The sequence below is a fragment of the Gopherus evgoodei genome, chromosome 7 (assembly GCF_007399415.2).
Source record: "Gopherus evgoodei ecotype Sinaloan lineage chromosome 7, rGopEvg1_v1.p, whole genome shotgun sequence".
In the NCBI taxonomy this organism is placed as follows: domain Eukaryota; kingdom Metazoa; phylum Chordata; order Testudines; family Testudinidae; genus Gopherus; species Gopherus evgoodei.
Genome location: NC_044328.1, coordinates 115,377,970 through 115,513,787, shown reverse-complemented (window position 1 = coordinate 115,513,787; position 135,818 = coordinate 115,377,970). Strand labels below are relative to the sequence as shown.

Here is a 135,818-nt window from a genome sequence, read left to right as displayed (position 1 = left end):
AACCCACAGGAAGCAAGGGGTGGGTACTTACTATTTGCACTAGCCTGATGGCATAGGGTCTGTATTGTCTCCTGTCTCCCTCAACCCTTATGGAAGGGATTGGCAGTGGTCTAGCAAGAGCAGAGGGTTAGGTCAGGTCCAACTGCATGGAGCCCAAAGATCCACAGGAAAGGTAGCCCCAAACCTATGCATCAGAGTACTGCTGCGTGGAGACCCTGCCCAGCCTTGTGGCGGCACAGATGGCTCACTGCAGTGCTGTTATTGGCTTCCCAATCAGGTCAGTGCTTTGCTTCCTTCTCTGAGGGTGGGAAAAGCCACCGAGAGAGAGAGTTAATGCTACAGTGAGCAGTGTTAACCTAAGCAGAAATTTGCCTCAGGGTTATGATAGCTGCTGTGCCAAGTGACTGCTCCCTACCACCACCCTGCTCTGCATGGCTGCCTCCCCTCCCAATGCACACATTCGAACGTGGGTGTGGCTGGCACGGAGGGACAGATGGCAGCTGTGCTGCAGGACCCTGTCTTTCTCCTTCCGTGCACTATGCTCTGCCCTGCCGTATGTGAGGCAAGCGAGAGTCTAGGGCCCGCTTCTTTTCTCAAACTGGTGTAAATCACAAAAAGAACCTCCAGGGAAGTCAGCGAAGCTACCCTGAGGCACACAGGGTGAGGACTGCCCACCAGTGTAAGTGAGAGGAGAATCAAACCTCTGTTTCTGTTCCTGGCCCAGAGAGTGCTGTGTACTCAGCACACCCAGTCCCTGAGGAGGAGGAGGAGGAGGAGAGAGTGCCTAATCTTGCTCAACAATGAGGCCTCAAAGGGAGGTCTGCCTATTCCTCCTTGGCTGGGAGGATGTGGTCTACAACATGGGCCTCCCTGAGTAGGCAGAGTTAATCACAGGGTGAGGAAGGGCTGACTGCCTTGGGAAAGGGGGAAGGGGAAACAAAACCTCAGGCCTGGAATTGCAAAAGGAATCTTAGTGGTCAGCAGGGCATTTGTTCAGACTGAACCCAAAGACTACTTTGCATGTGACAGTTACAAGCCAGCGTTGTTATTTGCTGGTGAGGCATTAACCACAGAGGGGTTTTCCATCTAGAGCAACATTCTAGAGAACAGTATACAAAGAAGCTGAACTTAGGCCTGCCTAAGTCAAAGGTATTTTAAAAGACATGAAGGTGTGTCGGCTCTTTTTTGCAGATTCAGAAGTAGGTTAGAAGGAAGATGACTATAAATTCCTAAAATTACTACAGCCAATAGCCATCAGGCAACACCAACCAGCCCATAATCAACAAAATCATTTGGATGCCTGACACCACTTGCAGTCTAATGCCTCACCTGGGGAAATTTCTAACTGAAAAATATTTTACTGAAATAGTTATATGGAGATAGAGATTTTTTTTTCTTCCATGCAAACCAACCTGAAAGATTTCCATCTTGGAAACCTTTTGCATAGGATTATGCCACTGAAAGTCAACTTAAACCCAGGCCTAATCCTGCTATGATCCTTCTATTTCTGATCTAACAGGGCATTTTCATTGTGTCTGCTGAAGTCCCACCTGTGACATTGCACCACCTCTAATGCTTAAACGATGCTGAGGGAGCATTTATGTGTCATGTCCTTCTAAACCAGTCTCCCCTAGCAGTCAGAATTGAGTGAAAATTGTGTACAAAGCCAGCAAAGGTCAGTAAGACACAGGGACTCACAGGAGGCAGGGCCGGCGCTTCCACTAGGCGACCCTAGGCGGTCGTCTAGGGCGGCAGGATTTGGGGGGGCGGAAATTCGGTGGTGGGTCCTTCCGCTCCAGGTCTTTGGCAGAAATTTGGTGGCGGATCCTTCACTCGCTCCGGGACCTGCCACCGAAATGCCCCAAAGACGTGGAGCGGAAGGACTCTCGCCGCTGAATGCTCAGAGGAGGAGCTGCCACCTAGGGTGGCAAAAACCCTGGTGCTGCTCCTGATAGGAGGCCGTTTGGAGCTGCATAGGAGTAGTGTACACATTACACCACCCTTGGAAGGGTGTAGCCTGTGTTCTACTCTGCCATTAGCCTGCTCCAGACCACCTGTGCCCTCTTCCTCTTTTCCACCGGCACACTGTGCAAGACACGGCAGGATTTCCCCCTGTGTGGTTCCCCATTAGGCACAGGAAGAATGACTGTAGAGTTGGGATCAGACCAAAGGATTTTTTTCACTCGCACTCCTCTGCTCTGACCACTAAACCACATCCTTGTCTCCTAACAGTCTGAGACCAGAGCAATGAAACCAAAACTAGGTCACGGCTTCTCAGCCTTTATCCATGCACCCCTGAATTCTTTGCGCTGAGTGGTGGCAATGCGTAGGAGGTGCAGGGGGTTCCTCAGTACTTCAAAGGAGTATCTACAGGAACAGGCACAGTGGTTTATGGGATACTTTTGGCATCTAAGTAAGGTCAGTTGTAAGTGGCTGAGCAAAAGCACCTCAGCAGAAGATTGGAAAGAGAAAAGGAAGGCATGATCGTGGCATCTTCCCCAACCTTAACCAATTAACTGCTTTTGGGGGCTGCCAAATACCAGTCAGGAGCTACTGAATTAGGTGGTCTTATTCAGATGTTATTGAGTGTAGTTGGAAGAACAGAGGTGTTCAACCTTCTTACCCCCAGACCTTCTTACCACAGACCTCCCAAGGCTTCCGTCAAAGGATGACTGGCCATTGGTGAATAAGTGGCAACGCCACTGGAAATTCTGGTAACTAAATTACATGTGCCAAGCACAACATCAGTGCTTAGCAAATACAAGTAATAATAAATAGTGACTTCATGGCAACTCATGCTGCCAATGTGGAGTAAGAAACAAAGTGGGAAGTGCGGTTGCTTTAGTCCTCACTCTACCAAAATAAGTCACCAAGTGACCGTGTGAGCTGAAAATCAGAAAGGAAATACTCAGCAATCACTTAGATGGCTTGGAGTGTGACCCCAGACCACTCTCAGCATCCGGAGACAGCACACAGCAGTTGTGCTCGCCCTACAGGAAGCCTCTCACGTGTAAAGAACAGGACAGCAGCCTTAGTGTTTATTTTGCAAATCACAGCCAGCAGGGAGTTTCTGGAGGTCTGCCATCCCCACACAAAGCTGGTTAGTCATGCCGTGTGTGTGTGTGTGTGTGTGTGCATGTGAGACAGAAGGGAGGGAGTCTTTAGGGCTTTGCAAAGATTAAAGACTTATGCCAACCCCTGAATCTGATCCAAGGCTACCAGTCTGCCCCTGCACCTATCTTACACTCAGGGTGGATCCATTTCACTTTCCTTTATAGCACTCCTGACTCATTCTCCACCCCAATTCCAGAGAAGCCCAGTGGGAATGGGGAGGACTAACAAGTTTCTTGTTTGGGTGTGCAGTTGCGCTCTGGACCTGCATTGGGTGCAGCCCATAAGGGAAGCCAGCATGGATAAGATATGGGTGAGCTGAATGCTTGGAAACCACTCCCAGCACAAGTTGAAGCAGTTTTAAATCAAGGTGGAGTGACATACACAGGGCTGAGTGCTTGGCAGCTACACCCAGAATGAAGGAAGGGATTTAAATTCAAGGTGGTGCTATAGGCAGAGCATCACGCATAATACTTCGGAAGCATATAGGTCTGTGGTTTGCCAATTCTTTTATCCTGTGGATCACTTCTTAAGCGAGAACCAAGTAGGGATTATTCAATCTCCAGACCCCGCCCTCATTGTCTGCACAACATTTTCTCTCTGTCCTAGGCTCACGAGATAGAACATGGGTGGCCCTGGGACCATCTGTTGAGAAGCACTGACAGGGGTCATGCCCACATAGCTAGTTCTGCTCTGCCTTCTAGTTCTGAAGACATCCTATCCTCCACTCCACTCACACACCATCTGTGACCACTCTGAAATTTTCTTGATAGCAGGCGGGTTTAAAAAAAAAAAGATGAAAAATAAAGAGCGTAGGAAAACCCTCAAGTGACAGCTCTGGAGCCAGAATTCACCTTCTCCAACCCCAGAATTAATTCCCCTCTATACAGCAGGAACAGAGGCAAGTGCTTCCTCAACCATTCTTTAACAACGTGTCTCAAACTTGTTTTGGAGAGACCTCTGAGAATGAGAGAATAGTTCAAGGCCTCATGCCAGTTCAGTCATTGACCTGGTTAGAATGGATAGCATTGATGCCAACTGCACAAGCAGCTTTGGTGCTACAGGACACCTGTTCAGCAGGAACTGAACTGAGGCCACCTGCTGAGTGCATACAGGCTATCAAACAGGCAAACACAGAATCATAGAATTGGAAGGGATCTTGAGAGGTCATCTAGTTCAGTCCCCTTCACTCAAGGCAGGGACTAAGTATTATCTAGGACCATCCCTGACAGGTGTTTTGTCCAATCTGCTCTTAAAAATCCCCCAGTGATGGAGATTCTACCACCTCCCTAGGCAATTTATTCCAGTGCTTAATCACTCTGACAGTTAGGAAGTTTTTCTAATGTCCAACCTAAACTACCCTTGCTGCAATTAAGCCCATTGCTTCTTGTCCCGTCCCAGAGATTAAGAACCATTTTTCTCCCTCCTTCTTGTAACTGCCTTTGATGTACTTGAAACTGTTATATGTCCCATCTCAGTTCTTTCTTCTCCCAGACTAAACAAACCCAATTTTTCATCTTCCCTCATAGGTCATGTTTTCTAGACCTTTAATCATTTTTGTTCCTCTTCTCTGGACTTCCCCAATTTTGTCACATCTTTCCTGAACTGTGGCACTCAGAACTGGACATAATACTCCAGCTGAGCCTAATCAGCGCAGAGTAGCGTGGACGCATTACTTTCATGTCTTGCTTACAATACTCCGGCTAATATATGCTGGAATGATGTTGCTTTTTTTTGCAACAGTGTTACACTGTTGACTCATATTTAGCTTGTGATCCACTATGACCCCCGATCCTTTTCTGCAGTACTCCTTCCTAGGTAGTCATTTCCCATTTTGTACACGTGCAACTGATTGTGCCTTCCTAAGTGGAGCACTTTGAATTTGTCCTTATTGAATTCATCCGATTTACTTCAGACCATTTCTCCAGTTTGTCTAGATCATTTCAAATTTTAATCCTATCCTCCAAAGCACTTGCAACCCCTCCCAGCTGGTATTGTCTACAAAACTTTACTCAGTGTACTCTCTATGCCATTATTGAAATCACTGATGAAGATATTGAACAGAACCAGACCCAGAACCGATCCCTGCGGGACCCCACTTGTTATGTCCTTCCAATATATTCAGTCACTATGGACCTGAGCCACTTCTGAACTAATGATCAAGGACTGAAAGGCTCAGTGGATTCTATTTCAAATCCCCTGGCAAGTCTAGTTCCCCTGATAACACACTGATGTGCAGAGTTGTTGTAGTTCTGTTGGTCCCAGGGTATTAGAGATACATGGGCGGGGGAATCTTTTATTGGACCAGCTACTGTTGTTGAGAGAAAAAAGCTTACCGAGAGCTCTTCTTCATCTTCCCTCCAGACCTGAAGAAGAGCTCTGTGTAAGAAGCTTACCCACCTTGTCTCTCTAACGTACTGAGGTGTAAATATAGCAGTTGTAGAGCTTTGTGCTTTTCTGCAGTGCCTCACTGCATATAAAAACAGGGCTAAAAAGGGTGACATTTTGTTAGAAACATCCCTCTGCAACAGTTAAAGAGACATCTTGTCTTATTTTCAGTCTAAAATTGCAGTTCCTGTTAGTAAGGCCAGCCGGGTTACAGGAAAAGTGTGGGTCATTTATTGCTGTTTTTGTCTTCATGTGTCCCTCCTTCCTTCCTCCCTTCAGAGAAATAGGATGTAGAACATGGTTACTCCAGTCGGCAATATTTGCGAACAGTAGAGCTGGGCTTGTTTTGATCCCATCAACAGCGCATATGCCTTGGGTAACAAAAGACACCAGTCTCCTTGCTTACGCCAATTACTCTTGATTTCTAGTTGCTACATGCTCTGAAAGGAAGGTGCTTATCTCATGCAATTAAATGCTGTCTTAACACTGCCTCTTGCCTCTTACTCCTTCTCTTTCATCAGACTTCTGGACTGCCCTGCTATACTGGGGTGAAGGGTGGGTCAGGCTAGAGACTTCAGCTTAAGAAACTATGAGAATGATTTAGATTTGCCTAATCGCCCCTTTCTCTAGTAGCTAATCAATGTCGCAGGGATAGAGTGGACTGAGCAGACATGTATTTGATTGGAACAGATCAGCCAAATGAATCTTCCTAACTAGTAAAGCTAAGTACTAATTAGTCTGCTCTTTAATTTGTTGACACAGGTTCCAGGCCGTATATAATCCTCCTGTAAGATGGGGTCACTACATGTTGTGGAAGGAGAGTTATAAAGACAAATTTTGGTAGATGCCTAGAAACTCACCCCTTACCATTCTCATAAGGAAGACATAATTACAAGCTGGCAAGGGGGAAATCAGGAACTGCTGATGGGAGTTACTAGCCGAGGCACTGGTATAGGGATTAGGCTGCTGTTGTTTATATGAAGTATACTCGAAGGGAAACATTCAGTGTTACTAGTACCTTTATGTTAAAGACTAATAAGGTAGGGTGTGTCTGGTGGGAAAGTGTGGTGCTGGGGTTTTAAGCTGTATGGGTCACATGCCTGGTGGTCAGCTGATGTGTGGCTGAGTGGGAGAAGGAATGCTGCTTCTAAGGATGATTTTTACTTTGTATCTTCTATGTGCTTGTGGTTTAAAATGTATGCTGAAGGCATTCAGAATTCGGGATGGGCCCCCTTAGGGATGGAATTTGTTTAAGACCACATTCTAAATAAATAAATATCTACATAAAATAATGTGGCCCAGGTGTTTTCAAAACTATCATTCTACTTTGCAGGCCACATCTTAGTTGTTGCACATGCAGGCAACCAGGTCAGTGAACAACTAGCCAATGGAGTGTGTCAATACTATGATGGCATGTGCCACCACAGTAATTTAGATAGAAACTGTGCACCCATGTGAGGTATACATGGGTGCACATGCAGTTCTGAATAGGTGGGTCTACCTTGCAGCCTGTGATAACAAAGAATAATGGATCAAACTGTGCTCTTGTTTACAACCCAATTGATTCCAATGCACAGGTTCAATTCCCATTTCTGTTACAGGCGTCCTGTGTGACCTTGGATGAGTAGTTTATCTACCCTATTCCTTATCTGTAAAATGAAGATAGCATTTTGCTATCTCATGGGAGCCTGTGGAAGAATGAAAACTAGTAATGAGTGAGAGGGGCTCAGAAACTGTGGCGATTAGGGCCATATAAGTACCTTGGTGAATAAAATTTGTGACGAGAATTGATGCAGCATGATATAAAGCAGGTCCACGCTATGCTGTCTCAGAGACTTTACTTTTGTTCTTTCTTCTTTTATTGTTTTTATGAATCTAGAATAGAAATTAATCAGACTGAAAGTATATGGCTGCTCTTTATGTATGTAAGTACACAGCAAGATCCATGTCACTGTACTGACACAGCCTATGCAGCAAGAAGAACCCAGAATGTCAGTGAGATGGCCTCTATTCTCAGTTGATTTAGCCAAGGAGAAGAGAGTGGTATAAATGGAGGAATAATCTTTTGCCATGAAAATAGATTTTAGCATTAAGGTGCAATTCTCCACCAAAAAATGGATTGTTCAAAATGGTGTGGTGGGGCTCCTTGCTTCCTGGGAAGACTGCCCGCTGTAAAAGAAGAACTAGGCGCACAAAGTTACTGAGAACCTGCTGGTAGGCTATATGCCACAAAGAAGTAGAGATTAAAAACTTCCTCCTAAAGATGGTTCCCCAGAGGGAATGGTTTCATGAGCAGCCTCAGATATTAGGCATGTTCCTGCAAGAACGCTGTTCACACAGTGTGGGGTTCAGGTTGGGTTTGAGACAGTGGTTCAGATCTTTAATTGGTGCAAATTAGTGTAGCTCCATTTGCCTTCACTACCATGACTGCAGTAGAGCTAGGCAGATTTACACAGCTGAGGCTTTTGGCCCAGAATGTTCATATCTGTAATGTAGGCTGTGGTACAAGGTGGACGGGTGCAGCATCAGGAAGCTGGTCACTGGCGCTACCCTCAGCTGGAGCAGCCCAAGGGACTTTTAGCTCAGGGAAGGATTGATGGAGTACCGGTCAACTCTACCGCCCCCTCTTATGTATGCAATGGTGGCTAGTGCAGTAACTGCCTCTGCTTGCTTTATGCCAATGGAGAGTTCCTCTTCACAAGGCAAATTATCTGCTGGACAGTTAGGGCTAGCATCCAAATCCTTTGTGCATCATCACAGTAGAGAATCTGGTCCCGGGATGGATCCATTAGTCCATTGTCTACTTTTAATAGCCTCATGTGCTTTTCCCTTGAGAAGCTAGTCCAGAAAGTAATACATCTGATAGTCAGGAACTTTCCCCTGATGATCAGCCTACATTTCCCCCTTATTAGTTTCATTCCCAAACTATGTACAGGTGGGATCACCTGAGCCTTGGGCCTCACACCTGAAGCAAGGCTCATACCAGTAATAAACAGTATATTTATATTGAGGTTATAGGCCAACAATCCACCTTTGGCTTTGCAATGAGATGATATTATAAATACCTTGGTACACAGTGTGACAGACCCAGGCCAGTGGGGTACAGGAGTCTGGAAGAGGGCAAATATACTGGTCCTATTGGCATCCAGCGGGGGTGGGCGGGCGAAGCCCGCCCACTTCTAAAGGGCCTCCCCCCAGCCTAAGGGGAGGACCCACAGGTCTGGGACAGCAAGTATACTGGTCACTGGATGAGTAGTTTTCTGTTCCCTGAGTGACCAGAGCAGGGGCTGCACTAGAGTAATCAGGAACCTGCTAGAACCAATTAAGGCAGACAGGCTGATTAGATCACCTGCAGCCAATCAAGGCAGGCTAATCAGGGCACCTGGGTTTAAAAAGGAGCTCACTCCAGTCAGGTGAGGAGGAGCCAGAGGAGAGGAAGTGAGTGTGAGGATCTGGGAGCAAGAGGTACAAGGAGAGATGATGAGCTGCTGGAGGAGTAAGGAGTACAAGCGTTATCAGACACTGGAGGAAGTCCTGGTGAGGATAAGAAGGTGTTTGGAGGACCATGGGGAAGTAGCTCAAGGAGTTGTGGTTGTCATGCAGCTGTTACGAGAGGCACTATAGACAGCTGCAATCCACAGGGCCCTGGGCTGGAACCTGGAGTAGAGGGCGGGCCTGGGTTCCCCCCCCACAAACCTCCCAACTCCTGATCAGACAGAGGAGGAGGAGGAGTTGATCCACATTGTGGGGAAGATCACTGAGGTGAGCAAATCTGCCAATAAGTGCAGGACCCGCCAAGGTAGAGGAGGAACTTTGTCACAACAGACAGACCTTTCCTCTGTGACAGCTGAGCAATGAGTGACATTTTCTTGCATTCAGAGTTGTAACACCTTATCTTCTGGCCTAGCAGCTAGAGCAATGGGCTATGAACCAGAAGAGCTGCTCTGCTACTAGCCTGCTGAGTGACCTCAGGCAAGTCTCAGCCTTATTTTCCTCCTCTGTAAAATAAAGATAATGAAACTTCCTTTGTAAACCATTGTGAGACCTATGGATGAAAAGCGCTTTATAAAAGCTTAATATAAATCTAGTGGTGTGTGGAATAAATGTCCCTCTGTTTCTTTCCCTTGTGTCAAAGCAACAATCATTTTCTCGAGTTACCTCCCCACCTGCTTGTATGCTGCCTTTAAAAAAAAAAAAAAAGTCATGCTGAGGAGGTTGGAATTGACACGTAGACAAAATGTCATTGTTGTATTCATTTCTTGTTTGTTACCAACTCATTGTAGATCAAATAATTTGCTTTGCATTTATTATATGCATGAAAAGATAAGATTTGCTCAAGCACATGCTGGCACAGCATCATGCAGCAGGACATTGCACTGGTAGCCCAGGAGACCCAAAGTCACGAGTGAACCACGTTTCTGAATGAGATGAGGCGGTTTGTTTATAAGCTGGGGGGGGGGAGGAGGGGAGGTGGACACGTGTGATGGAACTGCAGCCCCCTCTGCTGTACAACCCATGCAGAAACAGAAAACCACTTGAATAACAGAAGTAATTAGTCAAACAAAAAAAAGTGGGGAAGGAGTAAAGATGTAAAGAAAACAAATCAAAACCATTTCTCTATTATCTATAGGAAAAATATTAATACTGGAGATATCCCTGAAAACCTCAGCCTCATGAAAATAATCTTTATTCAATGTTTATATATTATATCATCTCATTCCCCAGTAGTGGTTAATTAGTGAACTCAATCTTTAACACTGTCAAGGGGTGAGCTGGCCCTTTAAGGGAGCTGGGACTCAGTCTCATCTGTGCCAGGCTTAGCTCTTCTGCCCAGGTAGAGAGGGAATGAATACAATGGTGATGTGACACAAGCCAGCTGACTAAGAACCAGGCCTGCTGAGAGGTAAAAGAGCAGCCTGTAGTCTGGATGTAGTGGAGGCTTTAGGGTGAGGAGCTGGGGGTTCCTAGGCATGATATATAAGAAGATGTCCTGGGATGATTTATATTGGAAGCCATGTAGAACAAGGTTTGTTTTTTGTTGGCTCTGTTTGTAGATGCCCAGCACAATGGGGTCCTGGTCTGTGACTGGGGCTCCTGGATGATATGGTAAGATAAATAACTAATAATAAGTTAGGGCAGTTTGGTATGAGACAGATAGCCTGGCTGTTTATGGTTCTAGGGTAGGGAACTTCCAGTAAAAAGTAAGGGTGAGGTTTTTCCTCTCTGCTGTTGCCTGGGAGGTTGTCCAAACATCCCTATCTATGTAAGCGAAGAAGGAACTGATCCAGTGGTTCTCAATCCATGGGCTGCTTTAGGCCCAATCAGCACTCAGCTGCAGCCCATGTGACATCCTCAAGGCCATACAGGTAGCATATATATTGTGTGGCTGTGGCCAATATAATACATAGAGAGAGTCATACATAGCCCCTAATGGTAAATAGGTTGAGAACCACTGAACTGGTCAGAGCACAAGCAAGTTAGAAGCTGAACCAAAGCAAAGGGTTAAACTCTGTTGCGGAAGAGAACAAATCCTGAGAGAAGGGTTTGTGCCTGGTGAAAGTCCGGGGTAAAAGAATAGGTTTGTTTCCTTTTGGACTCTAATTAAACTCTGGAAGGGATGGGATTTTGAGACTCAGCTGTATGACTCAGGTACCCATCTTTAACTATTTTGGGGGCTGGAGGATGAGCCGGGGAAGAGGGTGGTTTCCATCTGACAGGAAAGTGAGGCATTAAATGGGCTAGAAGCTGGACTGGGTGTGTCCCTGCTACAAGTACCAGTGAAGGAAATGAACTGGCAAAGGCCCTGATCCTGTAATAAATCTGCAAGCCAGGGCTTTTCCCTCTGTTGAGCCCTACCCACGTACAGAGGTCTGTGCTAGTGAATACAGCTCAGGTTTAGGATGAAGTTCTTGTAAAGAAAAGGTGCTCTTATTAGCATAAATAACATCAATTTTTTTTGTCTGCTCTGCTGATTCATGTTCCTACTACCTTGCCTTAGGAAGAAAGCAGCAGTGTTGCTGGTGGCCTGTGGGACACTCATCTGCATCGAGTCACATTGAAAAGTGCCTGCTGAAGGTCTCCTGAACCAAATGCTCAAGGGTTTTTACTGATTTGTATTCTCACTGTCAAGTGGTAGCTAACCTTAAAGCTTGCCACTTATAAAAACCTCTTAGCTGACTAGGAGGTGAAGGCCATGCCCTATATTCTAGGAGAAGTAATTTCACCTAGAGAAGATTTTGTGTGGCACCTACTTCAGTGTCATAATTTGGTGATTCCCAAGTGGGTTTCTCTGTGAAAGAGCTGTAATCTCTTTCCAGGATTGGAAAACCCACAGTGCAATATGCACGTGCCTGTTTCACCAGCCCCTCATCTTGATATGTATACAAACAGTGGCATAATCTCCCAAATTCCAGGAGTCCCATCTCCATTTTAGAAGAGTACCTAGCTGTGTGCAATCATCTCTGAGAGGAGAACTACAGAGTTCTAGTTTTCAAAGCCTGTGTTTCAAGGTCAAAGGAATACATCTTGGCAGTAGAGAAACCTCTGCCAAACACAGGAATTTAAGGAAGAACACTAGTAGTGTGTGTTTATATTGTGGTAGTGACTAGATATCATTACTGTACTGATGATAGTAGCCCTGTTGTGCTAGGCTCTGTACAAACTCACAGGAAGACATGGTCCCTGCCCTGAGCTGTGCCTAGGAAAATCAGGGTGTTACTGATGTTTCAAGTGCCATCCTACCACTGCTTCCTCCCTATCCACCACTCCAAGTATTGAAACGCTTAGGTATCTTTGGTGATGGGAGGCGGTGTGGGAAGAAAAACAAACTCTTGGCTCTTCCTAGCTAAAGGCAGGAGAACAATACCTACCTTTAGTAAATGCATGCAAAGTGAGGAAGGGAAAATATACGGTTGGCTTTCTTTTGCCTTGTGCCATCAATGGCAATCTGAGTATTGTGAAATCGCAGGAGGAAAAAGATTTGGAAACCTAAATTTGGGGCCAGATAGTAGCTTAAGTCAGCGTGGCTTGCTGGGAGTTGTAAGTGGAGGAGTGATTTGCCTGATTAGGAATCACCCATCTGTTGGGCTCAGATGGGTGCTGCACCCTGTTTTGAGCTGTGACCTCGGGGGTATGTGATCATGAACATCAGACCTTCCCGTCACCATTTCAGTGTCCTGTGGAAGTTATAACACTTTATCAGAAAATGTACTAAAGGCATTATCTACTATAAGCCACTTTATCAAAAGGAAAAAGACAGCCCTTTGAACTCTGGATTGAAATAGCAATTTTGGATATGGACGCCACCTGCTGGCCATGAGAAGTAACCTCCCTCATCAAGGAACAAATCACACATTTAAATACAATACTGCAACCATCTGTTTACCTGGTGTCCTAAATGCCACCCACTCCCACACTTTGTATGGACTGGTCATTTGCTGATGATTATAATAATCTAGGGCCCTATAATACTTCTTTGTTACCTGACCTACTGATGTCAATGGGTATTCCCTGGAGTAAGCACAGCATAAAGACCTCAGGCACTGGCCCTTAATAAGGACTCTCTACTGTCTCCAAATGCTGTAGGGACTTGTATGTTCAAGCTGAGAATATTACAGTAATACCCTGTGCCATATTATTAGTGGGATTTAGCAATACAATGGGCGTAATAGACTTAAACCAAATCTAAGTGTTCTAGACCAGTGTTCTCAACCAGGGACCCAAGGCCCCCTGGGGAGCCATAAGCAGGTTTCAGGGAGTCCTCCAAGCATGGCCAGTGTTAGATTCACTAGGGTGAAGGACAGAAAGCCAGAGCCCCACAGCACAGGACTGCAGCCCAGGGCCCCGAGCCCCACCACCCAGGGCAGAAGCTGAAACCTGAGGAACTTCACTTCACAGTGGCCCCTGTGGTGTGAGGCCCCAGGCAATTGCCTTACTTGCTACCCCTTAATGCTAGCCCTGGGTTTTATATGAAGAAAAGCAGTTGTTGTGGCTCAGTTGGGCTGTGGAGTTTTTATAGCATGTTGCGGGCATAGAAAGAAATAGTTGAGAACTGCTGTTCTGGATCTAGTTAGTATTATTGTGTTAGTCTATTGCAGTGTTTCCCAAACCTGAGACCCCGCTTCTGTAGGGAAAGCACCTGGCGGGCTGGGCTGGTTTGTTTACCTGCCTGTCTGCAGGTCCAGCCGATCGCGGCTCCCATTGGCTGCAGTTCGCTCCTCCAGGCCAATGGGAACTGCTGGATGCGGCGGCCAGTATGTCCCTCAGCCCGCGCCACTTCCAGGAACCCCCATTGGCCCGGAGCAGTGATCTGCAGCCAGTGGGAGCCACGATCAGCTGGACCTGCGGACGCGGCAGGTAAACAAACCGGCCCAGCTCGCCAGAGGCTTTCCCTACAAAAAGTGTTGTTCCAAGTTTGGGAAACACTGGTCTAATGGTTCTCATCTTGTATTTTGTGATCTCCCAAGGAATTTGCAGTAAATGTCAGGGGATGAAGGGCAGTGATTCTATTCCTGTTCTTTATTTCCTGTCTCCTTTTAAAGCAGCTGTAGTTAGCCACCTGGAAACAGGTCCTTCTCAGATGCCTGAAACATCCTGCAAACCATTGCCACCTCTGCCATGCCACGGTAATCAATGCGTGGGATTTCAGGGTGTTTCTGTAGAGGGCTGAGATTGCAAAGGTCTGAACTTGGGCTCAAGGTCAGTTAAATTGTTTATCTAGGTTATTGTCCAAGTCTGCCTTTCCTACCAGTCACAGGACTTTCGGATACACTGTAAGCTGAGAGCAATACCTAGCATGTACTAGTAAAGTGATATGATGAGCTTTAATAGTCGAGTTAAATCACTGTGATCAATCCTGCTATGTTGGCCATCAGATAAAGCTTTACAGCAGTTTTGTTAAGAGAAATATTCATAATATTTCAAATATATCAAATATTGACAATGTTCAAACGTGGACATTGGAGAAGCTGTTGAAGTCTGTGGTCCTCTTTTGTGGTACTAAGCTTAAGAGAGAAGTTGTATTATCCCCACCCCATGTACTGGAAGCATCTTGTAGTCAGTCCCCAAGCTTAGTGCCTGGAAATCATGGAACAGAGCATTTCTTATCCACATGGAAATCCTTTGTGAAGCTTTTACAATTCCAAGACAGATGAGGGGAATTTTGTGTTCTTCCAAATATTAATGTGGTTGTTTTCCAGTACAAAATGCCCTGTACCTTTGACTCTTTTTTTGCTTGAGTGGTTAAGTTAGCAAACTTTATTTGCTCCCAGAAACAAAATGTCTATTAGTGATTTTGGAGGGAAATATGTGCAATGGTGTGTATACTTTTCTGTTTTCAGCTTGTACAAAGACATAAATCTTAGGAAATGTTTATTAATCCAGTAATGATCTATAGCAACAGAGGGAAATGACTGAGATCAGCTCCCCCATGTCATAAAATGTGAGTTTCTGCGTGCACAGGCTGTACTGTTGCTTTTGGCTCTTGTGAAATCTTGTTCAGTGTTCATACACAAATCACAAAGCAGAAGACAATTGCTGTATATATTCTTCTGAGATCCAGGATAGAATGCTAACCAATAAATAATTAAGTTGCTATGTTATTTGCTTCAAGAGCCTTGGATGAAGAGTACAATATTAGAACATGAAGCATCATTTGTATGATCCTGAGAGGTGCTGAGCATTCCCAATTCTCATGGAATGCAGTGGGAGCTGCAGGTGGTTAGTGCTTCTTAAGATCAGACCTATTAATTATTATGATAATTATTATCTTATTATGAATATGCTAAACATTATAGAAATAAATAAAATCATGTATCTCTATTAGATCTGTAAAGTGTCTTGTGATTCACAGGTATGAAAATGCTCTATCAAGTACTCCTATGGTATTTAGTTAGCAATGCAGAAGTGACAGAAGCCCAAACAAAAGGTTGAGAGCCTGCAAACCTTGGAGGAAGATTTACAAAAATTGGAGCCCAGAGAATGAATACATCTATAAAGGAAGCGTGTGGGGCTGAAATATGTGATACAGTATTCTCATTGTATGTTCATGGTCACCATGTGTCATTTAGTCACTGGTAAGCGCAGTGGGGAGTGTGGGGAGCTGGCCTGCCACATGGGAAACTCAGGATGTGGGTTCTGTACAATGGCTTGCATCTACAGCAATCACAGACCCTCTCTTTGCCTTTGTGACTTCATCTGTGCAATGGGTATACAGCCTAGATGACAGCAGTTAATGAATTAAGGGCCTGCATGTGGCTGGCTTAGGATACAACAGAAAAAAGGATAAATAAACCTTCCTGTCTCTACTGTGGAAGCCCCTGCATAGGGATCTGCCCAATCTAGTCAGGTGTACAGCCAAGACCACTGAGTGTTGATCCTGCTTCTACTGAAGTCCCCATTGATTTTGATGGGAGCGGGGCCAGGCACTAGGCTAACAAAGCTAGTAGCCTCCCAATAGGGTGGGAAGGCATGGAGTGAGCACAGGGCTATTAGCCTGTTCTGTTCCACACAGAGCTGACCCAGTGTAATGGGGAATGCATGCTTCACTCTTTCAAAAGATGCCAGAGCTCCTCTTTGTATGGGCTGCCCTGAGGAATTCTGGCTGAGTCAGGGGGCTTCCGATGCTGTGAGGCTTATTCATAGCCTTTCATCCCCATTGGCACTGGTTCCCTCTGGAAATCTGACCTTTTTTTTTTTCCCCCTTCAGTTTCACTCCTCATACTACAGTGACTCAGGCTCCAAATATTTATAAAATATAAAGTGTTGTGAGACCCTTGCAAACAAGGATAGGTACAAAATATTTTCAAACCACCACATTGCATATAACTAACAGTTAATCTGTTAGTCTACATACTTTTTTTGTTTTTACATCCTCAGTTGTTCAGCTAATGGCCCTCATCTCTAGGTCTGGCACAGCAAATGTCACAGTTTAAGCACAAGGAGGGCTAGTTCTAGATGCTTTTAGGAATGAAAAATACATTGGGCTCCTCAAAGATGTCTCCCCAGGGAAAAGATGAATTGTTTAAAGAAAGTGCGTAACTTACTGTGTAATTGGCACTGTGACTGGAGTTTGGAAATCTCTGGCAATCACTCATGTCATTTCTGGCTTTTAATAAAATATTATGGGCTGCTTCTTTTGCTGCTATTCTTTTAAGGTAGGGGCCTACTTTGAGCCTATCTGCTTTGTCAATGTCTTTGCTTGTGGGAACTTTAAAACTCTATGGGCCACACACATGCCTGGTGTAACTCCACTGAGATCAGTGGATTGACATCAAGGATGAAATTGGACCTATTTCCCTTGCACATGGGGAAAGAGCAGATTGTAATATGCAACTGTCTCCTATTCATCACATTGTACTAACAGCTAACTCAGTAAAATACTGTAAATCTTTTAGGAATAGGAGTTCTAACTCACATTAGGACTAATTCCTGTGAAGGGAATGGAGGTAGAGTGGTACCAGCGAGAGGGGAATCAGGCCCAGTCTGTCACAAGACTGGCATAACAACAGGAGGGTCTAGTCTAAACTCTCTTCGAGGTGCAATACACTTGGATTATCAGAACAACATTATGGAGACTGCTAACTGTACTCAAGAACCCTTTTCATTCTTCTTTTTAAATGGCTTTAGGATATTGTGTGAAATCTCCAAAATTAATAGTATATTAGAGGTGTGTTTTAGTTAATATTTTATTGCCGTATAGCACACAGTATATACCACATGAAAATATGATGATTATTATTTCTTAAACCCCAGTCTTGCTATTACATTTACGGAGGCACACCCTTGGAATGCACTTGTGTGGAGGTAGTTGCAGGATGGGGCTTAACTTGTGAAAAATAAAATATTTTAAAAGGAAGCAATGTTACAACTACCCCGTGAAATACAATGAATCCTAATGCCAGGAGGGACTCCCTTCATTTGAGATTTTGTCACAGTCTTGAATCAGAAAGTAGATTCATCAAACCTTTTTGATGAATCTGGGGTCAGTTCATGGTTTTGTATTGAAATCATGCAAAATATATGGCTATTCGTGGAGGCACACAAAGATAACTAGCACTCTAGATAACTGACATAAATTACAAAAAGTAAATCAGCTGGAACTAGCAGCTAACAGCCCCCAACAAAACTTGACCCATCAGAGAACTACAAACCTCAGCCCATTTCAAGTCCCTGCCTCCCTAAAGCCCAAGTAAATAAATAGCTATGCCTTTGTACTGCAAAGTTCAACAGATGGGCTAATTTGGATCAATGGCAGGTGGGGGAAGCAGGTTCCAAAGCTGAAGGTCCCTCCTTGAAAACACTTTGCCTCCAGCTCCTGTTCTTTTCATATTTATTAAAATTCTGAGTCAAACTGTTGATCTTTGTCCAGACCTGTATACCAAAGCCAACCTAATTTTAAACAGTTAATCTACTTTTCCCCATTGACACTATTTGCTTCCTTTATGTACTTCACTCATTTTGGACAGGGAAACCAGGCTGATCAGTTTCTCTTTTTCATTCTCAAGCACTAGCACAGGGCTCTAAGGGTAAGTAAGTTTCAATGTAATAAGCAAACTGTTTCCAAGGGGTGGATGGCTGAGGTGTTGCAGCAGGCATGGGGCTGGTAGAAGGGGAAAGGCAGCAGATATGAGAGAGCATCAGAGGGTTCACTGTGTGAGTGGGGGTGTAATACAGGGTGGTGGGATGGGAGAAGGGAAAGCGGAGATATAGGGAGCAATGTGGGAGAGCAGAGGGCAGTGAGGCTGAAAGCAGTAGAGGTATTGGGGCAGTGGGGGATCCAGGGGCAGCACAGGGCTAATGGTGCAGAGGGACATCACAGGGTAGTGGGTTAGCAGTGAAGTTGTCAGAGTAGCCGTGGATAGTAGACAGGGGCAGTGCAGGATATCAGAAGGTGATGGGCTGTTAGAGGCAGTGGAAGTATTTGGGGTGTTCAGGACAGTATGAGGAGAAGCAGTATGGGGTATTGGGTGGATAGCTGTGTGGCATAGCAAGTGGTGGCCAGTGTTGCCAATTCTCATGATTTATCACAAATCAATTTTATGTTTAAAGCCCTGGTTCCAGGAGGCAAGTGACCGTGGAAAAATCTTAGCTTTCATTTTGGAAAAAAAAAAGTTTCTAACCCTAATGATTCTGGAAAAAAGCTGGAAAATGTGACCCAAGTGCTTTCCACTGGTACAGAGAGCAGAAGACAATAAAATAACCTATTATTAATATTTTATTTTTCAAAATCTCATGATTTTTAAGATGCTTTTTTTTTTGGATTAGGGAGTTGACAAAGTTTCTGAACATTTGGAATAGGATAGGTGGAATTCAATGTTTATATTCTTAGAATTTCAGCAGATAATAATCAATGTTTATTTTTAAGCATTTAAATTTTTTTATTGATTTAAATTTTCACAGTTGTGGGAAATGATGGGCCAGGTGTCAGATAACAGGGAGTTTCAGGCAATAATTATTTAATGACAAGAGACAGCGAGATTCAAAAAGTTAAAGCTTTATAGCCATCAAAACACTAATTGTCAAAAACCCAAAGTAAATATCTTTAAACCAAACTCTCATAAGTTCTCAAGCAGCATTTTTCTTACCTTGCCTATCTGTAAATTTCCACTATTATCCATGGAAATAGTTGTTGTACATACAGTGAAATTGACATTGACCAATAAAAATCGAATCCTTCCAGTCTTCAATATGGGGTATTAGGGAGTGGGATGGGGGCAGTAGAGCTATTGGAGGAGGAGGTCTGGGGGTGCTTTTGGGGGATAGGGTGAGAGCAGAAGGGGAAGGGGGTGGCAGTGGGGTGCACATGTCCCAACCCTATTTGTGCACCAGCACCAGTTCCTATCCGCTTATCCCAGCTCCAGCCCTTTCCCCTGCCCCTGCCTCAGTCCCTAACCCCTTATGCTTGCCCCCATCCCTATCCCCCTATTCCTGCTCCAGCCCCTACCTTTCACCTTGTTTGTCTCCCTCCCAGCACTTGCCCCAGGCCCTGCCCCAACCCCAGCCCTTCAGGTGGCCGCTGGGCGGCACTGGCAGGGCAGGGACGCGAGAATGAGTCCTCCCCGGGCGCAGGGCGGACATCTAGCCGGCAGGGGGCGCCATAGGCTGGGTTTGCGGCTGCTGCCGGCCGCGCCGCTCTTGCTCGCCAGGCCGGCGTGCGGAGCCGAGCCGTCATATGACCGCGGCGCGGCGAGCAGGGCAGCGTTGGCCTTGGCGAGTCCCCGAGGGGCCGGAGCTAGCGCTAGTGCCGGAGGGTCCCGGCCCGGTTCGCCGCCGCGATGCTGGCGCTGCTGTCCCGGCTGCTGGACTGGTTCCGCTCGCTCTTCTGGAAGGAGGAGATGGAGCTCACCCTGGTGGGGCTGCAGTACTCGGGCAAGACCACCTTCGTCAACGTCATCGCGGTGAGCTCCCGCCCGCTGCCGGGGGGGCTGCCCCGGGGAGAGGGGTAGGAGTGATCCAGGTCCCTTGGTCCATCTCCCGCTGCCGGGGGGGAGCTCTCTCTTGGGGCGGTGCCGGGGGAGGGGTAGGAGTGATCCAGGTCCCTTGGTCCATCTCCCACTAGCCTGGGGAGGGGAGCTCTCTTGTGGGGCGGTGCCGGGGAGAGGGGTAGGAGTGATCCAGGTCCCTTAGTCCATCTCCCACTAGCCGGGGGGGGGGGGAGCTCTCTTGTGGGGCGGTGTCGGGGAGAGGGGTAGGAGTGATCCAGGTCCCTTGGTCCATCTCCCACTAGCCTGGTCGGGGGGGGGAGGCTCTCTCTTGTGGGCGGTGCGGGGAGAGGGGTAAGAGTGATCCAGGTCCCTTAGTCCATCTCCCACTAGCCGGGGGGGGGGGAAGCTCTCTCTTGTGGGGCGGTGTCGGGGAGAGGGGTAGGAGTGATCCAGGTCCCTTGGTCCATCTCCCATTAGCCTGGGGGGGGGAGCTCTCTCTTGTGGGGCGGTGCCGGGGAGAGGGGTAAGAGTGATCCAGATCCCTTGGCCCATCTCTCATGGGGGGGTACTGGGATGAGGGAGTAGGAGTGATTCAGCTCCCTTAGCCCATTTCCCATTATCCTGGGGGGGGGGAAGCTCTGTCTTGGGGGCTGGGTACTGGGGTGAGGAGGTAGGACTGATCTAGGTCCCTTTGTACATCTCCCATTAGGCTGGGGGGGGGCTCTCTGTGTCTTGGGGAGTGGGCACTGGAGGGGGGAGTAGGAGTGATCTGAGTCCCTTAGCCTGTCCCATTGGGCCCTGGGGGTAATGGGGGAGAGAGAGAGTGTAGGAGGGAGTCCAAGTCCCTTGGTCTGTCCCCCATTGGGTTGGATGGAGTGTAAGCAGGCCTGTCTCTGTGTGTGGCTGTTGGGGTGAAGGGTTGGGACAGGCTCCTCTCCCAGCCTTTAGGTGGGGTGGAGTATGGCTGGAGGAGGTTTCTGGCAGTGGTTAGGGGATGATTCTTGGCTCTGTGTATGGGAATGGTGGATTTTGGGGGGAGGGACTATCTCTTTGAGCAACCTTAGGGCAAGTCTGAAGACCCAGCCCTCAAAACAAGAGGTTGCAGCAGGCTTGCAGTCCTGACACTGCACAGATGCTAATGGACATCTGCTCTATCTGGTAGGGAGACCACTGCTTCCTACCAGCTGCTCCTACAGGCCTCCCTGCAACTCCATTATTTAGTAATGAGGGGTTGGTAGCTACTTTTGAACAGGATTAGGTACCCACTTGTCTGAGCTTTAATTTGGTTTGTAATTAACCATAATCTGCAGATCTTGTTGCATTTTACAGTTCCTGGCACAGTATCCTATAACATCCATGCAGCTGGAACAAAGAAGTACAGTTGACTAGAATAAAACCAACATTCTGTGTGTTGGGTTTTGTGGGATAAAATACTGGCTGTAATAACTGTCTCTCTCTATCTGTTGATCCATCATGCTCTTTCCTTGAAACTAAGACTGTTGGGTTGAGCTGGCCTCACTAGAACTATAGCTACAGTATGGTGCTTTCTGTGCTAACAATGTAGCATAGTTGCTCTGCTAACAGCCATGATACTGCTTACAGCATAGCTTGATGACATGGTTTTAGGACAGCTTCCCATGTTATGTTGACTAGGCAAACTATACTAACAACCCCATAACATGAAGAATGCCTTCAAGCACTTTCTTTCATTTTATTTCTGATAATCAGCCAATAAACTGCTTAAAGCTGCTTTCTGTCCTGTCATGAAGGTCTGCTCCTGACATTGCACTCCTCTCCTATTTCTACACTCTGCTGCTAATTTCTAGCTACTAAAAATATTCTGATTCCAACAATCTATATCTTCTCCTGGTAGTAGAATGTTTTAGGGCATGCACTTCTGAATAGCTGAAGAAAATCACTTCATGGTTCATTGATGTGCTCTCATGGATTCACTGAACCGATTATAAGTCTGAGGCCTCCTGTGTGAAGTTTCTTATGACTGTCACTGAACAGGAGACAAATTGAATAACTTGCCTGGACCACTGAATTGCATATGTTTCTTCTGGCTCTGCTATTGGTATCCAATACTGCAGTTGGGGAAGGATGCTTGGGTTTTCACTGACATGCAATAAAGGTCATAACTGATAGTCCAAGGCACTTGCAGGGAAACTGAGGCATTAAACTAGTTTGGTCTGGAGTGGATGGGACAGTCACTTGATGCACTGAATTCTTGGGTGTAAGTTGGATAAGAAGCTTATCTTGGTAGAGAGACAAGCCAACTTTTTGGCTGCATAAGAGGTGGGAACAGTAGGATTCTTGTACAGCCAACAGATTTTACATTTTGTGTGTTCTGTTAAGCTTAGAGACAGAGAGAACTGAATCTATCCATCTATGTATAATTATTTTATAGGACAGTACTGAATCTATCCAAGCTTTTTTTTCTCTTTCTTTCTCTCTCTCTCTTTCCCCCCCACGCCCGATAGCATAGTCACCAGGTCCAGTAGACAAGACTGTCCATGAATGTGTGCAAGGCGTAATACAACTGTCGGGCACTTTGACAGTCTTGTTGCAAACAAGCTCTGAAATGCAGTTTACTGGTTGTGAAGGATAGGCTCTGCTCAGATCAGTGTTCCTCTTTTACTCTTTGTGTGCATGCCACCTTGATCAAAGTTTTATTTGACTAACCTGTTGGAAAGGAAACATTATTTACCAAGTTTTCAGCATGCAGATGTTGAAGAATTTAGGTCTTGCTCAGTAAATGTAACTGACTTTCTTGTATTCTGACAGTTATTGCCTAATCAGGAATGTCTCTCTAACTTGGTGTCATGCTAATACTGTGTAAAAGGACACTCTAATCATTGAGTAACACTTCCTCCATAAATTTAGCCTCTGTCTTGTTGGCTAAGCACATCTGCAGGACTAAGCTGTTAGTGTTTGGGAAAGAGGCGCTTTTTTTTGGTAGGGAAGGTAGTGCGATGGTCCTCAAAGTGAAGCTCTCCGGTTCAGCCTTCTGAAAGCAGAGATTTTAAAATGATTGAACAGACTTAGGGCAGGCCCTGCAATGCTAGTCTTTCTTGTGCTTCAGGATCCTATCTGTAGCTGGCCAGAACAACCTGACTTTGAGCAACAGGATTAACCTCACAACCCTGATAGCTTGTTGATTTGGGAGCTGTCTGTAGCAGGTAGAGCCCTCAGCTCTGTGTGTTCTTAGCCAGTACTAGTAAACTGGGGCTGTCTCTAGTCTTTTACAGCCAAGACTCACTTTAGTGGTGAAGAAGCGGGGAAATGTTGGGATGCCAGCAACAAGGAGGTTGGAATCAAAATGTCCTGTACATATCAACTGGATAGGAGAGGGAATAGATTCTCTTACTTGGTGCAAACAAAACTACCACTTATTCTGGCTACCAAGCTGGTCAGTGACACTTGTAATGTTCTTTCCCTACCACATCTTTTGAAAAAAACAACCTCATTGAAACCTAGAACTCTAAATATCCTGTACTAGAAGTTCATGGTACATGAACTTATAGTGTGTAACTGGCTGAAGTGGTAGAAGTACCACTTACTGGGATAAGAGATGTTAAGTAAAACACTTTTTTCCATCATCTGGCGGAGAAGAGTGTAACCTGTGTCGTTTGACGATCAAAAGATGGTAAATCTTACTAACAATTGCTTAGTCTTTGGCTTTAAAGCACTGAAACTTATAGGGTGAACACTATTATTAAGTACATATACTTGCAAAACTGTTTCTGGATACTGTGAGAGTCAGTAACTGTTGGCCCATTCCAGAACTGCAGCATTTATCTGGTTGTGTAGTGCAGCAGTAGATAGGTTTGAAACATTTGGACAGCTTTCTTGACTACTTTGGAATGCTAAGGTAAAACCATGGTTTAAAATACAAGCAGAATATTGTAGTCTGTCATTTCAGTTTTGTAGAGTAGGTACAATATCTTAGCACTGATTACATGTCCAATGATTTTGTATGGTGTGGGTGGGTTGGGGGGACACATTTGCCATGTTCTCTATAAAAGTGATCATATCATAACCAGGTCCTTTGCAGCTCTTTGTAATGTAGACACAGCATGAAGATTTCTCGTACCAAGCAGGTTCCTGTAATGACTTGTATCTGATTTCATCAGGTGAAATGTTTAGTGCCAATTATCATCAGCTTAAGAGCTGACTGCTGATCAGACTTAACCTGGAAAGTACCACAAATAAAATAAAAAGTGCACTTTTCCTATAGTTAACAGCTTCCTTCTGTACTACTTAGACTTTAACTACCATGGCTTGTTAGATTTTCCTCATTAGGTTTTCCTCATTAGCTATGTAAATTGTGATTGGATCTGTTTATAGTGAAGTCTAGTTATAAACTCTTGTAGATAAGTGATGGTTTTCTTTTTTCAGATTCCACTTAGCTACCATGTGAGGCAGAAAATGTAGCGAAGCAGACACTTTTGAAGGTTCCACTTTAGTCACTGTCCCTTTAATTAGATACCCCCATAATGAATATAGTTTTCCCTGTGTATGAGTAAACCTGGTCACAAGGGACAGCATCATTCCATCATGGGCCATACTTTCCAGAATGTGAAGAGGCCTATGGCTTTTAGATTTAACAGTTTTTGCTGCAGGATAACCAGATGCAATCTAACTGAATTTTCCCCTGGATTTTAATTGAGGACTGATAGTGTTCTCTGTTCACTAGACTCTGAAGCCTCTTTTGCACTGTCTAAGTAACTCTTGCTGACAGCATCTCTGCAGCAAGTGTTTGTCAACAGTCTTTCTTCAGGCTTACTGTCAGAAAGCTGCAACTGAGTGGGCAACCAATCTCCTTGATCATGTGACACAATTGAAACACAAATATTTCAAGTAAGCTGATAGATTCTTGTTGCGCAAAACCTAATAGTCTTGAACTAGTTTTGGTAAACACTGATTCTACATTTGAACTTCAGCTTCCAAAAGCTACTTCATGCATTATATTTGGCTGATTATTGTAAAACTCCTGTCTGACACCTGGCTGCCTGATATATGATCCCGCTTGTTAATACCAAACATGCTTGCCAAATGTTCTGGTCCCCCCGCTTAATGGTAAGCAACTGTTAATGAAAGCATGTACTCTTCTAAAATCTAACACTTACTGTCCTCTTCATATACCTTTTAAACTGCACTGTTAGTGAGGCATTTTAAAAAAAAATCTTTCACTCATGCTGTTTCAACTATGTCAAAGTGGAATGAAGATTATTAAACAGACTGGTCTATTGTTCCTCTTGTGTGTTGCATACAAAATGCAGCAGCATTATGGAGAAATTTTAAACTGAACTTAAAAAAAAAAAAAATCTAAACCTATAATAGATTAAAACCCCTTCTTACAAACATATATGTTGGTGTTAAATTATCAGACCGTGTTCCTTTAATAAGAGCATTTTGAGGCTTCAGTTTCTGGACGCTTAAACTTATTGGACTTCCTGTGAACAAAACCCAAAGTGATCATTCTCAGCCTCTGGCTATCAAAGGAGTCTCAGTCCCCAGTATCAATCTCACCCTGTCAGTTAGTCATAATGTGGTAGCCTCTTCTGGCTTTAAACTTTATCTAGTCTGAACTCCTGACTATCACAGGCCAACACCACCACCCAGCACTTGCACACTAAGCCCCAAAACTGAAATTAGATCAAAGTATTACAATCCACAGGAGACCAGACTTTCTGCCACAGGCAGAGAAAAGGAAGGAGCAAGGTGCACGGGTGCAGTGTTTCTCAGATATGGCCACTGTGGCCGCATGAGGCCATCAGGGGCTTTTCTTGCAGCCACAGCCTCCTGGTCAGTGGTGGGGGGTAGGGCGTGAAGGAGGGCAAAGTAGTGACTCTCCCCCTTGCTGTTGCCCCTGGATGCACTGCTTTGGTGTTGGTTGCTGGGGCTACCAGCAGGGATTGGGCTCTCCTCCCCTCTGGAGTCACCTAGGACACAATGCTGTAGGAGCAGGCAGCCAGAGAATGGGGCCCAGGCTTTGGGCTTCAGCCCAGGGGTGGCAGGGCAGCAGGCTCTGGACATGGGCCTTTGGGACCCTGTCCTCTGGCTGCAAGGCTCTGGTAGCAGGGCTTCAGGCTCCAGCCCCTGCCCTCCTCCAGCATCACCCCCATCTCCCCTGGTCCATACTGCCTCCCTGACCCTCCATCCAGGGCTTAATTTGTCCCCAGGCTTGCCGGGGCTGAGTAAGTCTGTTTGTTAATATCACTTCACACAACAGACTTACTAGCTATCAATAAATAAATTACAGTGATTTGAAGGGGTATCTGTGCGTATTTATTTGGTTTTCCTAAAGCTAATTAAGTATTTTAGGAAAAAGTGTGAGCAGCCACCAGCAAGATTTGGTGGCCATATTCTGAGGCCACCAAAAATTGTCCTGAGAACCCCTGCACTAGTGCCTCAGGCCCCCACAATGGCAGGATATGATTAAGTGAAAGACACCCAGATAACCCTGGCTATTGACCCACATCCATATGCTGTGCAGGAGGTGAAAATCCCCTATGAACACTGCCAGTCTGACCGAGGGGAAAATGTCTTCCTTACCCCACATATAGTGAATAAACTAGAACCTGAGCATGTGAGCAAGAACCAACCATGGCCATCCCCAGTGTGTCAGAGAGGAGATGAAACAAAACAACCAGAATACATTTGTATGGGTAGAATTCCTTCTTGAACCCTGCAGGTGGCTAGCTGAAACCCTGAAGCATAAGCTTTTAGAAACGTAAGATATAAACCAGAAGTGAGCCTCAGAACTGCTGAGCGCTGCCCACTACCATCATAAGCAACCCCATCATACAAGCATACTCAGAAATTTCCCTTCCCATTATATCATGCAAACGTTCTATAAATGATGATTTCTTTTTCCTTACAGTGTCTTCAACCCAAAAGTGCATTTTACAGTACATTAAACTCATTTTCTAAAATGGATAAACTAACAGACTGTGAACTCCTTAGGGCAGGGATTATTTTTCTCTTGTGTGTTTGTGCAGTACCTAGCACAGTGCACCCTGATCCTTATTCGGAACTTCTAGATGCTGCTGTAATACAAATACTGGTAGAATGTTTTTCCCCAAAGGAAGAATGTTCAAGCCCAGTTGTGCTGAGGAGGACAGATAGGTCATCACAGGATGATCCATATTGGATCTGCATATGAATGGCATCGTAAAGGTAATTGAGCTATAAAGTTATATATTCTCGTAGGGTTCTGAGGATGCCTGCACTGCATCAGGGAGTGAGTCTCCTAGCCTGGGTCCACAGATTGGTGGTAGCAGGGTTTGGGCTAGTGGACTGAAAATATCAGGGTAAACTATGCTTTCACATTGCTGCTTGGGCTGGAACGGGCTCTCAAGTCCATCATCTCACCAAGCTTCAGAGTCTGTGGACCAAGGGTAGGAGGCTTGCTTCCAGGTCAACATAGACATACCTTAGTTACCTTATTTACTACTGGTGATGAGATGTATATATCCTCACTCAGGTATACATGAGGTGATTTACCTCGCCAGGTTGTGATGTATCTTGTCTTGCAATAGAAGTTCATTAGTTTCATTTGTTGCACTTGTGAAGAGCAGAATAAAGGCTTTCAGGCTATGGTATACTTTTACCTCTAGAGGTGGAAAGGAGTGGTATTCAGCTCTTGTTCTCCATTGAATTACTGTGCTTGTATTTAGTGATCAGTTCAGTAGAGAACTATCTAGAATGCTTAAAGGCAACATCAAGCTAGGGCTGTGAAACAAGTACTATAAACGCTTCAGTTACTTGCATTTCAAGCTAATCTACTTAAACTTTCCAACCGTATACTTTCACCGCAGCCCAGTTTATAGTTGTTGGGAAATATTCTTTGTTGGCTCTCAATGGATACCAAGTGAGTCCCTAAACCAATAGGGAGTTGGAGTCTTACTAAGGCATCACAACAGGAAACAATTGAAACAGTCTCTAATTTAGTCTCACTGGTTCTAATTTACTGATTTTAAACTAACATCTAAAAGAATCTCAAACTGTTCCTTTGTTTGCCTCTACTTTGTTAGTTTAAAATGTATAATGCAGTGGCCTTGAGTGAGTTACAGTATGGCTTGATGGCTTTATTTAAAACTCTATAAATATGGGTCAAAGACCTGCTTCCTCTCTAGTGAAGGACCCTATTTGTGTGACGTACCAGATCAAGGTCCCCGGAAAACACTAACTTCGTCGTCTTCTTGAATGATTGGGGAGGAGACTTAGCATGACACTTCCAGCTATACGCCCCTGAGAGCGTTGCCAGTTTGGTGGCGCGGGTGTATCTTAGATAAAATTGTTACCCAAGCTTCATTATGTCATTCCTTTGAGAGTCATGCTACTTTTATATTTGTCTGGAAGACAAGTCATGAAAGTTGGACTGACTAATAGATAAGAATCTGTCTTGTGCAATGGCAAAGCTTGGTGATGTATCATTTTCTGAATCCCTTAGGATACTGAAGGTGGAGGTTTTGCATGTGCTTCATCTTAAGAGCTGCTCTGCAGCAAAGCTCAAATATTAAGCCACAGATCTAATCTCTGCACTGTACTCCCTTCCCTCAGTGGTACAAGTCAGTGAATAAAAGGCAGTCCATCCCCACTGCAAGTGTGATTTCTAGAGCTCGGTGTAAAGCTCACCTGCCAAGTATTTGCAGGGAAGGGGGCGTACTCCTCTGTTTGAATAGAGGCAGAAACTTGTAAGCTGAGGCCTAAATATCAGAAAATGCCCAAAGCAGGAAAAAAAAGTCTCTGCACTGGCCTAATGTTAACCTTCCTTCAGGGTCTGAACAGTGCAGTAGTTTGTCACTTCAGAACCAGCTGTTCCCCCGACTTGAAGCAAACTTCCACACTTAGGCATGTGGTAGTTACAGTAACATATCCAAAAATCTGAAATGGAGGTCTTGTGCATACTGTCACTAAGTCTATTAGCTGTTACTTGTCAGGCATTTAGGATTTCTTTAAATTTATTCCAATTAGTACATTAACTTATTTGTATGTTACGATAAAGACTGCGTAATGGCATTGCCATTAGAGATCTGTTGATGACTTACGTTTCAATAGTTCATAACATGCAGTAAATTTTCTGAAGATTGACAGTGGCAAAGAAACATTGCTTCAAACTTGAACTCCAGCATTGTAGATCAACTTTATTTTGTAATGCCTCTAATACTTCAAATCCCATGCTGAAAATTGAAATGAATTGTTGATGCAGATGCAAGGAGCAGCAGCTCTAGAGCTATACTAATCATATTAAGATCATATGCTGGATTCTCACTTTACATCCCAAACCGGTCTTCAGACAAAACGCCAGCACAGCTAACAGGAAGCCAGTGATCTGACTACAGAATGTTAGGCCGTAGAGTAGACTATAGCTACAGCGCTCTGCATATTGTGGAGGCTTGCAACACGTCAGGTGAAGATGGAAGTGTTCAGCAAGCAGCTTGCTTTACATATTCAGTGTCTCAAATACAGCTGAACATGAAGCATTTGTTTGGCCTAAGACCTGTATAGTAAATGTTGCACTAGTATCTAGTATAGGTACTGTCTAGGAAGGAGTATGGCAGAAAGAGATCTAGGGGTCATAGTAGACCATACGCTAAATATGAGTGTGATACTGTTGCAAAAAAAAGCAAACATGATTCTGAGATGCATTAACAGGTGTGTTGTAAACAAGACACGAGAAGTCATTCTTCCGCTTTACTCTGCGCTGGTTAGGCCTCAACTGGAGTATTGTGTCCAGTTCTGGACACCACATTTCAAGAAAGATATTGTTGCAGGCAAAGAGGGTGCCTGAGACAAGCAACAGTGGTTCATTGGCCCAGAGTGCAAAGCGCAATGAACCACACACCAGGGTGCAGAAGCAAGCAAAGTTTGAGATCTTCAAAGCGGTGCAAGGAGACGAACGCCCAAATCATGCACACCTACGCAAGCAGCTTTTTTCCCTTTTTATATGTTTTTTTCTCCCCTCCCCCCCCATGTAGCACTTACGTAAGTGCAGGTGCATTAAGTAATCTTGGCCGCAGCAGCTCGTTAGTAAGTTTTCCTTCTGCAAGTTATCTTGTCCTTCTGCTAAAGGTGCACAGGTCTTATCACCACTGCTTTAGACCGTTTTAGCTATGCTGCAACTGATACTTACTGTTAACATTTAATTTCACAGCTGCTAGCTTTCTAGATCAAGTAGAGTTCAACATGGAGGAGCTTTGGTTCACTGAGGGCCTAGATTTATGCCTAGTGACACCAACAACTCCTCCTTTGAAAATACTCAACAAACTTTTGGCTGAGTTTTCTCATACTTTGAGGACAAAAGTGATTAAGCTCTAGGGAGCTGGGGTCATTAATGAGGGAGTATAGCGGGATTTCCTGGGGAATGGGAGGTACAAATTCTGTGTAGGAGTGCTTACAGCAAGCAAACAAAAGAAGAGTAACGATACACAACACCACACCAGTGAGCAGGAGGCGAACAATGCCTCCCCCTAGTCCCCCCAGGTTGGGGAACCAGTCCCAGAGGGAATCGGAAATAGTAGGTTCCCCTTTTTAGGCCTTCCACTGTTCAAAAGCCTGTTTGGCTGACAGGATGTGCTTGTTAATATCCTGTGCGTTTTCTGGGACATAAGTACAGCATTCATCCCCTATAAGGGCGCACACCCTGCCCTGGGAAACCACACTTCCATCCAGGAAGTGTCCACGTATGTCTCCATGATCACAGATCAGATGGTATTTCTGATGCGTCTGTAAGGGCAGTGGGCCAGGTCTGGTACTCAAGATCACTCCAAATGGCCATCAGCTGGTCATTCAGGAAATCCCGAATTCCTAAACATACTAGATCCCACTGCAATGCCTTCCCAGCCTCAGTGATATTCAATACCATCTTTCCTTGGTGTAGTACTATAGTAGACCTGTTATTTAACTATTCTCAGATACTTTCAAAAGGCATCGACATTAATAGCATAGGAGGGGGGGGTTACATCATTAGTCACTCTCCAGGACACAGGGTGCAGCCTGTAGAATAAACCCCAAGCTCCAATCAATACCACATTCCCAAGCACGGGTCCCACAAGTGTCCTCCCGCCAGTATATAATTCTTTGTTTCTTCACCAGGGTCAGTTCTTAATATCCTTTCTAATCAGGATTCCTGGACATGGCAATTTTGAGTGTTCCTTCTTCTTCCCGAAACAGTCGTGGTTCAGCATTCTACAGGGGAGGTTACCAGCACATCACCCTCTAATGGTTTTGATTCTTCTAGAAAAATTCAAAGGCACAGTAGATCTGTCAGTGGACAAGGGAGAGGTTACTAGCACTTCACCTTGTACTTTTTCCCTACTGTCCAGAAGGCACAGTGGAGCTAGAAGGAGAATAGGCTAATCATCAGTAGGAGAATTCTCCTGAGGTGGAGGGGTCTTTTTGCAGTGAGAATCGTGGGTCCAAGCAGTCAGTCTTTGGCACTTCATAGCGGTGTTGGTAGTCAGCAGGGCTTAATAAGGGCCTTTTCAGCATGGAGCCAAAGCAGTCTTTCGTTGGTTGGACCTTTACATCAATCCAGTTTCCTGGTTCCAAGTGCAGGGCTGCTAGGTCTTCGGTAGCGCTTCCTTACCTGTGAGAAAGAAACTTAACACATTTCATTAGTGCCTGGCAGTGTTTTGCAAATCTTATAGCTGCGTGGGCAAATTCAAGCCCTCCTTTTCCTGGTTGTTAGCCAAGTCTTAACTGTTAGCAGTGTCCTTGAATGGAGTCAGTCTTATCTATAGCCTGAGCTTGCTAGCTAATTATTTTTTTCCATTAACTCATTCTGTTTTTTTGTCCTTTTTCCCTTCTTGGCATCTTTTAACCTGCAAAGGAAACTTCCACTTTTCACTTATACACCTTTTCCCAACAATGAACACGATAACATTGTCATTGTACAGTACATTAGTTTTACTATTCAATATATGCCACACATACCTTTTACTAAAATAACTTTATTACAGAACTTTGGAGCAACAAGCTAGAACAAGCACACCCACTTTGAGGAGTTCATTCAATTCAACCTCTAGTCCAATAGCCTTCCACCATCCCCAGCCCTCTGGCTAGAAATCTGAGGTAGCCAGAAAGATCCCATGTACAATATGGGGAGTGGGTTAACTTTCATGGTCCTTTGCTTCCAAAGACTGTGGTATGCAAATTTTTAACAACATTTTGCAATTAACAATTTGGCCAATGAAGTTTCTTTTTCTTAATTAAGGAAATGCATTAGACTTCAGTATATCACATTCTCCTGATTTATCCAAACACTTTATATTCCAAGTTGAACAAGACAAGTATCTGTATTTTAATTTAACCTTTTTGTTTGATTTTCAACTAGACTATTCTATAAAAATATTAAATGCAGCAATTCCGGCCACAAGACAAACACCACAAGACAGAACATAGAACACAAACATAATTCCTATTGTGCCAGTAAATGCATGGTACGTTGAATGCTGTTCAGCTGGCATCAGTTTTCTCTAGTTATCTGAAAGAAAAAAAAACCCAGAGGTCTACCTCTTCTAGGCAGACAATCATCATTTACCCTTGTTGACTTCAGGCAAAACAGAGGAATTGCCCCATATTTTCTTGTATTTGTTTCATAGGCAGCCCAGGTTTTCAATTACATAACACTGTATACATTCTTCAGCTAATTTAACTAAATTGTTCTAGCCAAACCAAATGATTGCAATCCAATAATTGATTTGCCTAAATTTTATTTACAAACATTTCACAGACACCAAGAACTTTCTTCTTTAGCATTTTTACAAAGTTAACTGCTGTTCCCTCCAGCAACTACAGAGTTAACTTCTCACTCTCCCTTAAATCACTTGCTTGTCTCCCAGCAATTTTATCAACCTAACTCACCATTCCAAATAAGTCCTGGGGATTTGAAATCCCCATGCTTACACTTACTGACTCCTTCTTTCCACTGCTCCCTTAAAGTTTTCCAATCTGTTTTCCAATCTCTCTGTCTGTTGTCTGCCCGCCTGGGCCCGATCCTGCTTTTCTTGCTGAACCGTCCCTTCCATGGGCACCAACTTGTTCCACTACCAGTTTAGCTAGGAGGGTGGGCTTCTCAACTAGCTCCCACCCCTCCTGGTCTCTTCCCTTAAACATTCTTACTCACAAGACTACCCGAGTCCTCCCTCGTGAGGCTGTCACCTGGACAAAAAACACATGGCCCATTGGGCAAAGGCCATTTACTTAACATATAATCCAAACCTGTTTAGAGGGTTTACCCAGAGACCCATCCATCTGTCTGCTGATACTTAAATAGAAAGAGAATTACACAGAGCAGAGGAACTTACAGTCTAAGCCAGGCTTTCCCACTTCTGTACACTGACCGCTACAGGGGACAGGACAGAAGGATCTCAATTTGACTTCAGAGCTTTCTCGCAGCATGGCTTCCACTCTGAGGAATTATGAATGAGAGGTTCAGTTCCGCCACACTCCTAATGCCCAAATGAACAGAGCAGAAAAACAGTAAACCGGTTAAACAGAACAGAACCAGATAGTGTTTCCTTATCCTATTAGGGCTCACTTTTAATCATGCAGTTTTCAACATATAACACCAACAGTACCAAGCAAAGCAAACATAAAATAACAAGGGTAAAACAAATAGATGGTGTAAATTCTGCAGGGCTTCCCCCTTCTTAATTGCTCACCAAACCGTGACAAATTTCTGTTACCAGTCTATCCCTCATGTCAGGTGATCAGGCTGACACTACAGGATCATTGGGGGAAGATAAAGAAAACATACCATATAACTGAATTTTTTAAAGCTCCATTAATAAAATAATAAAACGACAGAGTGTTGGGAATGCTCCCACATCACTCAGGAAAACATTAATGCCCGAAGCCCCTTTCATACTCTCACACGTACGTCCAGACTGGCCACTTCCATATATAATATTCAGAGAAGGGGGAGAGGTGGACGGGAGATTATCCTGTATACAGCTTGTCCAGAATTTCCAACATGCTTCCGCTCTTGGGAGGGCTGTTCTTTTACGCCCTGGAATCTCCTGCAGCGTCTCTTTTAGAGATTCCAGTCCAGGTCGGCTGCCTGTGGCTTCTTGGGTGTCACCAAGCCACACTGGCTCCGGGGTCACAAAGGCACGCTGTGGATCTTACTGGACAATTGAGCTTTGCAAATGTAATCTCAGTTCTGTAATTATATTGCCTTTGGTTCGCCTGTCAATTTTCCTTTTTCCACAGCCAGCTGGGGCTGAAAGCAGTTTTTCTTTGTATTTAGCATAGTCTGCATTGATTCTTGACCTTGAACGCAGAGCAACTTTCTTTTTATCCCTGGGCCAGCTGAATTTCAAATTAACCTGTTCCTTTCCTCAATAGACAAATTTGCTCATGCTGTGTCAGGGCTTTTTGGTGATTAAATGCTCCTTTTAGATGTATGATCTTATCTAGATTGAAGTACCTTCTAGTGGGCATTGTTTAAATGGATTTTCACGTGTGTAAATATTCCAATTCTCTAAATACCTGCAGGTTGATGAACCATAATGTACATACATGTAATATGCGGGCTACCCTTAGGGGGCGACGTGGAATGTTTAGACTGTCCGCCCACCCATTTTCCACTTACACACACAGGGAGGGTGCCCTGTCCGGGCTAGCGGCTCATAAACTAAGGATTTTTCCCTACAAGGTACTCACACCAGAGAGGCTAACGAGGATGGCCACGACCCTCCTACACCTCCCTTCAGCAAAGAGCGTTGGCTAGTCTCTGAGAGATGGCACCGCTTACTCTGATTGCATCCAGTGAGATGATCAGACTGTCAGTAGCCCACACGGAAAGGAAAGGGGAAGGGAAGATGAGTGCACACACTCCTAGACCCAAGTAGCTTCCTCACTGAACGATGCCAGGCCGAGTCAGCCACTATGGGTCGGACGTCCTGAAGATCCACTAGTTACCGGGCTTGCGTTAGAGTAGTCCTGATCACGAGCTTTTGCTTCACAGGGTACTCTAGGTGTCTTCCGGTAACAGTCACTCACACTGGCCCCAGTACCATTCTGCATCTGATCTTGCTTTTTAGCTACAACAGGGAGAGAGTGCCCTAGGACATAGGGTCTCGCCTTTCTAGACAGGTCCCTCCTTTGTCCCTGCACTATCTCTAACCTGCTTTTGAATCCTTGCACTCTGCCAGACAGGGGGAAGAACAGGAGTTACGGTGGGGGATTTTTTTTTTACAAGAGCTCTCCATACAAACAGCTTCAGAAGCTACCCGTATCGCTGACAAAACAGGAGTAATTGGAGGATCATGTTATAATTAAGTGATCCTTCCGGTGGCCACCTTTCTGGTCCTCTAGTTGATATTGAGGCCAGTCTACTGTACAGAACTTTTCAGTTTATGCTTAGTCATCGGATCCGAACCAAACACCTTCCAATTCACTAGAATGCATTCTAGGGGTGTGCATCATGCCCTCCCCACTTTACCCTGTCTCTGCCCCATGCCGCAGGAAGACACTGGGCATCCCCAGGTCCTAACAAAGTCCAGACAACTGGACTGTTCCTACCTTATCCAGGGGACCGGTTCCTCACCGTCGCCCACAACTGCTTCTCCACTACTCGAGTGTGCTGCACCCGTTGTGCCCTCCGGGGTCGGTCGAACTGCGTCTCCGCGTGGCCCCCGGTGAAGTCACTGGTGTGCACTGGGCATTGGTCGTTGCCGCGGATCCGTTGATCACCAGGAGGATCTGGGCAAGGCTAATTTTAGCCTCAAGCCCACCAGGGACCCAAAACTGTAGCAGGCACCGAGGGTGCCCGAGGCAAGCAACAATGGTTTGTTGCCCAGAGTGCGAAGCGCCAATGAACACACACCAGGGTAGAGAAGCAAGCATAGTTTATTTGAGATCTCAAAGCAGTGCAAGGAGACGAACGCCTCAAATCATGCACACCTACACAAGCGGCTTTTCCCTTTTTATGTTTCTCCCCCCCCCCCCCTCCTCCCCCTGTAGCAGTTACGTAAGTGCAGGTGCATTAAGTAATCTTGGCCGCAGCTCGTAAGTAAGTTTTCCTTCTGCAAGTTATCTTGTCCTTCTGCTAAAGGTGCACAGGCCTTATCACCACTGCTTTAGACTGGTTTTGGCTGTGCTGCAACTGATAACTTACTGTTACACATTTAATTTCACAGCTGCTAGCTTTCTAGATCAAGTAGAGTTCAACATGGAGGAGATTTGGTTCACTGAGGCCTAGGTTTATGCCTAGTGACACCAACAATGTGGAGAAATTGGAGAGGGTTTAGAGAAGAGCAGCAAGAATGATTAAAGGTCTTGAGAACATGACCTATGAAGGAAGGCTGAAGGAATTGGGTTTATTTAGTTTGGAAAAGAGAAGACGGAGAGGGGACATAATAGCAGTTTTCAGGTATCTTAAAGGGTGTCATCAGGAGGAGGGGGAACTTGTTCACCTTAGCCTTTAATGGTAGAACAAGAAGCAATGGGCTTAAACTGCAGCAAGGGAGACTTAGGTTGGACATTAGGAAAAAGTTCCTAACTGTCAGGGTAGTTAAACACTGGAATAAATTGCCTAGGGAGGTTGTGGAATCTCCATTTGTGGAGATATTTAAGAGTAGGTTAGATAAATGTCTATTAGGGATGGTCTAGACAGTATTTGGTCCTGCCATGAGGGCAGGGGACTGGACTTGATGACCTCTCGAGGTCCCTTCCAGTCCTAGAGTCTATGAATCTATAGCCAGCAAGCCTTATATTAGGCAAAGATCTAAATAGTTTATGCTCAGATACTTAAGGTATAACATTCTTGATAAAGAATATCCTATGGCCCAAGGACATTGTAAGAAAGAGTTGAAGAGAACGGATCCCAAACTGCTTGCCTACAAGTTTTTGGATAACTGTCTCTTTGTGTTACAGTGAGACATGTTAGTTGGCTTAAATTCATTCATTCCAACGGTGACTGCTAACTATCCCACTTTAAACAAAGTAGGTAAGATTAAACTTTACCCCTGTGGAACTCTCGTGTAAAATACTATCGTGGTATTACAAATAACTAGGGCCCTACCAAATTCATGGTCCATTTTGGTCAATTTCATGGTCATAAGATATAAAATAATTTTCATGATTTCAGCTTTTTAAATCTGAAATTTCAGTGTTGTAATTATAGGAGTTGGGCAGGGGGGGTGTCCGCAAGGGTATAGTGGTAGGGTTGTGGTACTGCTAACCTTACTTCTGTGCTGCTGCAGGCGGTGGCATTGCCTTCAGAGCTGGGATCCTGGCCAGCAGCCACTGATTAGGCAGAGCTGCTGCCAGCAGCAGCACAGAAGTAAAGATGGCATGGTATGGTATTGTCACCCTTAGTTCTGCGCTGCTGCTTGCAGAAGTGGGCTTTCAGTCAGCAGCCACCACTCTCCAGCTGCCCAGCTCTGAAGGCAGCAGCGAAGAAGTATGGATGGCATAGTATGGTGTTCCTAATCTTAAGTCAGCAGCAGTACAGAAGTAGCTCCTGATCTTTTATGCTTTTACCCTATACCCCTGATTTCATGGGGGAGACCAGAATTTCTCAAATGGGGGGGGGGGGTCCTGACCCAAAAGGGAGTTGCAGGGGGTCACAGGGTTATTTTAGGGGGAATCATAGTATTGCAACCCTAACTTCTGCACTGCCTTCAGAGCTGGGTGGCTAGAGAGCAGCAGCCTTTTTTTTTTTTTTTTACCCGCAAAAGCTTATGCCCAAATAAGTCTGTTTAGTCTTTAAGGTGCCACCGGACTCCTCATTGTTTTTGTGGATACAGACTAACCTGGTTACCCCTCTGATACTTGCAAAATGTGAATTTCCTTTTGATGCCTTTTCTGATCGGGAAATGGCAAGCAAAGAAAACTGTTGTGTTTTTTCTCTAGTTCTTTGAGCAGCTGCACAGACAGGTGAGATTGGACCAGAAATTGAAACTGCGGGCTACTTCCCGTGCTCTCCGTAGATTTATTTTCTCTTTCAGTTCTGGTTTAGTAAAAACCTGTACTGGAATATTGTAGTTTGTTTTAGAGAAGCTTGTTGACTAACTGGATATGCACTTATAGTAAACGAGAGTGATCTTTCAGGAGACCTTACTGAAGTACTAGATGTCTAATGAGTGTGGTATTAATGGGCACTGAAAACAAACACTACCGTTTGACTCAAGTCAGCATACTGTGCTTGCTGTCCTCAAAGTGACAGCATTCATCAGACTATACAGTTGACACATTATGCAGCATCCAAACTCCTGCCTCAAGACTTAAACCCTAGGTCAGACATTGCAGAATATGTCACCTGCAATGCATTATAGGTTAAGGAAGTGAACTTGCCAATTAAAACTACTTTTCTGTTCTAGACTAAACAAATTTCACTCAACTTCAATATGAAGTAAAGGCATTGAGTTACAGATGCCATATTTTGTTGATGAGATTCTGCCCAGTGCAGGAGTTGTTATGATGCTGAGCATGCCGAATAACCTTTAATGCTTCTAAAGTACTTAGTCTTGGAAGGAAGCAGCCTACCTGGCTGGATTTATCCCAGTGCTACAGATGGGGGTAAAAGATAAAAATTAAGAGTCTGCAGCTTGCTTTCACTCTGAGACATATAAACCTGCAAGCTTTGGGACATAATCAAGCCTCTAACTAAGGAGGTGTAACTAAGAAATTCCTGGGCAGGCTATTCATAATGCTTTCTTGCAGGGCTTTCCACACCTTTTTCCTGTAGCAGCTGGTACTGGCCTTCCCTTCCACTTCTTCATGAAGGCTTAAAAGTTGCCTCAACCGAATGTATGAAGCTTGTATGGAGGGTTCCGTGCCTACTTTAAATGCAACCTATTTTGTGCTAACTTTTTTACTCCACATCTGCCTGCAAGATACGTGTTTCTCAGCCTACATAGATTCATGGAAGTATGTTTAAAGCCAGGCAAGCAGAATTCTGTTGGACTGGGTCCTAAAAAAAAAAAATGGTTGTGGTCACTGAGCAGCCTGTGAGAGTTGTGCTTCTGAATGCCTGGCCTATGAACTGAACTACTTACTGTTCTTCCAATAGAAAGGATACTCTAGCGAAAGATTTGTGAACAGTTTTTTTTTTTCGTCTTTGTTCATCAAGGAAGCTGTAATTCTTGCAGATGACTTCTTCAGAAGCTAGAAATTAATAGAATATTTTTTGACATTCTCCCATACAAGCTTTAACGGAAGAATGGAATCCGTACAAGAGCTGTTAAAATTTCCTTTTGAGGGACTTGGGGAAGGGGGAAAGGACACTAGAAACAAATGGAATCTTCTGTCTACAGATGAATTAACCTGTTCTGTGCTCCAGGGTTATAGAATTTTACTTAACATGACTGTGCTGATTTTATTATACAATTCTATATTATAAGCTTATAGCATTAAATATATGTGCACCATCTGTTCAGTAGGCAGATATTATACTAATGGATGGCAGTAATAGCTACATGAATGCTTGTTAATGGGATGCATTGTACTGTACCTAGTAGAGTGGGCAACTTTCCCTCAAAGTAGTTCTAATGCTAAATAAAGTTGCTGACCATTGCTTGACATGAAATCTTGGTTTATGGAAATACTTGGTTATGGAAATACTATGAAAACAGCTAGGTTATTTTTACCTTGCTGTAAAGTAGCAATACTGTCTGGCCAGTTTCTTCAGGATTTGCCATTGGATGCATAGACTGTGCAGCCTGCAATTCAACAGTGAGTGACAGGCACAGGTCAATAAACCTATCTCCCCTTGGGAAGCTCCAGTTGTACCCAGGGGGGTAGTGGAACTCCCTAGGTGAAGAAAATGCCCCCAGAAAAACAGATGAGCCAGAATCCTGTTGGCCAACAGTATCCACACTCCTGAGACCACTCCCATTTAGAAAAGGTACAGTTGCAAACACAGTAAGGCCGGTGCTTCTTTCAACTTGAAGTGGTGTTCTGTCTAGAAGTTGCACAAGTCTACACCAATCGTCTTAATGGTCGCTTGTCCTGGTGGGAAGGACCCAGGTGATGTCCACGCAGCCCTATTTAGGGGTGGCCTGTTTGCCTCAATTTGGGGAAGGCCCTAGAAAAGATGGGCTAAGAGAGCTCCCATCTAGCTTCTTCTTTCCTGGCTCTAAATTGATCGTTGCTTGTTGGAATGTTCACACTATATTAACCATACTTGAACTGAAAGGCCACGAACTTTGGAAAACAGCCATAACTGATAGAGAACTGCATATACTGGATGCTGATGTTGCAATCCTCAGTGAGAGGAGATTTTTGGAAACTGGATCACTAAATAGAAGTACCACTAAATAGAAGTACCACTACCACTTCTGCTGAAAATGAGCCAGTGAGCTACAATGTGGGATTTGCTGTCAAGAAGTCTGTCCCCAGTGCATGTACCCTCCAATATTTATCAGTGAGAGGAACATGCAGCTGGATGTTGAATATAGGGCTCTGGAGCTTGAATCTTCTGTCCATCTACAGACCAACACTTGACTACTCCAAACAGCATGAAGCTGAGTTCTAGTCTCAACTGGAACAAATCAAGAATGTCCCCATAAGGAGCAGACTCACTGGTTGGTGATTTCAGTGCCCATTAGGGTAAGGACTGGGAGTATTGGGGTCACATCATTGAGGCTATCTGTGCCATGTTGGCCAGTGAAAATGGCCAGCGCGTTCTTTAGCTTTGTGCCTCTTGTGAGCTGATGGTCTTGAATACGTGTTTTGTTGGCAGCACTGGCAGCAAGGTCACGTGGAGGAACCCCAGCTCAGGACACTGGTATCAGATTGACCTCTTCATGATCAATCACTGAGCATGCAGTGTATCACCAATGTTTCTATCAATGTATAGTGCTGATTGCGACACTTTTAGGGCCATGCCCTAATTACATCTTAAAAAGATCCATCATGTGAAGCCAAAAGTCAAACTTTGCCTCAGTATTACTAACACGAAGGACTCTGATGCTTGTGCGGAGTTTCAGTGTGCACTTGAGTGTTTCTGAAAATGAGCAACTTGATTCCCCTGATTCTGATACCTTGTGGGAAAATTTTAAGGAAGACGCCTGCTACTGCCAAGGATCTCTTTGGGACAACAAAGAAAAAACAACCTGACTAGTTCGAATGTCTGCTGCTCCCACTCATAGAAAAGAAAAAGCAAGCTTGCCTAACTTTACTTCAACAACCAAGTTGAACTCTTATGTTCAAAGAGGCTAAGACAATGGTCCAGAAAGCCACCAGATAATGTTCCCAAAGTATTGGCAAGTCCTGTACAAAAAGATTCAGACCTACTTTGACAGAGGGGACCTTCATGGTACGTATGATGACCACATGCCTCCTTTTGAGTCCAATTTGTAAAAAGGCATCAAACCTGAAAGTGAAAGACGATACTATCCTGACTGACGGGCAAGAACAACTGGACCAATGGACTGAGCATTACAAAGAACTCTATTCAGAGGATACCATTATCTCTGATTACTGCCTTAGCTGCCATCCCCCAGCTTCCAGCAACACAGGAGCTGTATCAAACATCAACTTTTGAAGTGGAGAAAGCTATTAAAGAGATACCTCTGGAGCTTCTAAAGGCACGAGGAAGAGCTTGCAAGCAACTTCCCTGTGCCTGCCGGGAAGAAAGCCATATTAATTGAATCAAAGACTGATGGCAGCTTGTTCAACATCGGATGACTTTAGAGCAAAAGGTGTGTCACCCAGCTCACTAATTGGGATCTGCTCTTAGCAGATGCTGCTGCATTCATCTCTGACTCACCTGATGAATTGCAGATCCTGATGAAGTTTATTTCGCTGAACTTGATACATGCAGAGATCAAGATCAAGAAAACAGTTGTCATGTCATTGGGCACCAATATCCCACCTAAAATCTGCATCTGTAATGAAGCTCTGGACAATGTGGATCACGTCTGCTATCTTGGCTCAACTTTAACCAGCTCACTTAGCCTCGATAGAGAACTTGATGCAAAGCCTCTGTCACTTTTAGCAAAGTTACTTCACATGTTTAGAACAACAAGCTGCTAGCCCTGAACACTGCCACTCGTGTGTGGGTTTTTCTCCCACACCATTGACTAACTTCGTGGTGTTTCCTTTCATCTGTCAAGATGTTGGATGGCTATAGTAAAGTAGCAATGAGATTAAATCTTCAGATAGGCAACTGTACTGAAAGTAAGAACTAAGTACTGTCTTGACAAAATGGTACTTCATTTAACATCTCCCTTACATGCTGGATTTTGCAACTGTCCTCTTTAGCAATTAATTCAAAGCAGCCATTTCTCCCTATTAGAAGTACTTATTCTCTGCAGTTCCTTGGGGAGGGCGCAGCTATAGTGAAAAATTTAATGGTTTGCTTTGTAGGAAGAAACTGTTGCCAGGGATGTTGTGTATTGTGGTCACAAGGGTTTAAAACAATGACTTTCTCTTTAGTTATTCTGCTGAAAACATTTTTGGTTTAAACCAATCTTACTCGGTCCTGCAAAGTAGAATTGATTTAAGCAGACTGAAGAAGAATCCTTAAATACTGGCTAATGGTTAGGATGGTAACTGGATGATAGTGAAACTTGTGGGAAGGGTGGTAGTGGAAAAGCTAGGAAACAAGGTTGTTCAGAATTAAAGTGAAACAATCTTATGTAGCCCACAAGGCAAATTATAAAATGCTGAAACTCAAGTTAGAAATGAATCACCTGACTGATACTTGTGACTTGCCTAAACAAGTCCTATCCTGTAAAACAAATTTGTACCCTAGTTTTGCTTTAGAGCAAGGACTGGCAGCCTTTCAGAAGTGCTGTGCCGTGTCTTCATTTATTCACTCTAAGGTTTTGTGTGCCAGTAATGTGTTAATGTTTTTAGAAGGTCTCTTTCTATAAGTCTGTAATATATAACTAAACAATTGTTGTATGTAAAGTAAATAAGGTTTATAAAATGTTTAAGAAGCTTCATTTAAAATTAAATTAAAACGCAGAGCCCCCTGGACCAGTGGCTGGGACCCAGGCAGTGTGAGTGCCATGAAAATCAGCTGGTGTGCTGCCTTCAGCATATGTGCCATAGGTTGCCTACCGCTGCATTAGAGACTCAGACTAGTGACGTAGTGTAGAATAGTTCCTTTGGAAACTTCATCTCAGGCAGGAGGCTGTGCTGATGTACACTTAACTATACAGTGCTGTACAAATGAGTCACAACCTAAAAGAGCCTACAACCTAAAGGCACAAGTGGAAAATGTAGTGTAGTCTAATGGCTGAAATGCTTGATGGAATAGGAGTGTATTTAGAAGCATCTTGGATGAGGGAAGGAAGACCAACTATAACTTTCCAAGCATAAGAGGCATATTGAAATAGCAGGGAGTGCAAGAGACATAAGAGAGCAGTCATGAAAGGGCTGGGTGGAGGATAAGGAGCCTAGGAATTGAGGTATTGGAGTGGGGTGGAGTTGTGCAGAGCCTTGAATGCAAGGATGAAAAGCTTTCAGCTGAATAGGGAATTGCTGAAGCTCTTGATTATTGGAGGGGATCGATCTCCTTTCTCTTAGTTTAAGGGCAGATTTGGCAGCAGCTAGCTTTTTAGGGTTTGGAATTTGTCATTTCTCACCTTAGCACATCTTCATAGGTACTGGTTGCCTGTCCTACTATCTGTCACTATAGCCATCAGAGTATCACCTGAACTTGATTGTGCTAAAATGGTTAGCAATGAAACTGTAAACATCATTCAATGGTTAGATGTGACTTATCACCTTTATGAGATGTTGGCTTAACTACATGTAGACTTGGGTAAATATCTTCAACTTTGGATTGGTTTCACATTTTGAAGCCATCTTTTGAAATGTCTTTTGGCTTCTTTAAAATGAAACTTTAGTTTGTGCTACCAAAAGGGGAAATTATGCACCAATCTATCTGGACACATAATCCTCCATAATGCAGGGCCCTGAACACATTGCACTGTATGACTTCAAAACTTGATCATTTGATTAATTTGGCTAGGTTCTACGGAAGTGACCCATGTTAAGGAGGAGTGCTCACCTGTGCTCTGAAGGAGGCAGTTTCAGATGTAAGGGGCAGCATTGAAGAAGGCACAGATGACCTAAAGAGAGCAATGAAAAGAGTCGAGTTGAGCAAAATTCAAAGAGCCCAGTGATCAAAATAAAAGTAGGAACCTTGTGCATTGTAGCAAGCAGTGTGGTCTTGTGACCTTCAGAAAAAACTTAGACATTGCAGTTTCAGGCAGCTTTTGTCTGACAAACAGAATATTACTGCTTATAAATTTGCTGTACCTGATGTGCTGTCAAAGAACAATTTAACAAATATATTGAGGCTGTTTAAGCTTGCCTTGCTTAAAGCATCCCACGACATTCTGAATATACTTAATAAATGAGGTCTGAGTTGTATTTCATAGTTTTTAGGTGATTGGCTTCTTGCTGTCTAAGCCAGTAGAGTACACCTTTTAATCTGAAGATTAAGCCTTACTCCTTCCTGTGGATAATGCTATTAGAGACTCTTTAGATCAGAGGTCCCAAAACTGTGGGGCACGCCCCCCTAGGGGAGCACAGAAGAAAGTTTTTTAGGGTAGGACTTGGCAGGGGCCAGGCCATCCCCCCTGGGGGGTGGGGCAGGAGCACCATCCAGCTCTGTTCCAGTCCTAGCTGCAGCTCCATGCCTAGCTATGGCTTCCGCTCCCGCCCCTAGCCTTAGCCCCAGATTGCAGCCTGGCTGTGGCTTCCGCTCCTGCCCTGGGTCTCTGCCCCAGCTGCAGCCCCCTCCCCCAGTCCTGCCCCCAGCTTCGGCCCCTCCTTATCGCTGTCCATGCCACCCTACCCCCAGGAGCTGTAGCCCTGCTCCTGGCCTCTGCTCCCGGGGAGGTAGAGGAGGGCACAGTCATGGGTTAGGGGGGCATGACCCTGAAAAGTTTGGGGACCACTGCTTTAGATAGTAGCAAGTAGGGTAAAGGGCACTCTGGGATGAAGTGAAGCACAGTGTAGAGGGGGAAAGGGTCATAAGGGCAAGGAGGAGGAGGAAAAACTTAACCAGAAGATGACTACACACACAGAGCCATCCACAATCCTGTATAGGAAAGTGTGGGGAGTAGGTGTGAAACCTAAAAGGGAAGGGTACAGTCTAGCAAAACAAGGAACATCTCTAAAAGTATCAGGTTGATGTTACAGTAGAGAGCTGTTTTTCATTCTTGAAGGAACTATGGAGTGTGGTTTGGGCGCAATGGGGCTTTGGGGGCCAGAGGTGAATGGCTTGAGTAAACTTTTGAAGCCCTGGCCATCACCTTCAAAAAATGGGTCGTATTCTCTGGGTGCTCAATTGAGGCCTTCGTAGTCTCACATTTGCAAAATGCTGAGCATGCTCTGAAAACTAGGTATTGACAATATGCAGAATGGCTAGTAAGATTTTTGTGTTACATAACAACCTGTCAGGTGAGAAGCATCTGGAATAATGAAATGGAACTTCCCTGACCTACTCTCACAGTACCTCAGAACTACGAGAGAAGTCTCACTCAGGACCTTTTTTCTAAGCCACTTAAATGACAAAAACAGTTTCAGCGATAATGCAAATCTGAACTATCAATGGCTTGAAAAATCAGCAACTTAAACCTCCACTGGCAGGGTGTCTTACAGTCAAAATTTTCTTAGTCACTTTTAATTGCTAGTTGCAACAATCTACAAATTTATAAAGTAAAAATAGTTTCAGAATTATGCTGTAAAAAAGCCATTGGCTTCTCTGGACATACCTTAACTCCTGAAAGACCTCTTGCAGTATAAATAGAATTAGTAAATTTACCCAAGTTGTCCACTCATTCATCTGTCACTTAAACTGTATCTTTCTTTAGGCTGAGGTTGGTCTCATGCTCTGCATTTCAGAGTTCAGTAGTAAAGTCAACATACAACACACTTTTTTGTAACTGCAGAGGTCTTTCTATATGATCAGTCAGATGAGCAAAGGTGAGTTTGCAATAGTTTGTTTAAAAATCGACTCTTTACAGTCTCTATCAGAGTTGCTGTGGACCTGTGTGTGAATCTATATTGTAGGCATCCAGTTGCCTTTATACATTGGTTCAATAATGGGTAAATGCAGTGCAGAAGTACAGGGCAACTGAATTGTAGAAGGCGCATAACTCTGTAACCAGGAGATAGAATGACACAAGCCTGGTGTTACAAGTTGATCATTATCTTTGGCTATGACCTCGTGAACCATGTTTAAAGCAGTTTTAACTTGGCTGCTTTATTTATCTGTCCTAAGTAATATTACAGGACAATTTAGCTACTTAATGAGTCAGGTTATGGAAAGATGCAGGCAAGATCTTGTCTTGTGGCAATATGCTATTGGAGAGATTGGATAGCTTAGAGAAATGAGAGAGCTTTCACATCTGAGACAGGTCGCAAGAGTCGTCTGATTATAGTGGACACTGACCCATTTCACAAACCTACTACAGCCAATACTATTTCAGCAGAGACCTGAGTCTGGAAGAAGGCTTTTACTTTTGCAGAGGTAAACTTAAAGTTGAGGCAGGATAGTCTGGGAGAAATCTGCACTATTGCAACCTGTACCTGTTTGTTTATCCAAAAACAAGGCCTCTGGTTTCCAGTGCCATGTAAAAGAGCTCCTTTGGCCAACGTAAGCTAACACTGCAGATAGAAGAAGGAACTATATCTACAAAAGGAAGTACCAGTTTATACATATACATCAGATTTCTTGTAAGACCATGATTCATAACTAATCTTTAATGCTAAATATTAATGCACAGTAGCATGAAGATTCTTTCAAACCTTCAGTCACACTGAAATCCTCGTGCTGTGTACAGGTCTGGACACACGCCACTCCCACTTTTCTGAGTTGAGTACTGTTGAAATTGTGCAATATGAGATGCCAGTTTTGTTTCTCGGGAGGCTCAGAGGCTGTGCAAGTTCTTCCAGCTGCCATCTTATTGATCTAGGAAGCTGAAGCGTAGCTTTTCTGTGTATGTTGAAAGCCAGTCCCTTTGGAGTTGACACCCTCTGTTCATGTTGCCCAATTGAGTGTTTTTACACAGCTTAGGAAAAATACCTATTCCAGAGTGATGCAGTGAGGTCCGCACAGCTGGAATACTAAGGCCCATCACAAAAAGTGCTTGCATGGTTTTTTCTTTTAGAGCTCTGTATAACAAGACATTGAGTTACTTCATATGTTCATGTGGCTTAACGTAAGCAAAGCACTTTTCCTCTCTGGTTTAGCTTCATGCACGATACTTGCTCACTGGACATTCATTCTTGTGACTGAAACATTTTCTGAATAGGCCTGGGGGAATGAGTGTGAAATCATGGTTGGAAATGAGCATTAATAAGCCTTCGTACAAAAATTAGTTCAATCACCTATATTTTTTGGCACTTCAACTATAAAATTCTCTCCTTATCTGAGGACAAGAGTAAGTTGTTTTGGTTTTTTGTTTTTTAAAATAGCCGTGTACTGTAAACAATGCCAGTCATGCATATACATGGCTCTGTGCTTAAACATTTTCTCTCCTTGTTGTGACAAGATCTAATACAAACTCTGTTCTATTCAGTCAGGTCAATTCAGTGAAGACATGATCCCTACAGTGGGCTTCAACATGAGGAAAGTTACTAAGGGTAATGTGACGATAAAGGTACGTCAAGAACATTTTGCTCTTTGTGGGGACAAAAAGCATTAGTTTTTAAAGGGATGCTCTTGGATTAGGTCACAGCCTGAGTTCATTTCAGACAGACTTGAGAACTAAATTCACCTTTCATAAGTCCAGCTTTGTTTTGTAATACTAGCAGGCAACCCCCCAACACCCCCCCCCCCAAAAAAAACCCCCACCCACAACCAGACAAGCCTGTTTTGCCTGTTGGTTCTTTGTCACTAGCATAATGCTGCTTGTCTAAGTTGCAAACACTGCAGGGGAATTTCAGTTTTTCTTCCTGAAGCATTTAAAAATGCAAGGAATAATCAAACCAGAACCTTCTGTTAAACTTCTTCATGCTTGAGAGCACCGCTGTGTTAAAATGGAATTTTCAACTGGCATGTTCTGTTATAACTTTATTCAACTCTTTTCCAGTGGATCAGTAGGAATAACTCTCTTTCTTAATGTGCTTGCATAGATAAAAGTTTAAATGCTGGCTTTTCTCCACGCAGCATTCAACTCTGTATTAAATGAGAAATATGCCGAAGTTACATGATGAGCACCCCACTATGTTACTGTTATGTTTGTTTTCTTGCATCTAGGATACCTTAGCATATGTGGCTCACCTTTTTAAGGTTTTATCCGCACTCCGGAGGGTCACTTCTGTTTTTGCTGGATACTGTCTAGAAATGATAGAATTCTAATCAGCCCTAGTCTTTCAATTTATAGATAACAGCATCAACATGCTTATTATGAAAGGCCATGGTTATATCAAAAGCGGTACACGCCAGAGATTGTATGGGCCATACAACACGTTTATGTACTAAGGCTCTCTGCTCATGACTAATGTCCAGTGAGACTTCCCAAACTTAAATGAATATTTGTCTACAACCTTTCCCACTTCCCTTACCCATGCCACTGCTAAGGTACCTAGAGTAAAGCTGTAACTTCTAAAATTAAAATGACTTCTAGTTTTGGGCAAGGATGTGTTGCTTTTATATAATTAACAAATTATAGTGTCTCCTGTCCATCTACAGTACTGTAAAACACACCGTCAACTAACGAGAAGCTCTGAAATTACCTTCTAGTAAATGTTATGTCAACTCGATGGAGCAGAAATCCAAGGATACTAGACTCACTTGGACTAACATGGCTCCCAGCTTTCAGAGGGTTAGGGCTTCTACCAGCCTCTTGATATCATGTCCTGATCATATTCCCTCACCTCTAGTAACATCAAGTATATAGCATAAGGCTGAAATATTTTTTGCCCATAAGTGTGTGTGGCTTATGATCCGTCACATGTACACGTAGCTTATTGCAGAAACATAAAGGTTTTCTAGCTAGTATCTTTTTTTTTACCCAATGCTGACAACTGACTAATGGCACTTAATACATTCTGACTTACAATCCTGACCTGTCCTTCCACTCTACTTCCTGGTGCTCTGACTCCTCCCCGTGACCTTCTTTCTTAAGAAACATGCTTCGAAGCAGGTTTTTTCAGTTGTGGCTAATTCTTCAAATGATCCACAACCTTATACCACAAGTCATGCTGGCTGCTTATACTGCAGGAAGTGAACTTAACAGGTCTGTTTTATGGCATTGATCCACTACCATGACACCTTAAAACTCATTCAGGAAATGCAGGAGTTAACCTTAAATCAGAACACTGTATTGCAAAGACCAATTTTGCCCTCGAATTTATGCAAACATCATTGTACAGATTCATGGATGAAGTGGCCCCTGTTTGAAGGTATACATCAGGGGTGGGCAACCTACAGCCCATAGGCTGCATGTGGCCAGTCAGGGTAATGTGGTGGGCTGCCAGATAATTTGTTTACATTTGCATGGCCACCCACAGCAACCAGTGGCCGCAGTTTCCCATTCCTTGCCAGTGGGAGCTGCGGGAAGCGGCGTGGACCTGTCCGTCGCTTTCCCCAGCTCCCATTGGCCGGGAACAGCGAACCGCGGCCATGCAAATGTAAACCAACTGTCTGGTGGCCCACCAGCGGATTACCCTGACAGGCTGCAGGTTGCCCATCACTGCTATACATGATATAGAACACAACACTGATTTGAAATATGGATGACTTGAGGTTCAACTTCTTGTATTGATGTTAAACTTCTAAAATCGTTACATTTACAGGCACTTGCCCTAATAGGCTATCACATAAATATTGCTGCATTCTGCTTAATTGGAAACTCAGCTATGGAAACCCACAGTGAAATAACACAACAAAACTACTGTTACCTCACTTTTGTCAGTCTGCATTGTTCAAGGGTCTAGTAAATAGTGAGTTTTTAAACTGGATCATGCCATGAAACTCTTGTAAACTGGTCTGTACATTTGTAAAGTTCAGTCACTTGAGTCTGATTTCAAGTGTAGGACTTTCTCCTATGTATTCTGTTGTAAAGAGACTTTATCTCTGGAGCACAACTTAGAAGTAATCTTTCCCCTTGATATGCCAGAGTTCTTTTTGTCAGTCCTCATTGAGACGTGCATGTATGCTGAGTGCAAAGTTGCATACTCTTGCATGTGGTTCTAAAACAAAGACAGTGCGTTGTCTGTATTCCCCCTCACACAGCGAAACAAGAAGTTCTGCAACTTCTGTGAATTTTTTTGAGGTGTCAGGCTTTCAGATACAAGCATCTATATTTTTACTGAGTGTTTTAAAGTAAGGGAGAGTGTGAATTGGTAACCCTGCTGACTAGGTATAGGACTTTCCATACCATTTTAGTGGAAATAGCCTTTGTATGAAAGCTACTGAAAAGACATAAGGATCAAATACTTTCAAACACGTCACTTCACCTCTTTTTAATAGTTCTTTTATACTTAGGGTGACCAGATGTCTCAATTTTATAGGGACAGTCCCAATTTTGGGTTTTTTATATAGGGTCCTATTCCGCCACCCCCTTCCCTGGTGTCCCGATTTTTTCACATTTGCTGTCTGGTGTCTCTCTCTATTTATACTGTGCTTTGTTATGTGTTTAAATTTTGACATAACCTAGTGCCTAGCTAAACTTGCTTTTCCTTTAAGATCTGGGATATAGGAGGGCAGCCACGATTCCGAAGCATGTGGGAGCGTTATTGCAGAGGCGTTAATGCTATTGTGTAAGTACAGACAGTATGAGGCTGCTGTCATCAGCTGTAGATTTTTCTTCTTTTTTGCAGCTGAGAAATAAGCCTTTAGTTTGCACTTCAGTTTGCACACTAGTGTTCTGTTTTATCTTAAAATTCTGTGTTAGCCCCTCTGAACTAGCTTTTGAATGATGTTGGGAAGAACTAAGGCCTGTTTGCTTTTTAGCTATTGTTTATGTAACTTCTGATCTAATATATTAACCTCTTGACATATGAAATCATCTGCGTAACTTTCTGACAGTGTGTAGTTTGACTGCCCCAACTCTAGTACATTTTAAATGGGAGAGGTTATCAAGCTCTACTTGGCTGACCAGTAGTTGACCAGTATTTGGGACAATTGCCCCCGCTGCAAGACGTCTAAATTTGTGCTGTAACTCAATACAGGTGCCAATATTTTAGTTTCTGAAGCTTATAAGCCTGCTTAAGTTGTTGAATAACTAAATGTACATCATCTTTTTAAAGATATATGGTAGATGCTGCTGATCGTGAAAAGATAGAAGCCTCTCGAAATGAACTGCATAACCTTCTAGACAAACCACAGTTACAAGGAATTCCTGTAAGTAGTATATTCTGGCTCTAACATTGCATGGTTGGTATCAGCAAAAAGGTAGGTGAGGTAATATCTTTTATTGGACCAACGTCTGTTGGTGGAAGGTACAAGCTTCCGAGCTACCTAGCTTCTCTTCAGGTCTGGGGAAGAAAGCAGAGAATCTGAGGTAAATACAAGTTGGGACAAATGGTTAAGCAGAAGAGTTAACATAGTTGTTTTTGGGGTATTTAATGCACAAGATGAGGTACACCACATGTGAGTCATGTGTAGACCCAGGAATTTTGAAAAGTGGCTATTGATGGTTGCAGGGGAAATATGTCTGCAGGTTTTGCATCTATTCTGCCATGGACTGGTGCTGCTTTGAGTTGGTATCCTGGTCTGTGGGGAACTTGCTTCTGATGATGAACTTGGCAAGGTTGGGGCATTGTTTGTTTGAAGACCAGAAGGGGGGAGGTGTGGTTCCCATCAAATATTGGCTGTAATTGTTTGATAATATGGTGCTGGCAGACCAGGTGCCAGCTAATGCCAAGGGCACTAGGCCTCACTGAACACTGATGCATGCATAGTTGGAAACCAGTCTGATCCCACCTGTGTGCTAGCATGATTAAAACAGATTAGTTGACAAGAATGTGTTTTAGTATTTACATGTGATGAAATGCTTGTAGGATGCTGCGTGTATTGATCTTGGTTGTAACATCTGTGGCCCATGGTGAAGGTTATAGTGAGTGCATTGTAAACCTCTGTAACTGTGTAACTTGGGAAAGAAGCATTAATTAATGGAAAGTGCTGGTCCTTCACACAAGAAGGCCTATTGAAATCAAATGAGCCACTGTGAAACATCAAAGAACAATGACTTCATTGGTTTAGGGGTCTCTCCCCACACACCCATGAAGAGGAGGTAGGTGCTGCCACTTGTTCCATCAGTTTGAACTCTGGGGGAAGGGAATAAAAAATCCTGACCAGATGGAATTGCATCGCTATGCTGCTTGGAATTTGGAAGAGGGCAATATCTGTAAGTTTAGCTTAGCTTGCATTAGCCCTAATGGACATATAGACCGTGCATCTTACAGCAGCTTCTATTACCTTTTGAAACCTAAGACTAACTCATTTGTGTGTGTTTACCTGCTGTAACCTTCTATATAACTCTAATTCCTTTTTCTTGGTTAACAGATCTTTAGTTGGTTTATAGAATTGGCCACAAGCATTGCCTTTGAGAGAGCTAAGGTAGAGTTGACTGGAGTAAGTGACTTATCCTTTGGAACTGGGAGTAACCTGAATATTGTGACTTTTGGTATAAGGGACCATCCATCACAAAGGAAAGCTTGCCTAGGTGGCAAGATAAACTGGAGTACCCAAGGGGGGCTGTCTGTGACTCCATGTTAAGGCTGTTGTAGTGCTTGAGGTGTTCACACTCAGTACTTGGTTTGTGAAATCTACGTATAGACAATACAACTAGTTGGGGATTTTTGCCCTGTTTCTTAAGTCTGCCTTGAGACTGGCATTCATGGTCATGAGCCATTCTAGACAGCTTGATAGATATTCAATATGGGTTCCCATGTGGGTTGTTGGCTGACAACTAGGAGTGTGTTGTCTGAAGGGATTTTTCTGTATTGAAGCAGATTTCTCCTGGGGTATTTAGGTGGCTCTTACCGTGATGTGATCCACTTCTCTGAGGTGTCCTTGTTTTGGTGAAGGTAGTTTTAAGTGTGTTAAGATGTATATCCCAGACTTTCTCCTTGGAGCATATTTCTGGTATCTGAGTGCCTCGCTGTAGAGAAGACTTCTTGGGGTGTTTGGAGTGGTTGCTGGATCTAGGAAGGCAAGTGTAGTGATTGGTGGGCCACTTGGGTTTACAGCTGCTTTTAGGGTTCCATTGTTTGAGCAAATTATGGTGTTCAGGAAGTGATCTTGCTGTGGGAGTATTCTGGAGAGAGTTTGAGGATGCATGGTGGTGGTTGAAGTTGTGGAAATCTGAGGAAGTTTAGGTGCTCTGTCTAGAGGATGAAAATATAAGTGGTGAAATCTCAGGTATATCATTGACTTCATGGTGCATTTTTCCACAAATTCTTTCTCAGTGTGGTCCATAAAGAGGCTTCCATATTGGGGAGCCATCGTAGTACATGTGGCTGTTCCCAGGGTTCGGAAAAAGTTTGTTAAATGTGGATGAAAATGAAATGGATGTGCTTGCTGATGTGTTTTGGGTGGATTTCTGAGTATTGTACATTATCTTGTATGCATGAGGCAGACAATAATACCATTGTAGTGAGGGATGTTGGTGTATAGGGAGGTGAACACCATCCCGGCCACCATGGAGGTTTGGGTGAGATTGCTCATGGTATGGAGTTTCTGGAGGAAGCTGGTAGTGCTGTGGAGGAAGGAGAACCTTTGTGTGATGAGTGACCCAGGGATGGTTTCTATGAGTCCTGATATTCTTTCAGTAAGAGTGCCGTGGCCAGATATGATGGGTCTGCCTGGGTTCCCCTCTTTGTGTACCTTGGGAAGCATGTAGAACAATTCTAGGATGGGTTTGTGGGGGATGAGGTTGTGGAGTTTTTCTTGGAACTTTTTGGGGGAAGGATTTGATGGTATCTTCCAAGTTCCTATGTGAATTGTGTGGTGTGTTCTTAATAGGTGGTGTCTGTTGGCCTCGTTGACTTAGTTATCATGATTAAATATACGATAGCGGTCAAACTTACAGACGGAGCGTCTGCTATCTGCTGGTTGGGATTCAGGGACTGTGCAGAACCTTCAGACGTATCTCCACTGCTACAATGATCTGTACCTTTTCAAGATTCATGGGTCTGGCATGTGCCTATCACAACATGTGGTGTGCTTCGTCCAGTGCATTAAATGCCCCAATCACAACTATTAGGTGAAACCAGGCAATCACTATGCTCTCAAATGATCTTTTATAGAAAAATGATGAAAGACCAAAACACTGTATCACCCAGGGTTGAACTTTTTATTTATTTTATTTTTTTTCCACAAAGTGATCACTCCAGATCTGATCTTTCAATAATTGTCCTCAAAGAAAACCTGCACAACATACTCAAAAGGTGAGGTTGGGAACTTAACTTTGTAAGTCTGCTAGACAACAACAACAAAATGGACTTAACAGGGACACTGGTCTTATGGCTCATTACTACAATTTGTAACACACCACACTGCCTGCTGTCCTTAATTGCCCTCTTCATTTCAAGTGGGCCTACAATTTGTGTTAAACCTTCTGCTTAAGTTTCTGTCCCAACTTGTATTTACCTCAGACACTCTGCTTCCTTCCCCAGACTTGGAGAAGAGCTCTTTTAGGTCGAAAGCTTGTACCTTCCACTAACAGAAATTGGTCCAATAAAACGTACTACGTCACCTACCTTGTCTTTCTCATCCTGGGACCAACAAGTTACAACACTGCAAACATACTCAGTCTCACACAGATTTGTATGCACATTAACTTCAAATGAAATGTAAGTTATGCAAATCTGTAGATTAAATCTTAGAAATTATTAAGCAGACAAGGTTGGTTCTTCATGGTAAAGTTAGCTTGTGCAAACACTTAGAACACGCATGGTAGGTAATATTTTACTTTGCATTTTTATAATGCAACTATTCCATGCTTTAGGGAACTCTTCCTCAATGCTGTTTGAATTTTGTTCAGCACCTACCACAAGTAAATCTGTTTTAGAGCAGGGACAGGTTTACTCTGTACAAAGAGAGGTGAAAACATTATCTAGTGCCTAACACAATGGGGCCTTGATCTGGCTCAGGCCTCTAGATGTTACCATAACACAATAGTCAATAAATTACAAATGTGGTGCAAAGCATAATCCACAATTTTAAACTGAGAAACACAAGCAGAGATCTGGGAAATCTTGGTACAAAGGTAAACCCAGTAACCATAGAGGTAAGCCATGAGAAGAATCCACTCTTCAATCCAAAAATGGAGGGCAATGGGTGGAGGAATAGCAGACCTCCATGAAAGAGGAGCCCTAAAGCACAGGAAACTGAAATAAGACCTGCTGATTGTTCTAAAGACAGCCATTAAGGACTTGAGCAAACCTCTGGAAGGGGCTTTCATGATCAGATTTTGCGGTTTCTGTTTTGACCTTAGTATTCTACCAGCTGAGATGTTATTGATAAAATAGATTGAGGGGAGGTGCAAACACTCAAATCCAATGTATTTATCTCGCTACAATGCCTTGAAAGTGACACAGACCAATGTTTTGTCTCCCTGTGTTCAAAGTAAAATATACATCTTTGCTCACAACCACAGGCAGTCATCAAGTAATGTTGTAATGCTTACCACTGTTTGTTTTAGGTTCTAGTCCTTGGAAACAAGAGAGACCTTACTAATGCTCTGGATGAGAAGCAGCTAATTGAAAAGATGTAAGTCTTAAAGAAGATATGGTTAAAGGAGAGTCTACTGGAATTTTAATTTACTAAATTCTTACAAATGTCTATCTTAAGCTATAGAAAATAATTAATTAACAAATTTCAGCTTATTGTGCTGGTGTCTTATTTACAGTTGATGGCTTGAAACGCTATAGAGAAACAAGCTTGCATACAGTAGACTAAGTGATAGTGTCTTGGAAACGTTAAGTGACTAATGTAAAAATGAGATCTTACTTTAAGTTATCACCAAACATTACTACATGTTTCCTCTCTTTCAGGAATCTGGCTGCTATTCAGGACAGAGAAATTTGCTGCTATTCAATTTCTTGCAAAGAAAAGGATAATATAGGTAACACTTAACCCAGAAATGCCAATTTGAGAGAGAAACTGGAAGTACTCACTCTAACCTCTTATCTGTGTTAGACATAGGCAATGAGTCTGAGCCATTTTCAAAGTGCCATACAGTATAAATTAATTATAGTAACTTCCTCAGTGTCATTTTAGTACAAATAATGTTATGCCATTTTGGAGGAGTTAAGAAGCACTGAACTTGAAGCCTTTACAATTCTTGTATCCAGTCAGTGAAATCAAGTTTATTGCGTTACTTCAGCTAGTCTCTAGTTACGAGCTGCAAGCTAGAAATAGCAAATTGAGCTAAAATAGTGCTGTATAAAATACAGCAGTTCATATCTTAAACTAATCTTTTAGATTTGAAGCTTATGAAAAGAATTGTAGCTAGGTTCTAGTGCTCAAACTGGTTTCATAGATGCTTATCCATGATTTTATCAGAGGAAATGAAGCATATAAATGCATAGAGGCTCAAATTCCTTATTGCATAACAAATCTCATTTGTTTGGTGCAGTAGTGGGTGTTCGGTTTCTTTTACTTATGGGCTAGATGCATCAGAGGGATGCTTAGACAAATATGGAGGGAGAAGTGTGCAATCTGCTTTGCTAGGTAACAATGTTAAGTGTTTCACCTACTCTACCGGTATAAGAAGGCCAGCTAGTTGAAGCTGGAAGCTGTTGCATGACCTTAAATGACTAATGCTGCAACACGTACAAGGCTGTTGCATTGCCAAGATAGGGTGGGGGGAAGCTAGATTCTCATATGGTGACTTGACCATGTCTATTATCTTATTAACCATTCTGGGTAACAGATGACCAGTATATAAAAAGATGTTCCCTTAGGGAACAACTTCTTTATCATTGCCTTTTTATAATATGAAATTAAGTTTCCACTTTGAGTGGATGTAGCTAACCTTTACCTTCAAACCACATTTTCTGGAATCAGTCCTTCCAAACCAAGATTCAGACATAAGGATGTTGTAGATTATCTGCAGGGCATCAAACCAGGACACCACTTAGTGTCCTGGCTTGTATTTCTGGCTGCTAATGTCCATGAATCTTCCTGTGCTTCAACAGTCTTGTGATTGCTTAAGGAATTGACATGGGTAAGAATCCCTTAGGATTTCATTACACTCTCTGCTCACAACATTGGAACAGGGACAACTCATGTGCCTAGAACATCACCTGTCTAAATAATCAAAGATAGAAGGGTAAACATCAGAGTACAGATGAGTAAACTGAGAAGACTAGCTCAGTCACAGTTAATTAGCATCTGGAATAGGAGTAGGATATTCCCAGGCTAGTGTGCTTTAGGTTTATGTGGCTGACTAAAGGTAGCTTCCCCTGAACACGGTATTATACAGCTAATAAGATCCAATATGTGTGTGTAATAAGAGAAGACTGTGGCTTCAGTTCTTTTATTTTATTTTTTTTTAATTTACATTGTTTTGGGGATTGCTTAATGCTGGGATCCTCAGATGTACCCAGGTATTCCTTCCACTGGCTTCTTTACAGTTTCATATTAGGTGCTGTTGAAATTTTGCTTGTTTATGTGGCACGTCTGAGGGTATAGGAGGGGACAGTAGGACCCAGGTACCAGTGAGTCTCCTACAACAGAGATCTCTTGGTAGTGAATATGAGCGAGCTGCTATCACCTCTATTCTGGGTCATGACCTCCCACAAGATGAGAACCAATGAGTTAAGTTTTCTTACCTAGCAGCAGTTCCCCCATAGTACACTGCATTACATAAACTGCTTCCTTTTGCCTTTCTGTGCCTTATATTTTAGGAACAAGATGAGCACCTGCCTCAAATGTACAAGTTTCATGTCTTTCACCAATCTTTACTTACATCTCTAGGCTAAATGCTTCTGGTTGCCTCATCAGAAGGTTAAGGTCCAGAGAGGAAAAAGGGATTGATGGGGGATTTTGTGTTTAAATAAGCAAACTCTGTAGTCTGGGTGTTGCATGTTTTCTAACCTTCTTAATGCATCCAGCTTGCTCTGATTACTACAGTGTTAGGCACTTGACTTAATTCTCTCTCCATGATGTCTCATGCCTTTCCTGGAGATTTCAGAGTCTCTTTATAATTGACCAACTGGCCAGAAGCATGAGATCATGGTGAAAACTGGCAGTTCTTCCCAAATTGGAATGCTAAGAGTGATGTCTTCCTTCAAGGAAAGACTGCATATGTTTTAATTTCCCGTACAGACTCCTTTTGGAGGTATTGGAGAGGGGAAATTTCTCCAGCCTGTGAAGGTTCCTCTCAGCTGTGTACTGAGAACAGTATCTTGGAAGAACTTCTTCTATAACACACACACACACGCAGAAAAATGAGCTTTCCAGTGTTTAAATCTTTAGCTATATTGTGAAAAATCTTACACCAGTGCATCTTTTGTTTTCCCTTTAGATATCACGCTTCAGTGGCTTATTCAGCATTCAAAATCTAGAAGAAGCTGAAGTTTTCCTGGAATCTCCCAGCTGGCCATAATCTCAGAATTGTCCACTTTCTCCATGATGAATTACTACTCGATAGTCCTCTTGTATCCAAGAAATGGCCTTTTTCAGTTCATTTCTCATGTGCACTGCTGAAGACCTATATTCCTGTTCCTATCACAAAATCAACTAGAGTTGTCATGATAAAGTCAGCACAAAAAGGTTTATTTTACAGCTGTCGAAAGAGTGTGTGTGGGTGGCTGGAGGCTTTTTAAAAATTATCTGTACCATATTAAATCAGAGTACACTTCTGTTCTGGTCTTTCTGGACCAGATTTTTATATTTGATTTTCAGAATGTTAAAATATTTTATTTCTAGTATTTAGTGGCTTGAAGATGCTGACACTGCACAGCATTAAGATTCTAGTGCCATATAATGCATTTAGAAAACCTTTAACTGTGGTGTGGGATGCTAATTTATTTTTAATCTCACAAATGCATGTGAGGTGCATATTGTAAGATTTAGAAATGGAAACTGTCTGCAAATGGGAGCACTAGGTCAGCATCATTAATTCTACAGATGGGACTTTATAGTAGTCACTTTTAGACACCACTTTTCTGATGAATTAGAGAAGCCAAACCTTGTATTTGTCCAGATCATTACTTGTATCTTCCTTTTTATTTACCATTTTATGGGGATGGAAATGGAATATTTTACTAACAGCTTTCAACAGTTGGAGTATTCTAGCAGACTAAACAAATTGCTAAGAGCATCACTTTGCTCACAAATGCATTTTTCTATCTCCAGATGCTTTAAATGATCTTTATCTGAAACACCAGAACAAATCTGAGTTGCTGCATGATACTCAAATAACTTTATTTTGATGATCAGTGATACTACTGACTTTCAGCACTGCACCTGTGTAACTGTCAAGTCAGTGTCTTATTGATGGAATAGCTGGGCACAGTTTCACCTGGTGCTATGGAATATCTAGCTATTGTGACAACTCTAGACATGCCTGCTTTCTCAATGTAATCATGTGCAAAGTCTACAGGTTGTAAGTCGAAATATTTTATTGTGTCTCAAAGCACAAGAGAGCCAATGAATTGATCCTGTTTCTGATTAGCTTCTACAGTATAGAGAAATATGTATAAACTAAAGATTGTAACGTCTTTGTAGCTATACTTTCTCAGTGACTTCAGTATATTTAAAGGGACAGACTTGTCAAGACTGGTTTGTTCATATAGTAATGTTAATGTAGCCCACTGTAGTGTACACAACTATGATACACCTGCTTGTGTTGCCTCACACTGTGTGTGATTGTTTTAAGCAGCACCTAAACATAGATTCAGATGGTGCACTTTCAGAACCTTCAGTTGTGAACACTTGTCCATCACGTAATTAAGACAAACCAGTTTTAAGTTAGATTGCTATGGCCTTACTGTTCTGTACCAACTACTGCACTGTGCACACACTACATGTTGTCTTCATTCATAAACTCCGCTTGTATTTTAGTTTGTCCTTTCATTCTCTGAAGCATGGTTTCAATTAATCTCATACTAGTGTTGGTGCTGTAGAGAGGGGTATATTAACTTGCTACTGTAGTCACTAGTTCACCGTGAACTGCTACAGTTACTTTATTTAGCAACTTTGCTTGTGCCTAAAAATAAGGAAACTGAACTAGAATGTGTGAATCTTTCTGTGTGGGGACCAGGTCACTGTTTAGTTACTGGCCTATAGCTGAACTTGATGTGTTTGGTGTGTATTTACTTGACTGCTTTTAGAATTTATGGCATCCAAACACTGCTACCAACTGTTAACCTGTGCATTAATCTCTGCATGTGAACAACTTATATAATTACTGAACTTTGTAAATAAGTGATTTTTTTATTTAGATGGATGCATATTGTTGGTTTACTGCTCTTCAGCTTTATTCAATAAACTTAAATTTTGAGGGTTGTATTGACACTTACCTTACTGACTCCTCCTGGCTTAATGTCTTTCTATGGGCCATGGGCAAACACTAACTGTATTCTGACTTCTAAAATGAAACAGGAAATCAAACTATAAAAGAGATTGGACAACATACAGCGTTTCATGGACGGAATGGCTGCTCAGTCTGAAACTTGCCCTACTCGCCTCTTCTTTGCACGTAGAACTTATAATTGGATGCTTGGATTCGGAAGAAAACAGAATGGACTGTTATCTGGTCTGACCCACCTAATGCAGGGCAGGCCATAGAACTTCCTCAAAATAATTCCTAGAGCATATCTCTGAGAGTGATGTCCAATGTTGATTTAAAAATTGAAGAATCCACCATGACCTTGGGTAAATTGTTCCAGTGGTTAATTGCCCTCACTGTTAAATTCAGACTGGAAATAAGGTGTAAATTTTTGTCTAGCTTCAACTTCCAACCATTGGATGGTGTTATACCTTTCACTGCTAGACTGAAGAGCCCATTAAACACTTATTCTTCATGTAGATACTTAGACTGTCATCCAGTTGCCCTTACAGTCTCTGTTAAGCTGAATAGATTGAGCTTCTTGACTATCACTATAAGGACTGTGTTGTTTTCAGTCCTTTGATCATTTTCCTGGCTCTTCTCTGAACCCTCTTGAGTTTGTCAACATCCTTCTTGAATTGTGGACACTAGAACTGGACACAGTTTTCCAGCAGCAGTCGCACCAGTGCCAAAAAAAAAAGGTAAAATAACCTTTTTATTCCTATTCAAGATTCCCTGGTTTAGACATCCAAGAATTGCATTAGACCTTTTGGCCACAGTATTGGTGACCTGTCCTCTTCTTTATTTACCACTCCCCCAATTTTTTTATCTGCAAAAACTTTGATTTTTGTTTTTCTTTTATGTCATTAATAAATAGTGTAGGACTAAGAACTGATCCCTGTGTGACCCCCTCCCCCCCGCACTAGAAGCACACCCTTTAAATGATTCCCTGTTTTGCAATTACATATTGAGACATATCAGTTAGCAAGCTTTTAATCTGTTTGTGTACCATGTTAATTTTGTCTTAAGCCTTTTCATCAAAATGTCATGCAGTACCAAATCAAATACCTTATGGAACTCTAAGTATATTACATCAATGCTATTACCTGTATCAGCTAAACTTGTAATCTCATCAAAGTATCAGAATAGTTTGATAGATCAGTTTTCCATAAACTGATGTTGACTGGCATTGTTTACCCTCTTTAATTAATAATCAGGTCCTGTATCAGGTGCTATATCGGGGTTTTCAAATGGGGGGTCGGGACCCCTCGGAGGTTGCAAGGTTATTACATGGGGGGGGGGGTCGCGAGCTGTCAGTCTCCACCCTAAATCCCACTTGCCTCCAGCATTTATAATGGTGTTTAAATATATAAAAAAGTGTTTATGGGGAGGCACACTCAGAGGCTTGCTATGTGAAAGGGGTCACCAGTTCAAAAGTTTGATAATGCACTACATTATCTTGTTCAGAAGTGATGTCGGATTAACGGGTCTGTAACTCCCCAGGTCATCCTGTTCACCCCTTCTAAATATTTGCACAACATTAGCTTTCTTCTGAAACTTCCTTGGTGTTCCAAGATTTACTGATAATCAACATTCAAGTTCCAGTGGGCTCCTCAGCCCTTTTAACTCTTGGATGCAAGTTATCTGGATCTGCTGATTTTAAAAATGTTTATCTTCAATAGCTGCTATTTAACATCGTCCTGAGGTCCTAGTGGAATGGAACAAGTGTTACATGAGTGCCTCGGTCTTATTGCAGTTACAAAACAAATATTTATTAAACACTTCTGCCTTTTCTGTATTATTACTAATTCTACCATTTCCATCTAGTAAGAGACTAATAATGTTAGGATTATATTTTTTTCCCTATATATTTAAAAACTGTTTATTGTCCTTTAACTTTGCTGGCCATAGAGCCCTGGGCAGATGCAAATTTTATATCTGCATCCGATCCTCAAGATGCAAAAATAGTTTGCATATACCACATAAAGCAGATATCTGTGGATTTGCAGGGTTCTGACCATTGATTTCTCCTTGTATCCCTTTTTGCTTTCCTTATACATTTTCCTCAATTCCTAGCTTTGAACTTTCTTCCGTTCGTTTATACTGTCTCTGTCTCTCTCATGTCTAGCCTAGGTTGGGTTTTGTATCCAGTACAGCCTTCTTGATTGTGGCTTTTTGGGCATCTAGTAAAATATTCTTTAAACAATTCCCATTCACATGTTTCTGATAATATTCTTCCTCCCACGTGAACTGTTTCATAATTGCTGTCAGATTTGTGAAATTAGCCCTTATGAATCACCAAGTATATGATCACTGGTCTGGACTTTATTCTGTTTGCACATTATAAATGTGATCACTTCTATCTACCATTACTATTTTTTAGTTCTGTGATCCAATTTCTCTTTATATGTCAAGACAAGATCTAATACAGAATTCCCTGATGTTGGATGCAATGTTTTTTTTTTTGAGTTAGGAAGTTGTCAACTATAATATTTAGAAAATTCCAAGGATGTTTTAGTACTGGCAGCGTACAACCTCCAGTGTACATCACTCAAGTTGAAGTTCCCCATAGTTGCACAGGTTTTTTCCCCCCACTTGCTATAAATAGGTGTCACGGGAGATGGTCATCCTGTTCCTTAGTGTGATTTGATGGTCTGTAGCAGATGCTAACTAATACCCCTTTTTTGCTTTATCTGCTAGGATGTTGATCCAGAAGCAGTCAAGATAATTTTATACTGAGTTATCAGTGACTTAAACAAGTAACTCCATTTTTTGATGTGGAGTGCTATTGCTATTCCCCTTCCCTTTTGCATGTTCAGTTATTCCTACACAGGTTATAATTGATTTTTAATTACAGTAATGAGCATCCCACAGTTTTTCAGCAATACCAACTAGATCAAATTTATGCTCATAAATGAACTCCTAATCTTCTTGTTTGTTACCTAGGCTCCTACTGTTGGTGTACAGGCAATTAAATAATTTCTTCTCCATGTCCTTTGGTTCCTTAAGATGTTGAGAAGAAAATCTATTTTATGTGAAGTGCTCATATCTTCCCTCTTCACTCACCCCTCTTGTGATTAGTTTAACACCCTCTGAGTACTCTAGCCAGCTTGGCCAAACAAGCTTACTTCCTCTTCTGCGGAGGTGGAGACCATCCAAACTATACAGCTCCTATTCCCCACAGAAAGTGGACTAATGTTCCACAAAACCCAAACCCTACATCACTTACCTAGCTAGCAGTTTGCTTCCAGAATCTTCTGCCTTCTGGCTTCCTTTGGTTGTGGGACAGGAATGACTGCTGTCCAAGTGATCTTCTCTATGAGCATGCTTCGGAGGTCTCAAATTTATTATCTGTGAAATATGCCACGACAGTGTCATTAGTGCCGATATGAACTGTTAACACTGGATCCTTTCCTGTAGACTTCAAAAGCCTGTGTACGGTTGAGTGACATCTCATGTCTATAGTGCTCATTGCCCCATATTTCTGCTTATGTTCTGTCTCATGCATCTCCACAAGAGCTATGGAAGGAACCGTTGATCCAAACAAAGGTCACTTTGAGCAGGCATATCTCTTAACTAGCCTAAAAATGTAAGGTGATAGAATTTTGGTATGCGTGTCAATTGCTTCTGACTTGGGGTACTATATCAATTTCGTTCTGGCCCTGTACGTTTCTTGCCCTTATTTATAGGCTTTTTTAGTGGGACAAGTTACAGTTCCTGTTACATGATCTCTGTCAATTAAAGTGATGGGTCACACTTGTCACCAAATACCCCTATGTACCTGCATTACTACGGGCATACTTATCAAGTGGTCTAGGGCCAAGTTGTTAACTTCACTGAGTCTAGCCCTCAAGTAAGATTGCATTATGTCACCTTTATACCTGCTTGCCGTAAACCAGTTAAGGCAAATGAGTGCTGTGAGTACTCAGTTTACTGTTACCATGCAGTACTGGCCCTACTTATCAAGACTTGTGTTTTCAGCTCTGTCCAGTTTAGCACTTATTAGGCATGCTAAAACCACTAGTTTTAGGGGAGGGAAAGTCCATCTCTGCCTCTTAATATGAATGCTGCATGAGTGGTTTTGCTGGGTAGATGGTAGGTACTGTACGGTAAGCTTGTTAATGCCTTAATCACGGCTTCTTGTTTTGAAAAGTAAATATCCCACTGTTGTGTGCTTGGCGATCTGTTTTGTAATTAAAAATTAGATTCCATTCTGAAATTATTATAGTGAAAGGAAAAATTGCACTAATCAAAATAGATGTGTATAGAAAGCTAGATGCTTGAACTCGCATTTTCACAAGGTTAAGGCAAATTGCTGTAGTCAGGCACTCATGCAAATTGAGTCAATCAAGACTTCCTCCTATTAAATATGAATGAGCTTTATATGGGCTAATTTCACAAATCTGAAAAGAATAGAGACAAATCACATGGGAGGAAGAATTTAATCAGACTTGAATGATGATTGGAATAGTTTAAAGAACACTTCACTAGATGCACCAAAAGACACCATCAAGAAGGCCATACTGGATTAAAAGGAAGGGTTGTTCACAATGACCTGTTAATTCTACAGGAGTCGAAAAAACAAATCTGCATAATAAGCAAAAAACATTAAATTTTTTTTAGTTGCTGTTTTTGCCTTTTAAACCTTTACCTCTGATCCAATTAGCTATCTGAAATGCACATGTAAAAATGGGCATATCAAAATGTGACCGGCCTGGTCTCTGCAGAAGGAGAGATGGCTTTGAGTACAGTCCTATGCTGATTACAGCCTTTGATCTGGGAGGAATCCTTGATTATTGGCATCAGAAGACTCCATATGTTACATTCAGAGTGAAGGTAGTTACACAAGCAGTATATGATTACTTCCCCACTGCTCTAGAATTCAGTGTTGGATTTAATAGAGCTCTTAACTTGTATCCGGTACTGTTAAAATCTAAGGCCCAGTGCCCTTCAGCTGTAATAAATTTGGGGAAAGAATAAGGTTAGATGGGTGTCAGTAGTGCACTGTTAGTGGTACCTCAGATGTTACACCTGCATTGTTCCACCCACAAGCATGTCTTTATAACATGACAAATTTAGCCAATCAGAAAATCAGGCAAAAAGAAGTCTAAAATGTGCTCAAGTCCTTTTACCCCAAAACTATGAAAGTTTCAGAACTCTGTCCTGCCCACAACTCTCCCTGGAAAATAATGTATAAGAATGGCCTAATCTGACACTGGTTTGATACACTGAATGTCTGGGAGGTAACCTAAATTGTCCTTTATTTTAAAGGCGTACTTCACCTATTACTGTAAGGGCCAGTTAGAACACCTGTTTCCCAGCATTATTTATCCCATCTTGTACTCTGTCATCTTTATGCTCTCTGATCTGACTTTTTTTTATTAACTGGCACTTAAAGAAATTTCAGGTTAAAGTCATTTTAAAGGGTCCTTGTATATTATGGATAGTAATCCACTTGGCTCAGGTATTATATTCAGCTGTTACAATGAAAATAAATTAGTTTCAGGCTCTAATTCTCTTAGGCTGATCAAATGATGCTTTGGAAACGCGTCTGAGGAATATTTACCTCTAAATTTTTCACTTTCTTTTTGAATGCCCTTTTTTTTTTTAAGGCCATAGGGTCTGAAACCTTTCTAAACAAAATGTATGTGTTGGGTCTTAATATTCGAGTATTCCTTTAAGAAAATTGGGTCTCTTAGAGATAAAAATGTAGAGTCAGAAGTAAAATCCTGATATAACTATGCATTTAATTAATGCTGGGCATCAATCATGCTTTCATTATTTCCTGGTTGAGAGGTGTGAATCTCCCACATATGTTGGCTTGAAAAACTCTTATCTGGGCTGGTAGATCATTTGAATGAAATGAAAAGTGCTATATAGTTCCCACAGTCAACCTTAATGAATATATCCTAGTAGATACACAGAGCAATTCTCCCTACAAATTTAATGTGTGTGTGCTCGCGCGCACACACTTTAATATTCTGTCTGGCTGAAGCAGAGTGTTGTATCATACTAAAAGCTACAACATTTGAGACAAGACTTCTTTTCCTTAACAGAGTTGATAATACTGTTATCTTCGGGTTGTTAGATCACTAACATATAATATTTTGGCCATTTGCTGTGGCTGTCCCATGTTGCGCTGTACTATTTGATTTCTAGCCAATTTTTTTTAAACTGTGTCTAATTAGCATAAATACCGTTTCTTCCCAGGTGGCATGCCTCAACTCTGCTCCCTACTGGCTCTATTTTACTTTGCACTCAGCCCAAACTCCTAAAAAGATAATAGTAGAAATATAAATGTAGGTGGTAAGGAATATAAGTTCCAGTTCTTAGTTAAAATTGCTTGCTGAACTGGCTGACTTAAAACTGTGTATCATGTGAGAAACTAAACAGAAAAAAATCCATCTTTGAATTTTTTTTGTCCTTGAAATGCTAGCTTGTTGAAGACTGACTAGCCTCGCTAAAGCATAGTAACTTTTTGCTATATACTGCCCTAAGCTTACGGATGACAAGGGGTAATAAGTATATGCCCTAGTAATATATTTTTACTTTTTATGTGCCACTTAAAAAGTGGCAAACACACACATGCACTCAGCAAGGGTGGATATGCATACTTATTTTTTTTAAAGGGACAAAATACTCATGCATAGTAGTCTACGTGGTAGTGTGGCTGCTCTTAGATGTTTTCATGCACTATTTGAAATTTCAATCTGCTCCCTATCCCCAGTCCATTCACTGGATGATGTTTATGTGCAAGGGGGCAGAATTTAGGTGTTAGGAAATGCCCGATTTACTTTTTTCCTCTATCTTTCATGAAGGGTTAACTTTGCAACCTAACTAGCTTTCTCTTAACATATGGGTTTTAAAATGTATTTTTCTAGGTATTTTAACAGGAAAAGAGAGTCAGAGGGGTTCTGCCCCATGTGCTGTCTCAGAGGAGGAATGGAATACTGGGACCATGTGTCTGGTCTGAGGGGTGTAGTTGGATGGGGAGGAGAGCCCAGCTTGACTTGCCTCCCTTCTTCTATCACATCTTTCATTCTCTTGTATCCCTACTAACAGCTGATCCAGCAGTTCCCAATGCTGCTATTTCTGCTGCTTTGCCAGCAGCATGGCGCTGACCCTTTAGAATGTTGATATGGTATGCAGCCAAAATGTTCCAGAACGCCTCAAGTGAGAAGGAGAATGGTGACTTTTAATAAAGAAATTCAGATAAATCTGTGTGGATTTTCATGGGACAAGAAAAAGGGAGCTCAGCCTGAGAGCTTTGTCCTTGTTGAATGTTCAAGTGCAAGTGTTAGTGCTTCACAAAAAAGGTCACATGAATCTCCTATAATGGGAAGTGCTAGGTAAGCTAAACATTGGGGTTCCTCCCAGTTCCTCCCTATACTTTTATGGATGCCTCTTGCAGTAGCAAGCAACAGGTGCTATAGCTAGTATATAAAGCACTGACCTGGAAGTTGAGATATGGCTACTGTTTCCAGCTCTAAAATTGACTTGCTGTGTGATCTTATGCAAGTCCCTTAACCTTCTTATTCATTCTTGCAGCTCAATCTCCCTGTGTGTAAAATGGAGAAAACCAGGTAACACTTAACAATGAAAAACACTTTAAGTACTATCACTTCTGCGTGTTATATCCATATACATTTTCATATATAAAGTCTTGTGTATGTGCATACAAAAACTAGCACCTTCTAGATACTGATGTAATTATTAAGCCTTGGTTTTTAAATGTTAAAAATCATAGTTATAAGTAGTAAATTGACAAATGAGGCTATGACTAATTTCCAAGTTGTCTCTATCTATCCATCTTTTTCTTTTGGTCTATTGGCCCATAGTTGGGTAAGTGGAAATCCCATTGAAAATTGCAGAAACTGTAGGCTAGACCTCTGTATATACTGCATTTCATCACATTTAAATACCTTGTACAGTATGGTGAACAGTGTGTGCCAGTCATTGAGAAGTACCTTGCTGCTTGCTACACTGAATAAGCTCTTCTTATTTCATCACTTTGAAGTTTGGTTGCATTCTTTACAAAAGGAAATTGGCCCAGAAGCAAAGCAGTGGTTATTACAAGCTCAGTTTCATAGGTGTGATTCCCACTGAAATCAATAGTAGCAACATCCCTGTAGCTTGAGAGCTGAATTTTACAAGCTATCAGAGTGACTGTAAACTCCAGGTCAAAATAGAGCAATTTCTTGGTTAGTGTTTGATCAGGGATGTGTGTGGGAATTTAACTTTCACTGCTTTTGGAGGGAAACTGTCTCTCTTTCCACGCTGACCTCAGAGGAGCTGCTTCCTCTTCTTCTCTCCCTCCAACCCACTCCCCACAAACTCCTGTGTTTGATGCAAATAGGTATCTGGAAGGGCAAAGTTTCTTCAGTTAGCTTAAGCCTCGAATCATAAGCTTTCCTGCTCATTTTTATCTCCTGATGCATTTTCAAATCTCTATCAGGGAAGATTTCATAGATCACTTTACTTAGCAAGTAAATTACTAGGAAAACAGTAAGCTATTGTAATTAGTGTGTATTCAAAGCCAAAGTTGAGCATTTAAGGCAATAAAGGGGAGAGGACGGAAGCAAATTAGCTTTAATACAAAATATACACATACTTAACCATGTAATGTGAGAAAGGGAAGAGATGCTTTCAGTTTTTCATAACTGGATATTATCTACAGAGGTACTGGGGCATAATGTTTTTCTTTTTTTGAGATCTTGTGATTAAAACTGCAGTAGAAGATGTTTTATATGGTAAGTGTTATACTGTGGCGATAGATGTGTGTACAAAATCCTAAAACTACGTTTCTCTTCTCATAACCCATCTTTTACAGAAGAGCAAGGCTCAGTCGACACGGTTTATCTGGTTCTGAATGTTCCCAAACATCATAGCTGGAGTCTAGGTTCAGCATGTTCCTTATACCATGTATGTGGCCAAAATAAAATCTCTCTAGGTTTTCATACAGGATACTTTCACTCCAGTTCCTAATGAGCCAGTATTCACCTCACATAAACTATTACCACAATTACGCAGATGGAGTAGTTAATGTTGAAAGGGCACACTAGCTTCTTGCCTTAAATCGGGACTGAAACATGTTGGCAGGGCATTGTAGGCATTGCTGCTGATTGTGCTGTACATACTATTTCTGTTGATACATGCAAGTCCTTAAATTGCCAAGACTATCAATCAAACAAAGGAAGAAAAGACTTTAGATTTCCTGAAGTAGTCGGGGATGGCTTCCTCAAGGGAGATTTACACAGTGCTATCTTTTTGATTTAAAACATCACACCTTTCTTTTATTTATATATATATATATATATATATATAAAAATATATATAAATAAAAACTTTTCAGAAGAAGTGATGGGTGTACAAGAAAGCATTACTCTAGAAATCCTACAACTGTAGGGCTGGAAGGGACAAGAGGAAAGAAGGGTTCAGGCTAAGAGTTTTGAAAAATACCTGTGTGGTGTTGAAAAAAAAGTTCCTACAAACTTTCAAAAAGAACTAGGCACGTACAAACCTTGTTGCCCTTTTTAATGACACGTAGGTTTGGAAGCCCACTTTTGAAAATGGGATTTGGTTCCTAAACCAACCAGACCTAGGTCCTCAGAGATATTTAGGTGTCTAATACTCAGATTTTCATTGAGTTTTGCCTCAATACTTTTGGGAATCTGGGTCTTAGCTCATTTTGACTTTTTTTTTACCCGAAGGGCTTCTCCAATACTGCACAGTGAACTGAGTAGCAAAAATGAAATTAGAACACTGAGTTCCTGACTGTCCCCTTACACCACATTATCTTTCTGAATCAATTCACCTAATTTAATTTTAATTAGAAAATTCCAATTTTCATTCTGGAAATTTTACTCAGACCATGGCTGGAGTTGTGCTGGAAGTTGTTGTGAAATGGGGTCAAAAGTTTGTGTTACAGTCTGTGACAGTTCACAGTATAAAAGCACGTATTTTGCAAAGATCTGTGCTGAGATTGGAAAAAGTGGTAGAAATTCTTTGAGGCATTATTAATTGCATTCTAAATGAAACAAGAACTAAAATGAGAATATTCCAAGGCAGCTACACCGCTACCTCAATATAACACCACCTGCTATAACGCAAATTTGGATATAATGTGGTAAAGCCGTGGTCTGGGGTGGGGTGGGGTGGGATGGGGCTGCACACTCTGATGGATCAAAGCAAGTTCAATATAACATGGTTTCACCTTTAACGCGGTAAGACTTTTTGGCTCCCAAGAACTGTATTACATTGAGGCAGAGGTGTAGTTTCTTGGGAAAATGGTCAGAAATATGCAAACTACCCTCACTCACATTCTGAACATAATATGCTTTTAACACCATGGATAAAATTCAAATGGGATGGACTCAACCACGATATTTCTCTATTGGTAACACATTGCAGTGATTCTTTAAAAAGCAATGAATAAAAGCATTGAACAAATGTAGAGGTTTTAAGTGGAATTTGTGGGGAGTCAAGTGGAATGTTGTAGTAGCTGGGTTGGGCCCAATATTTGTTAATACGTATGCTAAAATAAAGGTAATTAAATTTCAAGCTTCAGAGACTAAACCGATGGCTCACAATGGTCAGAAAAGAAGTATTTCTCCAAAGTACAGCACTGTACAATTACGCAGCATTAAATAGTGGTTACTACCTGAGGCAGATACCTATGGCAAATCGTACCATGAGTCCCAGCACTCCCTAACATTCCTTCCACAATGTCCTTCATATGCTTCTCAGCCTACGAAAGCCTAAATATAGAACCCTCATCTTGAAAATGTAGCCAAGCTATTGTGTCCAACAGCTGGAAATGCCAAGTAATCTGTACAGTTTCTTAAGCAAAACTGAAGTTATTTGTAGTATTTTAAGTAACTCCACAATCCCGTGAAGGCCAAATCCCACACCAGCTCTACATCCAGGAGTCCTTCAGGGGCAATGGAACCAGTTCCAGATCATGACTATAATTCATACTAATCAACGTGGGTATGTCATCAGTCTTACAGAGAGAGAGAGATAGAGCGCTTTGATTCAAACTATGAGTGTTTTCCATAGAGATAATGTAAATGAAGTGTAGGGTCGTTGTAGCACTGTGTGAGACTGAATGGTTTCAGATTCCAAAAGTTCAGCTGAATCTGTTCTTTATTTTCTATGTGGGTTAGTACCCCTCCCTGTAAAGTTTGGGGTTGGAAGAGTCAATGCGAAACTCAGTCAACAGCATTAGTTCTCACGTAGTTTCAGGCAGGAGCCATTCAACACTAGGAACATTGCACATTATTGTCGCACAGTAATAAACTAGCCCAAGTTTGAGGACCTTTATGAATTCTTTCGAAGGACTTTGCTTGAAGTTGGAGTTTGGAATAGAACCTCAGACCATGTGTGCTTAATATGATTTGGGGTTTTCTAATTAATTTTGTACAGGTCAGATCACATCCTTTTATATATGTAGCAGTGATATCAAAACAACCCATAGGAAGTCCAGGCTATAAGGAAACTGAACATTTATATAAAAGTATGGGTGAAAGATGAGGTTTTTTTTTAAATGGTACTGCAGTTTAAATTCCCTCCCGCCCCAATAACCAACCAACCTAAGCAACTTAATATAAAATAGAATATATTCCATTACCCTTTTATTATTTGACTTGAACAGGATTTCATTTTCTTACTTCATTTATTAGATGGGCCTATCACAAGCCTCTAGGGATCTTCACAACATAAAAATTAAAAATGAGACAATACAGCAGCTATTCCATATTAACTAAAGCAAAGAAAACCAAAAAAACCCAGGATCTCCTCAGTGATGCCTGTGTAAATAGTTTGCTCTGGAAGTAAGTATACTTCTCCATTATACTGAAAGAGAGAATGAAATCCAGAATGGAACACCCTGCTTCTAGCCTCAAACTATATAAATCTGCAATAGGATCCATGGGGGTGGATCTGACAAGATGGGCAGGAGACAGTGAACTGTCAGCTGAAGCACTCCAACTGACCCCAGCAGCTGAGGCAAGGCAGGAGGAAGGGGTGGGGTAGGAGGAGAGGGAGGGGGAACTAGAGGAAGTGAAACAGTCCTTAATCTATCCAGCACTGAAAAACCAATCGAGTTCTGTGGATCAAAATCCCCATCCCCTTTGATTTCACCCAGAAATGAACTGGAACCTTGTATAGTTTTTAATGCAAATGTGATGTACACCAAGAAAGATGTCTCACTCAGGCTACGTCTAGGCTACCCGCCATATTGGCGGGTTAAAATCGATTGCTCGGGGATCGATATATCGCGTCTCATCTAGAAGCGATATATCGATCCCCGAGCGCGCTTATATCGATTCCGGAACTCCACCAACTCCAACGGAGTTGCGGAATCGACAGGGGGAGCCGCGGACATCGATCCTGCGTGGTGAGGACGGGTGAGTAATCCGATCTTAGATATTCGACTTCAGCTACGTTATTCACGTAGCTCAAGTTGCGTATCTAAGATCGATTTCCCCCCGTAGTGTAGACCAGCCCTCAGTAAATGGACCACCACATTTAGCACTAGCTGACTAGAGTGATGTTCAAATGTTACCCCAAGAAGAGTGCTTGATAGTGAAGCTATCTCTCATAAGAATAAACAAGTGAATTCTCATTCTGTTCTGCCACTATTAATAAGCTATGTAGTAATCTGTGCTTTAATTAAAGGAACTGAGTTTGCTGCTCCAACTTGAATGTAAATCCTGAAATTAGACACCCAAATGGCAGAAAATTCAGAACTTTACCCTATTCTTTTGTGCCTATGTAGTACATTTCAACATACGTTGTATGTCAATACACCCATTGTTTTGAAGCCTAGGCCCATCCAGTGTGGTGAGGGATGGAATTTTAGGCTTAAATCTGAAATTCCTGACCTTTTTAATTTCAGATAGAACCATACTTGATGGTATTATGAAGCCAATCAAGTTATTTTTTCATAGTTCATATTTTTTTAAATTAGAGTCTTCTGAGCAATATTTTCCTTGCTAGTTCCCCCCCCCCCCTTTCTTTTTGGTTCAACACTGATTTCTCTCCTCATTTGCCATGTTTTATATGACTAGTTTTTATCTAATTTCAAGATATTCCATCCCAAAAACTTGACAATGTCAAACACACTGCAGGAAGTAACATTTGTTAGTTAACTCATGATGAGGTCATGTTTTTATTGTTCCTACAAAAAGTGGTTATCTTTAAAAATGAATAAATAGATAGCAGATTTAAATACAATTTACATAATTAGAATCTGGAGTATTTTTCCATACCTGGATTTAAAAACAGGCTCTGTGTATTATATTTTATGTTTTTGTTTTGCTTTGCTAGTGAGCCTTTTGTCCAAGGACAAGTGCAGTATAGTCTAAATATTTGACAGTGCTGTCTCTCCAGAAGAAAACATCCTGCATTTGTAGAGAAATGTTGGACTCTATAAACTAACATCTTTCTCATCTCTAACTTATATGATCTGTATTATTGGACTTCAGGCCTGATTTTTGATGTGGCCTACAGACCTCCCAAAAGCCCTTGGTTTTGCATGACTGTCCCACTTTCACCTACAAAATCCCATCCACACTGAAGAATACCCTGTCCCATGGGGCTGGCCGAGCTCAGCTCCTTAACTGAAGGCAGAGTGACCTGGCCCATGTTGCCTGAGGTTGCAGCTCTGATCACTCAAATTTAGGTGATCAAGCCAAATTCGAATGAGTGGCAAGAGGCCCAGCAGTGTAGTCACAAGCCCACCATGAGCCAGCCAGGGACCCCAGCGCTCACAGCTACTTGCCACGATGCAGCGTATGTTTTGGTCCTTCACAACCAGCCTGGATGCTGCTGATTACTGGAGACAAACCAAGCATCTAACTCCCCAGATCTACCCCAGCCCTGGGCAGCAGACTGGAGCTGGGCGAGCCAGCAGCCCGGCCCCCAGCTAGAGCGAGGAGCCATAGTAGGGAAGTTAGCTCTCTGCTCTGCTCTGCATTGTGGAGCTGCTGCCAGGCTGCACCCCAGAGCTGGCTGCATGTGCAGGAAGGATGAAGTGATGCTTGGGAACAGTTTGCAAAGTGACTGCAATTTTTCAGCGCTCGATTCGCCACTGCGCGGGGGGAGCCCGGCTCCCGTCACTGCGCACCCCCGGCCCCGCTAGCGCTCCGCCATTGGCGGACAGCTCCCCACGGACCCACCTTGCCACGACAGCTCGCCGGCCTCGGCCTCGGCCCCGCCCCGGGGCGCCTTACGTGCGCACCGCCGCATCCTCAGAGAGGGGCAATGTCTCTCCCTGTGATTGACATCCCGCGGTAGCCTATGAGCGAAGAGGGCTGCCCCAGCCAGGGGACGTAGAGGCGAAGCTGACCAACCAGGACCCGGCAGGGGGGCTGCCTTATCTCCTCTCTTGTCAATATGTCCCGTCCCTCCCCGCTGGTGGCTGTGCTGCAGGGGGGGGAGAGTCGGGGTTCGCCTCTGGGGAGCTGGCTGGCGGCGGGGTCCCTTTGAATTATGAGCCTGGGCAGCGCGCGACCATGCAATGGCGGTCGCTGGTGCTGGGCCTGCTGCTGCTGAGGCTGGGGCTCCACGGGCTGCTGTGGCTGGTGTCCGCGCTGGGGCCCGGCCTGAGCTTCCACCAGCGCTTCCCCTTCGCCCTCCCGCCGCGCGGGGCCCCGCACCCGCCCTGGCCGCGGGCCGCCGGGCGCTGCGGCCGCGCGCACTGGGGCTGCCTGCTGCGGGGCGGCGGCTGCGGCCCGGCCGGCGGCGATGAGTACGAGAAGCGCTACAGCGGCGCCTTCCCGCCGCAGCTGCGGGTCCAGCTCCGCGACGCGGCCCGCGGCATGTTCGCCTTCGGCTACGACAACTACATGCGGCACGCGTTCCCGCAGGACGAGCTGAACCCCGTGCACTGCCGCGGCCGCGGCCCCGACCGCGCCGACCCGTGAGTGGCGCGGCGGCGGGGGCCGAGGAGAGGGGGTGGCAGGGTGGGGGTTTGGTGAGGAGGTGGGGGTTAAAATGGGGGTAGGGGAGGGAGGAGGGGACTAGGGTGGGAGGGGGCTGGCAGGGTGGGTGTTTGATGAGGTGGGGGGCTTTAAAATAGGGTAGAGGAGGGAAGAGGGGACTAGGGTGGGGGTTTAGTGAGGAGGTGGGGGGGCTTTAAAATGGGGGTAGGGGAGGGAAGAAGGAACTAGGGTGGGAGCTAGGGTGGGAGGAGGCTGGCAAGAGGAGGGGACTAGGGTGGGAGGGGGCTGGCAGGGTGGGGGTTAAAATGGGGGTAGGGGAGGGAGGAGGGGACTAGAGTGGGAAGGGGCTGGCAGGGTGGGGGTTAAAATGGGGGTAGGGGAGGGAGGAGGGGACTAGAGTGGGAGGGGGCTGGCAGGGTGGGGGTTTGGTGAGGAGGTGGGGGGTTAAAATGGGAGTAAGAGAGGGAGGAGGGGATTAGAATGGGAGGGGGTTGGCAGGGTGGGTGTTTGATGAGGTGGGGGGCTTTAAAATAGGGTAGGGGAGGGAAGAGGGGACTAGGGTGGGGGTTTAGTGAGGAGGTGGGGGGGCTTTAAAATGGGGGTAGGGGAGGGAAGAAGGAACTAGGGTGGGAGGAGGCTGGCAAGAGGAGGGGACTAGGGTGGGAGGGGGCTGGCAGGGTGGGGGATTTGGTGAGGAGGTGGGGGGTTAAAATGGGAGGAAGGGAGGGAGGAGGGGACTAGAGTGGGAGGGGGCTGGCAGGGTGGGGGTTTGGTGAGGAGGTGGGGGGTTAAAATGGGAGTAGGAGAGGGAGGAGGGGATTAGAATGGGAGGGGGTTGGCAGGGTGGGTGTTTGATGAGGTGGGGGGTTTTAAAATAGGGTAGGGGAGGGAAGAGGGGACTAGGGTGGGGGTTTAGTGAGGAGGTGGGGGGGCTTTAAAATGGGGGTAGGGGAGGGAAGAGGGAACTAGGGTGGGAGGAGGCTGGTAAGATGGGGGTTTGGTGAGGAGGTGGGGGGCTTTAAAATGGGGGTAGGGGAGGAAAGGGGGCTGGCAGGATGAGGGTTTGGTAAGGAAATGGGGGGCTTTAAAATGGGGTAGGAGAGGGAAGAGGGGGCTGGTAGGGTGGGGGTTTGGTGAGGATGTGCTGGGACTGTTGAGATGGGGGCTTGGGGGGGAGAGAAGATTTGGTTGGTGGGCAGGCAGGGAGGTGGTTTGGGTGAGAAGGGGTTTGGTGTTGTGGCAGGGTGGGGGCTTGGTGAGCAGCAGGGGGTTGTCAAGATGGTGGCTGGGGGAGGGAAAGGGAGTCTGGGGGCTGACAGGTGGGGCTTTGGGGAGCAGAGAAGCCTGTCTAGTGGTGGGGGATGGAGGAGAGCTGCTTGGAGAGATCTGGCCATGGATTCCTGGTTCATTTCCCTGTCCCTTGGTGGGTGTGGCTGCTTAGGGGGCCCAGCTGTGTCATGCACACCCTCTGCTCCAACCATGCAGAGCCCAAGGATACTGTCACTTTTACATGGTGCCTTTTGCGTTAAAGAATTGCGGTCACTTTACAAACTGTTCCCAAGAATCACTTCATTCCTCCTGGACATGCAGCCACCTCTGGGAAGCAGCATGGCAGCAGCTCCAGAGTGCAGAGTAGTGCAACAAGCTAATTTCTCTACTATGGCTCCTCGCTCTAGTTGCGTCTATCAGTAACTGAAGAGCATCCTCAATTTCTCTGTGCATTTCTTCATATTCTTATTGTTGCTCTAATATGTATGTTCCTGTTGTGGTATCTCTGTCTCTCCTAGTGTATATCTGTAGATGAAGACGTGTACAGTAGCAGCCTGCCAGCCTATGTAGTTTAACTAGAAGCCCCAATAACTCCAGGAAGTGTTTAGTGTTAAACCAGTCGAAGTCCAAGGCTACCCTCCCCTTTACACCTATCTGCAGGTTATTCAGGAGGTGAGCATTAATTCTATCCCATCTGTTTTAAAACATAGTTGTAACCAGATAATTGATTGTAGAAATTGAAGTTGGCAGTGCAGAGATGTGAAGTAGCTAGCTCTTAAACTTTTATAGGGAATTGTGTGTGACTTGCATTGACTTTCATGGGCATAGGACAGCTAAATCCTCCTCATAATGCTTTTAAATTCTAGGATTATGCCTCAAGTCACATATGTTTAGCTTCCTCTTGGAAAACACAACAAGCATTGCTATACCTGCCAAAGAGCAAACTGTAACTTTTAAAAATCTTGTGTCCAGTCAAGTTATGATAAATGGCATCTTTTCTGCTTTGTATTTCCTATCTCCACCCAGTACCAGGTTAGAATGTTAAAGAGCAATAATTCAGTATGACAGAAAAGTACTTCTTGGGTCTGAAATTACCTAGTCCTTTACTTCTGGTTTACATTACTTTTGTGTGTATGGAAGGGAGCATATCACTTGATGATTATATGTTCTGTTCATTTCCACTGGGGCATTTATCATTGGTCATTATTGGAAGACCAGATACTGGGCAAGATGGACCTTTTGACCCAATATGGTCGTTCTTATGTAATAGTGAGATTTGGTTAGCCTGTTTTTAAGGCTAGTGACTTGGACAATAATTTCCTTCTTTTAATGTAGCTGAATTAACTTGTATATGTGGTCTGGATAAAGAATCCTCAATGAATCCAAATAGAATTATATCATGGCCCAGGTATCTTGTGATATATATAGAGAACTGGCTTGGCTTTGAGCATAGTTTCTGATCTCAAATGTGTGCTTGTAAGGAAATTATTAGTTTTTGGAAGCAGAATGGAAACACTTTAGTAGCACTAAATGGTAATACTGCAAATGCTTAGTGTTGAGTCAACGTAAATCTAGGCCACTGCTTAGAATTGCCACTGAGTTCTAGCTTTGAGAAATGAGAACAAGTTAACATGTTCTCATTCTAGAGAGAGCTGTTTTCAATCAGACATAATTTTCTTTAGAAATAGCTATTCACTGATGGCAGAAGAGAGCTAAAGCAGCTGTCCTATAAAATGTACACAGAATATTTAGGACTGCCCAGGGCGAGAATCACATTCAGATTTCAGAAAATTTCTGCTGATAGTAAAACATCCATGACTGTCTTGTTACGGTTGCTATTACTACATCAGAAATCCTCTCTGAAGGAAAACCTCTGTTCACCCGGTTAACCAGCTTTGTGCAGTTTCCTTTCTGGTAATTTTGTAGTTCTCATCTCATAGATGTTTGCATGCCTGTATGTTCTCTTGTATCCACAACAAATAGCAAATGTGTGCAGTGTGCAATGTACTCTGTAAAGTCTCAGTTCCTACTGTTGATTTAAAACCTTTGAATAATGACACACTCTGTAAATTAGCAACCTGATTGAAAGCCCATTGAAGGTCTGGACTCTTAAGAATTGTAGTTTTTTTTAAAAAGAAAGCTGGTAAATTTTTAAAGAAACCACTTTAGAGACTTGCCATTCTTTATAATGAATAAAGACGCATTTGTAATTGCTACAGATATACATTTACCCAAACAACTTCATTTCAACTGTGTTACCTATTTACATGGTAGAGGTTTTACTACTGTAACAGGCCTGTATGTAACTCTTCTTAATCACATAAGCTGAACACTTGGTCTCCAATGCAATACTTCCCCACTCCCACTTTTTATTTAAAATAATTCCAGATTTGTTAAAGATGTTACAATATGCCCATCTGACCTGTATATAGTTTATGGTTCTGCTCACAATATCTTACATACGGTGAAATGGATGACTGCAACAAACTAATCCAGTCAACCATATTTATTTTGATAAAACAAACCAATGTGAAAAGGCTGTACAATGAATACACTTTTTTTTTAAGAAGACATCTATACTTGAAGTCAATAGAGAAGACACAAGTGACATGCTAGACTTGAAAAACAGTTTGAGCTCCACCATGCCTTTCTCTAGTCCCTTGGCAGAAAAAACAAGGGACTGGGGGGAGGAAGGGGTTGAGTAAATTCATTATATTGTAGTCTGGAGAGAGCCTAGGCTACAATAATGCATCAGAAGCGCCTTCAAATATATCAGCTTGAGTCCTGAAGAGGAGTGAGAGGCCTTTGTAACCTGTTGAAAAGTACTTTTTTGTCAGTCAAGACAGGGTCATAGGGCTCAATTTTATCCCCATGAGAATCCAAAGCAAACTTCTTAGCAGCATGAGACTCTTACACTTCCCCTAAGTAATGTCTTGTATGCCTGGAAATAATTAAATACCCAAATACATATGATTGGCAGCTTATTCTCAGACTTTATAACAGAGAGTGTTGCCTGGTTAATTTTTTTAAGATTTATCTTTTAGTGGGGTGATAGAACTATCTATTTACAATAATGTAACATTTAATTGTATTTGTTTCAGTTCAAATCTGAATATCAATGATGTCTTGGGAAACTACTCTCTAACTCTGATCGATGCACTGGATACCCTAGCGGTGAGTTGTCAAAATACAAAAGTACATATCTTAAATTTCTTAGCAGGTAGTAAGAATCCACAAGTTGCAGTGGCTTAAGTATTTTCCAAGAGGACATGGATGGTGACTAGAGTTGCTTTTTTGAGGCTGTAGCTCATGGAAGCTCATGCTGAAATAAATTTGTTAGTCTCTTAAGGTGCCACAAGTATTCCTGTTCTTTTTTTGAGGGAGGGAAGGAAGACAAGTAGCAGTGGGGAGAGGCTAGCCACTCATTATGGAAAAGACTAAAGGAGATAAAACAGAGGATCTTTAACATCTTGTCCAGACCTCAATTGTTGATTGTGTCAGAGGTAATCTTTAATAGCAATATTCTATAAAGCATTCTCAAGCTGTACAGACACTGTACATGTGTTAAATGGACGAAGCTCTAGAATTTTTGAAATTGCAGTTCTTTGAATCAATCTAAGTAGATAGAAATCACCAAGAGAGAAAAGAGTAGCATAGGAAATTGAAAAGAACAAACTGAATTTTGCTAATTGAGTTAAATCTGTTTTAATGCATCTGAGTAGTATTGTCAGTGATGAGTCTTTGCTAATTAAAACCTGATGGGGTCAGAGGGACTGCCTGAAAAAGAGTAAAATCAGTTGGGGAGGAGGCTTGAGGGGAGTAGGAGATTCAAGATGGTCTTGGAATACATGGTTCTCTTCCTGGCTTGGTTCTTTCACTATCCCAAGCTCCTGGCTCTTGTGGCTGCAATAAGTCTGGATCACTTTTGTAAGTCTCCTCTTTCATTGACTCGTATTATCAGGCCTACTCTACCCTTAAAATTTAGGTCAACATAGCTATACAGTGCAGGAGTGTGAAAAATCCAGAATTCTTCCATCGACCTAGTTGACCTCTTGGAAACAGGAAAACCCCTTCCATTGCTGTAGAAAGCATCTAAGCTGTGGTGCTACAGTGCTGTTGCTCTGCCACAATATGACCCACAATGTAGACATGGCCTCATTCTATATCTGCTTCGGTGTAACAAACATGGTTACGTGTTGACCACTTACGCGTACCCTGCCCCCTCCTTTGCTTAAATATAGTACGTGATTGTGTTCTGTGCACCTTCTTGGTTTTACATGGTAAGCTTTTCTCTTTTGTGAAGTGTTTTCAAACTTTATGAAGTCTTGAGTACAGAAGGAAGACTACTTTGCCTATATGATAAAATTTTAAACAGCCTTTCCATAGTCTCATTTTTTGCATTGCATGATCAGGTTTTTATTTAAACTAGATGCTTCAGTCAGATAATTACTATTTGTCCACAGCTATTGGATGGACAATATCTTCTGTAAATGAATTCTGCAGTTGTATATTTTTCTTCTATATACTGTCTTGCACTGTGATCTTTTAGAAATTTTTGAAAACTAAAGCACTTCCTCATCACTAAAATGGATACGTCTCTCTGTGGTGAAAAGCTGCAGCTGTCTGCTGGAACACAGCAATGATTTACAGAACTTAAAGCAGGAAATGAGAGGAAAAATGTTTTTTAACTGAAATGGTAGAGGGGACCTTAAAACGCACATACCCAAAGCTTGAATCCGGCTTTCAAAAAAATGAATGTCGATATTTCTGATGTTTGGTTTTAAAAATAAAGTGATACGGTATATTTAATGGCCACAGGTCCACTTGGGTTTTTAGTTTCCTCTCATGTCCAGCAGAATGCTGCTGTTCAGGACCACACTAGATCATTGGCTCAATACTGGTAAAAGAGTGCCCCCAGTAAATATCCACTGCTTCTTGCATAGCATCTGTAGGCTGTTTTCCTGTTGAGGTTTTCAACCAAGAACTTAACTTGAAATACCATTCACCCTTAGTCACAAGGCTGCTTTCTTCTGAGATTCAAACCTTTTCCTTTAGGAGGTTCTTGCAGACAGAGACTTCCTCAATTCACAGCTACAAGCCAGCCTCCTCTTGCAGTAGCAGCTCTCGTTCTGAATACTGGCTAGCCCCACTGTAACTCACTCATTGTGCCCTCATGCTATTCTTAAAGGAGCAGCTCCATTTCTCTTATTACATAATTTAGTTCACCATTAACAAAAATATATGCCATAACAAATACTGTATAAATCAGACTGATTACTAAACACAAACATTATTAATCTGTTTCTAAAACATCTATTCCAGGGGCCTCACAATCACAACACAAGGTGCACAGCTGCTAAAATAGACCTCATGTCGCTGTCACAACACTAATGCAGCTGTATATTGATGTCCCTTTCCTCATGCTGCTAGTGTTTTGCAGTAGCCTCTGGTGGTAGCATTACTATATGAAAAATGCAGTAAGACAGATTTTCTGTGTCCTTAAACAAGCCTTTGGTGGCCAGCACCTTTTAACTTGGTCAAAAACACCCCAAATAATGAATTGGGTACTGCCCAAACAGAATCTATAACATTAATTTCTTTTTTAAAGGGGCAGGTTCTATAGCTACATGTGGGAAGCTGAAAATTAAGTGGGAGAGGGAGGAAAACCAGTTCTGTTTATCTTCATAGAAAACAAACTCTGAGCTGGACTTGAGGCCTCATGGAACGGCTGAATTCACCTCTCACCCTGGAATACAGCTGGAGTAACTTCCACAATGTTAATGGAGTTCCACCAGTGTAAAAGCAGTGTGAGAATTTGATTTTAAAACTCTTGGTGTCAGTATCCATGGTTGTGGTGGAAATAACTTTATTTTGTATATTTTGTCAACTCTTGAGCTTCTACAGGAAATGTGGCTGTTCTTAAGTTTCCCTCTACATAGAAAAAAATTCCTCTAACTTCCTGTCACTAATGTTTTTGAAATAAGCAATATAACTACATCTACTTGCAGGTGGTGTTAGCACAGACCTTGCTAGCATTGGGTAAAGTTAACTAAGCATTGCTTTGTTTCCCCCTTGTAGTATGCTGATTGTAAGAAATGCAAACAGATCTTAAAACACAAACTGAAATCATATGAGTATCAACACATACTAGCGTAAATGAACAAAACAGCGTAGTAAATATACAAGGCAAGAAAGGGCCGACTTGTCGATTTTTAGATGTTTTTATTATCTTGTGCTGTGTGAGGTGACTCGGAATGCTGTTTTGATGAGGGGGGGGGAAATAAGTGTATTATTTAAAAAGGGCAAAATGTATTGTAACAATTCTAGATACCCTTTTGTACTTCCACTACAACTACTTAGTGAAGTATTCTTGGCTTGTGTAATGGAATAAGTTTCAAAAAAAGTGCTGTACAGGGGAAAGGGGACAAGTTAGTGTTTATAAATGGAAACACTGACTTGGAATATCAAAACCACCATTCTCTACCCAGATGACACATTTGTGGCTTAAAATAAAAACTACATTAATTCTTTTCTTCTGTGCAATAACCTGATCGACCTCTTTGTTCTTCAATATTTTTCTTTCATGTTGAAGATAATGGGAAATTCTTCAGAGTTCCAGAAAGCGGTGAAGTTAGTGATTGACACAGTCTCATTTGACAAAGATTCTACAGTCCAAGTCTTTGAGGCAACAATTAGGTATGTGGTCATAAAAATCTGACTAATTAGCTGAGATTTTACATGGGTGTAGGAATGACTCAGAGAGGTTTCTTTGCTCAAAAAGAAACTTACTGGTCCAAAAAACCTCATTGCTTCCTAATTGTTCACTAGGTATTGTTAGTCTCAGAGTGACTAGAAGTTGTACTCAGTGAACTGTCTTTCAAGTGCCACTATTGTTTTTTTGTTAAGTGTCAGGGTTAAAACAAAAGGCAAGTGTGCTATGGAGATCATTTTTAAGGTAGTCTTCTAGTGCTGCTTGCTCAGTCTTTTCAAACTGCAAGATAGTATTTGGACAGCTGACCACTTTTTTTGGAGAGTTTATTCAGGGTATTCATATAAAATATGTTGTTGTGCTCCCTAAAAAGGGGCTTCTGTCAATATATTGTAGACAGGCTTGGCATAACTGAAATCCCCACATCCAAGTAACACTCCAGTATAACTCAAGTTCAGCAGCGCCATTCACTGTAATCTATAATCTGCAAACCATGCAAAATAAAAGAGAAATAATTTCCCAACCCTAGAATTCCTCTCCCCTCTCTCCTTTCTTTTCTTCTCCTAGACATTTGAAAATATGTGCTGTGCAGGATGTCCTATATGTCACCTGATTCAGCCTAGTTGGGACCAAGGGATTGATACTGATTACCATCTTCCCAAAATTCATTTTTATTCTAATTTTGTGTATAACTGGTATTTCAGGAAAGGTCTCATATGGGTTACATTTGGATATTTTTGTCCTCATTTATAGTTCCGTTACAATCTCATTTTTATTGTGTCTTATCTTGAGTTAATTAACATTGTGGGAAGACACATTCTGCTCTCTAACCTGCTTTTAAAAAGTTTTTAAAAAAACTTTTGATTTGGTTCATAGCCCTGTTTCATTTGAACTTACAGATGTTGACACTGTATCAAGGTGGAGCTGTACTAACAAGAGCAAAAGTCCCTGCCTAATCAAATCCTGAGGGAGAGAGTTATAGGGCTCTTTCCAAGGGTGCAAGCTCTCCATTCATTGTGCTTGGTCTGTGAATCCCAAATGAGTCTCCGCAGCCCAGGACTGAAGTTATTCCTTCTGCACTGTATAATTTAATGGTGCAGGAATGTGGGGGGCTAGGGGCGGGGTGTGTGTGTGTGTGAGAGAGAGAGAGAGAAAAGGATGGCACCTTCTTTCCCCAACTCATTACAGCTTTGCAGTGGTTACGTCCTCTCTAAATCACTCCTCTTTTTCAGCTATATAATAGTCTTTCACTTCTCTGACTGATGGCTCATTTTTTAAGCTTGGCACTGTGTGCCAGGATTCTTATAAATGTTCTCACAGTCGAACTAAATCTGTTTGTATAGTAAAACTAAAAAGAAAATTAATGTATTGTGAATGGAGATATTGAGATAGACAGACAGCTAAGACTGGATGCAGTTTATTGAATTTCAGTTTGATAGGACCTAACCTTCAGATCGATGGAGTTTTACCAAGTTTGCTCAGTGTTCTTTTGTAGCATTAGGTATTGGCACACTGTAAGAGGCAGGATATTAGATTCATATTGCGAATTCTGTGGTTTTTTTAATATGTTCTGCAATCTCTCTTCCAATAGGGTTTTGGGAAGTCTGCTTTCTGCCCACATAATAATTACAGATACCAAGCAACCCTTTGGTGACATGACCATTAAAGATTATGATGATGAACTCTTACATATGGCTCGCGACCTGGCAGTGAGGCTGCTACCTGCATTTGAGAACACCAAAACTGGAATTCCCTATCCTCGAGTAGGTGTGATACAATCTATACTGATATACGGGGTAACTTCCTTATGCTTATCTTTGTAAGGAGATGCAACGTCTGCTTTTACAGTAGTGAAATCTTTCTTTTGTCTAAAAGGTACAGCTGTTGGCATCAAATGTGACTTACTATATTTTCCAGTATTATGCAGATTTGTTTTGAGCCCATTTATCCCCTCTGTAGATGCCAGGCTAAAGATTAAAAACTTAACTTCTCTGATATGCCTAAACTTTTTTGTTCAGAGAATGTAGAATAGGTAGTTACATTCTCTCTCCTTTACTCTAGCCAAACTTTACAGACTTACTTCTAACCCTTCCTCATTACTCAAGGTGCTATGTGTTGACTTTAAAGTACAGTATACATTAAATATTTTAATTTAGAAGGTCCCAACTAAAATAGTTAACTGTTATCATGTAGGGAGGCATGTCTGTAGAGTTACTTCGGTAGCATCAGTGAAATAATACCAAAATAATGCACATCCAGAATAGAAGCATGGACACTAAATTAGTTTAAATTATTATGTATTATATCAGTCTAAAATGAGAAGTAATGCATGGCAGCTGGCTTACCACTGACATTTACAGTTTTTTATATAATATATATAAAAAAAACCTTAAATGAACTTAGCTGAGTTAGAAAAATTTACTGTCCTATAGCAAGTTGAAAGCTATCAACAGCTGCAGAATCCAGGCTTTTGCTTAAAATGTTTCTAGTCTTTAGTGTTGCAAAGGAAACATTCCAATGTTGAACAGTAAATCAATGCAGTCTCTTTTTCCTGAGTCCGCAAATTGACTTCTTTGCCAGGTTCATCTGTTTGAAACTGGGGGGGAGGCTAAGGAAGGAACAGGAAAAACGTTGATTTTTTTTTGGTGAAAACTTCCTCTCATGTTTTGGCCAACTATATAGTAATTCAAAACTTTCTGAATATTGACATTCTTAAAATCTTGGAGCAAGGGAAGAATTCTTATTGCACTTTTTCCAACCAGATCTGTTGTCAGTTTTCAATTCCATTGTATTAGAACCTGTCTAACAAGTGTCTTAGTTTTTGCTGTTCCGAACATTGTGGGCAGTAATGAAATTGGCAAGGAAATTGACAACTGTGATGGGTTGCTCTTGGAGAAAGTCCAGTACATCCATATAGTGCTGTTCAAGGGCTGCCCCAGAGGAAACAATGAAGTGAAGGCTGGGAGAGCAGAAAAGTAGAGAAAATACCCCTTGATTCTCCACCACTATCATGGCAGCCAGGAAATGAGGGAGTGGGGGTAGGAACTGAAGACAGCACGGGTAAATGTATCTAGTGATATACCTGAAGAAAATCATAGAATATCAGGGTTGGAAGAGACCTTAGGAGGTCATCTAGGAGGTGCACTGAAGCCAAGAAAGGTTAATGAGTAGGACACGAACAAGAAGTTTGTGGGTTTTTTTTTAAATTAACTTATTGCCAGTTAGCTTCTGTTCATGCATCATTAAATTAATCTTACTGAATAAAAACAGTTTCTTTACAATTAGTGTGTGTGTGCATGCAGTATGGCAGGTCAGATGTCTTTCATTCTGGCTTTAAGCTTTAATCCTTGGGCTCGCAGGTAGCAAGTAAAATTTTCAAGGCCTGGAATTTAGTGCTTGTGAACAGTGCTGCACTGACTGCTTTGCAGAATGAATGCAGTATGGTACGTAGCAGGAGTCCAGGCTTACCTCATAGTGCCCTCTAACTAATGGGAAATGATTCTTACAGGGCAGAGATGGCAATCCTATCTTGATGGCCATTTGTTTCTTAGCTCTCTTGTGCAGATAAAACTATATGCCATTGGTGAGGGCCTCTTGCAGCTGCTGCAGATCGAAGTTCTCTGCCACTGAGAATCTTTATTCGACTGTGAAAGCAGAATATTTCTTCAAATGTGCAGAATTATGAGATTCCCACTAAACACTGTTGAGAATGAGAACGTTATCTCTGCCGTAAAGTAATAATGGACTTAAGTGTGGATACTGCAGAAAGATGATTTTCCTTGAAAGATGCATAGCATCTCATAGCAGAAGATTAGCACATCATTTAGGTAATTGTTTCTAGCTACAATGTTGCAGTTTCAGAATGGAGCACTTATTCTGCAGATGAAATGTGGTGTCCTACCTCAGTCTTCTTTATTGGAATATACTTCTCTTCTTCACAACAACCAAATGTATTTTAAAGGATTATTGTTGTTACTCTTTGTACTGTTATGTTTGCATCTACTGCATGTAGTGTGGACGTATACATAACAATGTATGTAGTATAAAGAGATTGTCTGTGTCCTTTCATTCCCAGGAATGAGGGAACAAGTTGAGGTGCACAGAAGAGTAAAGCTGTAATTCACAGTTTACAAATCTAAATGCACAAAATTAAGCACCTGAATTTCATAGGTGCTGAGCACTTGCAGTTTAGTAATTGTGTGCTTAGCACTTCTATTTACTTAGGCATGTGAATCCTACTTAGACATCTAATTTCAGGGACTGAAGTTTGAACTCTAATTGCAATTCATTCAGCTCTGGCTCCAATTGGCGGGAAGTTAATCTCTTCTCACTATATGTAATTAATGCACACTCTGTTAAAAAGCCTGGCATCTGTAATAACAGCTAAGAGTGGAACTTAGATCATTGTAGCACTCGTTGCTCAACAGGTCATGCAACTGAAGCTCCTGTTTCTGTTTCACAGGTGAATCTAAAGACGGGAGTCCCTCCTAACAGCAATAATGAGACCTGTACTGCAGGAGCTGGCTCTTTGTTGGTGGAGTTTGGCATTCTTAGCCGGCTGCTTGGAGATTCCACATTTGAATGGGTGGCACGGCGAGCTGTTAAAGCTCTGTGGAGTCTTAGGAGCAATGACACTGGACTATTAGGTAGTCAAGGCTCCCATGTGCTTTCCAGATGTCTTAGTTGCTTCAGTCAGAACAGGATGTATTAACTGTCTTGTCTCCCATCCTTCTATTTTTGGTTTCCTGACTTCCTGCACAGTAGTGTTTCACATATTCTCTAGTATATAAAGGGCACCACTTATCTTCTCTCTGACTTGGATATTGTGAGCTCTCTACATATGTATGCTTATTATCAGTCTGTGATGTTCTGTGGATGTACAGGGAAAGCATCATAGAGATCCAGGACACAAACCCCTGATGGCTGGATTTTTCAAAAAAAACACACTCAGAAATTGATTTCACAATTATGGCACAAACTTGAAGTTCCTACATATGTAGCCCTCATTAACATAAATTAAAATAGCATGTGTGTAAAGGCTGCAGGATAGGATCTTTAGTCTTGGAATAACTGCATGAGAGTACTAAGCTTAATTAGTTTCTTGAGCAAACAAGCATTAACTTTTTTACAATACTTTTTCCTTATAGTTATTTTGTAACTTGAATACATGCAGGTCAAGAATTGGAACTTTAAAAACGAGTTGTCACCTGTGCTTCAACTAAAAAATGCACCAGGAAATGTTTTAGATATAAATCTTTGTCTTTCTGTCTATCCCTGAAGGAAATGTCGTGAATATTCAAACTGGCCATTGGGTTGGAAAGCAAAGTGGCTTAGGAGCAGGTTTGGATTCGTTCTATGAGTATCTATTGAAGTCTTACATCCTTTTTGGAAAAAAGGAAGACCTAGAGATGTTCAATGGTGCATACCGAAGTATTCAGAACTACTTAAGAAGGGGGTATGTTTCCCACAGCTATCATTTTTCTTAAACGTACAAACCCTCCAGTGCTGGGTTATAAGTTGTGTAGTATCAGCTGCTGTCTTTGGCGAAGCTGTGCTCTCAAACAGTTTTTCCTTGATGGAATTATCTGGTCACCGTTGTTTGAAATTTGCACCAATAGTACTCTTATATAGATCAGTTGATGGGGGAGAGGAGAAGAGAAATGGTAAATCACTGTACATTTAAACCAGTATTTATTACTTGGTACAGTAGTAAAAAAAAAAAAAAAAGACCATCCCAGAGAGAGGGAAGGGAGTGTGGGTGCATGTGAGAGAGAGAAACAATACTGTACATGCTTGTTTAGGGCCCAATCTTACCCTTGTTGTGTCAGAGATAAGGCTCCCATTGATGTTTGCGAGAGTAGGATTAGGCTCTGAATTGATATAAATAATATTATATGGGATTAACCCTGTTTTTCTAATTTATTATATAGGCTCAAAAAAAAATAGTATCCCCACATCTGTAGAATTCACGGTTTCTGTGATAGTTGTAAGTTATGGCAGTGTTATAACAATTTAGCATTAACATGCCTTTTGCTCTCCTGAAAATGAAACATTCTTGTGCTGTTATGGCTGTTTTCCAGACGGGAAGCCTGTAATGAAGGTGAAGGAGACCCTCCTCTCTATGTTAACGTAAATATGTTCAGTGGGCAGCTGATGAACACCTGGATTGATTCTCTGCAAGCCTTTTTTCCTGGACTACAGGTAATCTCAATTTTCAGTCTTTTGGCAATTAGGTAGTGCAGTGGGTTGGTTTATTAGAAATGTTTGTTTTAATGCTAGTTCTGTCAGTCTGAACCACAGGTACCGGTTTCTTCCTTTCCCTGGGGGTGCTCAACCCCTGCTCAGCTGCTGCCTTCTCCCCCCCCCCCCCCCCCCCCCCCGGCGCATGCCACAAAATAACTGATCTGTGGCGGGTGGAAGGGGAAGGGAAGGGATCATTTGGGCCACTGGTGGGCAGGAAGCACTGGTAGGGTAGCGGAGAGCTGTCTGCCAGTGGGTGCTAAACACCCACTAATTTTTTTCAATGGGTGCTCCAGGGCTGGAGCACCCATGGAGTTCAGGCCTTTGGTCTGACCATATCTTGGGAGTCCCCTGCAAACCCAGCAACCAGTGTGTCATGGCTGACTGTCTGCAAAAGAGAGGACCAAGACTAGATAGTAGGGTAACTCTGCCTAAGACTGAACTGTATCAGCAAAGCGGTGCTGAGAAGCTTGGCCTGCACTTCACTAGACTTAAACTAGTCCCCAAATTTCAAGAATTAATTCTGATGCTAATTTTATCATTTTAGGGATCTGTGATGTGTTTGATATAAGCTCCCTCATGCCAATGTTTCTGGTGTGAATGAACTAACAGCATAACTCTGCTTTTACTCGGGCCTCTTCCCTCCTTGAGGCATATGTTACATCTGGGCATACAATGCAATATGTGGGATGAAAGTGAATTACTGTCTCTTCGTTGTGTTAGCATACTGTTTCTTACATGCACATGTTAATTATTTCTAGGTTTTAATAGGAGATGTGGAAGATGCTATTTGTCTCCATGCCTTCTATTATGCCATATGGAAACGATATGGCGCTCTTCCAGAGAGGTACAACTGGCAGTTACAGGCACCAGATGTCCTCTTCTATCCGCTGAGGCCAGAGTTGGTGGAATCTACTTATCTTCTTTACCAGGTACTTCTCATTCTTTGAGAATATGGCCTACATATGTGTTGTGGTTTCAGAATGCACCTCTGCTTTTTCTATTATGTACTTGGTCATGGTCAGGCAGCAAATCTTATGCCAGCCCATCAAAAATATTTTTTATATAGAAAGTCTCCCTAGCGAGCTGTGAATTAGACATGTAAAACAGTATGTGCTGCTTGCTTTGAAAAGACGCTATACTTAAGTCAAAATGCCTTCTTTTAGATGTCATACGTAGCAGATTCTTGAACAAATACTTGTATGGCAGAATTAATATTTAAACTTGGTGTGGCAGCTGTTACAGTGGAATACAGGATCTGTGCAAAGGCATGTTAACCACCTCTCCTCTCAGGTTCACCCTGGCACAGTTTCTGATTTAATCCAAAGGCAACAATAATACTACTTTAAACCATCAGCATCTCTCTGCCAGAAAACCAACAAAGATTCCTGCATCTGTTCTCTTCCCCGAACAGGACCTTTCCACTGGGGCAAGCCTGAGGAAACAGTGGGGGCACTGAATAGTCTGTCTAAAAATGGCTATCTTGAGAATGTGCTCCACTAAACCCCTTTATAGTGCCAATAAACCCCAACCTTAATAAATATCAGCTTGACAATATTTTGAATTCCTGACTTCTTTTTTTCCTTTCTTTTCTTTGTCTACCCAGGCCACAAAGAATCCTTTTTACCTTCATGTAGGCATGGATATTCTTCAGAGTCTGGAAAAATATACAAAAGTCAAGTCAGTTTTCAAAGTCCTTACCCTTCTGTCTACTGTCAATGTGTATTTATTTAAGACGCTAAATGATCTGAAAATGTAAAGAGGTGATAAATATTTTTTCAGAAAGATGACAAAGTACTTAAAAGTTACATTTAATAATACATTCTGGGGGGTTCTTATTTGAGTCAGCATGTACATGTGATGTAACTGGCTTGTCTTCAGGTAGAAATCTGCATCTTCCACTGAGAAGAAATATTCAGTGTGTTTTGAATAATTTCTAAATTTATTTATTTTTTTAAACAAAAGATCCTTCCAATAATGTCTTTTTGTTTTGATACTATTTTTCCAGAGAATTGGGTCAGTTTTTGGCGAAAGGGAGAAAACCGACTTGCTTAAGTTCTCTTAAGAGGAATATTCCTAGCCTCAAAGACCAATCGCTAGTTTAAGTTTGGACTTAATCAAAATTTAGGGGTTCTCTGAACTAACATTTTGGTTTGAGACTACCTCTTTATCAAAACAAAAGTTACTCTTAAATGGTGCCATTGATGTTAGAGTATGGGCTTGGTACCTATTTTACTAATGTTATTGCAGGACTCATACAGGAAACTTCAGGTAATATGGTTTTAGACCTATCTGCTAAAATACAGTGATTCCAAATAAAACACTGTGAAATGTAGCTTCTCTCTGTTGCAAAATGACCCTAGATTATCTTTCACTTGCACATTTTTAGGCACAGAATTTGTTTTTACTACTTTTAAAAAGTCATCCAACCACCAAATATGTTAGACTTGTGAAATATAACTGCAGGTAGCCTACTAGGCTGGATGACAACTGCCTTTATGCATTCCTAATGATATCCCAAATTGTGGCTATAAGGAAGACCAAGAGACTGTTGGCAGCTCTCAGCTTACCAGAGAAGTTGTTAAACTGTAAAGGCATAGATCAGGACTCTGTATGGCCATTCTCTGACCAGTCTGGATTCTTGCTACAAGTATATTATATTGCACTGGTTATCCCAATACATTTGTTTTAGGGTGGTACTGTATAACAAAATTTGTGGCTTAGTTCACAAATAACAGTAGTGGTATAAGCATCTATCTGTTTAAAGTGTGAGATCTCATCTTACTTGAATTTTAACTTCATCCTGTGTTTGGCATTTGCTGTGAATGGAGTTAGGAATGTGTTGTTCTTAAATGTCAAATGGGATGGAAATAAATCCAAACTAAATTTAATTTTAGATGTGGCTATGCTACATTGCATCATGTCATAGAGAAGTCAAAAGAGGACCGGATGGAGAGCTTCTTTCTCAGTGAAACATGTAAATATTTGTATCTGGTATGTATTTACATCTATCACCATCACCAAAACACCTGGAAACTTTATATTGCAAGGAAGAAGCTTCCTTGTAGGGACTGAAGGCAAGCAACAATAACAACAGTAGAAATGCAGGGCTGGAAGGTCCCTTAAGAGGTCATGAAACCCATCCCCCCTCCTCAATCTCTTGCTGAGGCAGGATTAAGTATTCCTGGACTAGTAGTCACCAACCGGTCGATTGTGATTGACTAGTTGATCCTAGAAGATCTGCCGGGCGATTGTGATCTCCGGCAGTTCAGTGTGGCTGCTGCTAAGGCAGACTCCCTACCCCGGCCCCATGCTGCTCCCGGAAGTGACCAGCGAGGCCCCAAGGCAGGAGTGGGAGGCATCCGGGAGAGCTTCAAGGGTGGTGCTTGCAGAGAGGGGCAGCGTGCAGAGCCCCCCACCTGCCTCCCAGAAGCCACAGGGGCGTGTTGCTCCCTTGTGGGAGCGGTGTGGGGCCAGGATAGGCAGGGAGCCTGCCTTAGCCTTGCTGCACCCGCTGTCGACCGGGAGCTGCTGGAAGTAAGTGCTAACCAGTAGGAGGCCACACCCCAGCCCTGATTTCTTCCCTCCCGCCCCCCCGAGCCAGCACCCCAAGTCCCACCCTGATCCCCCTCCTGGAGCCTGCACCCCAACACTCTGCCCCAGCCCAGAGCCCCATCCTGCACCCAAACTTCCTCCTAGAGCTTGCATCCCTCACCCCCTCCTGCACCCCAATCCCTCACTCCAAGCTCAGCCCAGAGTCCCCTCCCACACTGCAAATCCCTTGGCTCCAACCTAGAGCCTGCATCCCCTCCTAAACCTCCTACCCTAGCATGGTGAAAGTGGAAGGGGGGGCGATGGAGTGAGCAGGGCGGGGCTTTGGGGAAGGGAGGGGGACAGAGTAGATCCTGGGTTGCCCTTGAATCAAAAAGTGATCTTGGTCATAAAAAGGTAGACCACTGTTCTAGACCATCCCTGACAGGTGCTTGCCTAACCTGTTCTAAAGACTGTCCAGTGACATAGATTGCACAATGCTGTGGGGGAAGGGAAAGGCTGGCTGCCATAATGATTCATCATACAACCTTCTGAATTCCTCAGAAAAATCTTTAGTCTGCACACTTCATGAGCACTTAAATTAGTGCAAAATGAATGCTTAAAAGTATTCAGCTCTCATACTGAGTAGTCATCTTCTAACTACCACCAATTTCTCTACTTTTAGAATTAAACAACCCCCAGCCTACAATTATAATTTCCTTTTACTCTAATGGAAATGTGTGCCTCCAATCTCAAAAAATCTAAACGTTGTTTGGTGTACTGACTTGTTTGGTGTCATGTTGAATTAGTGCACATGCATTTGATGAATGTCCCGGTAACAACCATGAGTTTCATTAGATGGATAGCATCATGTTTTATCTCTTTCCCTTGCCTCTTGTTTAGTTGTTTGATGAAGAGAATCCAGTGCACAAATCTGGAAATAAATATATGTTTACTACTGAGGGGCACATTGTGTCTGTGGATGAACGTTTTCGTGACTCGCTATGGCAAGATACCTTCCCTGAAGAAGAGGAAAGGAATGCAGAAAAACTAAAGCCTAATGAATTAAAAGCCATGAACTCCAGTTCTAACGTAAGCAGTATATAAAGTGTCTCCGGCTGGGTAGTTGGAGAAAGGGGTGGTGGAATATTACACCTTGACAGATCGGGGAGAGGAAAGCAACTTTTGAAGTGGTAACTAGTGAACTTTGTGCAGCAAACTTACATTCAGATATTTAAAAATTACTGAACATCTCAAGACTTTTGAAAATTAGAGTGAATGCCTGTCTGAATGGGTCTGGATGGCTTGGAATACAGGTAATGGCACAACTTGTCAGATCCTAGGTCTCTTGCTCCAACTGTCCTCATTTTCGTAGTAATAGAAAATAATTGTCACCTGATTGTTAGGGGATGTGCACAGAGTAAATTGGTGTCCTCCATTCATTCCTAGAGGTCAGCTCTGTGCATTGCCCAACCACCAGCTCAGACTTGGACTTTAAAGCCGGAAGGGATCATCCTGATCATTTAGTCTGACCTTCTGCACGTTGCAGGCCACAGAACCTCACCCACCCACTCATGTAATACACCCCTTAATCTCTGATTGAGTTACTGAAGTCCTCAAATCATGATTTAAAGATTTTTAAATGATGGATTCTCTGTAACTGGCTCTAGTTCAATCTTCCAAGTGTCCTGTGCTCCTCTGTGCTGCAGCATGTGAAAAACTCCAAATACAAACCAAGAGAACACTACTTGTTGAGAAGTTTGCCTAAGACAGAATGTGCAGGGTACTAACCAGGGTTCGGAAGGGCAGGAGAGTGAGCACCCTAACACTACCAGGCACAGCAGTACTTACTGCCACAATCAGCGAGACCACGGCATGTGATGCTAAGCTTGACACATGGTGGTGTTCGTGGGATCAGTGCCTGAGATTGTAACACTGCAGTGTAGAGAATGTACATGATTGATTATAAGAGTTTTGAATTTTATGATTTGTTGCTTTGTTCACAGTGCAATAGGGTTCCTGATGAGAGAAGATACTTATTGCCGCTGAAGAGTATTTACATGAGACAGATTGATCAGATGGTGGGTTTGATCTGAATTTGTTCTTCAGAGTAATGTTTCATAATATGCAAGGAGGAAAGTGGACTCTGATTCTGATACAACTATCTACGAACGAACACCTGTGATACGTCCTTACATACACTGAATCACTTAAATAGCCACTATGTTTCTTAAGGATTTAACTATAAACTGAGAAGGAGATCTTGATAGAGTTCAATCGTCTTCTAAAGTGAAATGTAGTAAAGCAATGGGAACTCTGAATACAATTTTGAACAGAGTTCTGTCCTGATAAAATTTCATACAGCAAACTTTGTATTGCAAATGAAGGCTGGATAATCTTGGAGACTTCTTTTTTTTTAATTTAAAAAAGCAATTGGCATGTGCCATGAAAATCATTTTGCTCCCTTTTTGTAGCTGTATTGTAAATGATACTAAACTTTTTTCCAAAGGAGCATCTAAATTGAAAATGCTTTGATGGAAAGGAAAGGGAATGTGCAATTTTATCACCAAATTGAGTCATTTGGATTGTTCTGACTAGCAATAACAATGCTATTTTGTTCCTCAGGTAGAAATATTTGTAGTGGGTTTTGGTTGAACCAGGTTTTTGTTTAGAATAACAGCTTTGAGAGGCAACTTCTAGTCATAAAAGAGAAGTTTCTCAGTACAGTCACAAGATGTTTAAAGCAGTGTCTTAACATGAATTGCATGTTCACAAAAGCATACTAGCTATAGAGACCAATAATTTAAGAACAAGGTGCCTTTGTAGGGGAAATGCACAAGCCTCTCTGAGCTGTTCATCTTGTATTGCTTAGCTGAATAGATGTTCAAAATATTCTTTAGATTATTTCTGTCATGTACCTAATCTCTAATGCCTTTTGTAAAGAGATCCGGAAGAAGTATACAATTATATGACAATATGAAAACAAAGTAATTATATTGTTGGTAGTGCTTTTGGGTTTAGTGCCTTAAGCTTACCTTCCCTCATGAAAAAAATGGAGCATTTCTTTGAGTGGGAATATATTTGTGTTAAATGAAGTCAGTTACTTTTGCAGTGCCTTGGTCATACAATGTTGAGTCCCAAAGAAACTGAAGTTGGTAGTTTAAATACTGGAAGGATGTTGCCTATTATGCATATCCCAAAGAATGTTGGATTCTTTATATCTTTTTTTTCTGTGAATTCAATCAAATATGTACTATACATGCTGATGAGTGTTGCCATGGTTGAGGAATTCATACAGAGCCTACAGCATGCTGAGATACCTCTATCGAAAACGGTAGCAGTAGAGTGCATTCATCAACTTTCAGGAGGTACACAGCATTTCACAAGTCGGGCCCATAGTGACTAGTAACGCAGTCTTGCCCTGTGAAAGTCCCTTTTGGGCCTCCATGATGATCTGCAGTGAGGTGAAGGGAAGGGTGGAAAACTGGCTGGTTGCCACCTGCCCCTCAGCTGTACCAAGTGCAGTTCAGGAATGCTTGAAGGTTACTGTGTGAATACTTGAGAAGAAAGCAAATGAATTTGGGACAATTTGTCATGAAGGAGGAAAAAAATCCCTTCAGCTGAGACTGAAACACAAATTATTTTAAGGGTTACTACTTTTAGTGCTTCTCATCAGTTAAATCTATATTTTAAAATATATTTTAGACTGCTGTTAAAGTGTATTCAGCTACCACATTGTTTGTTTCTTTTTAAACAGAGCTAAAACTTCAATAGGAGTTTCAAAGTAACAGAGCCAAATGTGTATGTACAGATCATCTTAGTCTTATGACAAAAATTAAGTTCATAAGCTGTATGTTGCTTTCATAAAACATTTCTAACAAACGTGATGAAGTCCATGTATATGAGGCGCATGCTTAACTTAGTATATGGATGCATCTCAGGGACCTCCAACTAGACTTTTCCATTCCTGCTAACAGATTTATCATGTATTCAAGAAACAAAATCGTGTCTTCCTATTTTTACCTGGTAACTTTTGAGAATGGGGGAGGAGAGGGTGACTTAGGACAGGTAGCAGCTGTAAAGTTCCCAAAACATACTTGTATGAGGGTCTGGTGCCTTTTTGAATTTAGATACATCCTGAGCTATATAGTATTTTTTTCTTAATTATGGCTTTCAAAACTATTACTAGAATATTTCATAGTCACTTCAGTGCCTATTTTAAAGCAAAACATGCTTCCGAGGTGCTGGTACCAAAGATGTATTAGGGGAATGCAGGTGACAGAATCTTAACTGGGGATGCCAATCAGTGCTAATTTAAGTGCAAAGGGTATATCTAAGAAGCCTATTCTGTCTACTGGGGAAGGCATAAAGCAAATATCTGGGCATTCCAAACTGCTGCTACCTGGGCCAGACCTCTTACTAGCAGGTGATTTGAAGTGAGAAACTTTAAAGTTAGTAATGTGAAAAGAAACCTGCATAGAGCCTCTAAAACTTGCAGCTTACAATTTATTGTAAGCAATTAGTTCATGCCAACACGTGACCTACTTCTGCTGACAGCAAAATGTCCCCGATCCTCAGCTAAGCCCTCTGAACACTCATTATATGCCCTGCTACTTACAGTAGTGTTTGTGCCTTCTGAAAAATTGAGCTGAAATGCACGTTCCAGTTGGGGGTTAAGTAAAAGTATATGTTAAATTTGGGTAATTTTCAAAAGAACAGTTTGTTTAACCAGGCTGTACAGTTTTTATTTTTCCTCAAGTTTTTAATTTTAGGATTACACTTTTTTCATTTTTATGTGGACTGCCAAAATTAGATGGACATTCTTTAATTGCGGAATTGGTACAGCGTGGGCAGAGGCAGTGCAGGTGTCTCCGCTCTGTCCAGCTGGTGTGCCTCAGCCTTGTATTAGATTAATACATTACGTCTAGTATGGAGAAGAGTTGCCTCTCCATGACTGCTTCAGTGCAGATCACTAGCCATGATGCCAAATGGGGTGTAGTCAGCTGTCTGCTAGAAACAGGGCTGATGTCACCAATTTGCTTTTCATAATTACCTAATAGCCATCATCCCATAATAATTAACTTGGGTAACTATGGTACTGGATTTAATCTGGTGACCTGAAGGTGAAAGACACAATCTCCTCAAATGATCCAGTTTTTCCTTCTCCCTGCACCCCCCTTAAAGTATTTTTGAAATAAAACATTGCAAAACACAGGCCACATCTTATGTTTAGGGCACTAGTGTGAAAATCTATTTTTAATTAAGTATTAGAGCCAAGTTGAAAATACTGCTGGGATGACTTGCTGGTATTTGTAATGTTGTACGTCTCAGTGTAATGTGCAATATAATTTTTCTAATTAAAATTGCATTGTATGTATATTTAATTGTTGTAAAATGTATTTAACTGGGGGAGGGGAAAGACTTGTAAAAGGACCAAATGTTCTTTTATAAATGTCCTAAGAAATTTTGTCAAAATTGCTTAAAGTAAGATTTTACAAATTTGTATTAAAAGGCTATCTTTGACTTTTCTCTTTTTTCTCTTCTTTTGAAGAGGGAAGGGGGATGTAAGATTTTAACAGTGTAACTTTGGGAGTCCCATGGTGCAGTTTGCAGATTACACATCTTCATTTCTTTCATGGACTATGTAGTCTGCACATTTCATCCCTCCTCCCCGCATACACCTTCCAAAAGTCTGGCTTAGTTGTTGGCTGAGAAGGCTGGACTACGTTATGAAGCGGTAGTTTTCTGTAATTTTTTTTTTATTAAACCTATGTCATCTTCAGCTTCCCCTATAGTTCACAAGGCTACCCAGTGGGCAGGGAGGGCATTAGGTAAAGGGCAGTTTACTCTCAGCACAGGCTAAGAGACATAGACGTGAATGTTTACTAGCTGTCTGAGCTTGAATGGGTCATGATACTAGGTAGGTCTCAGCCAGTCTTTTTTCAGTGGAGAATCTGAGGGCTTGTCTACATCAGAAAGTTGCAGCGCTGGTGAGGGAGTTACAGCGCTGCAACTTTGAAGGTGTACACATCTGCAGGGCACCACCAGCGCTGCAACTCCCTGTTTGCAGCGCTGGCCGTACTCCCGTTTTGTCTCGGGTGTAGAGGATCCAGCGCTGGTGATCCAGCGCTGGTAATCCAATGTAGACAGTTACCAGCGCTTTTCTTGACCTCCGTGGAAGGAGGAAGCCTCTGGTAATCAAGCTGGTTTCCTTTCCCGGTTTGCTCTCTCGGTCCCGGAGCCACCCAGCAAACTGCAGGGAAGGAGACCTGCTTGCTCGGGGTTCCGGGACCGAGAGAGCAAACCGGGAAAGGAGACCAGCTTCGCCGCGGTTTGCTCTCGCGTTCCCGGAGCCACCCAGCAAACCGCAGGGAAGGAGACCTGCTTGCTCGGGGTTCCGGGACCGAGAGAGCAAACCGGGAACGCCGCGGTTTGCTCTCTCGGTCCCGGAGCCACCCAGCAAACCGCAGGGAAGGAGACCTGCTTGCTCGGGGTTCCGGGACCGAGAGAGCAAACCGGGAAAGGAAACCAGCTTCGCCGCGGTTTGCTCTCTCGGTCCCGGAACCCCGAGCAAGCAGGTCTCCTTCCCTGCGGTTTGCTGGGTGGCTCCGGGACCGAGAGAGCAAACCGCGGCGTTCCCGCTTTGCTCTCTCGGTCCCGGAACCCCGAGCAAGCAGGTCTCCTTCCCTGCGGTTTGCTGGCTGGCTCCGGGACCGAGAGAGCAAACCGCGGCGTTCCCGGTTTGCTCTCTCGGTCCCGGAACCCCGAGCAAGCAGGTCTCCTTCCCTGCGGTTTGCTGGGTGGCTCCGGGACCGAGAGAGCAAACCGCGGCGTTCCCGCTTTGCTCTCTCGGTCCCGGAACCCCGAGCAAGCAGGTCTCCTTCCCTGCGGTTTGCTGGCTGGCTCCGGGACCGAGAGAGCAAACCGCGGCGTTCCCGGTTTGCTCTCTCGGTCCCGGAACCCCGAGCAAGCAGGTCTCCTTCCCTGCGGTTTGCTGGGTGGCTCCGGGACCGAGAGAGCAAACCGCGGCGTTCCCGGTTTGCTCTCTCGGTCCCGGAACCCCGAGCAAGCAGGTCTCCTTCCCTGCGGTTTGCTGGCTGGCTCCGGGACCGAGAGAGCAAACCGCGGGGAAGCTGGTTTCCTTTCCCGGTTTGCTCTCTCGTCCCGGAACCCCCCTTGAAGCCGCCCAACAGCGCTGCAGTGTGGCCACATCTAACACCACTTGCAGCGCTGGTTGCTGTAAGTGTGGCCACTCTGCAGCGCTGGCCCTATACAGCTGTACTAATACAGCTGTAACAACCAGCGCTGCAAAATTTTAGATGTAGACATGGCCTGAGAAGACAATGGCAAATCCAGTCACCAGGACACTGGTTACTTGGTGTCAGGGGACAAACAACTGGGAAGATGAGGTTGGGGGGGGGGGTGTGGGTTAAGAGTTGGTTGTTGGGCTATAGGTTAACCTTCATTTCACTGTGCTAACCCAAGGACTTGCTAGGCTGTATTCCAGTTGACTAATGAACCTGACTCTCTTCACAGTGCTGTTTGAGTGTCACTGCAAATGCTTGGTGAGATACATTAAGCCTTGAAGAGTGTATGAGTCTCTACCAGGAGTCTGTCTTAGCAGGACTTGCTGAACAGAGCGGAGGTTCAGTCTAAGGAGGCGATGAGGCTACATTCTTTACCTAGTGAAGGAAGAGTCTGACACACCTTGGGCTGGGGTTTGGCACATTGAAGGGGTTCTTCCTAGAGACTCTGAAAGCTGGGGGCATAGCACCGATCCTGTGGATCTGTGATACAGGTAAAATAAAAAGTATACTAAAAGTTCCCATGCAGGGAGAGCTGTAGGTCTTGTTACAGTCTCCTGTGACAGCATTAGCACCCTCTTAGATAATATGAACAAAGGGAAGCACAGAACAGCTATTTCTGCTGCCAGCAGTGTTGGGGAAAAGGAAAAGCTTGTGAAAATTCTCACACAGTACAGAGGGAAAATTTAGGAAAATTTTTTTTTTCCTATATATTGAAGTTTCCCTTAGCTAGCCAGGTCTCTGAACTAGTGTTACCAGCTCTAGCCTCTCAGATATAAAAATGCCAATAATGAGCATATTCCTCCTGTCCCATATGGGATTCATGTTGAGGGTGGGGGAGAAGTATGTTTAAGGAATTGTTTCATATGGTAAACTTTACCACAGATCAAGTCCCATTAATCTGCCATGAAACTGCAACCATCTAATCCCTGGCCAGTGTTCTGCCCTTCCACAGCCAAGCCTGCTCTCAGCCTTGCTTTCTCAGCATGCTAAGTGCATTGAGATCTGAGTTTTTCTGGAGAAAAGGAGTGGCTTAAACCAGATCTTGTAATGTCCATTTGCCCATGGGAAAAGGCAGGTTTTTCTGCATGTCCCTGCTTGCCTTTCTTTCCTGGGCTATACTTTGCTTCCAAGGCTTTGGTGTGGTCCACCTCCCCCACTCTTGCTTCACTTTTCTATCAGTTGCTATGGTTGGGTCCCAATTCAAAACTGTAGTAGTGTGTGTTGGCAGAGGAGCCCTTCCATGTCATATAGGGCTGTTGCTTTCATTAATAGTTTAATAGGTAGCAGGTTTAAAACAAAAAAGGAAGTATTTAACACACTGTACAGTCAACCTGTGGAACTCCTTGCCAGAGGATGCTGTGAAGGCCAAGACTAACAGGGTTAAAAAAAACTAGATAAGTTCATGGAGGATAGGTCCATCAATAGCTATTAGCCAGGATGGACAGGGATGGTGTCTCCAGCCTCTGTTTGCCAGAATCTGGGAATAGGTGACGGGATGGATCACTTAATGATTACCTATCCTGTTCATTTCCTCTGTGCCACCTGGCATTGGCCACTGTCAGAAGGGCCAGATGGATCTTTGCTCTGATCCAGTATGGCCGTTCTTACGTTATTAGTTGTGGGCCCTTTGAGTGCACCTTTCTTGTCCTGCTCCGCTAGCTATTTCCTCACTCCTCTGAGGCAGACTATTACCAAACCACGATCGCTGGGAAGGAAGAGGATGAATGCAAGTGGGTGGGGTTTCTGTAGTGATGCTGTTTTTTCTTCCTCCTACCTGTCCAGAAGACTGCATCCTATCCCACTGGACACAGAGCTGGTCATTTGTATTTATGACATTCAGGCTCTTTTCATCACATCTCCTGTAGGCCTAAAACCGTGTAACCTGAAAAAGCTCCAGCAGTCCATGTGCTTAGCAAGTCAGGCTGCTGTTTGCAATTCTCCCTGCCCACAGTCTGCTCTTTGTGCTTTCTCCCTGCTGAACAAAGTCTAGTTCCAGATCTCTCTCATATTCAAAGCCTCTATGGGATTCATCAAGCTTACTGGAAAGAACACCGTAACATTTCACAACCCTGACCTTCCCCTGGAGCCACGAAACTCTTTTGACAACAGGAATCCTGTGAGCGCAGGTGACAGGATTTCCCCAGATGCTGGATCTACACCATGGAACTTGCATCTGCAAGAGCTGTGACTAATCAAGTCCTTTTGTAGCATTCAGACCTAAAGACAAAACATTTCTTTGATGTAGTTTTCTTATTTGCTATACCCATCCTACAGCAAGTCACTTGCTCGTACAAACATAATCAACTTAAAAGCTTTATTAAACCAGTCAAACTGTTTCCCTTTAAGAAGGGACCTAAATAATTGTAATTTGTTTTATGATGGTTGGGGAGAGAGGGGGAAATGCTATGGGGTCATATAAGTAGCTTGACAGACTACAGCTGCTTTGAGGCTGAATTCTGGAAAAATCAGGGCTCAAATGGGGCTGATACACACCATATGCCCTACTGGTACCACTCCAGTGCAGCAGCTACCTTGCCCTGTCACCTTCCTTCTGTGATAGCTAGTGATGTTCTACTCAAAAGTGCAGTTGCTGACCTGGGGTATTAAAGCCTCATCTCAGGCAACTGTTGTTGCTCCTGGAGCAGTAGAGACACCTGGCACCATTAACTATGGGAGGAGAGAATGAGCAGCAGCTGCCCCTGCTTCTACAAACTCCTGATTGATCAGCAGTAGCTGTTGCTCCTGACCAGGATAGGGGTTTGGACCTTCCCTCCTTGCAGACTATGCTGCTGTTTTCTAGTTGGGAGTGAAGAACTCCAGGCTGCCCCTCTATCCTAAGAGGCAGCAGTGAGTCGGGCTGGAGAGTGGCTTGGCCAAAGGTGGAGATGTGCTATCACTGCCCAGTGCAGTGTTGAGAATGTAACTGGGGTAAGTACTCTCACTTGTTTGTTTCTGGTGAGACCTAGAAACACTTACCCACAGTTATACTAAGCAGAACCCAGCGCATCTTGGGAATTTAGCTTTCAAAACTGAACTTTGTTGTTGTGTTCCCAGACTGTTTGAGCCCTTTAGTCTAGACTAAGGTTATTGGAAAAGGCTGTTGTGAACAGTATGAGGCATTGTCCATGGTCTCAGAAGTATAAAATTCAGAATAGCCCTGAAGCAAGGCTTGGTCTTTACTTTTTGTTTGTTCACTCTGTGTCTGGCCTTCTCTACTTTTATCATCTGCTCTGTGGACCTGATCTAAAGCCCACTGAAATCAATGGGGAACTTTCCATTAGCTTCAGTGGGCTTTGGATAAGGCCCCAGGTTACTGGTCTACTGAACATAAAGTCTATCAAACCTCAGGCCATTGCATTGGGATTTTGTGATGTACCCTACGGTCTGGGATTTTGTCTTTGCCTGCTCATCTAATAACCTCTCTTCTTTCTTCAGACAACTAGATCTCACTTCAGATCCACTTGCAAACTGAATTTAACAAATTTAACAGGGCCAAAAATGTCTTCTGCTTGAAGAAAAGAACAATAACCCTGGTTTGACACCCTTCAGATATGTCGCTCACCTAACAGTTGTCCAGAAAAGAAGCACTTGTTTCCACCCTCCCAACACTCTACTACTTTTGCTTATCCTTGTTTAAAAAAATCTGTGTTTTGAAAATAATTGAGTTGTCAAACTGTATAGCTTTGTAAGAAGGCTGAGAGTTCTGAATAGAGCTCCTGATACTATTTCTGCTATTTAGGAAAAAACATAAGAAAGAGAAGCTGGTATTCTAGCTTGCAATTTCCAGGAGACTGGAGCAAATGAAGGCCCATGTGTGGTTAAGGAGTTTGGCCCAGAGTTTTACAAGTGTTTAGAAATCGCTGTGCTCAGCGTTGCAAAACCTAATTACTTCAGGAGCCTAAATGTCATTTTCAAAATGGATTTAGGCACTTGTGAGCCAAAATCCCATTGACAGTTGATGATGTAATTTTGGCTTCTAAGTCCTTAAATCCCCTTTGAAAATGATTTAGGCAACGTTGAGCCCAGCAATGCCTAAAGAATTTTAAAATCTGGGTCTTAAAGCCTTACAACACGAGAGAGAACCTCTAAAGGTTTGGGAGTGTTGAGTGAGTATTTTCTCAAACTATCCCCATTATGAGGCAATAAAATGAGTGAATACAGAAAGAGGTAAGATTTTTCAGGTCGCCTATGTTCTAGTGTATTACATTTAGCATACATGTTGTAGATGTGATGTGCTTCCACAAGAGACCACTCTTGCTTCACTATTTGGAACTTTGCTGTGCTTCAGACATGGAGGGGGGAAACCAATTGTAATAATATCTTTTAAGCTGAGTGTTTGGAAGTGTAATTTCATGGTTTTCATGAGCCTCGCTTTTCCTCCAAGCGGATCTGTGCAAAGAGCTGCAAAATGGAAAGATGACCAAGGAAAGCTAAAATGTAAATGTTCAACTGTCGACAGACTGTGCGAGCCATGTGGCCTCACTGGAGGATTTGGCCCTATAGATATAAGAAAGATTGCTCCCCTTAATTGGTAACGGTGTTTTACCTACAGGGAGAGCAGAAATTATTCTCCAAAAGCTGTTTCCTATTGCTGCTCTTCTGCTTGTTCATCACTTAAACTGATCAGAGGGGTATTTGGTTATAAAGATCAGATTGGAATAACATCTGTTTTCAAAGATAAGGGAATTCTGCTGCCTTGAATGTCACTTGGCTACAGGTAAAGAATATTGCCACTTGTGGGCATGCCTACTGGAATCCATTATAACCTTATTTACGTGCCTTGGCAATGAGATGCTTAACATAACTCAATTTCTCCTTCCAAGATGGGAGCCATGAGGGTTTCACACTTGTTTTAAGGGAGTGTAAGTCTGCTGACTTCAGTAGAGTTACTCCTGGTTTACATTGGGGACAGTGAGAGCAAAATCAAACAAATTGAATCAGTGGGTGGGTCAGATTTGAGGAGTTTGCTGTTCTGTGGATTAGGAGGTAGCAACTATAAATGTCAAAATGGAGATTGCTGAAACTGACCCCTAGAGCAAGATGAGGCTATACCTGGATGATTGTAGGTCATTCTGTTTGTGAGCGTGCGCTGCTGTGGTCTAAGAAGCAATTTGTGGGGAGGAGATCTAACTGAATAAATGGATTGAAGCCACTGTAGAAATGATTCAGATGGGTTTTGTGTATGTCAAAATATGAGGCAAGCTGACGGATGGCTGTTAGTGCTGATGAATGTTTCAAATAAAATGTCATCCCTAGCGTTAGTAATTCTGCTAACATGGATTATAATTGCAGTCTGTTAGAGCTGCTCATGGGAGCCAGACTTGTAAATCTCAGATGGAGTAAGAAAAAAGAAATTGCCTGTGCCTGTCAAAACCCATCATTCTATGGACAAATGCTAATAGCAGAGCGCTTATGCCAAGCCCTCAAAAAATCAGTGGGGTTCTGGCAGTTTTTTTGCCTCGGGCAGGTTCACTTACTATCATTCGAAATATTGGTTGCATACTGTACCTTTCTATACCAACTGTAATTGGCTGAGATATCCTGGCTTAGTGGGAGATGGATGCAAGTCAAATACATTAACCTTGTACAAGATGACAGGCCCCCTAGCCATAAAGGTACTTAGGCACCCCTGTCTGGGTTTAGGTGCCTAAATCACAGTTTTAGGCTCCACTGTGATCTACTGCTGAACACTGTAGATGCCTAAATTTGCTTGGTGCCTACATTTTCAGGGAAGAAGTTCCCTTAATGCCTAAGTTTTTTGCCTCTGAGCACGTGCACTGATGTCTCACTCTAGCTGTTGGGACACCGATCTCACACCTCAGCCCCAGAGTGATCCACAATAGGGGAAGAGAGGCATTCAATCGCCTATATCACTTGTGGAGCCTAGACAAGCAGGTGTGCTCAGAAGCCTCCTACTGGATCTGGTCCCATTCAAAACCTGGCACCAGGTGGTGGTAATGGTGCTGGTGCCACCAAACTTTATAACTTTTAGCACACTTGTTATAGCACTTTGCCTGAATCACCTGGCTGCAGAGTCATTCTCACTCTTGCTGTCTCTTTTTTTTGGCCCAGTGAGTATCTTTCTCTCCTGCTTATTCAGTTCCCCTGTTACTCATACTATCATGAAGGCCTCTCAGCTGAGGTGAGCCAAATGCCCTCTAGCTAAACTGGGACTATTGCTATCCCCTTTTTTTTTTTTTTTTTATTTTATTAGTAAAGGCACAGTCTTAAAGGAAGGATAAAGAGCCCAGTAAGAGTTAAAATGCCTTTTATTACCTGCTATTCAGGGCTTCCTTGCCTCTTTGGTGGTGAGTTTGTGATGGCGCTGCAGAAGGGAGGCTTATAGGCATAAGGGTTAAATATAATTATCAAGTGAAAGTTAGCAAGCATTTAATTGTTGTAAATACAACACCTAGAGAGAGCAGCTGATTTTGTTGCAAAAGCGGCAGTGGAATTAGTATCATAACTAAAGAAAGGTTCCTTGAAAAGCTAGCTTGCGTATGCTGAGGCCTACATGAGAATCACAATGCTCTGTAGAGGGCAAGCTTTAAGTCAAGGATTCCATAAAACAATGTGGCATCTCCAGTGCATTTTTATCCAGCCATCAGAGAGGCTCACTCATGAAAGAGCAGACAGGCCTTGGCTTAATCCAAGGATGGATTTATTTACAACAAGCAGTGAAGGGTACTTCATTATGCTTCACTACTATGCCAGGATTGCTAATAGATAATAGAGCTCTGAGGCATTCGATGCAATAGAGAACACTGCTTTACACAACCTTTTACCTGCCATGGAATTTCCAGAGCTGCATACCAACAACAGACCATCTCTTTTCACTGGTGAATTTACGTTATCCGAGCCCCTTCCCATATTGTTGAGATCAGTTACTACTTTGGGAGTCAGTTTTTTTTCCTTCTCAGAAGTCCCTAATCCATCTTAACTGGACCCAGGAGCCCCTGAGGATTTCATCAAGGCATTATCAGTTGTGTTGCCAGATAGGACCTGGTTCTCTCTGAACTGAGGTTGAACCCAGGTGATTATTTAATGGCCGGGGGAGAGTTTGCTGGTTCAGAATTTCATTCATCCCAAACACCACCTTTACATTCGACATAAAAGATAGACTTGATTTTGTGATGTTAATGGGACTTGGCCGTAGAAAAGAATAGAGAGACTAAGATTATTGCTGTTCTGCTTTAGTGTAACTGCATAAATGAGGGTTGAGGTCTGACAGCCATTAGGGGGAAGAGAAATTAGAATTGTGTCAGTCTTACTCATTGAAGAGAAAACGCATGTAATATTTATGTCACTCTGATTCATTGTTACAATTTCTGGAACTGAAATACATCCCTGCCAGAAACAGGAGCGATCTCTGTCCAGGCAGCTTTATGACTGCCCCAAACAGATGTCATTGTCTGCTGTTTAATAGATGCCTTGGTGAACCCAAATGGAGCCACCTGATGGTAGCTTTTAACATGGAAACAGGGATCTGTTTCTCTGTGTGTCACCTTTTATTCTCTCGAGTGGCTTCAGAAGTGTGTGATAGCTAGAATAAAGGGACCCCACTAGCAACAAGTGGTACTGTCTGCCTCAATCCAGGGGCTTCTCATGTATACTTGTGTATGTCCTTTGTGAGACTGCAGGGGTCTGGGAGCTGGAATTAAATGGTGTATGTATGAGGGGGGAGGAGGTTAGAAGTTAAGGAGCAATGATGTATGAGGAATTGAGTTTTCCTTAGCCAATCTCCATGACTATATCTACAATACATACGATGTGGCCTACATCAAATTATATATAAAATGTCAGAAGAACAATAAGCTACCTCTGGACAAGTACATATTATCTGTAACTAAATTAAATAAGGATTTCAGCAGCATACAGCTCAGCCTTCCATTTCAGTAGCTTATTGCTCGTAATCCCCCTTGCATCGGCAGCAATACAACTGAATACAATAAACCAAACTCATTTATCATTAAATTTCCTCATGAGCTCCTGGCATATTAAGTGCCGTGATGGGAACAGGATCCAGGTGAAATTGCAGAGTCTTCTCTGACCCAGCAGTACCTTCTTCCCCAGGAGTCTAAGTCTCTCCAGGAAATCAGGAAAGTGTAATCACTGACTACTTCCATCTGAATTTTGCAAGTGATGGTGTGTGCCATCTACCTCCTATTTTGTCTGGCTTGACCACATGGTTGCATGAGTTATCATGGCAAGAGGAATACAGGGCCTGATCCAAGGGCTACAGAAGTCAACTGAAGGACTCCCATTTGTTTCAATGAGCCTACTTCCACTGAAGCACAGTTGGACTCCCTAGAAAGGTTTATTGTTTCTATTGAAGGCCTGCAGTATAGACGCGGACTGAGTCAGCAGCAGTGTCCCTAAATGTGGTTAATACTCAGTGTATTTCAAACAGTATGTCTACCTCTGGGAGGAAATACCAGCCTCATTAATACAAAACGGCTTGTGTGGGGTATTGTGTTGGGAGCATTACTCCCAAAGCAACCCAAACTGACCTCGAAAACTATTCAGAGCTTAATAAAAGCATTAATGAACTACCCAGGGTGTGTGGTGGTGGTGGTTCACCTTGAACATGGTTGACTCCAGTGTAGGAATCTTTCCCAGCTCACCCATTTTAATCTGATACTTTTGGATTTTTAATCTTGTATTTGAATGTTTTAATTTTTCTGTACCTGAAGTGTTCTCTCAGCACCGTGAGTGCTTTGAGGTACTGTTGCTGGTTGTCTTGAGTCTCAGACTTCCTCTGTGGAAGGGCAGTGGCTTGCCACCCAACCTGTTCAAAATGAGTTCATACACTGTAACATTTCTGCCTCTTAGGTCCTTATCTAGCCCCCATTACCATAGTATCTGAGCGCTTCACACTTTTCATTGTGTATTTTTGCTCAGCATCATGAGGTAGGGAAATGCTACCTATGACTACCTGGCCTGAGAGATTGTGTGACCTGCCCAAATTCAGGCAGGAAATCTATGGTGGAGCAGGGAATTAAACCTGGTTCTAACCACTGGACCATACTTTCTTTCTTTAACTTAAATGGGAGAAGAGTTAGGCCAATACTGAGAGCATTGGAAAACTCCATGGTTTTCAAATTTTTTTTTATAAAATAATGGAGCAGCATCATTCCTTTGAACAGCTTAGTGTATTCTCATATTATGAACAGCACTGAGATCTAGTCCATCTCTATATTGTGCAACCTTAGCTATAACTATAAACCAAGAGGATATTTAAAATGAAGTGATTTAAGCCAACATTTTAAATTTAAAAAAAATAGATGCATACTAAATCTATTGCTATTAAGGGCTACATTTCAGTCTGCAAAAAGAGCAATTAAAGTCTGTGCGGAGAACTCTAATAATAATGTATATGAGAGAAGATATTGACATACCTGTTTGCAAACTTATCTTTTGAGAACATTGTTACAAGTTTCTAGAGCCATATGATAATAGATTTAAAAACATGCCATTTACCTATTGGAACAGACCATCATAAACCTTAAAAAGCACTTAGAAAATAATCAAGATCTTCCTTTATTATTTTTTAAATAATTAAAATTATCTCCATCTTAAGGCCCAAAAGGTTTTACAATACTTGCAAGCTGGATGCCATTAATTTTTCATAATGTTAATTTATTATAATATGGTTTTCTTAACACTAATAGTTCTTGAAAAGTACCGTGTTCTGGAATCAATTATTTTCATCGTGTAACAGCAGTAGTGGCAATACTGCATTACATGTTTGTGTCAAAGAACTGCATTTGTTTAACTTCAAGTGAAATAAAAAACCAGAGGGTTTGGAAAATCTTTCCATTTCTCTGGTCCTTTTACAGCAGAGATTTTTTTTTTTTCCCCAAATCAGGCTTGGGGTGCGGGGGAGGACTTTATTTTAACTCTAAAAGGAGATTTAAAATAAGCATTTTTAATAGAACAAACAGTCCCCGTACTTTAAGATGCATCTGAATGAAAAACAAATTATACAATAGCTATTGATTTCTTTCTTTGCAAGTAATTATTCTCTGTCAAACATTCTTATTATTTTACCTCCATCTGCACAGCTCAGTGTATTATAACTATGTGACAGCCAGGCTTGTATTTGCACTTAATTCTTTCCATCCCTCTCACAGAGAAACAGATCTTTTGTTGTTTTATTAAATAATATGACACCATGTAGAGCAAAGGGAAATAACAATAATTAACCCATAAATTAGCAGAGGCAAAACCAGATCAATACAATTTCTCTGAACAGCGTGTGGTTTTTTTTGTTTTTTGTTTTTGTTTTTTTATGGTGACTTTTTTGCTTTATAAACCAGTCTGTTTCCCCCGTGATTACATGATGGGTGAAGACTGACACATTTGAGTTCTTTGCTGCCTCTAGGGGCTGGTAGGGTGACCAGATAGCAAATGTGAAAAATTGGGACTAGGGTGGGCGGTGGTAGGTGCCTATATAAGAAAATGTCCCAAATATCAGGACAGTTCCTATAAAATCAGGACATCTGGTCACCCCAGGGCTGAGCAGGTTACATGGTGTTAAGAAGCATTTGAAGATGGTGTTTATGTTCACAGGGTCACCAAAATATGGTAGCTGCTGCCTGAGATTGCTAGAATATAGGTTCTGTTGAAGTTAGGGCGTAGTAGAGATGATTAGTTTAAAAACTTCTCATCTGCATGTAGCTGTATGGGACAAATTCTATACTTGCCCCCTAAGATCAGACCAAGGCTTATTGGAAGAGGTTCCACAAAGCCTGGTCCTATCTTGCTTATTCCTATCCTGGCCATTTTGTATGGCTCTGACAGTGTAAATCAACTGTAAAGCCAGTGGATCCAAGCCCACAAGAATTTCACCCTGCTCAGGAGCCATTGTGGCTGCTAACTCATTGTTCCTTCTAGTCCCCATCTGAGTAGGTGCGTAATCTCTGGCTGCTGTAATAGCTTGTGCTTGTATATTAATGCCACCTTTCTCACTCCCCACCCATGTCTTGGACCTCTATAAGCAACAAGTGACCAAGATGAAGTCAGTCTTGTAACTTTTCTCAGGATATGTAAGAATTTATCCCAAGGAAACCCAATGGCTGGCAAAGAAGTAGACAGTAATTCCATATGAAAAGAATGAGGAATGTGAATGAGCATACACAGAGATTGTAAGAGTCAACACCCAGCTTGTGAGGGGGGAGTAATTAAACCTGAACTCTGAATTTCCTGGGTGTCACCACTTTAGAGCCACATTCTGGTTTAAAAACAATTAGATTTTTTTTTTGCTTCTGTTAAAGAAAATAATGGGGGGGAAAACCAAGGAACTAAACTTTTCCCTGATGCAAAATGACAATTACATAACGATTACATAAATAAATCACCTCTAACTTGAAATAGATTCATATTACTTAAATAGAATCAGAGGAAATGAAGGTAAACCAAGATTAGCAGCAAGCCCAGGCCAGCTAACTGTCTAGAGAAGTTCTGTCCTGCCCCTCAAGGCGATATTGGGTACTAGGTGTGTATGTGTGAGTGTGAGATTATAACTGGGAACTCCTCAGATCTCTGTAAGGAATATTGAGGTTGCTCAGTGGTAACTCAATAAAGGGAGAGGGGGGAAAAAAAAGGATTTGTAGGCTAAGTTTGAGCCTGAAGTCAATCTGTTATGACTCACATACTCAAGAAATCCTATTTTTTTTTTAAAAAAGGATTTATTATGGAAACACTAAAAGAACCTTATCTGTATTGCTGGAGTAAACCAGCTCCTCTTCATTAATGCCTTTAGGATATAACACAAGCTGGTTATTAAGTAGTGAATTCATCCCACATATATGAGAAAATCTGAAATGTGAATACACTCATAACGTGCTGGGTTATGGTTTAGGAGTTCATGTGCAGAACACTGTACAATGATTAAATCCAGCCCAACAGGGACAACTAACTGGAGCCTGGCACTTCATTTACCACTCTGAGATGTTTAGGGGTGAAGAGAGTCGTCTGGCAGTGTGTTAGCCTCCCTCAGTTATGATGTGTGCCTGTGGAATTTTCAAAGATGGTTTTGGTAGAAAGACTGTCTCTGCAGCCTTGCTGAAATCTCCACATTGTGGGAAAACCTGTATAAAGAGGGAGATGTTGCAATGTGCTCTAGGGGCCTGATCCAATGCCCACTGAAGTCAATGGAAAGATTGCTGTTGACTTCAGCAGGAGCTGGATTGGGCCCTAGATGAAGTGAGACAAGCTTCTTCAGCACTGAAGAATTTGACATTTTGGAAACCCCACGACGCCTGAGTTTGTCAGACCAAAAGCCTATTGTGGTTGGGGGTTGGAAGGTGTTAATGAGGGTCTCTTGGGCAGATGGGGGTTGGTGATAACGCAAGTGATGCTTTTAGCCTTCCAAGGCCTGAGCTTTTCCCCACTTTGAAGTCCATGGCAGTTTTCCTACTGGGGCCCCAAGTGTGTATGCTTATAACATAGTCTGCGCTGCTTTTGCAGTCCACTTTAGGTTGGTTTATGAAAGTATGTGATAGACTCTTCCAATGCCATCTGCTCTGGTGAGCTGCCACTTGCTCAATAAGAAAGGGTAAGATGAGCAGCTCAGATTGACACTGCCCTTCCATGGCTCTCTAAGTCACTGCTAAAGGGTGAGCTTTCTTAACGTGCAGAATCTGTAGCCTGTAACCTTGGGGGCGGGGGAGAGAGAAGGGGGTAAAAGTAAATAAAGTCTTTGCTGGTGCTTCCCTTTCTTCCAGACTTAGGACAGGAATCCATTCTTTCCATACCAAAATACAGATAATTCACGGTGTGTATGAAATGTGAGAAATAAACAGAATGGTAACAGTTCAGATAATGATCCAGCTAAACATTCCCATGTGGTCAAGAAGCACAGTCCTACAGCAAATGAAAGGGTTTCAAATAGAAAGCAGAATGATGGAAGTATAGCGTAAGAGTGCAAGAATCATTTAAAAGGTGCTAAATCCCTAGACATTTTAATAATACAATTACTGTGTGAGTAGAAAGTTCTGCCTTTTTCCTCTGTTGCTGCTTTATAGTTTTGGCTTTCAGGATTAATTTTTTCTACCACAGGGCTAAGAACACAACTTTTCAAAAATCCTCTCTCCTTGGTCCTACTTTTGGCAGTTGCTAAAATGCTTAGAGTTGCTAAAATAGAAATACCCCACTGTCCAGCTAAATTTTTTTTAAACGATACCCACTATGGATCACCTTGCTTAATCATCATAATTCACAAAAGTACTTGGATGTGTTGCAGATGCTGGTTCAAAACTACCCTGACTGGCTTGCTAAGGAAACCTGATATCAGCAGTCAAGTTCATCTGTGCAAAGAACCATGGTCCTCTGCATTACTCCCAACCCTTTCACTCTTTTTCTGTGTTTTTTGGTTTCTTCTTGATCTGATAGCATTTGTGTATTTTGCAGTGCTTGTTGATAAATGCCATCAGCAGCAATTCAGCATATAACCTGCAAAGATTCTCTCCATTGAGTCACTGGGCTAAGTTTACAAAGGGGACTTTGACCAGCATTGCAATGCCTAGTCCCTAGGCAGTTTAGTACCTGGTGGAATCTACAGCTCTGAGAAAGGTGCATGAACAAAGTTAGCTATCTAAGGGTACGTCTACACTACAGGATTATTCCGATTTTACATAAACCAGTTTTGTAAAACAGATTGTATAAAGTCGAGTGCACGCGGCCACACAAAGCACAATAATTTGGTGGTGTGGTCCATGTACCGAGGCTAGCGTCGATTTCTGGAGCGTTGCACTGTGGGTAGCTATCCCATAGTTCCCGCAGTCTCCCCCACCCACTGGAATTCTGGGTTGAGATCCCAATGCATGATGGTGCAAAAACAGTGTCGCGGGTGATTCTGGGTAAATGTCGTCACTCATTCCTTCCTCCGTGAAAGCAACGATAGACAATCATTTCGCACCCTTTTTCCCTGGATTGCCCTGGCAGATGCCATAGCATGGCAACCATGGAGCCCATTTTGCCTTTTGTCACTATCACCGTATGTGTACTGGATGCCGCTGACAGAGGCGGTACTGCAGCGCTACACAGCAGCATTCATTTGCCTTTGCAAGGTAGCAGAGATGGTTACCAGTCGTTCTGTACAGTCTGCTGCTGTCAAGGGTGCTCCTGGCTGACCTTCGCTGAGGTTGGCTGGGGACGCAAAGACAAAAATGGGAATGACTCCCCGGGTCATTCCCTCCTTTATGTTGTATCTAAAAATAGTCAGTCCTGCCTAGAATATGGGGCAAGTGTACTAGAGAACCACTGTATCAGAGAACCAGAGAGCACAGCTGCTCCGTGTCAGATCTCTCAGAAATGATGAGCTGCATGCCATTCTAGGGGGTGTCCCTGCAACAACCCCATCCATTGCTTCCCTCCTCCCCCAACCCTTCTGGGTTACTGTTGCAGGGTCCCCCCATTTGTGTGATGAAGTAATAAAGAATGCAGGAATAAGAAACACTGACTTTTCAGTGAGATACAATGAGGGGGAGGCAGCCTCCAGCTGCTATGATAGTCCAGGCAGAACAGAATCTTTTCTTTAAACATGAAAGGGGGTGGGGCTGATGGAGTTCAGCCCCCAGTTGCTATGATGAGGACGATTACCAGCCATTCTGTACCATCTGCTGGGAATAACCAGGAGTCATTCCTATTTTTACCCAGGCGCCCCCGGCCGACCTCACCTGAGGCCAGCCAGGAGCACTCATGGGCTGATGACGAGGACGACTACCAGTCCTACTGCACTGTACCGTCTGCCACCAGGGAAGGGAGGGGAGAGGATGCTGCAGCTTGCAGTAGACATACAGTGACATTGAAAAAAGTCAAGAAATGATTTTTTTCCCTTTTCTTTCACGGGGGAGGAGGGGGAATAAATTGACGAGATATACCCTGAACCACCCCGGACAATGTGTTTGACCCTACAGGCAATGGGAGCTCAGCCAAGAATGAAAATGCTTTTCGGAGACTGCGGGGACTGTGGGATAGCTGGAGTCCTCAGTCTCCCCTCCCTTCCTCCATGAGCGTCCATTTGATTCTTTGGCTTTCCGTTACACTTGTCACACAGCACTGTGCTGTGGACTGTGTATCATAGCCTGAAGATTTTTTTCAAATGCTTTGGCATTTTGTCTTCTGTAAAGGAGCTCTGATAGAACAGATTTGTCTCCCCATACAGCGATCAGATCCAGTATCTCCCGTATGATCCAGGCTGGAGCTCTTTTTGGATTTGGGACTATATTGCTCCCCGTGCTGATCAGAGCTCCACCCTGGGCAAACAGGCAATGCAATTCAAAAGTTCGTGGGGCTTTTCCTGTCTACCTGGCCAGTGCATCCGAGTTCAGATTTCTTTCCAGAATGGTCACAGTGGTGCACTGTGGGATACTGCCCGGAGGCCAATACCGTCGATTTGCGGCCACACTAACCCTAATCCGATATGGTAATACCGATTTCAGCGCTACTCCTTTTGTCGGGGAGGAGTACAGAAACCAGTTTAAAGAGCCCTTTATATTGATATAAAGGGCCTCGTTGTGTGGACGAGTGCAGCATTAAATCTGTTTAACGCTGCTAAAATCGGTATAAATGCATAGTGTAGACCAGGCCTAAGAATGGGATGCATGGAAACCAGCAAATTGAGCAGGGAGCCATCGTAACTAGCTAGTAGGAAAGGTTGAGAAGGGAGTGGCCTAAGCCCTGCCCCCAAAAGGGAGTTAGGCATCTAACTCTAGGTGGGAGGGAGGTACCTCCTACCACTTAGGATTTGCAGCAATGAATCTTCTCCTGGAGTTAGGGCTGGCCTGGTTTAGGCACCTTTCTTATAAAAAAATAAACAAACAAAAAGAAGGTGCTGTGCCCCTCTCCCTATATGTAGATTACTGAGTCAGTGCACACCAGGGTTGAATTGTAGGCCAATGGGGTTGCATGGATTTAAAGCAGGCTGAAATTTGGCCCTGAAAATTATCTAATGGTGAAAGCAAGGGATTGGGACTCGGGACCCATGACTTCTCTTCCCAGTTCTAAACCGGCTTGCCTTGTGATCTTAACAAATTTTCTTAGTCTAGCTGTGCTTCAGTTTATCTACATGTAGAATTGATGTAATAATTCATCTTAATTGTTTGCAAAGTGCTGTGAGATCTATAGATGAAAGGTGCTGAATACCAAGAACTATTCTTCATTCTAGCTGATAAAAATACATTTGAAAAGTTGACTTAGATGGGAAATTCTTAAACATTCTCCAGTTACATACTGTACAAAGCAGCTCTGCTTTACTTTAGATCCTGGCTCTTATTCTCTAGTGTATTTACTCTGTAATTTATATTCTGATTACCTTTTTCTTTTTTATTTCAACTATGGATATGTTAGACAGACACAAGGAAAGTTCTCATTATTACAGATCACTCAGCTTGGTCTACAGCTAAAATTTAGATCAACCTACCTACATTGCTCAGCTGTGTGAAAAATTCTGGCCTTGCAGAGACATAGATAAACTGACCTAAGCCCCAGTGTGGACATAATCAACTCAGCTATTGCCTCTTAAGGGGATGGATTTACTACAGTGATGAATCAACCCCTTCCATCACTGTAATAAGCATCTACACTACAGTGGCATAGTTACAGCTGTGCCATGATAGTGCTTGTAGTGTAGATATACCCTTAGAGTGTTAGGAACCCACTGGATCATCCTAGGACCCTTGAGTTCTGATACTGTTGCTGATTGTTAATTACCCATTAAGGATTCAAATGTAGGCTATTTTTACTTAGCGTCACACACCTGATTAATGACATTGACACTAATTGCCTTTAGTTTTGTGGAGGAATAATATCTCAAATTACATCTCTTCAGACAGGAGAAGAAACTTAAAACACACAAATAAAATTCCCCAAAAGCTTGCCTGTTCACATTCTGAAGACAGCGCAGGTTTTATAACACTTTGAGTACTAACTCAAGGCTTTTCACAACCAATATTAGTAACACAAGGAGTAATAAGACATTATAGATTGTCCAGATGCAACACTGCTGACGGAAGAATGTGGCATAGCAATGTTTTAGGGAAACTCAAGCCAACAGTGTGAAAAATGAAATTCTCTTTATTTTGAACTTCAGTAATTTCTTTAGTGGGTAATGCATCACTTGATTTTAATCAGGAGTAATTACCTTTGAGCATGAAAAACCTCTCCTTCCACTGGAGTGAAGTGGGATCATAAACAGGTTGAGTCTCCTGTTTTAAGGCAATACTCATATTTGTTGTAAACCAAAGAGTCAGAAGTCGTCATGTGGAAAAGGACAAAAAAGTAAGCAAGATCTAGGACAATGTCAGGTTTGGTTGTAGATCTGTACATTCCATAGCAGCTGTCTCCTTGGCAGGAAGAGCAGGAATGCTCAAGCCAGTGATTGATAGTGTGATGAATCAACTGAGCAATGATGAGTCAGCAGGGGGCAGTGTGGTGAATCTGCTAATGGTGATTCGGCTGTGTTTTTCCTCCTGTTCAGGAGGGTTCATGGGTTCGGCAAGGGAGGGTCCTATGGCAGTTAGTTGGGAGCAGTGGGTCCCAGAGGCACAATGTCTGGGGCCATGGGAGGAGCGGGGTGGTGGGCATTTGGAGAGTGCTTATTGTTTGCATTTCAGTAGCACCTAGGAGCCTGAGTCCCGGATTAAGACTCTATTGTGCTAGGCACCATACAAACATCTAACAAAAAGACAGACCTGTCCCAAAGAGCTTGTACTGGGAACTCCCAGGTGCTAGAGCCATAGAGCCTGTGCTGCCAACACACCTACTCCTATAGCATTTGCCTCAGCTGTGGTACACTGGGTGCGCTACCAGGGATGGGTAAGCTAAGGTGTGGTATACTGCCAGGCTGGAGACCCCATGAAAGACAGACTTTTATCTCAGATCAGAGCTCTGCCCCCAAAACTGAAAGCAGACTGGAGAGCGGGAAGGGGGAACCTTGGGTAAGCATATATACGTTTTCCTATTTCCAAGCTATTGAAAAGATATTGCAGACATTGGAAAATGGAGAGAAACACCTGAGTTCTAATACCAACATGGACATTGACTGGTATTCAGGTGGGACACTAACTTGCCTTAGCTGCATCTGTGCTTAGGAATTAAGACTACTTTTTCAAATACAGCTCACTCCTCTGCTTTGGTTGCTTAGCGGTTCAATAAAGCTGTTGGTACTTTGACTAGGCTGGTTGGTAAGACTGGAATGTGCAGCATACATTCAGAGGCACTGGAGCAGGTGCTTCCACATTCACCCTTAATTAAACTGCAGAGCCAATCAGTAAAGATAGGAGGTGTGAGTGGAGCATAGAATTGGGTTGAAGGTAAATAATTTAGGTTTGATTTTATTTTCTGATTTTTTTTTTTTGGCTTCACTTTTCCTCAATGGCAGAATCCCCACGGTCTCTGAGTCACCTTCAGTGCCTTAACCTTTCAGCCTCTGTTTCTCTTTCTGAACTGGGGATACTAGTTCTTACTGTAGCTGCTTTCGCAGGTATCTTGTGAATGTTAATTAGTTAATGTTTGTGCAGAACAAAAAAGACCTTTGAGAAGTGCTATAAAGTAACAAATTGTTATTAATAAGAACAAAACTAAATCCATATTTTAGATATAAAATGGTTCAAGCATTGAGACTTTCACTCCAGTTTGAAGAGCACATACTACAGCAAAAGAAATAGACAATTTGATCTACTGTCTGAGGAATGTTTTATATTACCTAAGTTCCACTCATACAGCCTCTTGGGAAATGAGTGATGACAGTATTTGCTATCATTCTTTTAAGTTCTACTATAGCTGGAAGAATTAATTGCTAATGGGAATATTGGATTAGTCAGAAGGATGCTCGTACTGCTCCAAATATCTCATTAATAAAGCTTGGTGTAAATCCATGTTTTTATGGAAGCATGAACACTTTACCTATCCACATTTCCAATGAAAACTGACCCTCATTCTCCAGCTTTCCCAGTTACAGGTTGTACTGCTCCTCAGTTGCTCAGTTCTTTGAGCAGAGTTGAATATACTCACTAGCACTTGACTTTAATGATCAAGTTTCTATGGAGGCATTGGTCACTTGCAACTCTATAGTTCAGGTTGAGTTCTATTTTGCACTGAAAGCACAGATTCAGCCTCTTCATTATGTATAAAAAATATAGCATAATCTCCCCTGCCTTACAGCAGGCACTCTTTGAGCATATTTTTCTGAGAATTTGAAAGCAGACCTATTAGATTAGAGTTCAAATGAATGAAACTCGGTTCTTTAAGGAATTTAATATCTGTCAGTTTTTTGTCCCATATCTTAATAATTATTTAGACACTTCAAACCTACTTCAGAATTGAAATGTGCATAGATTAAAATATTATTTAAATATAATTAAGTTAAGGATGATTTTATCTATTTGCTGTGATTATTAAGGCTACAAATCGAGGTCAGGTCTATAGCTCAGGTTAACTTAAGTAGGGCTATTGAGTGATGTCTCTGATGTCACAATCACCACCATTCCTCTGCTGCTAATTTGCATGCCACAGTTCTCTTGGCTGTAGTCAGACAAGGGTCAGAGGAAGACCGAACACATGTATTAAGAGTTCTTTCACTGGTTCATTACTTGGCCCAATAGTCACTGATCTTTAAAGGTTCTGTGGCTGCAAGCTAGCTGGAGAATCAATGCTTGCAGGGTTGTTTCTGTTAGAATGAGAAGCTGGTGATATTATTCAGGTATATGCTTGGTGCAAGCTTGTTTATTTACAAAAAAATGTTAACAAAGTTCCATTTCCCTGAATGCAGTATGAATGAACAACAGCAGGGAATTTCCTTGCTCAGAAATCTGAAAGTTTGCCCCTTCAGCAAGTTCTTTGTCTAAGAAGCTCAATTTTTCTGCTTCCTTGAAGGGTCAAACTCACAACTTCTCCTGACTTTCTGCCTTCAGTGCTCATACCCTGAGACTGACAGCCATCCAGTAAATGCCTCCTGTTCACATGACTTTGTTCTGACCTGCCATGCTGTCTAATGGCTTAGGTGATAGCTCCCAGCCATCGTCTATTTTTACTACATAAAGGGGCTTGATTGCTCCTTCTGCTGAGCCTGAAAGGCACAGCCATTGACTTTAACAAGGTCTGGGATTCTTTTTTCATCTATGGTATGTCTTCTTCACTAAGAGCGCTACAGCAGCACACCTTCTGTCAACCTTAACAGTGTCTATCCCAGCGCTTATGTCAGCTTACCCGTGTCTCGAAGAGGTGTGAATTTTTCATATCCCTGAGCGAAATGGCTAGGTTGACATAAGTTTTAAGTGTAGATCAGGCCTAAGACACATTTAATGGTATCTACTTGCACCTTTCTGTCTTTAAAACTAATTTTCATCTGGTATGAAACCACAAATGCTAAAATGCTTTAATCATCATCATTTTGTTATTTCGAGGCATCTCTTTAGAACGTCGTTTCTTGTCTGGGAGCTTTGACAGTAGATTTCCATAGGCTAATATGTTCTGGATTTCTTTTAATAGTAACTTTAACTCTAGGTTTGTAATGCTTAGTTATGGAATAATTGTAGCAACCTTTTAATGCCTTTTGCCCTTAAGTTTCTGATATGTACCCTTAACTCCACTGTAACTTAGTTTGTTTGGGGGTTTTTTTGTCTTGGAATTTGCTTAAGTGCTTAAAAACCTTTTGAGGATCTGGGCCATAGTGCCTTTCATCTGCAGGCATCCCCAAACACTTTACAAAGTTAAGAAAGTAATACAAAACAAAATATGGGGATCACTTCATCGATCAGTGAAATGTAGCGACCTTTGGAGTGAATGAAAAGTGTCAGCTAATGAATAGTGCTCAGCTTTACAGAACAATTAGGATAAGAAGTGAATGTGTGTTTTAATTTGAAAAAGAAATGCAGAATGTAAGTATCTGAACTGGAATTTGGTCAAGACACAGTGCTTTCTGCATTAGAGAGTATGGTTGTTAAGTGCCACAAGATCTTTAATGACTGCAAGAGCTCCCAACGTGAGTTTTACATTTCCTCCAAAAGATTCTATTGCAGGAGGCACTGTACCACTGGAAATAGTGGTTCAGTTCTGACTCAGTGGGAAGAGTCCAAGCTATCAAAGGATAGCAAGTGAGCTTTACCTTAGAAAATTTGCATCTAAGTATTAACCCAGGCCCTGCTTAGCTTCTAAGATAGATGGAATCAAATCATAGGGTAGAATGAATGCAACCTTCAAAGTTCTCTTGGACTTCCAAAGGTGATTGATAGGAGTATCACTGCACTCTAATTGCATCTAAAAATTTTATCTACCATGAGGTGCTTTAAATAATGGATAGTGTGGCTCTTCAGCTTTTGCCCAAACAACTAAAATATCCAACATCTGGAACTGATTGATTGAAATTGTGCCATTAGTGGGGGAAAGGGAAGAACAGTATTCTGTGCTGTGAACTTGAGATTCATTAAGGCTAAGAGGCTAATGCATGATGGTAAATAATCATGCTAAGTATACAGAGTCCTCTGCATTTCAGAACCATGTTGATTTCTGCATATTTCACCGAATTCTTTTGTACCAAAACATAAACCAAACAAGCAAATAAAACCCAAGCAAGAATATCATTGAAGAGGGCTTTGAAATGGTAGGTTTTGGACTTGAGTAATGAAAACGATATTAAAAATGTATTATTCATAATGTGAAAAATGCAGTCTTCCTCTTCTGTTGACACACAATGATTAGATTTTGGAGGATTACTGTACCTGAATTTGTTTTGCTACTGGCACAATGTAAATGGCATCAGAACTTTTTGAACCAAGGAAGCAATTTAGGAATTCAATACTGTGGTAAAAAAAACCCAACAAATAGGTCTTGCCTGTTAGCATACAATGGCCCTAAAAAAAATACAACTGCAATTTTATGGCTGACCTGTGCTGTAATTTGATACTAGTGGTTCACTAACTGAATGCACATTTATACTCTGGATGCCTAGCAGTTAGAAAAACAAGTATCTGTGCAAATCTCTTTGTAGGACCTATCGGTTAGAGAAGGGAAGCAAAGGCAGTACCTAAAGACATTCCTTGATATGCCCATGCAATGCCTCCTTCTATTTTTTTATTTTTTTTTAATTAACAAAAGCCCTAGAGACTTGAAATCAGCTGAAATGTTTTGCTTCAGGTTTTGGAGGCTGATTTATTTTCAGGTCAACTAACACTTTGAGTAAACGTGGTTGCTTGAGTGCTGGGGGAGTATTAAAGCACTATGGCAACTCCACAATATGTGCTCAGCAAAGCAAGCAAGAATGGCAGGAAGGACCAAGAACCACGGAGAGGATTCAAAGCTTGTCTACCTGGGAAATTGACTGGTATATATTATTTAATTATTATGCTGCTCTAGCTTTGCCGGTAATACTCCCTTATGTGGACATTTATTCTGGAATAATTACTCCATTTCCAAACAGTTACTGCGCTCTAGCTATGCTAGTCGGTTTCCCCACATAGACAAACACTCAGGGAAGGTTAATTGCTGGACTCTCATTGATGTTAAGATGTGGCTTGCTGTCATGTTCTTGCAAACATCCCTGAAACAAGGCGGACTAGGACTTTTGACTCTCAAATGCTATATAGACTTTCAGAGTGTGTCTGTCTGTCTCTCTCATTTTCAAGCCAGGTAGGCTGGGAATGCACCTTGCATTGCTCCATAGTGAGCTGGGGGTCACTACATCATTAAAATCTTAAGAGTGAGCCACATACAGACATCCTTGACCAGAGGAAGCGATGCAGCAAATACACTAGTGGGCTACATCCAACTCCTAGTGAAGTCCTTTGGAGTCTCTTCATTTGCTTAATAGGAGATGGACTGGGCCTTAGGAGCAGCGAAAATTTCAAGTATGGGATTTAAATTCCAGTTTACACTAATAATGTAGCCATGTCTCAAAGCTATTTAAAACTTGGTTCAAATGTGTACTGAACTATTTTCTAATATATGACTCTACCCTGTGAAATGCTGAGGACTAGCACAAAATTACCCTAGAAAGACAATGCAAAGTTAGCCATCTCCATTTTCTGGTCCATTTACCATGCATCTCAACTGTCGTTCTCCTTACAGATGCCACCATTTTTTCTTATCCACTTTCCTACATCCATAAAGGCTCTGAGTTACAGTAACCTTCCCACCAATGGAGCCTGAAGGCAGCTCCTGAAGTAGCTGATAAACACTGCTCAAAAGTACCTCAATGCTAGAGCCAGTCAAAAGCAATTAATTTTTCCCCTCAATTTTTTTTAGATATTTTTTATTTCACAGCCTTTTGCCCACACAACTAAATTCACCTCCCTTCCCCAGGCCAGATCTTGCTGCCTGTACAGTGATCCCAGCTGCAGGGAATGAAGGTAAGAATTATGTTCTTGGTTTTCAAATGTGATCATCCTCATAGCAGTGCATGCCATGCATAGAGGTGAGGGCTCTCTTGCTGTCTTATCTTATTAAAAGAGATTTACGAACAACTACAAGCCTCTCTAAAACAAAACAGACTATGCTACTTCGTTCCTGAGTGTTAATACTATTCAATCATTGTAGTATACAATTCATCTCTGTTAATGGAACTGATAAACTCTGCGAACTTGCATATCCTGTGTCAGATTTTATTTTTTTAATGCTGAAACAAAACTGCCTGGATCAAATTGATTTTACTGCTGTTATATTTATTATGCAGGAAGAGTCAGACCTAGTTTGATAACGTTAGAGTTCTTGGTTTGCACAGTGCAGTGCAGAAACAAAGCTCTTTATTGATGGGAAAAACCATACAAAGAAACTGAACAGAGTTTAATAATGCAAAAAAATTAAAGGGAGAAACATTTTAACACTTTATAAGTAGATCCATGGATTTCATTAACTTGTGTGCAAGTTTTTCTGGGGTGGGTTTTATTACCTTATTCATTAAAACCTGACCAACAACATACATTAATATAATATGACTCAGTTGTTAGCTGTTTAAAACAGCTATACTAATTAACCCCTTAACTCATACATTCCTCACCCACTGAGCAAAAAATATCCTGGCAGTAAGCAAGAAGATTTTCTTTAAAAATAAGGCAAAATAAAAGGAGGACAAAAAGGACGTGCTGAGTGAATTCTCCATTTCTTAAGATTTTGTTCCAATGAGAGAGAGACAGAGTGTGTGTGTGTGTGTGTGTGTCTATATATTAATATAAAAAACATGAATTTATGAATTACACCACAAATACACGATATATTTTGTATACAATATGCCAGCACCAGAAGGGTATGCACTATACAGTTAACCTAGAAATCAAGTAGTATGCATGCAGACTCCATACCCTTCAGATTTTGGGTCGGCCTTGTGAGATTTGACCAGGGACTCTCTAAGCACTCTAGAAGGTTGGTCAGATTCATATAGCCACTGCAACAACCAGATGGTTCCCATCCCAATACATATTGATCTGCATACTCTGGAACTCAGTTTGGGGTTGAGTTTGGAGACCAGATGCTAACCCTTAATTAATCCTCTGACTATTGCCTCCTGCAAGCAGAAGTAAGGGCTAATTTTCTCCCTGAAGAAACTGAAGGACCAAGATGGATTCCACACTTTTCTCTAAGGGAAAAGCATTGTAGAAAAAGAACCATGCTATCACTGGCCAAATATGGCATTATGATTTAATTTTTATCCTCTTCTGATTTGCCATCCCCTCAGCTCACCACACAGCTTACGGGCGGTGGTGTTGAGCAATTGGAGTCTGATCCTGCTCTCATTGAAGTCAGTGGCTCTCATTGACTTCAGCAGGGCAGAACTGAGCCATTGCTCCTCTGCCCTGAGGGTGCTTTCGTGCAATGTTCTGCAGCTTTGTATTCTGCCAACCCTGCTACTGAGCATGGACAAAGCAAGAGAGATGGGCTTCTAGACCATCCCTGATAGACATTTATCTAACCTACTCTTAAATATCTCCAGAGATGGAGATTCCACAACTTCCCTAGGCAATCTATTCCAGTGTTTAACTACCCTGACAGTTAGGAACTTTTTCCTAATGTCCAACCTAAATCTCCCTTGCTGCAGTTTAAGCCCATTGCTTCTTGTTCTATCATTGGAGGCTAAGGTGAACAAGTTTTCTCCCTCCTCCTGATAACACCCTTTTAGATACCTGAAAACTGCTATCATGTCCCCTCTCAGTCTTCTCTTTTCCAAACTAAACAAACCCAATTCCTTCAGCCTTCCTTCATAGGTCATGTTCTCAAGACCTTTAATCATTCTTGTTGCTCTTCTCTGGACCCTCTCCAGTTTCTCCACATCTGTCTTGAAATGCGGTGCCCAGAACTGGACACAATTGCCCAGAACTGGACACAATACGTACTGTCTCAAGGTAGTTTGAGGCAAGGAGTTAGATAACAGAGACCCTATGTAAATTATACTTGTGCAAAATTGAAGTTCATGGGATTGAGTGGATATAAATGAAAGGCCCTGGGAGTATAATAACTGAGCCAACAATAAGATCAGTAGCTAACACACACAGCAAAACATTCAACCTTTTCTAAGTATCTTGCACAATCTGCAACCTCAAACTTATTTTTTTCTTTTAGTCCAATTCATAAATCCTGAAGTCCCTGTAGTCCTAGAGAAGAGATTCACTTTGTAGATCTACAAGTAACTGTTAAAATGAATTTCAGTATCAGACGTTAATTTGCATGTGTTACCTTGGGGATATAAGAGTGGTTTGTTTTGTTTTCTGATGAATGGATTTAATTATTTTGTTTTTCCTTTCAAAAACTATGGATTTTGCTGGGATTCTTCATGGTAAAAGTTCAGCAGAATCGCTCCAGGCCAAGTTTCCAGGGCTTATAACTAAAAGAACCCAGAGGATTTACAGGACAGATGTACATGTATTTTTTTCTGGTTTCAAAACCTTTATAAAAATGGTTGGAAAATGTGGGGAGTTTTTAGGCATTTTCTGTCTAGGCCCTAATCCATCAAAACTCTCGTGTGTGTGTTAAACACATGACTAGTTTAGTTAAGGACAAAGTTAGACATGTGCTTGAGGGCCAGATGTGCAGAGGGATTTAGGCACCTAAAGGTGCAGCTAGGCACCTAGTGGGATTTACAAAACAAGCAGGTTCAATGCCTCTCCCACTGAATTTCAAACAAACACATTCAGGTACTGTTGTACATTCCACTAGCCACCTAACTTCAGGTTCTTGTCACCGTGCCTCAGTGGGTTGCAGCTGAAAAGGTGTCAGATTCAGGACAAACAGATGAGAAATAGGGCAGACTCTCACCTCAAAGGGGTGGCTATTCCATTATTCTATTCTATTCTAATACCAAGCCAGACACAAAAGTGTATTTCTGTCTTACCACACTGGTTAACAAGAAGTCCAAATGTAGTCTCCTTAGACATCCCAGTCCTTGTTTCACCACCCAGACACTAGACTTGATGATCAGCAGTTATTGAAAACCAATTTTATCAAACAAAGGGTTCTTCTGATATGAAAAGATCAGTCATATAGCCAGGTCAGTATATAACTCCGATCTTACCTAATAATCACGCTGTTGCCAATCTGTAAAGGGAAATCGTGTCTTACTCATCTATTAGAGTTCTTTGAAGGGGTCAACAAACATGTGGCCAAGGGGATCCAGTGGACACAGCGTACTTAGATTTCCAAAAAGCCTTTGATGAGATCCCTCACCAAAGGCTCTTAAGTAAATAAAATTGTCATGGGATAAGAGGGAAGGTCCTTTCATGAATTGAGAACTGGTTAAAAGACAGGGAACAAAGGGTAGGAATTAATGGTAAATTCTCAGAATGGAGAGTGGTAACAAGTGGTGTCCCCCAAGGGTCAGTCTTAAGACCAATCCTATTCAACTTATTCATAAATGATCTGGAGAAAGGTAAAAAGTGAGGTGGCAAAGTTTGCAGATGATACTAAACTACTCAAGATAGTTAAGACCGAAGCAGACTGTGAAGAACTTCAAAAAGATCTCACAAAACTAAGTGACTGAGCAACAAAATGACAAATGAAATTTTAATGTGGATAAATGTAAAGTAATGTACATTAGAAGAAATAACCCCAACCATTCATACAATATGATGGTGGCTAATTTAGCCACCACGAATCAGGAAAAAGATCTTGGAGTCATTGTGGATAGGTCTCTGAAGACGTCCACATAGTATGCAACACTGGTCAAAAAAGCAAACAGGATGTTAGGAATCATTAAAAGGGAAATAGAAAATAAGACAGAGTATCTTATTGCCCTTATATAAATCCATGGTATGCCCACATCTTGAATACTGCATACAGATGTGGTCTTCTCATCTCAAAAAAGATATACTGGCATTAGAAAAGGTTCAGAGAAAGGCAACTAAAATGATTAGGAGTTTGGAATGGGTCCCATATGAGGAAAGATTGAAGATGCTAGGACTTTTCAGCTTGGAAAAGAGGAGACTAAGGAGGGATATGATAGAGGTATATAAAATCATGAGTGATGTAGAGAAAGTGAATAAGGAAGAGTTATTTAATTGTTCCCATAATACAAGAACTAGGGGCCACCAAATGAAATTAGTGGGCAGCAGGTTTAAAACAAATAAAAGGAAGTTCTTCTTCACACAGCGCACAGTCAACTTGTGAAACTCCTTGCTTGAGGAGGTTGTGAAGGCTAGGACTATAACAGGGTTTAAAAGAGAACTGGATAAATTCATGGAGGTTAAGTCCATTAATGGATATTAGCCAAGATGGGTAAGGAATGGTGTCCCTAGCCTCTGTTTGTCAGAGGGTGGAGATGGATGGCAGGAGAGAGATCACTTGATCATTGCCTGTTAGGTTCACTCCCTCTGGGGCACCTGACATTGGCCACTGTCGGCAGACAGGATACTGGGCTAGATGGACCTTTGGTCTGACCCAGTACGATCATTCTTATGTTCTTTAGTATCTAATATTGAACGGTTTATTTATAAGAGAAAAGGAGAAAGTTAAAATGGTCAAAGAAATCATACGCATGCAATCAGTGCAAAGTTCCTGGATCAGGTTTGTTGCAGTGATGATACAGACTGTTGCCTTGTAAAGTCTCTGGTAACTTCCAAAAGATCAGAAGGTTCTCAGTCTATTGTCAATATGCTTATTTTAGTTTAAGTCCAGAACAGGAAAGAGGCAACATGGAAATGATCTAAGGGTTTTATATCCTCTCTTTGAAAAAGAAAACCTCCAGGTACATGACTAAACTCACAGCACAGTTTGTGGAAAATTACAGGCATACAATGGAATCTAGGGTCACTTGAATAAGTCACATGCCCTTACACAGCTTGATGACTTCTAGGAGCATCCATTACCCGTATTCAGGCTAAAGCGTCCACAGGAAGGCTCATTGGGCAAGGACAAGCTTCTTCTATGGCCAGTTGTGAGAGTTAAGTGTTCTTTAATGGGCCACCAATTAGAGCAGTTCATTCACAATGTGCTGGCGAGACTGGATGTAAATTACCTTATGGGTGTTATCCCAGGAGCAAACACATTCGAAATCTAGATGTATAGAGCCAATATTCATAACTTCTGATAGTGATGATACATAGATAAATATACTTAGCAAATCATAACCTTTCCATTGACACCTTTCATGATATACTTTTTGCAATATTTGTTGCAATTGTCTAACAGTAATGATATAAATGGTCATCTCAATCATACAGCATCACAGCTCCTAAATCCCTTTGTGAATCTGTCCCCAAGTGCTTTGCTGAATTGGGTCCAACAGTCCCTTGATTTCAGTGGGACAGCTCTGAGTGAGTTACTGTTTTGAGTGAGAGTGGCAGAAACCATTCATTCTAAATTGACTTTTTAAATTATTTTAAAATGAGTTAAAATGAAAATCATGTATAATAATTAGATGAAGCAAATCTTCATTGCTTTTCTTTCAATCTACAGCTGCCTTGAACAACCATTTTAGGGTTCATAGCACACTGACATTAATAGATACAAGTAAGTCTGTAATCTGATTTTCCTGGAAGCAGTAGAGAGAAAATTGATTATACAGATTTCCTCCTCAAGCTAGGAATGAACCAATGCCTGCCTGACAGAGCCCATATACTTGCACATCATCTTCACCTTCTGGGAAATCATTAGTGTCCGCATATATGAGCTATTGTACGCTGAACTTTGGGGAACTATGCACCCCCCAGGGATCATACTTCCTTCTTCTCATCTACCTTATAAAAATGTGAACAGGACAAACATTCACAATGTCTTTGGATGTGGTGTAACTCAGTCACCATATCTATATTGATCATAACAATAACATTAATTTTCCATTTGTTGCTTCTCCAACTGTGCAAGCACGGAGTTCTCTTTTGACAGAGAATGGCATGGAGTTTTACATCTACACTGCAAAAAAAGGTTTATTCTTAATTCAGGGTAGCCTGTGTTCATAGGTGCCAACTCCATGGGTGCTCCAGGGCTGGAGCACCCATGGAAAAATATTAGCTGCAATCAGCTGTTCCACGGCATGCAGGAGGTGCTGGGGTGGGAGAGGAATGGGGATGGAGTGTGCTCAGGGAAGGCAGCGGAACTGGGTGGGAAGAGGCAGGGGGGGTGGGAGTGGAGCCTGGGGCAGAGAGGGAGTGGGAAAAGGTGGGGGGGAAGGAGCTTGGGGAAAGGGTTTGGGTGAGAGCAGGGCTGGGGGCAGAGTGTGGGGGTTGAGAACCCCCAGGGCCCACAGGAAGCTGGCACCTGTGCCCAGGTTAACTAACCTGCTTAAAATAGAAGTGAAGACACAGCAACTCTGCTTTTAATTAGGGTCAGCAGCTCAAGTTCAATCCAATGTTCCCCTAGAAGCTGTTACTTGATATGCAAACCCTAGATGCCCTGTTTTCACTGCTATTTTAACTAGAGTTAGCTAACGTGGGTTATGGCCACACTTCATTTTATTTTTTTTGCAGCATAGGTGTACCTTCTGATAACTGAACACTATGTAGTGTTATACTTATAAGAAGCACACGGGATCTTTGTCAGGAGAAAAGGCAATATGCTGTGTTTATTGAAGTTACAACAATTAGCATATGCATTCAACCTCTCTCTCACTCACTCTGTCCCACCAGTCGATGTTATAGTTACCACTCCAGAGTTAAGATCAATCTAATGGCCAGCTACGCTGATCATGGGTAGGTAGAAGCCAGGTTCTGTTGGTCATGACACGATGCTCTGGGGAAGTCTTGGCAGGACGAACCCAAAGTTTCATGGCAAGGCACCCTGTTTATATAGTGATTTTTCCTTCACTGAGACTGTCATGGTATAAATCCCCACTCTGAACCTTAGCGTCCAAAAGATGGGGTACCAGCATGAATTCCTCTAAGCTCAATTACCAGCTTAGTACTTGTAGCGCTGCCACCAACCAGGAATTCCAGTGCCTGGTACACTCTGGTCCCCCCAAAACCTTGCCCGGGGACCCCCAAGACCCAGACCCTCTGGATCTTAACACAAGGAAAGTAAACCCTTTCCCTCACCGTTGCCTCTCCCAGGCTTCCCCTCCCTGGGTTACCCTGGAAGATTACTGTGATTCAAACTCCTTGAATCTTAAACAGAGAGGAAAATTCACCTTCCTCCCTCCTCTCTCCCCTTCCCAGACTCTCCCTGAGAGAGACAGTAATCCTAACACAGAGAGAAAATTAACCTCTTTCTCCCCACCAATTCCCTGGTGGATCCAGACCCAGTCCCCTGGGGTCTCACCAGAATAAAAAAACAGTCAGGTTCTTAAACAAGAAAAACTTTTAATTAAAGAAAGGAAAAAACAGTAAAAATTGTCTGTGTAAATTTAAGATGGAATATGTTACAGGGTCTTTCAGCTATAGACACTGGAAATACCCTCCCAGCCTAAGTATGCAAGTACAAATTAAAATCCTTTCAGCAAAATACAAATTTGAACTCCTTCCAGCCAAATACACATTTGCAAATAAAGAAAACAAACATAAGCCTAACTCGCCTTATCACCTAGTACTTACTATTTTGAATCTATAAGAACCTATATCAGGGAGATTGGAGAGAAACCTGGTTGCACGTCTGGTCACTCTCAGAACCCAGAGAGAACAACAACCAAAAACTAACAGGGCACACACAAACTTCCCTCCCTCAAGATTTGAAAGTATCCTGTCCCCTTATTGGTCCTCTGGTCAGGTGACAGCCAGGCTCACTGATCTTGTTAACCCTTTACAGGCAAAAGAGATATGAAGTACTTCTGTTCTATTAACTCTTACTTATCTGTTTGACAGAGACCAATGAGTTTTGTACTGTCATGCTGTAATTAATTGTTTGACGAGCACTTGTTTTCTTTTCACTCTTTATCTTGTCTCCCAGCGAGTTACCCCATGCTGGTTTTGATCACAGTTACTTTGTCCCCATTGATAGGTGCCTGTCTCATCTTTAGAGTCATCAATCTGCCCTTCTCTGCCATTTCAATAGTTTGTCTTCAGTTCCTCCCTAGAACATCTGGTTCAGTGATGGCCTTCACACTTATCTTCTAACACATACATTCCTCATTCACACACACAACAGAATTGATTTACACAGAACATTTGAACAGGAACATTAAATTGCAATTATTGCATTTTTACTTATTTAAAAATGCTAAACCTACAACAGAGTGGTGACTCTAAAAGGTCTCAAGTATCAGAGGAGTAGCTGTGTTAGTCTGGATCATGCATCTGACAAAGTGGGTATTCACCCACGAAAGCTCATGCTCCAATACGTCTGTTGGTTTATAAGGTGCCACAGGACACTCTGCTGCCTCTAAAAGGTCTGTTACTGCTTTGAAATCAGCTCAGACACAGATTCCAGCTGATGGGCCATTTGGTAAAGATACATCAGGCCATTCCTTTCTGCTATTCAAAAAGGGTGGCTGGCAGGATATAATCAGATCATACACCAGTACATTTAATACCTGCAATGTTGTTGTTCCTTAACCTTCATTCTAATACAAATATAAAATCCTCCTACTACAGCAGCACCCAACTCTTTGAGCAGTTCCACTGAAGACAGTGGGACAACTCCTGAAGTAAATGCTACTTATCAAGATGAAGGGCATAGGAATCTGACCCATCGTCAAGATAGGACTTTAATAAGCACAACTGTATCTTTTACTTATTGATCTTTTCAATCATAAAACCTTTTTTCAGATTCCACAGCTTTAGTTCTTACGGTGCACTTGGGTGACCAGACTGCAAATGTGAAAAATTGGGATGGGGGTGGGGGATAATAGGAGCCTACATAAGAAAAAGACCCAAAAATCGGGACTGACCCTTAAAATCGGGACATCTGGTCACCCTACAATGCACTGAGTTAAAAATACTGTGAATTTCACAGTATGAAGCTGGTTACATCTTCTGTCTTGTTACTTTCTGTGATTACTGTCTTCAGAAAATGCAAAACATGTCTGTTGTGAAAGTGTTTGAAAGCTCAGAGATCAGTTTAGAGATGCTTTGAAATTGCATGCTACTGCATAATTTAATGCTACCACTTTCAAGAGTGAGATCATTTTTTCTGAGCAGCAAGAACAAAAGATGTAGGTTAGCTTAGTAATACAATGTGCTGTATGATTGCCACAGGAAAATAACATTGATTTAAATTATGCGTGAAGTTTTAGGGCCTGAAAAAGCCCTCTCAAGTCAGTGGGAGTTTTTTCCATTGACTTCACTGGACTTTTGGATCAGGCCTTTAGTGGGGTGGGTGGGGTGTGTGTGGGTGTGTGTGTGTGAATAGAGAGAGAGAGAATGAGAGTAATAGCAAAGTTATTAAGCAGCTTGACATTCCCCCAGGCAATCAGTCTTTGCAGATAGTCTTCTGCTCTTTTTTTTTTTAAGTAAATGGCTGTAATTTAAAGATTAAACAACTCAAAATTACAGTCATTTGATCACCATCACAATAAAAATGAGACTAAAAATGTTAACTTTGGGAAATGCTGTTTTATAGTTCACAAAATGGCAGAGCAAGCAGTAAAATTTGAAAGCACTGGAACACTATACCAGAATATGTTAAAAGCTTCAAGTTTGTGAATGGGATGGTAGCTTGTTGCTCAAAATCAGATGTCTCATGTGAGTCCTTTGATTCACAGGCCTTAAATTTGCCAAAATAATTGTGTGTCAGTGCAAGGGGTGGCTCAAGCCTGGGATACCTCATTTGTAGGTGGTATAACACTGTCCACCTTGTCTGAGCCTGGATATAGAGATATGTGTGTCATAAATGCTAGGGCATGTGCTTTTGCTTTAGCAGCATTGCCCTTAGAAAATTCTCCATCTGTTAATAGTCATGTTCACCACAGGATACTACTGGTAAACTGGGACGTGAATGTGTGTGTCTATAAATATTATATTTTAGCTACACCTGTGTTTGAATAATCATAATAACCACGATACTTATTTTTGATTAACTTGTTTCATCCGTAGATCTCCAAGCACCTTACAAAGAACACAACATCAAATTTTAAATTAATGTCACAAATCTAGGGTCAGACTCTGATCTTACCTAGGCTGTCATTTTATAGATGCAAATACTGGCAGAGAGGTGAAGGTGTAATTATCACAAAACCAAGGATTACTAAATCCAGGGCATTCAAAGTGAAGGTTACACTTAAAAGAGAACTAAAATGTATTATGTTATGGAAATGCACAATTAAGGCACCAAACAACCTTAGCTTTGTCCTGTAGAGACACTATGAGAAGACAAAATTATGGGTGGGCCGGGAGACAGAGGAGAGAGGTTTTAAAAAACAGCTTAATCTAATCTGGTACCACAAACACTCAAATGCCCTTATCACAACTGGATGGTTATTACACGTTACTGTTACATGGTAGAGTTAATCTTGTTGTGCTTTAGCTTTTTGATAGGATATCCTCTTTTCGATAGAACCTTAACTTGGAATGTCCTGAGTTTATAATGTTTGCTTTTGATATAATCACAACATCACTGTAATGTGTTTTTACCCTTAGGTTACTGATACATACTTCTATCTTTAACACATCTTCATGTGTGTTTTTTATGCCTGAATCTTTGTGTATGCATGCACCAGTGGCGACTTCAGGCCCCAGTGCTCTAATTGTGTGCCTGGGGTGGCAAGCCGCGGGGGGCTTCCTGCCGGTCCCTGCGAGGGTGGCAGTCAGGCAGCCTTCAGTGGCACGCCTGCGGGAGGTCCACCGGTCCCGCGGATTTGGCAGCAATTCGGCAGTGGCTACGCCAAAGGCGTTGGACTAGTGGACCTCCTGCAGGCGCACCGCCGAAGATGGCCTGACTGCTGTGCTTGGGGTGGCAAAAAAGCTAGAGCCACCCCTGGCACGCACACAAAACAAATTAGAGGTACAACTTCTCCCCCACCCCCTCCACTAGGTCATCTAGTCCATTTTTAAGATGTATTTTGAATGAGAATCAGATCATTTAGGTAGCCCATGGTCTGAGTTTTAAATGAGCAATAGGGAATACTTTAGGTGCTCTCAGCTGCACCAGGAACCCCTCAGCACCCCAGGATCAGGGACACAAGTTCTTCCCCTTGCATCTTGTGTTGGCCTCGGTTCCTGTGCAAGAATGAATTCCCTCCTGGGTGTCATTACAGCAACTACTATGTAGATTTACATTTGAACCAAGCTAGCAATCAAATTACAGCCTGATCTGGCTGCCAATGAAGTTGATAGAAACTCTCTCCCCTCTTGTCTTCAGTGGGAGTTGGGTCAGGCCCTTAGGGTTTGTCTACACGGCATTCAGGAGTGATCCTGGCAGCCTGGGTTGACAGACTTTTTGGGTTAGTGGGGCTCATGCTAGCACTCTAATAATACCTGTGTAGACAGAGCTCTGAAGTTGCAGCTCAGGCTCTGAAGCCTAGGGAGGGGAGTTGATTGGTTGAATCTGGCTGTGAGGCTCCTTTCCGCACACCGCGGAGCATGTTTACGCTGTAATTGGGAGTGCGATTGCAGTAGATGTAGACATACCTGAGCTATCTTTGACCAGGCTAGCTCGCCTAACAATAGCAGTGAAGCTGTGGCTGCATGGGCTAGCCCAGCTGACCTAGGACCCCGGGTGCATGTTTCAGGAGCTGCTGCCTGCCTTGCTGTGGCTTCACTGCTAATATTACTCAAGTTACCTTTGATCTGGCTCAGGGATAACCAATTATTTTTTGTCAAATTCCAAATTTCTTGCTCGAGGTATTGTCAATGTCCAGACTCCAGAGAAAATTAATACAAAACCAGTAACAACACTGATAATTAAATAAAAAGATGTCACGGTGCATTCCAAAGCATCTGGCGATCCGGATTTGGCTCATTGTCCACCTATTGACTACCCTTGAGTAGCTGGATCAAAGCTAGTTCAGCTTTGTCTATACACTGCATCCCGCTCCTGATTACAATATAGACATACCGATGCAAGAATTCAGTGTGATTTGAACTGGAGCAACAGTCAATGGGGCTGAGCCCTAGCACTTCTGAAATGTCAGGAACGTAGCGTATAGTACTGTACATCCCTTATTC

At 42.4% G+C, this 135,818-nt stretch overlaps 2 protein-coding genes and 1 long non-coding RNA gene across 5 annotated transcripts; 2 read left to right on the top strand and 1 right to left on the bottom strand.

Annotated features, from left to right (window-relative positions):
- Positions 1-19,670: 19,670 nt before the first annotated feature.
- On the top strand, positions 19,671-60,334 carry ARL8B (ADP ribosylation factor like GTPase 8B). Its single transcript, XM_030570600.1, has 7 exons — positions 19,671-19,895; positions 47,432-47,512; positions 50,545-50,618; positions 51,108-51,201; positions 55,508-55,575; positions 55,860-55,930; positions 58,337-60,334. Exons 1-7 carry the CDS (start codon positions 19,773-19,775, stop codon positions 58,384-58,386), a joined length of 561 nt encoding a protein of 186 aa, XP_030426460.1. The 5' UTR covers positions 19,671-19,772; the 3' UTR covers positions 58,387-60,334.
- On the bottom strand, positions 46,561-74,627 carry LOC115655305. 2 transcript variants are annotated; one of them, XR_004001362.1, is made up of 6 exons: positions 74,545-74,627; positions 67,818-67,922; positions 63,594-63,715; positions 48,136-48,192; positions 47,848-48,030; positions 46,561-47,166 (listed from the first exon to the last, which is right to left on the bottom strand). It is a non-coding gene; the product is annotated as an uncharacterized LOC115655305 (long non-coding RNA). The 2 variants fall into 2 exon arrangements; XR_004001361.1 differs by lacking the exon at positions 46,561-47,166 and having other exon boundaries at positions 47,522-48,030.
- Positions 74,628-74,788: 161 nt separating this feature from the next.
- On the top strand, positions 74,789-98,586 carry EDEM1 (ER degradation enhancing alpha-mannosidase like protein 1). Of its 2 annotated transcripts, XM_030570599.1 has the most exons (13): positions 75,200-75,287; positions 77,097-77,250; positions 79,680-79,752; positions 83,171-83,274; positions 84,879-85,050; positions 87,750-87,933; positions 88,568-88,742; positions 89,368-89,488; positions 90,289-90,459; positions 91,134-91,207; positions 92,425-92,521; positions 93,962-94,150; positions 95,065-98,586. In XM_030570599.1, exons 4-13 carry the CDS (start codon positions 83,174-83,176, stop codon positions 95,152-95,154), a joined length of 1,374 nt encoding a protein of 457 aa, XP_030426459.1. In that variant the 5' UTR covers positions 75,200-75,287; positions 77,097-77,250; positions 79,680-79,752; positions 83,171-83,173; the 3' UTR covers positions 95,155-98,586. The 2 variants fall into 2 exon arrangements, with proteins under 2 accessions (XP_030426458.1, XP_030426459.1); XM_030570598.1 differs by lacking the exon at positions 77,097-77,250 and having other exon boundaries at positions 74,789-75,287.
- Positions 98,587-135,818: the final 37,232 nt, after the last annotated feature.

Excerpts from the sequence above, each read along its gene's own strand:
- ARL8B (XM_030570600.1), top strand. The coding sequence starts at position 19,773 with ATGCTGGCGCTGCTGTCCCGGCTGCTGGACTGGTTCCGCTCGCTCTTC. Across the intron at positions 19,896-47,431 it reads CCTTCGTCAACGTCATCGCG|TCAGGTCAATTCAGTGAAGA; the intron begins GTGAGCTCCCGC and ends TGTTCTATTCAG. Across the intron at positions 55,931-58,336 it reads CAAAGAAAAGGATAATATAG|ATATCACGCTTCAGTGGCTT; the intron begins GTAACACTTAAC and ends TTTTCCCTTTAG.
- EDEM1 (XM_030570598.1), top strand. The coding sequence starts at position 74,881 with ATGCAATGGCGGTCGCTGGTGCTGGGCCTGCTGCTGCTGAGGCTGGGG. Across the intron at positions 75,288-79,679 it reads GGCCCCGACCGCGCCGACCC|TTCAAATCTGAATATCAATG; the intron begins GTGAGTGGCGCG and ends TATTTGTTTCAG. Across the intron at positions 89,489-90,288 it reads CCTTTTTTCCTGGACTACAG|GTTTTAATAGGAGATGTGGA; the intron begins GTAATCTCAATT and ends AATTATTTCTAG.